A 144,179-nucleotide genomic window follows, 5' to 3' on the forward strand; every position below is an offset into this window, starting at 1 on the left:
TTCTCTATAATCAGTAAACTTTATAAGGACCTCCCTAGAATTGTCAACACTTCCGAAATTTAAACTGTAAAATCGGTCTTTAATTGGCTTGATGATGAAGGTGCTGTCATTGCTTGACTTGGATCCCGTCAGGACTACACGTTCGATTGGCTCTGAGCTGACACTCCAGTACCCAGATTGCTTCTTCTTGCAAGGATAAAGACCCGTGAACTGGATTTTAAGCTCTGTTGATACACGTACCACATCATCATCTGATGATGATGGTAATATAAATCTAACTGCTATACGTTGGAAATGATTTAGAGTACTAGTCATCATTAACACATAATCTGAGCAATCTGGATAAGGTGGTAACTGGGTGATCCATTGTCGTAATGGCGGGGTACTCAGGACGTTGATGAGATACGGATCATTGGCCTTTACTGGCCTCCCGAAGTTATCAGTGACGACTTCGTTCTCACCGGAAACAACACTGAACGTTGTTATAGCAACGAACAAGAAACATAACACCAATTGAAATATTGTGATTGCACCCACTGCTTTCATCTTCTTTTTTTCTCTGATTTCTTGCTTTTTTTTGGTTGAGTTCCTATGATGATGATAATGCTAATGCTTGGTAATGTGTTTATAGAGATTAAGTATGGATATAATATAAGATTTATTTTCTTATTTACTCGTCATGTTGAACGTCAGCGCTACTAATTAATGAAACTCGCTTCAGGCGAGCTTATATATATAATGTGCTACTCTGTCTTTTTTTTTTGTCTCTACTTAAAAATGTGGATCGAGGAAGCTCATAAGTCATATAATCATATTCTTTTTTCCCCTTACCGGCTGGATCGATTACGACTGGATCTTTGTCAACGCCGCTGGTAGCATGATATGATATAGAGGGTTGATTTCGCAAGAGGAAGGCTCTTCGCACTTATCTGAACCCTTTGAGATTTATTCAAACAAACTTGGTTAATTGTTTGTGTGCACTGTTTACCATAAGTTCAATATAGGATGATCCATTCAGCCTTTTTGATTTTTACGTTTCCTTTTATAACTAAAAGATAGATTTTTGGGTCGAACCCTGTCAGACTTGGGACTAGTCCAGTTCAAACGATTAATTGGTTAAAACGGTTTCATGTTTCTTTTTCATAATTAGTTTTCATTTTTAAAATATTATTAGTGGAAGATCCTATCGAATGATATAATATTATGGGGTTCAATACCATGTTCTTTTTTTTCCTATTCGCCCATATGCTTAGAGCATTCTCATTGGGGGATTTTAACTCAGACTCACACACATCCAAATTTTTTTTTATAATAATCTGTGTTGTGTGAACCCCTACCGCGTGATCTCTTCCCAGTGAAAAGGGTTTATTACTGTTTCGCGGGCTCCACGATATGTGGTGGCCCGCGATTGATTCGACTATTATTTTTTTTTTAGAAAAATGGTCAAATAAAAAAAAAGTTTAAAATAATCTAAAATATATATATTTTAAGAATCGAGATTGGAAGGGTTTGCCAATAGAAATGCTCTTACATTTGTCTATTCCTTTCGACCTGTATAAAATATTACAAATTGATATCCGCTACTTATATACTAATTTAATCAATACTAATACATTAACTAAACACGCTTAAGACGAGCTTTTATTATAATAACTTTTTTTTTGTCTCTACCTGAAATGTTGAAGGTGTTTGTGAAGTTCATTATCATTCTTTCTCCCTCAGTATAATTTTCTGGTCTTTAAATTTTTTTATTTTATTCCATAATAAGTAATGTTGTTAGAATTCTAGATAAAATTTAATGTTATCTAAAATTTGTGGCCAAATACAAAATACTGTTTTTTTCTGAAGAAATGTAAAATTTATTTCAGTAAAAAAAAACTTTGTTACAGTAGACGTGACATTGGTATCAAAAGTAGTAGGACACATCACACCTATATTAGCCACTTGCCACAAACCATGTCGACGTATAACTCTGATACTTACTTGACACCATTTACTTTTTGAAGAATTGAGATCTTGTTCCTTACATTCTTGTCAGTGTGTTGAATCATTTTGTGAGGCTGTGTTCATATTTATATTGTTTTTAACTAATAACAAATACTTAAAATATTAGTGTACCATGAAAGTTTCTTAAGATCACTTAGAATCTTTCATTAACTATATGTTCCACATTAAGGAGATGAAAGTTTATAACATAGTTTTTTTATGTTAAAAAGGAGATGATGATAATTGTTAACAAAATATTCTTTATGGTATTGTAGTCTATTCCTCCATATTTATTACTAATAACTAAACTTTACAAACCAATGTAAATAATCAATTATTCAGAACTTATGCATTAAAATGGTTTTTTTTCCTGCACATTTTATATAACTATATGCCAAGGTAAATCTAATAAGATAAACTATAAACACTAATCCAATTAACAGTTAGTTAAATAGATAAAATTACTCATATAAATAAGAACTTTGTGTGTATAAATGATATATTAAAATTAAACAAATATGTATAATCAATAAATATAAAAATATATACTACCAAAATTATATACAAAATTGATATATATAATTATAAAAACAAAAACATGGACGTGCAGGTCAAATTCTAGTTTTTTTTGTTAAAACTCTAAGTTATGTGCATTCTTGCAAATCAAGTAATTGACATCTGTGAGTATATTCTACTCTGGAAAGCAAAACACATTTTAATGTTAAGTTCCTAATTCAAAAAGAAAAAAGGAAGTCTTTAGGATTTAAGTTAGCTAAAAAACAGATACTGAATGTTTTCTGTCACAAAGAATATTGTGTGATACTAAAAAAACATGGCTTTTTCTTTTGACCTAGCCGTCACCTTATACCGGGAGACAAGAAGAATGAAGAGGAGATCGAAAGTAATAAGAAGAAGACAGAGAGACATATGCAAGAGCCATGAACCCCCGCAGGAGATTCCTTTCGATCTCGTGATAGAGATTCTCACAAGACTCCCTCCTAAATCCCTTATGAGGTTCAAATCCGTCTCTAACATCTGGTCATCTTTCATTTGTTCCAAATATTTCACCAACCATTACCTAAAAGCTTCATCACCGTCGCCTCGTCTATACATGTGGTTGTGCTTCGACAACAAAAAGGAATTATTACTATCATCATCTTCTTCTGACTTGGATGTTAGTACTATGTCATCCTTTGTAGTTGATCAAGATTTGACTATCCCAGCAATGGAAGACTACTTGGTCTCTCACATTTTTCAAGGTTTGATGTGCTTTACAAATAGGCAAAGTGCTAAAATATATAACACTTCCACTAGACAACTGGTCGTCTTACCGGACATAGAAGAATCCAACATCATAGCTGAAGATATGACCTTCAAAAACTTCATGTACCGTATCGGACACGACGCTGTTCATAACCAATATAAAGTGGTTTGCATAGTTTCAGCGAGCAAAAATGGACGTATATTAAAGTCTCTGCTAGAGCATTGGGTCTTCATACTAGGAGGTGTATCAAATAGATGGAGAAAGATTTCAAGCCCATGTCCACCACATGATTCTCCTTTAAAACAAAGATCAACTATCAATGGGCGTATGTATTATCTAGCTTGTGAATCTTTGAATTATCTGCTTGTGAGTTTCGATATTAGTTCTGAAGAAACCCGTTTGCTCCAAAAACCCGAAGATTTCTTTTGGCATAGGTATTATATTAATCTTATAGAATACGCTGGAAAGATAGCTATTTTTGTCCATGCTGATCTTGTAAAAGATGGTGTGATGGAACTATGGGTTATGGAAGATGAAGAGAAGAATATATGGTCAAGGAAGAAACTGGTGTTGCATCCTTCTCAAATGGATATGGTCAAAAACAATGCAGACAGTCCCTATTTGAAGTTTCGTGGTACAACTAGAAACGGTGACGTTATCTTGGTACCTAACAATAAAATTCTTAGGGTTATCCACGGCCCGATTCACGTTTTACCTCAAGGTACAACTCTCTTCTACGTTTTACTTTACAATATACAAAAGAATCATTTGAGAAGAGTTGAAATCGAAGACGGATCAAACTGCTTTCTAAACAAAAGATGGGACATTATTGGATTGGACGACACTGAGAACTTGATGTGTCTCTAACTGCTTTTGTGAGTGTTTTATTTTAGTTTTGGAATGTTTCTCTAATCAATTTTTTTTTGGAGTTTTTGTTCAACTATAATTTTGTAACGAAATGCAGCACATTTTTGTGTCTTTCATAAAGGCTTATAAATTTGATGCTTCTAAGGCTCTGTCCCTTTTCAAACCTTCCAATCACTTATGAACATTTTTCTTTTGATTCTTTGCATAGAAACCAAAAAGTCTGAGGTTTTAGTTGGGAGAGAGAATATCCTAAAATAGATAAAAAAATGGTTGAATAAAGAAGGAGAAACAAAAGGCCTATATAGCACCATCAGAAATTCAAAAAAGGATTTGGAAGGAGCATTTAAAGCATACCAAACGTTTGAAGAAAAAAACTCCATGCAACTGGAGGGAATTGGACCTTGGCCTTTTCAGTTTAAAGGACTGTGATCTGCATGACTTTGACGAGATGATTAAAAATAATTCTTACATATCGAACATATATTCCTTTGTGGAAAAATTTCACGACACAACACAGTGGAACACACGATCAGTTGTGTCCAATTCCGAAGATACCCAACTACAGATTGATTTGCCTTTGGGTGTCATCTCCCAATTGGAATTCTCTGCAAGGTTGATTTGATCCACATGAATCCTCTCGACTGGAAGATAAACTTCCACTTCCTAAACTTATGTAATCCCCATTCTTTATAGGAGTTAAATTTTGACACTCGATTTCTTCACGAGTTGTAAAAGACTCTGCATCCTTGTTGTCAGTCACATCTGGGTTTGTCTTCAGGGGTTCATCACATGCATACACCAGTCTTAAGCCGCACTTGAGCACTTCGACTCTAGCTTTCTCATCTGTGACACCAAACTCAAGGGAAGTTGTAGTTGGAATACATGCACCTGAGCACTGCTCTTCAAGACATTTGATGTTATTTGAGCATCTGGTATAGCAAATAAAGACATGCTCCGATGACATCTTGTATCGTTTATTGCCGTTTGCCATCTTGTCTGACTTCTTGCCATGCCTGTTCCAACTTCCAACCAGGCGATCGAAGGAGATCCGTGACCCATCTTTACTTTCCAGCTTAAACTTGCATGTCACCGAAAAGGAGTTGATTCCTTCTTGACCGTTTGGAAAAGAGACAACTACACATAAAGCTATTCCGACAAACCTATTTTCATTCCAATGTGGGGAAAGTTTGAGGTTTAACTCAGATCCAACTGCTTCATGGCAAAACCATGAAGGTACTTCGCAACCTGGAAAGCAAGTGCTGAACAAAGCCTCTGGAACAAAACCCTGCAAAAGTTATTACAAAAGTTATAATAGCCATAAGGTTACTTGCGAAGCAAGAAAAGGACGAGAAAATACCTCATTGCAGCGTTTTAGTGCATCTGATAGCAACTGGCATTTCCGTTGAGCGTAGTTTGTGATTCCTTCCTTTGCAGTCCGGTCCAATTTGTTGCAGTTGGTGAAAATGAATGTGGAGTGAATCTGCTCTGATGGTAAATGAGTAGCCAGTGGAGTTGCAACTGTTCTTAGCGACTCGCACCCGTGTGCATCTAAGCACTGAAGATTTGGTGGAAGCTGTGGAATAGAGACAAGATTCTTACAGTGCTTCAAGTCCAGCCATTTCAACTGAAGTAGCAGACTGATGTTACCCGGAAGGAGAGTGATTGTATCGTTTCCGCTTAGGCATAAACGCTGAAGTGAGGTTATCATAGGAATCTTCTCTACTGCTGTCCCATCAAGCATCAGAATCTGCAAGCATTTCATGTTCTTCATCTCATCTGGGAGACAACTTAGCTTCGAACAACCAGAACATACTAGTTCTTGAAGATCTTTCATCTTGTCAAATCCTTGGGGAAGCTTTACCAGCTTCTTGCAGTCTTTCATGCTTAATTTCACGAGTGCTGTTAGCTTCTCCATGTCTGTAGGAAGTATCTTTATTGCACTGCCATCCAAATATAGTGCATAGAGAGTTTCTGAAATCACCACAAACTTCTTCAGACTTGAGCAGTTGCTAAGGATGAGTGTCTTGAGAGATATCAAATTGATAGCGGGAAGGGACTCGAGAGCTGTGCACCCTTTCAAATTCAGGAAAACAAGACTTTCCATTTTTTGCATATCCAGAGGTAACGTTTTCAGTGCTGTGCAGCCTTCGAGGTTCAGCCTTTCAAGATTTTGAGCCTTTGATAGCCCTGACAAGTTATCCAGCTTACTTGAGTGATTTAGATCGACCCACTTTAGTTTTGGTACATCCTGTGATGAGAAAGTGATCCATACACTGAGTTAGTATAATCCATCTAACCAACTGAACCAAAAAAAAAGAAAAAAAAATATCTATCCAGAGACTAACCTTCTCTTCTTTCCAAATCTGTTTAATCTTGCTGTAAGGGAGCTTAAGGTCTACAAGATTCTTGGGTTTGAAACATTGTGGAAGTTCATCTTCTGGAAAATTCAGCCAATGCAAACATCGTACCTCTTCCAGTGGAAGCTCGAGTCCATCAGGGATGTGTATGTTTTCCTTAGGCTCACACTCCTGAGGACAATGTGAACTGTAGAACTTGAGATACCTGAGATGTCGCATCTTCTTGAGGTGATCCCTTCCTAAGGTCACATGTTTCTTCATGTCGTACAAGTCGAGAAAAAAACTTCTGACGCTGGTGCCTCCTCCCTATAAACACCCACAAAGTCAGCAAATTAAAAGAGAACAAAAATAAAAAAATAAAATAAAAATAAAATAAAAGAGAACAAGTAATGAAGCTCTGAACTATAAATTACTCTCTCCGTTTCAAATTATATGAAGCTTTAAAAAGTTTATATTGTTTCAAATATAAGATGTTTTGAAATTTTAAGATTAATTTTAATTTTATTAAAAATGTTTAACCAATTAGATTTCACGGTTTTTAATAATTGTTCGAATGACTTTAAAATTATATATTTAAAAATACTTTTTAAAAAAAAATGTAAATTTCTTAATCTAACAACTAAAACATCATAATATACGAAGGGAGTATAATGAATTGTGTAAGTCAGTCTCACTTGTCTTTTCCGCAGCTTATCGAGCATGTCTCCGTTATTTTTGTTCTGACGGTGCCATATCCGGTGTCTCCCTCTTCCATCCTTAGCATAAGCTTCTGAACCAACTTCCATGGCAAACATATACAAAAGATCATGCATCTCCACTCGGCTGTCAGAAATATAAATCATGAACTTGTCCTTGAGAGCATCTATTATCATTGTCGCCTTAGGATTCTCGGGACCATATGAATCCAGCAAGCTCTTTACATAGACCAAATCATGGGATCTGAAAAACGCTATGTCAAGAAACGCATCCTTCTGCTCTTGACTCAGTTCATCATAAGTTACTTGCAAGACACGGTCACGAATACTAGGGCTGAGCTTTTGCGGAAGTGAATCTAGTTTCTCTTTCCAGCAAGGCAAGAGTTTGCCACGAAGCTCTTCACCCAATATCTTGAGAACTTGCGGGTGGCCTCTCGCGTAACGCACAACCTCTTTGGCCACCTTCGTGTAAGCTTCCCTGTCGTGTTTGTTTTGGTGATCAAATGCATGGCGAGTGAAGTGTTCTAACCCATCTCGGTAGCACAAGAGCGGTACAAAATAAGTACGACGGATCATGGAATCCCCAGGAACCAGATCGCCACGAGACACTGCGCGTGTTGCAATCACAATCTTGCTACCTTTCTTGATCCATTCACCAAGACCCTTAAGAAGAGCTTGTATATGCGTCTCGTCACTTGTCCCATCAAGAACAATGAAAAGTTTTTTTGTACGTAGTTTTTCCTTGTATTCTTCGTATGTCCCATAATCGTCTACGTCGTCATCACCAAGCAACTCCCTGAGGAGCATCACGGGCAAGCATTCCAGTCCCCATTGCTTTACAATGTCGCTTATATTTTGGAGTAAGAAGCGTCTGGAGAACCTGCTGTACCACTTATTGTAGAACGCTTTCAAGAGAGTGGTTTTACCAATGCCTGGCATCCCAACAACTTGGACAATACGAGTCTCCGCATCATCAATGTCTACTGTTTCTGCCAGTTCCTCTAGGCGTTGTTTCAGCCCACAAATCTGACCTGCCTCCTCCTCCTCTTCTTCTTGTTCCTCTCCTCTGGTGTTCTGTGCATCTTCCACGCATGTTCCATTTGTGCTTTCTTCTAACGAAATTTTGTCCAGCGCTTGCAAAACCTCGTCGACGATTTCATTGATGAACTTGTTCTCGTTGCTGCAATAGTTTGAGAATATGACAAATTGACAATAACGAAATTTATATTTATTTTATTTTCAAAAAGAAATTTATATTTATTTATTAAAAGCCAATAAAAAAATATTGATTTAATCTGAAAAAAATGAGTGGGCTACGTGTACCCCTGCCCCATGTTGGGAAACTCGCTAGGTTTTGCAAATGTCATGAAAAATCAACTTTTTTGAAACACTAATGAAAATTAACTATACAATTAGGTTTAAGTGATTGAATGATCATTGTTATTTATTTTATTTTATTTTCGAAAAAATTGATCATTGTTATTTGTTCTATTTTAACTACGCCTTACCTAGAATCCGTTGTAACTTTTTCAGTTCTCTCTCCCTTCCAAATTATACTAGAGTGATATCAACCTTTTATTCAGTTTCAAAAAAAAAAGATATCAACCTTTTATAATTTACTAGAAACACTTTTTATACCTATTTTACTTTTTATATATTTGAAAAGTATTTGCGAAAATATTACTAGTATATTAGAATTTTTAATAAATGGAACAACAAACAAGTCTACCATGCTAATTACAGTAGATTCTTTGAAGTTTAATAGATGAACAATATAAAGTTAACTTTATATATAAAATTTATTTTTATGTGGTAGAGATATTTAAGTGCTATAGATTTATTAGTCAACGATAGTACATTTGTTGTAGGTGATCTGATAAATTAACTTACTGGCTTATGTTATACTTATTGCATACTTATTGTCGATTAGTAAATTTATTTGGTGTGATGATTAATTAATTTAGTCGTGGTAGTGGTTGTTGACTAACAATCTTTATAGAATTATTATTGGACCATTTCCTTTATCAAATCACTATCGGACTTTTTTTTGTCATCAACTATTGGATTCTGTACTGTCAAAATAAAAAAGTTAAGCTTTTTATTCTTCTAGTGTTTGCGTTTTGGATTGTTGGAATGGCAAATAAAAATATAAAATATATATTTTAAATATACACAATAATTTAAAATGAACATTTAGATATTACAGTTACTAATATATATATATATATATATATATTTATATTCACTAACCATATATATTAATATATATATATATATCTAATAAAAACGTATTTAAATATAATATTATTTTATAAAAAATAATTCATTATTAACAAAATATAACTAAACTAAATATTATTATTAATTATACTTTAATTAATTTATATATTATAAAAACTAAAAATAAACCTAACTAATATTAATAATTTAATATAATAATATGGGCATTATCTATTTATAATTATAATATGATGATATTATTAATTTGTTGTTATACTACTACGCTAGTCAACTATTCATTGTATATTCTATAAATACACCCTTTTCTAACTGCGACACGAGTTTCATAAATTGTTTAATAGTAACCCTTATAATGCATTCCTTAACGTTTTTAACAAATTTTACCTTTCATTAGGAATAGTCATTCTTTTTCATTCCTTCTCATTCTTTTTATCGTAGAGAATTAAAGAACAAATTTATTCCTCACTAAATTTGATATCGAATAACCATTCCTCATCATTCCCATAATTTTATTCCCATCAATTCTTTTCCTTTTTGTTCCTACTATTCCCGAAATGGTCACCAGTTAGACCCTTAGAATTGTAACCAGCCGCATTCATAAATTTTCCTACCCAGGGCCATTCACAAATCCACAATTATTAGGTTTTAAGATCAGAGAAACGCGTTTGTTTTTGAGATCAGAGAAACAGTGTTTGTTTTATGTGAAGATTCTTTTAGGAACCGTGATTTCACAGATTTCAATATTTCCGATGGAGTTTGTCTTATTGTTGTCCGAGTTTTCTAATTTCGCTCGTACCATTTTTTTCCCAACTTAGCTCCATATGTTACAAAAATTTACATATGAACGGTGTATTTTCTAGGAAATAATAAAAATTATATGTTTCTCCTCATTTTTCTTTTCTTTTTGGCGATCTTATTCAAAACCTTTTTTTTTGCTAACATCTTATTCAAAAACCTAACTGATCAGTTTAAAAAGACTGTTGAAATATTACACATAAAATTTTACTTAACTGATCAGTGATAAAAAAAAGTGTTGAAATATTAGACATAAAAAAAGTGTTGAAATATTACTGTTGGCGTCTTATTCAAAACCTAACTGATCAGTGATAAAAAAAAGTGTTGAAATATTAGACATAAAAAAAGTGTTGAAATATTACTGTTGGCGTCTTATTCAAAACCTAACTGATCAGTGATAAAAAAAAGTGTTGAAATATTAGACATGAAAACTTTACCAAAACAAATATTAGACATAAAATATTAAACGATTTGTACTTTTTTCAGACTCATATTAATAAATACTAAATGTTCCATATTGTTTAACCAAAAAAAAAAAAAAACAGCTTGTACCTTTTTCCGTCAAATTCGAAGCCCAACAGGTTGCTAACATACACCAGAGCCTCTTTCCAATTTTTCATCTTGTCATCAGTAACATCGCTCTTTTTTTCTTTTTTCCTGAGGGCATCGCCAAATTCTCTCGCTTGATGCCTAACGGTTGAAGGGCTCACGTTGTAGAAGATGGGAATGGTCTTGAGCTTGCCGTCTTTCGTGCGCTCGTTTATTTTTTCTAGCTCGTCCAAGCACCAATCTGACTCTGTGTACAATTTGGAAAAGACAGCCAGTGCGATTCTCGAATTTTCGATCTCCTTTAAAAGAATACTTAGAGGTTGGCCTTTCTCCGCACCGGCATCAATGAAGAACTTGATATTTTTATCTTCCAAGGCCTTAGCTAGATGGCTGATGAACTGATGACGAAGTTCCCCACGGAAATTAAGGAACACTTGGTGCTTAGGTACGCTGCTGATAGTGGAGGAGACAGCCATGTATGAACGATTTGAAGATCAAAATTGGTTTCGGGTTTTGGTCGAGTGGTGGGAGTTGAAATAAAAAGGTCTTTCAAAAAAATGTTTTGGTCTTTTAAAAAAAAATGTTTTGGTCTTTAAAAAAAATGTTTTGACCAATTCCAACCATTTCAAGATTACGACTAGAAAACTGCCTTAATTTATAATTACTACTAAACCAAATATTAAGGATATGTGGTTCGGGTTTTTGGAAACCATATATGTTTAAACCGTGCCTTGAATGTATTTCAACATGTTGGTTACATCCATGTATCTTTAAATCAGTGTTTAGCAAATGGATTAGTGATCTGCAAATCATAGCAAGTAATGTCTATTTAAATAAATCGTTAAATCAAAACTAGTAATGCGCCATTCTAGTTAAAAATATAGTATTTTTCATAACATATAAGAGACGAGATGATTTGCACAAGATGATTCTTATCAGGAAGTAAGTCAGATAAAAATAGAAAGTGTGATACAATGTAACTGCAATTGATGCATTATGCGGAAAATCTGGTTTGAAAAAAAATAAACTGTATGAAATAATATATTGTTTGGTAAAAAAATTTCGGCAGTAAGGAATAAATACTTGGTCTGGTTTTAATATTCAGATTGAGAAATATAAAGTTAATTAGTATTTATGAAATTAGGATCATATTTAAGAAAATAATGAAATATAAATCTTTTTTAATAGATATATTTTAGGAAATTTTTTTCTAAAGATTGTTATACTTTTAAAATGTAAAAGTAAATTATCAATTAATTTAAATAAAATATAAAATATATTACATCTATATATTTTATTAAAATAAAAAAATATTATAAAATTTATAATAAAAAAACTCTAGCTCACTTACTCAATATTTTCAAATTATATTTAATTAGAATTCATTATAGTTTCAGTATTTCTCTAAATCTATTTTAATTTTAAATAGTTATTATAAAATTTTTGAAAATAATGAAATGTGTTATTTAAAAATTTATATGTTTTGAAATAAAAAATTGATGAAATCACTAATATTTAAATTAAAATAATAACTTTAATTAGTATAGGATTATATTTTTAATAGATGATGCTATTTACATGTTTTTATTAGTTATGGATAAAAAAATGTTTACAACGGAATTTGAAAACTGATAGGTAATAAGAGCATCATTATTGCTAAGTTTTTATGGTTGGTCTTTAATACACATATATGTATACGTATATATTATATATGCGTATATACATATATATGGACTAACCACAAGGACCTAACAATAATCATGCTCTAAGAGCATTTCTAACCCATTTCTATTTTTCATTCTAAAATAGAGTTTAGAGTAAAAAATGCTCCAATGGTATTCTATTTCTTACTCTATAATAAAGTGAAAAATAAGTTTACTCCAAATATAGAGTAAGTTATTTTTTTTTGTTCATCACTCTATTTTCTACTCTAAAATAGAGTACTATTGGAGCAAATTCCATCTCTATTATAGAGTCACTCTATTTTAGAGTAAAAAATAGGGTGAATCTTTGGAGATGGTCTAAGCGTCTAAATTGATATGCGGTTTATTACTAAGTTTTTTTTTTGATAAAAATATTCAACCAAGCTTATTTTGTCTCCATTCAATACCTCAGGACAATAGAAAACAAACAATGAGTGGCGGGTCCGCGAAAGTTGCACAATGTCAAAAAATAAAGTTGACATTTCAATAATTGACGTGACTATGCATTCAGTGTTGGTCGTGTTTGTTTATTCATATCCTAGTTCTAGACGAGTGATGGAACTACAAACTAACATTTGTTTTTCTTGTCGAAGGTGAATTTTACAGTGGAGTATAATTGAATTATTATTTTTTAATTCAGTATGTGAAAATATTTGGATGATTTTAAGTTACATTCATTTTGCTTATTATCACGTGAATATAATAATGAAAATAATCCTATATATCGGAGTTTTGATGTGACCCTACAAATGTGCTATTTTATGAGTTTAAATTACTTATATTTTTTAATAAATTTGTTAATTTCGTCATTTTTTTCCAACAGTTTTGTCCCTTTAAATATCAAATCTTTAATTAAAACTACAAAAACGGCAAAAATACTTTAACATATATCATAATAATTATTTTGAAAAGATCACTTTCTAAACTAAAATATAAAGATTTTAAGCCTTACTTATCTACTATCACCTTTAACTCTCAGATTAATAATTTTTTTGTCAAACTCTCAAACTAATATTAATCATATCAAATATTAAATTTTATTTTCCGTTAAAAAGGAGTGGAGGCGAAAGTTTGACATTATGAATAATACTAAAAAGGAATATTATAAAGTACACAATGATAATATATATGAAATTAATTTATAAAATTAAAATTATTAAATCTTTTTTTCGAAAATATGTGTTATAAAAATTTATTGATAAATTTTAAGAATTATAAATTTTTAGAAGTATTTTTATAAATATATTATTTTGTTAAAAAGGCAAAGGTAATCATACAAAGTGTAATTCTAAGCACTTATTTCAGAAGTCTTATAAGCTAAAATATAATATTATTTTATCTTATATTTTGTATTTCAATTATAAAATATACCTTTATGTGTGTGCATAAATTAACAAAAATTACTATATATGATATTTAATGTTTTCTTTAAATAATCATTTCTTGAAATTTTTTTTTTTAAGTTTGTAGTTTTATAAACTTAAAAATTATAAAATATAGTTCTAAGAATATTTTTTAAATTTTTCTTGAAAAATAAATTCTATGTTATCACTGTTTATCTTATCATATTTTTACATAATCTTTTTTGCCATGGCATACTCTTACATCATCAGTTTCTGAGCCAAAAAAAAAAACAAATTCAATGTTTAATATGCTAAAGTTGTTGGTTTGAAATGATAATGAAAAAATTAAAGGTTAAAAACACGTGTAACTACTATTTTAGAAATTTAAAATACGATTTGCTAACATTTTACAATGGTAAAATATTTGTTGTATTTTCACAACAAATATATTGTGTCATATTGCTAATTTATATTTTTCAGCTTTATTACATAACAGTTTAGTTTTATAAAAATGATTTTATTGTCACAATTTATTAATAAATCTAAAATAAAATCTACAAAACTTATTAACTTTAAATAATTAAATAGATGAACTTACTAAAATAGTGTTAAAATATGGTCAGAAAATGTTAAAGTTTGCATTTAAGATTATTTATAGTGCCTATACACTAAAGCTATTAAAAGTTTTATAATGAAAGGTATATTAAACTTTTAAAGTTAAATTAGAATACATTAAATGCTCAATTCAAACGTATGTCAAATTCATATATTTAAATTCAAACGTAAATATTCTGTATAGTTTTGCAAAGATTTTGTAATCTTTGATTACTGTTACATGTTTTTTTCAGAACATTAATACTATTACATGTTATAATGCTTTAAATATTGTTATATGTTTATAGTGATTCAAATATTATTATATATTTTGTTGAACTATTTAAAATTAAAAAAAAAATTTAAATGACAATCTTTTGTCAGTAGATAAAAATTAGATTCTAAATTAATATAATAGATACATCGTCGTTAGACTCACAAGTCCACTTCTCGTTTCCCTGTAAAAGTAGAGGATAAGAACGTAAAAGAATTTGCCCAAAGGAAAATTTATTATTATCATTTTAAGCAAATATGAAAAATTTTAAGAAACAAATACTTGAAATGGAGCTATTGCATAGCATTTCTTCTCAATTTCGAATAGAACCTTCAGTTTATTAGACCCCCCGGGTCTTCACCATGGTCATGCATGTTAACATACCTTTATTTATTGTGATGTGAACACAATGCAGATAAATTATATACATCGTAGACTTTTTTTTTTTGCCATCTATATTATATTATATTAAAAGGGACTAAGCCCAAAAAGGGAGAAACCCTGGTACAAAGACAAAGGCCCATAAAACATTAAGGGCAGAACACTAAAAACAACAACCGGGCTTTAAACTGAGCCCACTAAACCGAATCCTGCGACCCAATTGACCACGCATCCACCGCAGCAGTAGGGACGCCCACGTGTAGAGACCCACGTCTCACTGATCCACGCGTCACCACGTCACACACCGTGACCCATTCATCGAGACCTCGCCGGAGACGACGAAACGAACACTCGTTCCGCCGGGAAACACCGGAGCCGAAAATCACCACATCCATCTTCGTCATCGATCTTCTAATCTCCAGAAAGCATCATTGGACCAATTCCAAGATCTCATCTGGATCTAACAAATCAGTGTTGACGACCGAAGATCACACCCTCGTATCATCCGCTTCACCGTCGTAGCCGCTTTACTGAAACCTTCAATCGAAGCGAATTGAAGTTTCCTCTGCAAGAGCCAGCCCGACAGCAAAACCAAGAGAACCAAGCCTAACAAGGACTCCACCGTCACCAAAAGACCGCCGTCGACTGCGAAGACTAGACAACACGGAGAACAAGTAGCCGATCGTTCACCTGAGAAGAACAGACACCACGCCGGAGTCAAAAAGCCAGCCGCCCACCGTGAGAGAGTGCGACGCCGGATGCCGGAATAAAAGAAAAACCTATACAAATGAGACTACAGAGAACGAAAAAGAAAAAGAGAGGGACGCCGGACCGACGGTGGCGAAAAAAGCCTCACCGTCGGCCGGAAACGGAATTCAAATCTTGTCGGCCGCTAGAGAGAGGCTGGAGCATTTCAAGGAGAGAGAGAAACTTTCAAGATTGAATGGATATATATATCGTAGACTTATCAGACGCGTCAAATTTTCTGATGAAATGTTCTCATAATTTTTTTTTCTCATAGTTTTTTTTGTCGACTTCTCATATTTTATATAATTTTAAAAAGTATTTCAAATGGCAAAAAAACCTCCAATAAGAGACACTTATTAAACTTGCTTGCAAAATGGATTAGGCCCTGCGAAAAGTCGTGACGCGTCTCCAATAAGAGACACATAGCTAGGGCCTACACATAGCTGTTTTCTACAGATTTTCTATCTGTTTCTTTTGTTTGGACCCCCTGAATGAGTGGATATCAGAGAGAATAGTTAATATTTTGAAGTTTCGTGGAAGTTTTAACAAAGACAATAAAAGATGTTAGGAAAAAAATAAAAGAAAGAGACAAATATTTTCTAGAAGTTTTGTACTAATGCAAAAAAAAAAAAAAATATATATATATATATATATATATATCTCCAAGTTGTCCGTCTTTTTTGTGTCTAAGACAAATTCTTCTTGCTGCTCAAAAAAAAAAGACAAATACTTCTTAATGTATTTTTCTATTTTTTCCTCTAAAAATATTTTTAAAAATTTTCTTTTTAGTTTTACAATTGACACTTTTTAACTTATACATATTGGAAATGAACCCATCCATTATATCTTTTGGATTTTTTCATAAAAGTGTAATATTAATTAATTTAAACATTTTATTACAAAACATTATACTAAAATAATAAAATAAAGTAGACATTACCTAAAAATCATTATTACCATACTTTTCTCATAAATAATCAATTAAAACGTTATAAAATGAGAAATAAGTTTTTTTATCTCTGATATATTTGAATCGACTTAAAAACTCTTGGAATCGATTATCTTCATCATCTGATATTTGAAGCAACCAGCAATAAAATTAACAAGTTCCATGTCCATCCATTTTATTTGGATAATATTTTAATGATCTTTGTAGATCCAGAAGAAAGTTACCCAAATATTAAGTTGTTTTAATATGTTTTATTAATAAATATTTAAGTTCAACTTAAATATGTTATCAATATGTAAATCTATGTGGATTTTTAATAATTAAACTATAAATAGTAATTTTAGTTTTAAATATTAAATTTAAGTATTATTTGTTATAAAAATTTGACTTTCACATAAAATAATAATATTATTTATTTACTTTATTTATAACCTGTAAAATTAAGAGTATTATATAAACAAAAAAAATTGGTTTTATATGTAAAAATAATGTATTTCTACACAAACATGTACTTTTAGTTATAATCACAAAAAAAATTAAAAGACTATTGTGTAAATAAAAAATATGCATCTATTATAGAAGAATGCTATTTGTTCTCCTAAATATAAAGGAGAAATATCAGTCTTTATTTTAGAAGAAGAAATAGATGTGGAATGGAGTAGACAATTATAGAATATAAAGACAAATATAAAGGTGAGTAGGAGATGCTCTAACTAACATTTCTCTTGCATTGTTAACACTTAGCCATTAGTTTTTTATCGTAAAATACAGGTTTAAAGAATTTTTTCAAACAGAGATTACTGGAAATTTTAGGAAATATTGTTTAATATTAAAATCAAGCTAAATCCAAACACATATAACTGATCCAAAAGGTAGGATAAAATCTAAAACCATCCTCATCTAGGTTCCTTAAATATTACCATAAAATATTAATTAAGTAATATATATTAAATGTGAAAATTATAGAAAGGTTTCTTATTTAAACAATTAAAAATGTTTTAAAAATTTTGAATTACTAAAAGAATGTTGTATAATAATTTTTAATGAAAATTTAGAAACATGTTTACAGTGAAAATTCTCTAAGATAAAGAAATTAACACTTAGATGAAAACACAAAAAATAGTAGGGACATAATTAACAGCAATATCACGGTAGCGTCAGCAGCGAACTATCAAATTTAACAAACAAACCAGTGCAGCATCATTAAATACTTCCCGCCGGCGGCCGACGCTACCCATCTTTTCCGCTTAATCTTCGTTTTTTATTCTCCGCCGTAAAAAACAGCGTCTCCCGTACATGTCGTGATGTATGGCTCGCGTCAATTGTCGTTATCCTTTGACTCTTTATTTTAATTTATTACTGACCTGTTATTCTACATTCGCTTGTATTTTGTTGACGCTTGTCGCAGATGCTGTGTCTACTAAAAGAACAGAGCTGAAATTTATAAATTTCATTGTCTTGAAGGTTAATATTACAACTTTTAAAATAATATTATTTCGTTTATATATGTTTTATATATTAGCATTTAAAAATTGTAGTGAATATTCTTGGTTTAAAGTTTTTATAAAATAAATTACTGTTAGTGAATTAAAATTTAAATACAAAATAGTAGATATATTTGTTTTATAATATTTAAATTTCAAATATTTTAAGAAATTATTTTTATATTTATATGCAAAGTAACGAGAACCACCTTTTAATTTTAAAAGGTTTGGCGTGGTTTAAAGCCATATATTGATTTATTTATTTTTGTTATAAAACACCCAACACACCAACAACCACTATCAACTATAAAAACTACGTTTTGCGAATTGTAACGGTGAAACTAGTAAAATCTTAAAGCTACATATTTTATCCGTCAAAATTGATTTGATTTGTCATTCATTTATATATATAAACTGTTGAAGTAAAACATATAGTAAAAATCAATACCTGTTTAAATTGAACCAAATCAAATAATAAAATTTTGAGAAACGGATATTGATCCGCTCTGGCATATATATAAGTATGTATATTTTGATTAAATCTAGAGTTTTAATTGTATAAGTTTATATAATTGTTCTAGCATATGATTTAATAAATTATATTCACATTATTTTTTATAAAAGTATTAAATAAAAATGATAACAATTTAAGTTTTATCTTATATTAATGTTAACTAAGTTTAAAAATTTACAAAACATATAATCTCACTGCTTCTTTTTAATTTATTTGATATATCATGTGAAATTATATTTTAAAAAGCAAATTTGTATTGAATTTTTTGGATTAATTAAACTAATCAAAATAAATGAGATATTCGCAAATATTCTTATATATCCGTATATATATATATTTTTGGATACAGATATTTTTTGAAATAAAACAAATTAAAAAATAAAATATCCGGAACTCATCAAACAAATTACAAATACCGAAAATTCCACTATTTGCTATATGTTCACCCCTACTCAAGAAATGCGGATTATTTATGGAAATTTTTACTAGTCCAACACAGCAAAAATTTATCCCCTCGCTTCCAGGTGGCTGCGTACTGGTTTCTTCCCAATTTCACTAACTTTCTTCTTTCTTTTTTTAAATATTTTCCAAATTATATTAAATAAATAAAATTCGAGAAACCTTCAACGAAGGTGACCTTATCATTTTCAAATGGGCGGAGTACAATCATTTTATGCCCTACAGACGACATAAATAGAAAAAAATACTACCATTGCCATTGTGACAAGAACAGAACAAAAAAAAAACACTGCCTAATCTCGTGAAAAATGGTGGACGGAAACGCTGTTTGCATCAGTTTCAACAGATGGGAGGATACGATACGGCACTCCTTTATCAGCCATCTCTCTGCCGAGTTTCGCCGCAAAAGCATATATGTCTCAACCTGCCAAAACTCTGATGAAGCTATAGCCGAGGCTAAAGTTTCCGTGGTGATTTTATCCGAGAAATCTGTTTCGAACTATCGGTTCCTGAACGAGTTAGTGAAGGTTTCTGCGTGCCGGAGTAGCCACGGCCTGCTGGTGGTTCCAGTTTTCTACGGGCTCACCAAGTCCGTATTGAGGAAATATTGCTTGCTGTTGAAAAAGATGTATCCTGAAGACCCGGTAGCCGACTGGCGCAATGCTCTTCTTGAAATCGCTGACTTGCGAGGATACGCATCATCTCTTGAACGAAGGTAATCATTGCTCAAAACTATTTGCTTTATATTTTATTTATTTATTTATTTTTAATGACAAGATGACTTTCAATTAAAATGAAAGTTTATTTAAAACATTGTTCACACCTCACCCTCTGTCTATAATGTTTTTTATGCTGTTGGTACCAAGAGTAGTTTGAACTCAAGACTAAAGAAAACCCTAAATAATAGTATAATTTATTAGTTTGGCGGAATTTGAAAGATATCCAGAAATGTATTTTTTTTTTTTGACATCATCCAGAAATGTATATTTATTCCGGATTTTTTTTTTTATTGATGTCCTCTTTAGTTAGTAAATAAATCTTCTGATATGCGTTGACTTGAAAAATCTTTGTTCAGCGATTCCGAGCTTGTGGAGGAGATCGTTGCAGACGTGCGTCAAAAGCTTGACCTCGAGGGTACAATTGGAGTCTACTCAAGATTGACGAAGATACAAAACTTGATCCACAAGCAACCACTAGGCATTCGAAGCTTAGGGCTTTGGGGTATGGGAGGCATAGGGAAAACGACACTTGCAAAAGCAGCTTTAAAACAATATTCGGGTGACTTTGAAGCCTCTTGTTTCATCGAAGACTTCGACAAGGACTTTCAGGAGAAGGGAGTCTATGGGTTATTAGAGAAACACTTGCGGGAGAAAGTTGGCTTAAGCAGTCATGTTACGAGACTGAGCCTCCTGATAGACACATTACGACAAAAAAAAATTCTTCTCGTTCTCGACGACGTGCGCAAGCCACTGGGTGCAACGACTTTTCTGTCTGAATTTGACTGGCTCGGTCCTGGAAGCTTGGTAATCATAACTTCCCGAGATAAACAAGCGCTTGTACAGTGCCAGGTCAACGATATATACGAGGTTCAGGGCTTGAAGAAGCACGAGGCGCTTCAGCTCTTGTCCCGATGTGCATTTGGGAAAGATGTACCAGCAGATGAAAAACTCATGGAGCTGTCTATGAACCTCGTTGACTATGCTGAAGGAAACCCTTTAGCTCTCAGCGTTTTTGGTGAAGAACTGAAGGGAAAAAAAACACTGTCTGAAATGGAGAGTGTTGTCCGAAAACACAAGCGGCCTCCTCTTCCCGACAAGATTTTTAACACACTCAAGATCAGCTACGACTCGCTTGGTGACACCGAGAAGGAAATATTTCTGGAAATAGTGTTTTCCTTTAGGGGAGTGAATATCGACGACGCGATGCAGTTTCTTGAAGGTTGTGGATACTTTCCTCGAGTTGGAATCGATGTCCTTATGGACAAAAGTTTGGTAACTGTTTCGGACAACAGAGTACAAATGCATAATTTAATATACGATCTTGGTCTCCAAATCATCAAGGATCCTACTGAAGAGACCGAGACGGCTTATAGATTCGTAGATGCTTCCAACATTCAATCTCTCCTTGAAGAAAACGAAGTCAGAGATCATGAAGCAGCACCAACAATGGTAATTAATATTCGTCTGTCACATTCTTATCAATCTTTAAAGAAGTTGCATGTACCAACGAAAGAGTTGGCATAGTGGATAAAACTCTTAAAAACATATAACATGGTTTTATTTTATTTTTCCGAATATAAGTAACCAAAACATTTTGGTTTCTCTTGTTCTTTCAGTGTATTGAAGATATTAAAGGCATTAGCTTGGACGTGTCTAACTTAGACTTGGAAGGTCATAATATTGCGTTTAAGGAAATGTACAACCTTAGATCTCTGAAGGTTCACAGTTCCAATGCTGTTGAGAGCCCCATATTATGTCTTTCCGAGGAACCTCAGTCTTTGCCGCCTGAGCTAAGACTTCTCTACTGGACATATTGTCCTCTGAAATCATTGCCACAAAATTTTGATGTTCAGTATCTTGTGGAACTCAATATGCCATGCAGTCAATTTCGGAAACTTTGGGGAGGAACCAAGGTTAGAAACAACACATCAATACACATAGTTTCACTTTCACTAGATTATTAACCAAACTTGCTTTTTATTCATTTTTTTTTTGGCTTTTGTTTGTTAAGAATCTTGAGGTGTTAAAGAGGATCACGCTCAGCAATTCCCTTCAACTAGTTAATGTTGATGAACTTCAACATTCTCGAAACATCGAGCTAATTGATCTCCAAGGATGTTCAAGTTTAAAGAGTTTTCCGGACATGGGCCAATCACAACATCTCCTAGTTGTTAATCTCTCAAACTGCATAGAGATCAAATGTTTCCCAAAGGTGCCACCGTCTATCAACAAACTGCATCTCCAGGGAACCGGCGTAAGAGAGTTAAGTACTCTTGATAGCTTTTCTAGTCAAGATCTCGGCAATCTTGTTTTCTTGAATGTGAAAAACTGCTCTAACTTGAGAACTCTGCCTGACATGATTACTTTCGAGTCTCTCCAAGTTCTTAATCTTTCTGGCTGCTCAGAACTTGAGAAGATTCAGGGTTTGCCACAAAACGAAATCCCATCTTCTTCTCTGTGTAGTAAACTTGTAACACTAGATATGGAGAATTGCAAAAGGCTTATACACCTGCCGATGGGTATGTGTAACATGGAATCTCTTGCCAAGCTGAAACTATCCGGCTGCTCAAATCTTGAAAACATTCAAGATTTACCAAGAAACCTCAAAGAGTTATATCTGGCCGGCACAGCGGTCAAAGCCTTCCCATCACCGTCTCTTGAGAATCTCTCTAACCTTGTCATATTAAGTTTGGAGGATTGCAAAAAGCTTCGGCATCTACAAGTAGGAATGAGCAAGTTGGAATCTCTCGTCACGCTCAAACTCTCTGGCTGCTCGGAGCTGAAGACTATAGCTGATCTCCCTCAAAATCTAAAGGAGTTATATCTTGGTGGCACTGCCATCAGAGAACTGCCATCTTCTATTGGAGATCTCGCTGAACTCGATACACTAGTTTTGAAGAGCTGCAAAAGACTCCGACGCTTGCCGGTGGAAATGCTGAACCTGAATCCTCTCAAAGTTCTTGATCTACTGAACTGCACAGAACTTGAGGTAGTTACCACTACTCTCCCAAAAGTCAGAGAGTTACGTCAAGCTCATAAACTCACGCCACTTAGATCAAAGCTTCCATCTTCTGTCTCAAGATTCTACCAACAGATAGTCACTTTGTCTCTGCATAAGGCGCGCTTGGAACACATTCCTGAAGATATATGTTTGATGTCTTTGCTAAAGGCATTGGATCTCAGTGGCAACTGTTTCAGAAACATTCCAGAAAGCATCAAGGAGTTTACTAAACTGCTCAGTCTAAGGCTATGCCATTGCAAAAACCTCAGAGTACTCCCAGAGCTTCCCCAAAGTCTACAACTCTTGAATGCTCACGGTTGTTCATCTCTGATATCAATTCCTCTAGACTTCTTCCAGAGTTCTAGTTACTACACATTCAGTAATTGCTTTCATCTCTCGCCCTACATGGTCAGCTACGTTCTAGCCGAGGCACAGGCTACTGTGGAAGAACAACACATGGTGGGACCACAACGTCAGCAGAAACTTGAAAAAGTTCTGGCTGTCAGGCTGTGTCTACCCTGTCGAGATTCTAAATATAGACTACACCCTTATCTCCAACCAGGGTCTTCTGTGATGCTAAGACTAAACCACTATTCAAGAAGCATGCTCGTGGGGTTTGCTCTATTTGTTGAAGTTTCCTTCTCAAAGGATTTTCATAATGCTGCTGGTTTAGGCTTCAGGTGTGTTTGCAGATGGAATGATAAGAAAGGCCGTGGTCATAGACTTGAGAATGTTTTCAAGTGTTTGCCTCCAGGAGAGGCTGTTCCCAAGATTACAAAAGATCACATGTTTGTCTTCTTTGACCTAAAAATGCATCCAAGCACGTTTATCTTGGCTGATCTAGTTGTCTTTGATTTGTACCCTGTCAACAATGAGGAGAAGCCTATAGTAGGTAATAGTGTCAAGGTGAAGAAATGTGGAGTCTATGTGTTTGATGGTGCATCTGGCAGTTCAAGTCGAAGCACAAGCACGAGAAGACCTTCTTCGTTGGATCGATTTAGGCTTTCAGAAGATGAAGTCAAAAGAAGGTTGAGAGTTAGTTATGATGGGTTGCAAAAAAGAGAAAAAGATGTGTTTCTGTACATAGGATGCTTTCTCAGTGATGATAAAGTTGAAATGCCACTGCCGTTTCTTGCTAACATTGACTTTGGGTCAACGCTAGAGGTGTTGGCCAGTAAGTCTCTCATAGATATATCTTCCAAGGGGGAGATAAGGATGCAACTTTTGCAAAGAAAATTGTGTAGAGAAATTGTACGTAGAAAATTCATGATGCATGCTAGCAAAAAAGAGTTGGTATCTGAATTGCTTGGCAACCGGGAGTACCGTCACTTTTTGAGCTTCAATAAGGAAGACGCTAAGAAAAGCTTCATCAGTTACTTTATCTACAAGCTCAAGATCAATAGACTTCGTGCGCTTCATGATGACCAGATCCTAAAACGTTTGCTGACTGGCAAGGCTATAAAGGAATCGATCATTGAGGGGACAGGCCTTGGTGAAGCTATTGTAGACAGAAGCAGAAGAAGAAAGGTAGAACAGAGGAGTCGACTAATGAAGTGAAGAGAGGTTCTGATCTGGATATAGGCTGATGAGAGTTTTGGTGCAATTCATCATTTACTTCATACATCTTTGGAAACGTCTCCTTAAAGTGGTTTACGAGCGAGATCCTCCAGGGTTGTTGAGATTTGAAGAAGGATCCACCACAAACTCAAGCTGGTGTTAACTTAAATAACATTGCTAATTAACTCTGCAGCACAAGAGGGATTATTTGCCTACTATCTTAAATGTGAGAAATCAAGACTTACCCACTTATGTTGCACTGATTGTTCCCCCATCTTCACTGATGAGTGATGGTCCTCCTAGCCTAGGAGTCCTAGGTCTGTCACCAAGATTCCCCTTTGTTTCCCAAGTACTCCAGAGCATTCCAGGATGAGTAAAGAAAGAAAGGACCGGTTTCTTCTCTTTCAGAGCTTACAGAGGTGGAAATCAAAACTATAAAAGATGATACTGGTCTTTCTCATGGATTCCTAACATTCAAATATCAAATACCAGACCCCCAAGAAAAGTTCAGATCTGGTCTATTTATCAAATCCTTGATAATAGACCAACAAGCAAGTGACACAGAATTGTGGGTGTTCTAAACACAAATTCATAACATGGCTTCTCATGCATGCACGTTAGCTGTCAAACTCGGAATCGTCTCCTCCTATCCTAGTGTTTCCAAATGGGTCCAGAATGTCTGCTCTGTATCAATTATGTATCTTCTTGCATAAATTAATAATAACGTGATCAAAACTTCAAAAGTTCAAAACCTATACATATTGACCTACAAAATCTTAAAAGTAAATTACCCCAACAAAAATATCTGATCAATGTTTAGGTTGACTTCGAACTCCTTTATATCGGTTAGAATCAGTGTTTGAAAAAGTAACCATTTCGTGTATTTATTTAGCTTTTTTTTCTATGGTACTATATTTTGCGATTGATTATTTTTTGGGCTTAATTATCATGTATTCTAGTCTCGTTTGAAGTCATGAATTTGGTCGTGGTTAAACCTGTTTAACCGGCCCTTCCGTTATGACTCCTTGCCTTAAAACTCATTAAGGTATACGATTGTCAAGTCATCAAATAGCTTAAGTGAAATAGAGAACGCAGCTAATTGGAAATGTTAAGGCATGTTAGAAAAAACGTAGTTGTGTTTTCAAGCTTGAAAAAAGCAATGAACTTTGGTTTTCGTGGGATATAAGTTAGCATGCCATTTGATTTTTTCCCACTTTTAGTTTTTGTTTAACCTTTTCAAACTTGCCTAAGTGCCTCTTGATATATGCCCTCGTTCTCCAGCCAAATATCCACAAAACATTATTTAATTACCAGATCCCATGATTTAGTCGCAAGACTCGTAACTGTAGATAAAAGAGCTGCTAATTTTCAATTGCCAATAAAATACTCCCTCTGTTTTTAAAAAATAGATTTTTTAGTGTTTTCACACATACTCCCTCCGTTTCAAATTATTTGTCGTTCTAGGAAAATTTTTTTGTTTCAAAATAATTGTTGTTTTCGGTTTTCAATGCAAAATTGATTGATAATATTTTATATTCTATTTTTCTATTAGTTGATATATGGTTAAGTGTATTGGTAATAGTGTTTTTATTTTGAAAATATGTAAAATTAAATATTTTTCTTAATTTATGTGCATAAGCTTAAAACAACAAGTAATATGAAACGAATGGAGTATTAAGAAAACACATTAAATCTCTATATTAAACTTATTGTTTTCTGTAGTTTTCAATTTTCAACAACTTTTACCTAATAATAATCCAATAAAATCAATTAATTTTTTTAAAATTTGCAATTTTTTCATAGAAAACATAAAACAATCATTTTTTAAAAATATTTTTTTTTTAGAACAACATCTTTTAGGAAAGGAGGGAGTATAAGTTAGTTAACATTTACGAGGATGGAAGTGGATACCACGAAAAGCTTACATGACATCAATTAGCATAGTTGAAAATAAACTAGTCGTAAAGGTAATTACTTAAAACTCTTTTGCCAGCTAAATCATATGAATAAACCATACAATACAATTCAAACAATAATACAGCTTGTACAATAAACTTGAAAGCTTGACTTGACTTGTTATTATGAGAGACGACTTGACTTCTTCACATTTTGTTTACAGGATTTATTTAATTTGGAAAATATTTTAAATCAAGATAAAATATTTATATGTAACTATATCAATTTCACACAACAGACTTAGCCTAGCTAGATAAATAGTCGACCAACATTTTGTTAATGCATTGTTCAAAAATTCTAAGACTCAAAGTTAAAAAAAAAAACAATTCTAAGACTCAATAAACTCGTAGAAGTAAATAACAAATGTTTAATGATTAAGTCGTAACGTTAAAACGGAACTCATAAATAAATTATATCAATTTATTTTACAAAAGAAAAAAATTTATATCAACCTATTACTATCGATCATCTGACTTTTGATACACAAATTCCCTTTCTCTGTTCTATCAAATTCCCTTCCTTACTATTTTATGTTTCTTGCATTTCCTTAAAAAAGTCAACACCTTGCACTTTGCAGCAGCATCAACAACATTCCCTTATATAAATACGTGAAACTATCTTCATATTCTTCTTCATTACCTCTTCTAATCTTCATTTATTTCTCTTTTCTCTCGGTTTAACGAAAAACCAGAGATTTTTAAGCGATGATAATTGTGTATTTCTCGCTACCATTGTTCATATTCATGGTGTTCATAGCCATTGGTGGTTGTGTAGGATGCTTCTACATGGGTCGAAATCAAGGAATAGCTAATGTTGGTGGACGTCCAGCAATGCCAACGGCCTACCCTACCGCACCACAAGCCAATCAAGGTTACAATACTGGAGCTCAACCGTATCCTCCTAACCATGCTGTCTAGTCATTAACTGTGTTCCATGCGTGGTCAATGTGCTTTCATAGGCCGAAATTATCTTTATTTCTCTTGTCTTTGCGTGTTGCTATTGTTTAATTTACATTTTATATGTTCTTCAGTTTGTTGTATCCTTAAAGTATTTCCGAGTAACTTTTTCCTTTATGAAAGTCTGTATCACACAACCACCTTATCAAAGCATGCATGATGGTATCATTCTACGAATCCACATTTGGTTACCGGCTTATGCTAATGTAAATCACTGTTTTATAAACTGTTTGTTAACTATGACGTTTGTTTATAATTGATATGCTTTCAATTCTTGTGAACAAGCTTAGATAATGAATTCACTACAATCAAATAGAAACTATAATAAATTCGCAACAATAAGTGAATCACAATCTTTAGAAATACCACTATTTTGTATAGCATTTAACTATAAGCAGATAATATAAGCAGATAATAAAGCTTGTAGAGAATGTGTCAAGCGGATATAATTCTGTAGAACTGGACTATCTACCAGTACAGAGGTTGAATATATGTTTATTTAAAATTGCTAACATTCATGAGATTGAATAGATGATTTTTAAGCTGTAGCGGATGCATTTTAAATAATGTATATCACCACGAAATGGATATATGTTTACTTAAAATTCTAAAAAGATATATATAATTACAGTGTTAGTAAACGAATAAAGAAGTGCCACAAAAATATCTTGAGACCACGAAAAGAAAAAGTTTGTTGTGGGATAGGGTCCACTATTTCACAGTGTGTGTGCTAGTTCCCTCTCTCTCTCTCCTCTTTATCACAATCATTCTTCAATTCTCAAAAAAAAATCAATTTTCTTTCTCTCTGCGCGTAGACGAAGAACGACAATGGCGATTCCCTTTGTTCACGCAAATCCCAAGGTATATGAAGATCTAACTAAGTACCGTGTGAGCCTAACAGAGAAAATAAGGATCAAAGTAATGGCGACGAACTCGTTGTCCGCCGCTTGGAGCTGGCTGAGACAAATCGACTTCTTCAATACTAGGCATGCTTCATATCATCAGGTATCTTATCTTTTGGTTTCTAGTTTTATGGATAGTGTAAGCAGCTTAGATTGATTGATGATTGATGATCAATGAATGATGATGGATGATGAATCTGATTTAGTAATCGCATTGTAAGTTATGCAAAGAAACGCATCTCGTGTGTACTGGAAGAAGGAAGGAATATGTTACATGTAAGCTGAGTCTACTAGGTTAGAAATCCATTTTCTTACTCAAAACTCAAATAAGTGGGGGTGTTGGAAACAAGCGCATCTAGTTTATTATTGTGCTTTTATTGTACATTTGATCTTGTTCATCTCTAATATTAATATTTCATTTTTGTTAAACATTTATTATATTTTACATTTTTATTATGTATAATATTGCAACAATAACAAGGCAACCAAAGTTACAATGCTGGAGCTTAGACTTACCACTAACGTCTTATAATGTATAATCATTGTGGTCAATGTGATGTTAAATAGTTAGAAAATATCCAAATCGCTGTCTTTCTTCTCTTTTATTTTATCGGTATTGTGTTTTAACTTACATTTTTCGAAAAGTTCAAAAAAAAAACTTACATTTTTCGATCTTATCATTTAAATATTTTCGGCCATTATCTTGTCGATCCTTTTGCTTCAAACCCAAAAGTTCCATCTATATAACACACAATTGTTTTTTTCCCTTATTCATTACAGAATACTCATCATCCAACAATTCAATCATCTGAATGGGAAAGTTCCGCATTGGTGATTTAGTTCGAATACATTAATTATTGGTTTATGTATTTTGATTGATTTAGAATTCTGTATATTATTTACAATTTAAAGTAGAATATACAGATTTTCAATATAAGATATGAATTTTAATTAGTATTTAGAAATCTTGAGGTTTTTCCTATTTTTAACAAAGAAATCCATACAAATCCATTCAAATCTATTAGTAAATCCATATGACTGAATAGAACCTGATTTGAATTAGAATTTATAAATTATGAAATAGTAACATATAATTTCAATATGAATTTTAAAATCACAGAACCGATTTAATTGGGATATTCAAATTTATTAAAATACACCAAAAATTGTATGCTAGATATATGAGAATCATGAAACACTCTCTCACGCGCGCACACACACAATTTTGAAACTTTTAACACCCAAAATTCGTAAAGCTGCAATATGGAAACATTCTTGAAGAGAAATCAACATGGGAACAAAAAGCATAACCCTTTCAAGTGTTAAAATGATGTTTAAAGGGAAGATGCAGGGAAGAATATACACGAGACCCAATGCTAGGAGTTCCGACCAAGAAGATTTGAATTCCCACCGCACCTACTCATCGAACCACCGTCTACGCAGCTGTCAAGACACTATTCCGATGACCTAAATTCAGAATTCCGACGTTTCCTTCGGTCAAAAGATAGATCAACCAATGGAAGCTTTGGTTCTGAGAGTCTCCAACAGAGTTAATCCCTCCTCCCCCTTAAACTCTCACTCGAAGCTTTCGTCTATCTCTCTCTCCACCGCATCTGCCTGAAATTTCTCACCCTCTTACCTCCCCTTGAGGACAGTAGCAACATCTACTCAGCAACTCAGAAACTTTCAGAGCACAAGATTCAAGGAAGCAAGAGTTTTCACAATGGCGCACAAATTTTCCCGATCTGAAAAGGGGAAATGGACAGCTGATTCATCACGATCGGATAGGAGAGCCCCAGTCCGTCTACCGTCTAGCAACAACTCGGAACTGATTGAAGAACACAAGCTCACACTGATAGGACGGGTAACTAATCCAGCAGTCCAAAAGACACAATGGGTAGTCGATTGGCTTATTCAATACTGGAATGTTGAAGGGGAGCTCACCGGAAGAGAATTGGGGCCTGACCTGTTTCAAATTAGGTTCACTTCAGAGGAAGCTTTGAAGACAGTCCTCCGTAAAGGACCGTATCACTACAAACGCTGGATGATCCTACTCCAAAGGTGGGAACCAGTAGTCTCTAACTCATTCCCTCGAATGATAGCCTTCTGGATCAGAGTACATGGGTTACCTCTCCACTATTGGACGGATGGAGCGCTTACAACAATAGGAGAGGAGCTAGGGAAGATCTTGGATAAGGATATAACTCATGGAAGAATCCGCATCCTTGTTGATGGGCTAAAGAATTTGGAAATGAGTCTACCAGTGGACGTGGATGGAGAGGTGATCTTCGTTGACTTGGAATATGAAAAGTTGGAGAAGCATTGCTTCAGCTGCTATTCGCTCTGCCATGAGAAAGAAACTTGCCCTCTCAATAGGGATAGAGATACAAGTGGAGAAGTAAAGCAAGGCATAAGCCAACATAATACGTTAAGGAAGCTTGAAGATCACCGTCGCAAGCATGACTACAGAAGATCATCCTCTCTCAGCTCAAGAGACAAAGCCATGGATTCAAGAGAGTATCAACACAGCAGTCATCGTTCAGTGTATTCTCGACTACAAGAACCGGAAAGGGACAGAGCTCCAGCTAAAGATAGAGAAAGATCATCTTTCCCGAGAGAGGAAGAGAGAAGGTTCTTGGATAACAGAAAGAGGGACAGAGAAAGGAGCCAATACCGAGTAATCTCTTCTCAGCATAGTCATCCTCCACCTCACAGTAACCCAGCCAGAAGAGTCTCAAAGGATTACTCCTCCACTCATCGCAGCAGGGAGGTGGGAAGGTATCAGGAGGGAGGACAAAAATCTCAAAGCTCTCATACTCCCCCTCCTAGACCCCCAAGAGAAGTTATGAATTTACCGGATGCTCCGGAGGGTGTAGAAGTTAACAGTCGCTCCAGAGAGAGAATCTCAGCTCTTAACCGGATTGAGGAACCTCCTATTAATTCAACCGGGAGAATTTCTGCTCTGGAACGAATTGAAGAAGGTAATCTACCATCTTCAGAGAGGATATCAGCTTTGGAAAGGATTGAACAACCTCAAGAAGACTTCCAGAGAGCTACAGGACTTTCCAACTCTTTGTTAGCAAGATTACAAGATGTGGATATCCAATATGAAGTAAGTGATCACCAAAGTCCTCTGGTAGGTGATGGAAGTGCTAGAAGAGCGAGCTTGCTAGTTGGAGTTCAACCTCAAGAAGCTCAAAGAACTCCAGCGACACAGAGACTAGGGGAGACATCCACCGGGAGAAAGAAAAATCCTCCTAGAACAGCCACAAAGAAGAAAGCTCCACCAAAACCTGTTGTAAAGAAAGCCACAGTGACTAAAGCAGCGGGGGGTAAAGTTACTGGTACAAGCAGAACCAGAGGAAACACGAGCCCCCTTCAGGGGGTCCGAACAACAAAATCAAGAGCCACCAGAGCCACTAAAGGAAGACCTCCAGCACGAAAGCGCCTCTGTGTGGAACAAAGTTCAAGAGATCAAGTTTTACCTTCTAGTAAGGATGCTAATGCTCGTTCTCTAGGGAATGTCGCAGGAACAAGCAAGGAAAAGGGGGATTTTCACGGTCCTCCCGACCAGATTCCTTAGCTGTGTTGAGCTGGAACTGTCAAGGTCTAGGAGGTGACTTGACAGTTCCAAGGGTCCGAGAGCTGAGAAGTGTTCATGCTCCGGACATCATGTTTTTTATGGAAACTAAGAACCAAGATGATTTTGTACTTGCTAATATCCAAACAATTGAGTATCAAAATCATTTTCTTCTTTCACCTTCTGGCCTCAGTGGAGGCCTTGCTCTGTTTTGGAGAAATGAAATTGACCTCACCATTCTAAGCTCATCTGCCAATTTCATAGATACAAGGGTGGTTCATAAATCAAAGGAATTTCACTTGACCTTCATCTATGGCATCCCGCAACAAGAAAATAGGGCACACTTCTGGGAGGAAATCTCGAAGATAGGCATGGGCAGAGACTCGGCTTGGGCGCTAACAGGGGATTTCAACGACATTCTCGATAATTCTGAAAAAGAGGGAGGACCAGCAAGATGTGAGGGATCCTTTATTCCCTTCAGGAACTTTGTCTCAACAAATGGCCTTTGGGATGTGAAGCATACAGGGAATGAATTATCTTGGAGAGGACGAAGGCATACACATGATATCAAATCACGGTTGGACAGGTTCCTAGCAAACCTGGCTTGGGCAGAGATGTATCCAGCAAGCTGCAGCAATTACCTCCGTTATGAGGGTTCGGATCATCGACCGCTGATAACCTATGTGGATGCGCAAAAGAAGAAGAAAAGAAAACCTTTCCGCTATGATCGACGTCTAAATGATAATGAGGAGGCTCGAAGAATAATAGAGGAAACTTGGAACAGGGATCCAGAGGATAGCATCGAAGGGAAGATCTCGAGCTGCAGACGAGAGTTAATAGCTTGGTCAAAGATTCAGAAAGAGCTTCGCGAAAAGGCAGTGCTTTTGAACCAGAAAGAACTTGAGAGAGAACTTTCAGCGGTGACCCCAAATGCAGAGAGAGTTTTGTTTCTTACGGCAGCTCTCAGTAAGGCTTATAAAGATGAAGAACTGTTCTGGCGCCAAAGAAGTCGCATACTCTGGTTGCAAGGAGGAGATAGGAATAGCGCCTTCTTCCACGCTGTTACCAAGGTCAGGAAAGCGAGAAACTGCATCACAACCATAGAGAGTGCTGACGGGACCCCGAAGTATGAAGAAGAAGAGATTGGGAAAGTTTTCGAGAACTTTTACCAACAGCTGTTCACAACAAATGGGGGTTCAGATTACAGCACAGTGGAGGAAACAATTCTAGAAGGTGTCACAGAGGAGATGAATGACGCCCTTTGCAAGCTTCCTGACATTACAGAAGTCCGCAACGCCCTCTTCTCAATAAACGGAGATAAGGCACCAGGAGTAGATGGCTTCTCAGCTAGCTTCTATCAGTCGTTCTGGAGTCTGCTAAGCACAGACATTTACCGAGAAATTCGGAGTTTTTTCAGCCTGGGGAAAATGATACCGAGAATCAATGAGACGCATGTGTGTCTGATCCCGAAGATAGAAGCACCAAAGACGGCAGCGGAATATAGACCGATAGCGCTATGCACAGTCCGCTACAAGATCATAGCAAAGATTCTCACTCATCGGCTACAACAGTTCCTTCCCTTGTTGATCTCCAAGCATCAGACGGCTTTTGTCCCGGGGAGAGCCATCACCGACAATATCCTGATCACTCATGAAACTCTGCATTATTTGAAGAACTCAGAAGCAGTAAAGAGATGCTCAATGGTCGTCAAGACGGACATGAGCAAGGCATATGACCGCATTGAGTGGGGTTTTTTGGAAAAGGTGCTCAGCAAGCTAGGCTTCAGAGAAGTGTGTATCAGTTGGATCATGGAATGCGTTACCTCGGTCACCTATTCTTTTCTGATTAATGGAGCTCCGCAAGGACAGACAGTCCCCTCAAGAGGTCTTAGGCAAGGCGATCCACTTTCACCTTATCTTTTCATTTTATGCACCGAAGTGCTGTCGGGTTTATGCAAGAACTCTCAAGACAGTGGCAGGCTACTAGGATTACAAGTGTCTCAGAGAAGCATCTATGTGAACCATCTTCTTTTCGCTGATGATACAATGATCTTCTGCAAAACTAATGAGAGAAATTGCCGAGAGTTGGGAGAGATCTTGCGACGCTACGAGCAAAGCTCAGGACAGTGCATAAACCAGAGCAAGTCCACTATCACCTTCTCATCGAAGACCCCAGATAGCATCAAGGAACGAGTGAAGGAGACACTCGGCATCTCGAAAGAAGGAGGTATGGGGAAGTATCTAGGACTACCGGAAACCTTTGGCAGAAGAAAGAAGGATGTTTTCACTGGGTTGGTTGACAAGATTAGGCAACGGTCTCAATCGTGGACTACAAGATTCCTTTCAGGCGCCGGGAAACATGTGATGTTACAGTCTGTGTTAACGGCTCTCCCCACTTATTCCATGTCCTGCTTCAAGATCCCGGTCTCTTTGTGCAAAAGGATTCAATCTATTTTGACTAGATTCTGGTGGGATAGTTCACCGGATGTTCACAAGATAGCGTGGGTTGCGTGGAGTACTATGGCTCAACCAAAATACTTGGGAGGCTTGGGTTTCAAAAACATTGAGGACTACAATGACTCTCTACTGGCAAAGCTTGGATGGCGGATAATGCAGCATCCCGAGTCCCTACTGGCGCAAGTGCTAAAAGGAAAGTACTTTCCTGAGGGTTCTTTCTTGGAGAGTGAAGCAAATTCAGGAGCATCGCATGGGTGGACTAGTATACAGGCTGGTAAAGGGGTCCTAGAAAAAGGCTTAGGCTATCTGGTTGGTAACGGAACTGAGATAAGGGTCTGGTCTGATAAATGGCTCTCTACTTCAAGACCAGTATCTCCCTTCGGCCCGCCTCCTCAAAATAGTGTCAACCTGTTAGTCTCAGACCTTCTCGACCCACAGACAAATGAGTGGGATGTGGAGAAAATTCGCCAGCATTTACCTCATTATGAGGATACAATCAGACTTCTTATTCCTGGTTCCTTAAATCCAAAGGATAGGCAAGTTTGGCTACCTGACCCATCAGGACAGTATACAGTAAAAACAGGGTATAAACTACTCTTTGAAGAGAAGATAGAGGGCCAAATAGTTCAATTTGATTGGATGAAGAAGGTTTGGAAGCTGCAGGTGCCACCGAAAATTCAACAGTTCTTGTGGAGGGTCTTACATAATGCGATTCCAGTTGGCTCCCTGTTAGCAATTAGGGGAATCCAGACGGCACTTAATTGCAAAAGGTGTGGAGAATTAGAAACAATATCACATTTGTTTTCCTCCTGCCCTTTTGCAGTTCAGTTCTGGTCAAAAGCTCCCTTGCTTATCCCTGTGGCAACTGTGGAACCACTAGAAGACTTCAGAGCTTGGCTCTCTTCTCACGTGCATAAAGCGGCCCTCCCCCCGCTAGGAGTTACCTCTTCTCCTCTCTTCCCCTGGTTTTTGTGGAATATTTGGATAGCAAGAAACAAACTAATCTTTGAAGGAAAGGCTTACCAAGTGGAAGATATCATATCAAAGGCAGTTTCAGAAGCTAGAGCATGGGAAGATGCTTTGTCGAAGAAAAAGAAGATTCTTTGCCAGTCTCCTCCAATAAGTCAAGTAAGAATTTCTTCTCACTCTTGCTGGATTGATGGGGCTTGGCAGGAATCTACAAAATTAGGAGGAATGGGATGGATTATTAAGAACTCAGCACATGAAGTTCTCTGTCGTGGATCATCAAACAGATCACATGTTGGCTCGGCTTTAACGGCAGAAGCTCTAGCCTTGCGGGATGCTCTCAAGCAAGCAAATGATCTCCAACTCCAAAGCCTCCATATCTTCTCGGACTCTCAAGTCCTCATCACTACCCTTTGTGAAGGGCGCGACATGAATGAGATAGCAGGTATCCTTAGTGATATAAGGAACCTTGCCACTCTCTTCTGTCATCTATCCTACTCTTTCATTCCTCGTTTAGATAATTCTCAGGCAGACTCTTTGGCAAGAGCAAGTCTAGCTCGGTTATGTGTGTAATGAACTCTTTTATATTAAGGAATGGCAGTACTTGTTGACAAAAAAAAAAGGGAAGATGCGGTCTTGGTAAATGGCAGATTTTGTAGTCTCTAGCTCTCTTTGATGATCCATCCTGCAACCTCAAGTTGTTCTCTATAACAGGAAGCAGGATGAAAATTTTCATGTACTACGACAGAATCAAAGACCATGGGGGTTTTTGAGAGTAATCTTTGAAGATTGGGATTGATTGATTATACAGTCAGATAGAGGAGAATAAAGACGAGTCTAAACAAATGCAGCTTGTTATTAGATTTCTTTGTTAAAATGAAAGTACTGGATATAATAAAGCACACGAAAATGTTCTCCACTGAAATATATATATATATATATGTACGTCTAAAAATCTATTTTAAAAAACTCGAACTACGTAGTCCATCCTCATACTCAAACTCTGATTCTTTTTACTTATAAGGAAGTGAGAAGAAACAAATTTGCTATACAATGACACGACTTCATCACTCAGCTTTACCTCCTCCTTCTTCTTCTTTTTCTTCTCTAAAGTGTTGTGCAAAGAATTCATCTAGTTGCCCCCAACTTGGGATGCCTGACTGGTTGGTATTATCGGATGGTAACGACCGGATGCATTTGAGGATAAGCTCAACGTGAAGCTTCAACCTGATTAAAACAAAGAACGTTTAATACAGAGGCGAAGTTGGTTTTTTTTTAAGAACAAAGGAAAGATAAAAATTTGCCTTTTCTTTGCCTCTGGAGAGCTTATCTCCAAGTTGGCCAGCATTTGAGAAGTTTGCGTGTGAATTATCAAGATCACCTGCCTAAGGACAAGGTAAAAAGAAAGTTAGTGTAGAACCATTAAGATTACTTCCTAGCTTTAGCATTATAAGAAAGAAATTTGTTCTGCGCATGCCTAAATGTATTATCCTATACAAGTTGCTCACCTGAATATTGCTTGAACATCCGCTTCATGCAGTGTCTCGGACAAGACACGATGGAGGAGGCAACTTCCTGTATTGTTAAATGCAAATTAGAGAGAGGAAAAAACTACTATTATCTTTACAAGATTAGTGAATGAGAATAAATCACCCTTGTGAGTGGCCACGCAAACTCTTTAGTTTGTTTGTTGGTGTCTGGCGGTCTGCTCCAGCCCTCAACAACTTTAGGCAACCCATGAAGATGCGCCAATAGCCTTTCTCTCATTATCTGAACTAGTTTTGTGTATATTTCATCTCGATGAACCCTATAATCCTGTCAATTTGGCAAGACCGCCAAGTTATAAAGGAGAACACCATTTTAAAACTTTTATACTATACACCTATAGATAACCAACTGTTTTGAACGTTTTCCAACTACTTCCTTATTAGGTGTGCAACGAGCTCTAAAACCTTGCAATCTGTAACAGTAAAGAGATAAAAGGCATTATGCAAAGAGAAAAACGTACCTGAGCAACTTTATCAATCTCTACTGACAATAGTGGCTTTCTAGTCTCAGGTACTTCTGAAAACAGAATTCTTCTAGATTCTAAGACCACAAAAGAAAAAAGAATGTTATGCATGGATAATAAGCTAGGGATGATTCAAACAAAAATCACAGGGAAGCTGAAAAATAGAGAGACTAAGCTGACATCTTAAGACTAGACAATTTGGACATGTAAATACATCCAACAATCACCATAGGAAATATCATATTTTGGACCAAAAGGTGAATAAAGAAATGCTTGGTAAACACCAAGTAAAACATTTTACAAAAAAGAATCAAAAAGAAGAAGATAAAACACATACCAGGAATAATAGTGTAAGTGAAGTCGATTACTTGACTTGCAAGTGCCAAGTGCTTTGCCTTAATGGACTTCAAACCAGATACCTATAGCACGTATATATGATGGACCACATGTTACTGGTTAGAAAAATCAATAACGCTAATCAGCAATGAAGCTTCAATTTTCTCCATTTAAAGCATATTTATACCTGCATAGCGCCAGCACCCAAAACAAGTTGGCATGTCCTAGTGTTTAAAAATCTCAACACTTCAACAACTCGAAGAACAATTTCCGAGGACAAAGCTGGCAAAGAATTGTTCATATCAATGTATTCTGACAACATATTGAGCAATATTAACCCACTGCAGACATAAAAGGAATTGCATCAGCGTAACTAACATTCCAAGCCTGGACAGCAACTAAATATTAAGCAATCTTAAACCTAGCAAACGCTAGAAATAGTTAATAATGCATAACAAGAAAACTAACCGACTAGATAAAAGGCATATATAACAGCATTAAAATACTTCGACCAGAATAAAAACATCAAAATGCATAACAAGAACACTAACCAGTTTACCATGTGGTAACCAACTCCTTGATAGAAAAGATTAGATTTTCCGTGGGCCTTCTGATTATTAACAGAAGGTATACCAGCCTTGACTGTAGATTTCGCTTGTGCACTACTAACTGCACTACTAACTGCAGGACCCATTGAGAGGAAGCGCGTTTCTGTGTGTTTTAATATCAGTATCATCAACTTTCCCAGAAATCAACTCCTGGGATGCAAAAAGAGAACTGATTATGGATTGGAATTCTTCGGGAACATCTATCTCATCCCATGTTTCTTGATCAAGGACAGCTTTCAGTTTTGTCATCTACAGTAAAGCAAAATACATATTAGAACAACGACCAGAACTCTTGATAATGAAATAAATTTGATGGTAAAGTAGTTACGGAATATGTATCTATAGGACGAAGTCAATATAGCTCAACACTACTCAGTTATCAAACGTAAGTTTAACCTTTCTGCGACACAGAGTATAGAGATAGTTTTGGGGCTGTGGCTCTTGGTATAACTATTTTCATCCACCTTTTCAAAACTTTTTTGTCAGACATGAAACTAAAAGTATATGTCCTTTCTCTAAAATCTATAAACGTATATATACAGAGACTAACCCGAGCTTCATGCTGGGAATCTAAAAAGGCTTTGGCTTGTGATTGCAGCGTCCCACGGATACTAGATCCTAACCGTCCGCCAATCTGTAAATTTCCAGACAATGTCACGCAAGAATAACCAATGCAATTTCTTACCTCTTTTATGAGGAGAAGTTTTGAACAAATACCTTCTCCGTAACTGTTATAAATTCCTGGGTGAGATCATAAATGCTCATGAACTCCTGCAATTTCAATTTTGGATGAAGAAGAGCACGGACTCCTAGTAGCTTTGCCCATCTAGCATGAGTAACCCCACAGGCCGCAAAGACAGCTTCTGTGTTTTCTCTCAAGACATCGGCCCTACATATATAAGAAAAAAACTAAGTATAGTTACAAGCATAACAAAGGTTTGTGTTACAGGCAACTGCAATAATTTGGAATATATAAACAAATAAATAAAATAGAAAACCTGAAGTTCCTTGACATATTCATCAAGTTTGTTGCGTCGCTTGATTTTCTCTGCAATGGAGGGGCCTTTGAGCTAGCCTTACCCATTGGAGAAGACACTAATTGTCCGCTTTGGAAACCTGATTCCTGGGCTGATTCAGCCGCTACAGCACCAACAGAAATTGCAGCTGCAACGGAATCAGCTGCATAATGTCCATCGATATTGCAGAGGATCCATTCAATTGCCTTTTTCACTTCCGAAGCCCGGACAAGATGTGCCTGCATTCACTAAATGAAATGAAATCATATTACATATTATAGTAATAGAGAAACAGGACACGTAAGTATAGAAGGTGAACTAATATTATGATGTAAGAACTACTAAATCTTCAGGAAACAGCGATACCCAGGAAAATTCATATGAAGTGAAAGGTCCGAAAACCTCGATAAGGTAGATGTATAAAAACCAAAATAAAACTGCTGCCAAAGGTTTAACATAGGTGGACATATATGCCGTACTCCGTATAATGTTTGTTAACATAATTAGAAGTCCTATAACTAATGCATATATTACCTGAACAATCCTATATATAGCAGTTAAGAAACGCCTCCGATGACAGAGTCCTCAACTTGCTAGCGAGAGATAAGCCACCACCTGTAGTAGCACTAGGAATAAGCATGGATTCTAGAGAGACAAACTACCACTGAAGTAGAATACATTATCATAAGAGAGGATGAAATTTCATCGAAGTCCTAAAAATAAGTTTTCGGCCAATATTCTTCATCAGTTGACTAATTTCTTCCACTGTTGTTTCAGCCAGGTCTCAGATCAAATTAGAGAACAAAAAGAAAACAAGCATGCGAATATAAGTATTTCACATTTTTCAAGTGCTAAAACTTATGTTCAACTATGATTTCACGCAGAAACTAAGTCACATGACAATCTTACTACATAACAATAAGAAATATAATTACCATCAACATCTACTGAGCGCTCTCCATGTGAAAAGTCAGACTCCAGCGATCTTCCAACGAGAATTGGAAGCAGCTCAGCAACTGCGTTCTTGATTGCATTTTTCATTTCAGATGTTAGTGCCTCACGATACATCCTCAAAATTGAAGGGAACTTTGCCTACAAAATACAGTCCAAAGAAAAACAAATAAGAAACTGAAATGAGACTACATACTTAATGAGCACTATGAACCAAAAATAATGGCCAGTGACAGTTTTAATGAAGAAATTAAAACAGTGAAGCATTGTCAACTTCAATGGTAACATGTGTTGAAAAATAATTAGGACCGGCCACTCACCGTTCTTAGCAAACCAATTACTAGAGGAAGAAGCCGATCACATAAGGTAGACGTATCTTCCTCTTCTAGCTTAACCTGCAAAGGTGAAAAATAAGAGTCATGCTGAATATAGTTCGCGTTCTTTTTAATCTAAAGCTTCTGACAGGTTAAGATCTTCTATTCAGTTTTTACACCCACAATTAAGCTCCACATAGTACAAAAGAATCACCCAAATTCATTGAAACTTTGCATTTGTATCGGATGAGACTTACTTCATCACCGGTCTCCCCATTAGATGAAATGTATCCTCGTTTTTTTGCTGAAGATAAAATCAGTACATCTATTTCCCCAGTATTGTGTATTGAGATGCGCATAAATTCTGCTGTGAGAATACTACAAAGAAAATATCAACAGTCCATCACACACTAGACCAAATAAAAGAGAAAAATAGAGAAACAGGACTAGTAAAAACATAGAAGGTGAACTACTAAATCTTCACGACACAGCAATACCGAAGAAAATCCACATACTAAACATTTAATTGACAGCAAAACTAAAAACATAATCACTAGATCACATTTCACCTCTTTCCTATAAAAATTGAACTGAGAATTACGTGGTTGCTTTGGTAAGGTACTTGGCAGTTGGCACAACTAAAATGAAATGTGACTGGGTCTCAACGTGTTTCTCGTTCCATCCACGACCATAAGAAACACTTTACCGCCGTTAAAACAAAATCTCGAAAAGCTTCTCCAAAAAGAGCATTACAGGCAAGAAATGAATATAACACATTTAGTCACTATCTCATAACCTGAATAGAGACGCACCTGTTTATAGAATCTATGGAAATAGTAAGATGATCACGAAGATGACGGAAGCACAATGCAGACCAGTCAGCTCATCTCCAGCCTCAAAAAAAAAGACAAAGGAACCCCTTTAATCCTCTTAACAAAAAAGCACCCTAAAACATCAAAATCACAAACAAACTCACCAACAAGTTCTGTAGATCGTCAGTTATATCCAAAGCCCCAGCACAATCTGCAGACGCAACAAGCTGAAACAATTAAAAAAAAAAAAATCAAACTTCCATCTAACTTAAACACACTACTCTTAACCAAAACCATTCAGTAAAAAAAAAATTTACCAATCTGAGTGCAGTGAGAGCTTGATTAACATACAAAATAACCCTCAATTTACGTTGCAGCTCCAACATATTAACCCTAGTCGAGCTCAGCTCCTGAATCCTCCTCGCCGAATCCACCACACTCCTATCGATCACCCGAACCGTCTCCTTCAGCTCGCGTATCCTCCCGCAACCCTCGACGATCTTCCCGTTCAAATCCTCCAGCCTCCCATGCGCCTCGAAGAACGAGTCCGACCTCACGGAGATCTCCTTCACGAGACGCATCTCCACCACGTCGAGATACCGCGAGAGCTTCTCCTGAAGCGAGAGATTCTCGCTCAAGCTCGAGAAGGGGAACGTAGCTCTAGCTCCGTCCTCCAACGCGAAACCTTCCTTGAAGTAGAGCGAAGGGACCTCGCGGAGGCAGGAAGCTAGACCGGACTCGGAGCTGCTCTCTTCTTCTTCTTCCTTCTTCGTGTGGTTTGTGATGTTTTCGAAACGGTTGTGAGAGTGGGAGATGGAGGAGAGGTAGGTGCGGAAGTCGGATCGGGTTAGGTCCGAGCCGGGGAGGTTCGGGGAAGCAGCGACGGGGGAGAACTCGGAGGGGGATACGGAGGTTGTGGAGGAGGATGACCACCAGCCGACGACCCAGGAGGCGTCTCCGGACTTGCCGACGTGTGGGTTGTTGAGGATGGAAGAGAGGCTTTGGCTACTTGCGTCGGAGATGGATTTGGTTAGGGATGAATGTGATGGGGAGGAAGAGTTGCCGAGGTCTAAGCTGGTTCGGGTGCTGTTTACGATGGACCTTCCGGTTAAGGAAGGGTGAGGATCCACGAGATCAGAGTCATGAAAACGAAACTGAATTTTTAAATTTCGACAATGGGAGTAGAGATTTTTGGAAGGGAGTGGATCGAATCGAAAATGGTGAGAGTTTGGATGTGGACTGAGGAAGAAGCCTCTGTCTGTATCGAGACTTCGGTGAGATGATGGTTCGAGAGGTGGTGGTCGTGACTCGTGAGAAGTGCGGTGTTTCACTGAGAAGATTCAATAGACGGTCGATTTAACTATCCACGTCCTCTACATAAAAAGAAATATTATTAATATCGTAAGCTGTAACATGATCCGATTATTTGGATTTTTTTTTTTAATTTCATTGAATCAAAATAAAGTTTTCATTTGTTAACTGTTATTGCTTTGTTAATCTCTCTATAAATAATACAAACAAATGATGCTTACAAACTGGTTCTTCATCAACAATCAACATATTATTACACATCCTGTTGTGAGTTGTGACAAAAGCTAATATGTTGGTGCCGATGGAACCAAAAGAAAGCTAAAAGCCACAGTAATAATATCTCTGAAGTTGTATCTGCAGAGCAAACAGATTCAAATGAATACGCAACCACAGGTGACGCTATTGTTCTGCCCGCGATATGCCGTTTCTGCTTGGAAGAAGAAGAAGAGCTACTGAAGAGGAAAAGCTTCGAGGAAGAAATGGCGTGAGCTTTGAGTTGTTCTGGTCTTGGCTAGATGGAGCCAACAAAGCCCAATCTCCGGTCTGCACAGACGTTTTTCCTACGAAAGAAGTTAAAAGCTATCAAGTAAGCAAAAAATCACTCACCCACAGAAGCTGAAATAAGAACAGACATCAGGTTTTAAGTTCAACCATAAGCAGTGATCTCATTTTTGGACTATTCTACACGATTTCTCCCAAGTTTGAGGGTTTAAAATTAGAAGTAAACTTGAGGGTTTTATATTGGCTGCAACCAAAACTGATAATCTTCATTAACATACCATAAACCAAAGTTGATGTTTCCACAAGCTTGGTTTTATATTGGCTGCAACCAAAACTGATAATCTTCACTTGATTAAGCTTCAAGCAAAGAACAAACTCCTAGCGGATTCAAATGCGGTTCATCGGAAGCCATGGAAGACGGGTTCTTGTGTATTGTGGGTTTCAGTATTGATGATTCCACTTGCTCACTTGATGAACCCTCAACTAAAACCCGTGCTTAATAGATGCAATCAAAACTCACAGTATTCTTCATCATCCCATGAATCAGAGGGATTTCTACCAACGTTTGTGTGTGTTATCTCAGACACAGTTGATGCTTCCACAAACTCACTTGACGAATCTACAATTGAAGAAGAAAATCCTGGCGGATTCAAATGCGGCGTATCTGAAGCCACGGAAGACGTGTTCTTGCGTATTGTGGGTTTCTTAGTTGCTGTTGCTTCCACAAGGTCACTTGATGAATATCCTACTGAAGAATAAAAGTCTAGTGGACTCAAGTGCAGTGTCTCAGAAGCCATGGAAGATGTGTTCTCCTGGATTCTTTGTTGCTTAGTTTCTGCTTCCAAAAGGTCACTTAATGAATCTCCAGTTGAATAAAATCCTAGTGGACCCACCTGCAGTGTCTCAGAAGCCATGGAAGATGTGTTCTTCTGGATTCTTGGTTTCTTAGTTGCTGCTGCTTCTACAATGTCCCTTGAAGAATCTACAAATGAAGAAGAAAATCCTAGTGGACTCAAGTGCTGTTTGTCAGAAGCCTTGGAAGATATGTTCTTCTGGATTCTTTGTTGCTTATAGGGGTGGGCATTTTACCCGATACCCGAACCCGTACCCGAACCCGACCGAAAAAATCCGAACCGAAACCGAACCGAAGTAGCAAAATACCCGAACGGGTATTGAATTAGGAGAGATTGGATATCCGAACCCGAACGGGTAATACCCGAACCCGAATGGATATCCGAAGATAACCGAACATATGTATACTTAGGTCTATATTCCTAGTTTACTTCTTTAATTTTATTCAAAATATTTATTTTTATTATGCACATAGTTCAAAATTAGATAATTTACATATAATTGGAAAAATGTGAAATTTTTACTCACTTAAAATGCATGTCAAGATTTTTATTTCATGCATTAACAAAAGTTACATCCAAAATTTAAAAATAATAATCAATTTATTATCTTTTATTTGTAAATGTTATCTTCAAATTTATTAATTATTCGATTGTCAGAAAATAAAAAAATCAGTTAAGTGAAATTTATATTTTTTAAATACAAAAAAACTTGAGAAATGAAAATTTTAATATTTTTTCCAAAATCTAAATATTCGAAAACCCGACCCGAAATACCCGAACCCGAACTAAAAATACCCGAACCCAACCCGAAGTAAAGAAATACCCGAACGGGTATTGTATTCCTATACCGAAATACCCGAAAATCCGAAATACCCGATCCGAACCCGAACGGGTATCCGAACGCCCACCCCTAGTTGCTTAGTTGCTGCTTCCACAAGGTCACTTAATGAATCATTGGCAACATATATATTTGACGTCAGCATAAACAAGAGAGATACATTTAAGAAAGGTATATGATTATTCAAACTACATGGGTAGAGACCAAGCCAAGTTTAAAACTCGGAAACAATCTTGAATATGACTTCAGTTCTAAGAAAAAGAAAGTAGCGTGAATAAGAATGAACCTACGAATCACACTGTCCATCATTGATCATTCAGTTTGCTCTGAGATATGCAAAGACTATGGCTAGTAGAATCACAAGCATTACAATCTGCATTTTGGGGTAGAGAATCAGAGGATGATGATAAGTAATGTACCTTTCTTCAATGTATCTCTTTTGTACCAATATTGAAGTTGCTCTAAAGCATGGAAATCATTCTCATGTTATTGGGGATGATTTGTGTTTTGAACTAATGGTTCTAGCTTTGCCACAAGATTTCAAAAGATTACAAGAGACCTCTTGACAGTTTTGAACTTCTTAAAAAGAAGAGAAGAATGTTATCCAAACTCATGGATTGCTTACCAAATAATTATTGACGATTCTGGTTTCAGTGGTCACTGCTGAAAAAAGCTTTTCCAAATTAAAGTTAATAAAATCTTATCTACTATCAACCATATCACAGGAAAGACTAAATGGCTTAACAATCATATCTATAAAGAGATTTACTTAGGAATCTATATCTATACTAATAAAAGTAGTCTTTTGAGCTCCACGGAGCGTTCACATCAGTGAAACAAATTTCTACTAGAAGATGATACGTGACATAATTATAAAAAAAAATAAAAAAGTAAATATACAATATAAGAAGTAAAAATATTACATTAATTATAATATTAGAATAAATAATATAAAATATAGAAAAATAAATACTAAGTAAATACACAATAAAGGAATCAGAAACTACATTGAACATATATCTGAAAAATATATAATAATAAATAATAAGTAAATATACAATATAAGAAATAAAAATATCACATTACAAATTTATTGTAATATTACAAATTGATACAAAACAATTAGAATAACTAAATATACAATATAAGAAAAATAAATAATAAGTAAATATACAAAATAAGAATGGAAAAACTACATTAACCATCTATCTGAAAAATGTATATTTTTACATTTTTATTATTTCCAATATTTTATAAGTAAATATATAATATAAGAAAACAAGCTTACATTATAAGAAATAGAAATATTATATTAAGCATCTATCATAGTATTATCATTTGATATAAAAGCAAGAAAATTAAAATAAGTAAATATAAAATATAAAAAGAATAAACAATAAATAAATATACAATTAAGAAGTAAGAAAACTAAATTAAAAATCTCTTTAAGTTTTTATAGTAAATAAATAATTATGAAATGTCCACATCAGAATACAAAACAAACATGAAAAAGAAGTCACATGACATTATTACTCTATGACTCATTACCGAATTATTAAAATAAGTACATATACAACCAAAACAATTTATCTATAACTTTTAAAGCTTCTCTAAACAATTTATTTGTTACATTACAATACTTTTCAAAAGTACTATATATGTATACTTTGAGCAAGACAATACAAAAATAATTTATTAAATCATAATTAAGTATTTAAAGAATAAAATATTTAATGAATATAAAGGAACCAAATAGAAAACAACCACAAGTAAATTGTCAATATAGCTCAACTATAAAGGTAAAAACCCACTGTCCATAACATAATTTTCCATCTCCAAAACTATATGCTCGGTACTACTGACCCAAAAGAAAAAGAACAAGAGTTTATCTAAAATAAGCAACTACACAAGTGATTTACAATATAAACATTAATATTATAAATAATGTTGACAAAATTTTCATTAAAAACTAATATTCCGTGCATAGCACAAAAAAACCATTAATACAAGTAAAAAAATATGCACGGAATATTTTACTTATTATCATAACTACCATAATTAAAGTAGACTCAATATTAAAAACATATGAAACTATTATATATTGCTAAACATTTTTCAATGGTAAGATAAACATGATCTATAAGCAGAATAACAAAATATAGATGGAGAATGTTAATATCATTTTAATTTAAAATAAACTTAATATTTTAAAATACTCATTAAATTGATAATATATTTAGATATGTAATTATTTTGTCCAAATATAACTATTTTGGTTAATTACCCGCCCGTCGAATCCTTGTCAAGATTATGAAACTTTTGTGAAACAATTTATTAGAAAAAGAGAAGAAAAATTATGTCTTAGTTTTTTCAAGTTATTATGTTAGTTTTTAATATGTTTTTAAATATATATTATACTTTTGACAAAAAAAAAATTATAAGAGGCGCCATATTTATAGTCGCCTCAAGCCCTCATCAAACCTTCTCACGGCACTGAATCCTTATACCCCTTGCTCTGCTTCAACAGTCGTCTCTAGCAGATACTTTATCTCATTATGGTGTTCTTCCACATTATTCTAAATCTACACTGACACATTCTCTGTTACCCATGGAACCAAAAAAAAAGCCAAAAGGGACATAGTAATAATATCTTTGAAGCTGTACGATACAGCCTGTATCTGCAAAACAAACAGATCAAAATGAATGCGCAACCACAGGTGAGGATATTGGTGTGCCCAACATAAGCCATTTCTGCTCAGAAGAAGAGCTACTGAAAAAATATTTTCAAAAAAAAAAGAGCTACTGAAGAGGAAAATATTAAAGGAAGAAATCAGCATGCATTTTATGAGTTGTTATGATCTTAGCTACATGGAGCCAACAAAGTCCAGTCTCCGGTCTGCAGAGATATTTTTTCTATGAAAAGAGTTAAAAGCAATCAAGTATGCGAACAAATCATACACACATAGAAGCTGAGATAAGAAAAGACATCAGGTTTGAACCAAAAAAAAAAGACATCAGGTTTTAAATTCCTTGTACCAGTTCTCCAATAAAAATTATACTATATTTTGTTAGTTTAATATAGATTTAGTACATGCATTTATTAATCCCTAAAAACAAAAAAAAACTTAAAAAAATAGGTTTACTTATTATATCAGTGACATAGAAATTTAAATAACTTTAAAAAATTAAAGGTTATATTTTATTGGTACTTTTGTTTTAAATGAAATTTAAAGACCAAGTAAAAGTAGAATAAAGATAAAAAATATATTATCTTAAAATATTCCACAATATGTTTCGAGGCATGCAACAGATGTAAACCATACACATAATTGATAACCACATGTAAATTAAAAATTGAAATTAGAGGTTATATATTATAATATATACACATTATTATTTAATACAGATCTGTGTACAAACATAGGCCTGGGAATTTAATTCTTTATCCGCGGATTCCGTTCCATTTCTTGCTTTTGGGCGATGATTTGATTCTTCTGGGCGGATTCCGTTCCATTTGATCCGCTATGGGGCAGATACGAGTCAACATATTTGAAAGATATGCAGAGTGGGTGTAGGTGCGGGTCAAATATATTTTATGCGAGGCGGATGCGAATTGGTAGAATTTAAACTGCGAGTACCCACGAACCCGTAAAATTTTAAAAATAAAGTTTTAAAGAAAATAAATGATTTTCTTATAAAAAATAATTAAAATTACGAATATAAATAAAAATTTAATTAAGATATATTATTTTAAAGAATACATTAATAGAAATATAAAATAATTATTTTTATTGTTTTTAATATTACCCGCAGATTATCTTTTAATTTAAATGGGGTGGTGCGGGTACAATTTTTTTACTCGCAGGTCAAACCGGTCAAATTTTTTTTAATCAAAAATATGATTCAACCCACAGTAGGGCGGTTCGATCCGCAAACCCAGCACTATATAAACACATAACTTCCGAAAGTGTCGATGATAGCAGGGGCGGATGAAGGTGCAACGGTATGGGGCACGTGCCCTTCACTGGTTTTTATTTTTTCTTTAATATTTTAATTTAATTTATCAAATATCATTAATTTATTATTTTAGTGAAGAAATTATTAAAAGTGCCTCCATCAGAAAAAAAATGTTATTGTTTATAATATGGTGCCCCGAATTAAAAATATTTCTAGATCCGTTCCTGGATGATAGTCTTAACGGAGCTTCATTGGAACATAGATCTAACGTCAACACATATAATCTACTTTAACACTGTCTATTAAGTTTCAAAAAAAAAAACACTGTCTATTTTCCGATAATATTTTCTGGCTAAATACCGAGAAGTCTCACACGTCGGTACAACCCGAGAACATTCTGTTAGCAAGAAGTTTCCAAGAAAATTCTTTTTGTCGAAAAGGTCCTACAAATTTCCGACAAACTTTGGCATCGTTTTGGGTGCCCACAACATTCCGACTATCTATTTTGACGAAATTCTGAAATTTTTTGTTCATCATAGGTTTCCTAGAAGTTTCCGATGAAATTGGTAATTTCTCATAAAGTAGAAACAAATCTTCCGATGAATCCTAGGTTTCCTAGAAATTTCCAGGAAACTTTTGTCGGAGTTAGCGTTGTTTCCTTGCGCGTATGTATTGCATAGAAATAATAATAGAGAACAATTTAGTATTTACTTTTGAGAAAAGTTAAATACTAAATTAATAGAGGAAGATAAAAGTATTAACACGATTATGGATTCACTCACGTACCATTGAATTATATCCTTAAAGCTTTACTTAATTAACTCTTTTCCGAATCAAATTAAGCCAAAAATTTGTAATTCGTCACTCTCTTTTTCTCTCATCCTCTTTTTTGAGTTTCAAAATGCATAAATACGAGAAAGAGAGACGAAGACCCAATTAAAGTCCAAACACCAATCTCGAACCCATAGAGAAAATATCCAATCCCAAACCTAAAAATCTTTTCTTCTCTTTTCTTCTGTTCACCTCTTTTTTTGGCTTTCTCTCTTCATTGTTCTTCACCATGTCTAATGAAACCAAAGATTTCTACAACTACCAATTCGCTTCATCCTTCTCTTTGTGTGAAATTATGAATCTGCCTACTTCAGCCTCGTCATCTTATGGAAACAATGTTTTCGATCCATCTTCCTACTCCTCCACTGATTGCCTCCAAATCTCTCCAGGAGCGTACCAATCTCTACTTCAGAAAATTTTTGGTATTTCTCCTACTTCTTCAGAGGTTTTCAACTCTTCGATCGGTGAGACTCCAACTAGGGTTTCTGCACCCTCTTCCTATAGCGAGGCTAATCATCCTGGTGAAGATTCCAGTACAAGTCGGAGGAAAAGAAAGTTAGCTGAAGATGGAGGTGAAGAAAATCAAAGTTCCAAAAAAGTGTAAGTCATTTATATAAGAATTATATTATGAAATATCAAATGATCCCTCATTTAGCAATCTAGTCTAGTATGTTGTAGTAATTTTATAATGTATAGTTTCAGAGGGAAAGCGAAAAAGAACGAAGAGAAGAAACAAAGAGAGCCACGAGTCTCGGTTATGGTTAAAAGCCAGGCTGGTCATATTGTAGATGGTTATAGATGGAGAATATACGGCCGAAAGGCCGTCAAAACCAGCCCTTACCCAAGGTAATTTAATTTTATACTTTTAGATAAAAAATAGTTTAGAAACTAACAATTGCAAATGTAAACGAAAACGTAAACAGGAGTTACTATAGATGCACGACGCAAAGGTGTAACGTGAAGAAACGAGTGGAGAAAGCGGTCGAAGATCCAACGATTTTTATTACAACGTACGAGGGTCGACACAACCATCCGTCAGATTCTGTCTAACCTCCGGGGAAGTTCCGCCGCGGCTACTATATATAGGAGAATGATTACAAATTAAGTTTAGATAAGGCTTTCCTATGTTTTTCCTATATCACGAATTCACTACAAGAAAACAGACTTTTTGTCACCACCAAAACGGTCACAAAATAGTCACAAATATAGTGTTAGTGAAGTATGCAACTACAAAGGGTCACAAACGCTCATTTGCAACTATATTATGACGCCTATTCACAGTTGCATATCAGCGACTTTTAGATACATAATTAGTAAGTCTTTACATAGTAACTACTTTGTCACAGTATTAAGGAACAACCAAAAAATGTTTTATTAATAATTTTCTTACTGATAGCTAAAAAATATAAATTAAAATATCTCAGTACAGATTATAATTACTGAAATCTGTTTATAAATTAGAATTGGTTCAGAAATAAAAGTTGATTTATAAAGAACAATTAATTATCAATAAAAATCTGATATACAAACTAAAATTAAATTACATAACAGAACAGGTTTTCATTACTCGGTTTACAAATCTAAACCTAAAAAAGCAAAACAATAACAATTCCGAACTGTATCCTCTGCGGCCTGCACTCCCCTGTCCTCTGCAACCTCCTCCAGTGTCCTCCGCCATTCACCACTGTCACATTTCCAATCCGTCGTCATGCTTTCAACAAATAAACAAAAAGTTGTATCAAATGAATCTGAATACATTAAACTTATTTTGAATGCATCGCGAGGTCCAAAAATGTATTCTTCTCGTTGTCATCTAGTACATTAAAACTTATTTTGAATGCATCCTGAATCTCGACTAAAGGATGTTGACGCAATCTTTTGAGATGTTGCTTCTCATCGTTAATACATTGATTCTGTAAGGACGAACCTAAGGCAAACATAGCCAACGGTACCCCACTAGCGTAGTTCACCAGCTCCGAGACTAATGACGTCCTTTCCTTCCATTTTTGTTCAGTGGCAAACTGGGAGAATAGGTGAAGAGATTGATGCTCGGATAGTTTCTGGATTTCGCAAATCTCTTTAGCGTTACACTGTACCAGAACTTGCCTATTCCTAGATGTTAAGATGAGTGTATGTCCACCAGAAAGCCAGCCAAATCCTCCAACCAAAAATTCTGCATCTCTAGCACTACTCACGCCATCAACGTACCTTTTATACGCCATGTGGTTGTCACAGTCTTAATCTTACTCTTTGTGACATGGCAAATATACTTCTGAAAGAAGCCATTTCATTTTTAGGATAATCCAGCGTATTTATAATGTCTTTGCATCATCAGTGAAGTGGTGGAAAATTTTAGAAGATAAGGTGGGAGGTTTGACAGTGAAATCTTTATCGCAGACGGTGGGAAAGTCATGTTAATTGTGTTAAGGCAATTAGATTTTAAACTGCAAAGATAAGAGATTCTTTAACTTATATAATAGAGTACACAAAGCACTGCTGAGTATCTTGTTACAAACGAGACGCATGGGATTGGAAATTATGAATTCTTGTTGTCTATGGTGATTTGGTATAAACTTTTATTTGCTGTTAACACGGTAAGCAAGAGTTTGCACTCAAAAATGTGATTAACTTGAGGGTAAAAAGCTCAATAAGGTAAAAGTTACCAGGGTTCGAGTTCCGGTCACCGGAGAATTAATATTTTGACATCGTCAGGAATATGAGACCGACACGTGGCAACACGTGATTAGTCTGGACCACTTCTGTGGGGTCAGGATACCCCTGTATAATTAAGAAAAAAAAAAGATGTTTCCCAACTGAAAGGACTTGTTGAACGGATTTTTTTTTTCGGAATTATAGATAGACAGGTTTTGAAAATGCAAAATCAGATGTTAAACAAATTGCAGAAGCTATGGAGATTGAAGCCATATTCCCAGCAAAGAAAAAGCGTGCAGAAAAAAGTTTTTTGATGAGAAATCAGAGTTAGTTGATGAGTCTGTAGATCTATCTCTAGAAGAGAACTTCAGAATTTCTTATTTCCTTCAAATCATGGATCAAGCTCTTTATTCTTTTGAAACAAGCTTTGAGCAATTTCAGAAGTATGAACTAACATTTGTTTTTTGTTTGATTTGGATAAACTGAAATCAGCAAGTGAAGATAGTTTGATGGTATCTTGTACCAATCTTGAAGCTGTTCTAAAGCATGGAAATCATTCTGATGTTATTGGGGGTGATTTGTGTGTCGAACTAATGGTTCTAAAAAAGACTTTGCCACAAAATTACAAAAGATTACAAGAGACCTCTTCACAGTTTTGAACTTCTTAAAAGGAAGAGAAGAGTGTTATCCAAACTCATGGATTGCTTACCAAATAATTATTAACGATTCTGGTTTCAGTGATCACTGCTGAAAGAAGCTTTTCCAAACCAAAGTTAACAAAGTCTAATCTACGATCAACCATGTTATAGGAAAGACTAAATGGCCTAACAATCATATCTATAGAAAGAGATTTACTTAGGAATCAAGACTATGAAACTTTTGTGAAAAAATTATTGAAAAAGAGGGAAGAAAAATTATGTGTTAGTTTTTTAATATTTTTTTAAATATGTATCGTACTTTTGGCAAAAAAAAAATTATAAGAGGCCCCATGTTTATGGTCCCCTCAATCCTCATCAAACCACGGCACTGAATCCTTATACCCCTTGTTGTGACAAAAGCTTTACACTTAATCCTTGCTCTGCTCAACAGTCGTCTCTAGCAGATACTTTATCTCATTATGGTGTTCTTCCACGTTATTCTTAACTCTACTTTGACACATTCTCTGTTACCGATGGAACCAAAAAAAGCCAAAAAGGACATAGTAATAATATCTTTGAAGCTGTACGATACAGCCTGTATTTAAATGAATGCGCAACCACAGGTGAGGTTTTGGTGTGCCCAACATAAGCCATTTCTGCTCAGAAGAAGAGCTACTGAAAAAATATTTTCAAAAAAAAAAAAAGAGCTACTGAAGAGGAAAATATTAAAGGAAGAAATCAGCATGCACTTTATGAGTTGTTATGATCTTAGCTACATGGAGCCAACAAAGTCCAATCTCCGGTCTGCATAGATGTCTTTTTCTATGACAAGAGTTAAGAGCAATCAAGTATGAGAACAAATCATACACACATAGAAGCAGAGATAAGAAAAGACATCAGGTTTTAAGTTCCTCGGACCAGTTTACAACTCAGTCTAATACACAAGGGGTTGAACCTAAGCGTTAATCTCCAATTTTGGACTATTGTTTTAAAATGGATGCTACCAAAACTGAGTGATCCTTCATTAACATAACCATAAATCAATGGTGTCTCTGCCAACGGTTGCTTGTGTTATTTCAGACAACGTTGACGTCTCACTTGATAAAGCTTCAAACAAAGAAGAAAGTCCTAGCGGATTCAAAAGCGGCGTCTCAGATGCCATGGATGACGGGTTCTTGTGTATTGTGGATTTAAGAATTGATGACTCCAGAAGCTCACTTGATGAATCATCAATTTTTTTTTTTAAAAGTGCTTCATAGATGCAACCAGTTCAAAAACTGAGTGTCTTCTTCATCATCCCATGAATCAGAGGTGTCTCTACCAACGTTTGTGTGTGTTACCTCAGACATAGTTGATGTTTCCACAAGCTCACTTGACGAATCTCCAATCGAATAAGAAAATCCTTGCGGATTGAAATACGGCATCTGTGGAACCAGAGACGACGTTTTCTTGTGTATTGGAGGTTTCTTAGTTGATGCTTCCACAAGCTCACTTGATGAATCTCCAATTGAATAAGAAAATCCTCGCTGATTCAAGTGCTCTGTCTCAGAAGCCATGGAAGATGTGTTCTTCTGTATTCTTCGTTTACTAGTTGCTGGGTTCACAAGGTCACTTGATGAATCTCCCATTGAAGAAGAAAATCGCTGAATCAAGGGCAAAGATGTGTTCTTGTGGACTGGCATCAACGATGGGTGATCAAAAATGCAAGTAGAACCGGAGCTGCAGTTTCCAGTGTGAAAATACGAGGCACACACAGGTTTTCCCTGTCGAAAGAGTAAAGAAAAAAAATTGAGCATATGAGAAACACACAGACGAATGCAATGAGATGGAAAAAAACGAGCGTCAGGTTGAAGTCAAACAAGAGTTTACTGTTGGATAGTTGTATGTTGAAGTCCAAAGAAAGGAAAATTGACGTCTGTTACCACTAGTTTATGAGTGGCTTACCGGGCGTATGGGGAAGAGGCCTTTGAGGTTTAAGGAACCCTCAGGAACAGAGGTTTCCCTGTCTTTTGGATGAGGAAATGGATAGGGATTATGCTTGTTCTGAGATTCAGAGTTGCAGTCTGTTCTTTTACCTATTAAACTCGGACTTTGGAAATCACCAGGCTTAAGTCTTAAAAATTTTTCTACCATTCGCTTCCATTTACTGCAGAAACAAAAAGTACAGTGAATTGGAAAATCAATAGTGTTCTTGATGGTTGAATTCGAGCAGACAAAGTTTCTGAATTTGATTGTACTTGATAAGCTGTTGAGCTAATCTCTGAACAATTGGCGATCGATGCCTCCGCTTTTGATTCACAACCCGCCCGATATTACTTCCCTAAAGAGACCAAAAAACATAAACTTCAAAAACTATGAAAAAATCGAAGAATCAAGAGTGTTCTCTATACGAATTTGGTTGCAATTATATTACCTGAAGATCTTCCAGTGTTATGTCAACATATTCCAGTTTCTGAAGCAACTCAACCAAAGCTTCTTCAGACTGAAACACAAAAACAAACAAATCTATCTTTACAGCTGAAATCAAGCACAAAGGAAACTAAGTAGATTCAGGGAAAGAAGTTTAGAAAACCAGATCAGGATCTTCAAGTTTCTCCTGAATTTTAAGAATACTCTTCTGCCTATCATCCCAGAAAGCAGCAAACGGATCGAAATCGTCATTGTTGTTACCATCAACCAATTTCTCTCTTACTTCTTTTTCCTTCTCTGTCTCCTCGTTAACCCTAGAGACACTACTTTCTCGCTTCTTTTTTCTTAAGCTCAGAATAACAGATTCAATAACACCCTTCAATCGGCATCTCTTATGTGGTGGTGCTGTATCCTCCACGCTGGATAGATCAATGGAAGAAGCAGGGCGTTTTGACCTAAGACTGACCACAGCTTTCAGGTTACTTATCTCTGGTGGCAGATGCTGAAGTCTATTACGATTCTCCAGATCTAGTGTAACAAGTCTAGTTAGACCCCCTATTGAAGATGGCATTTTTGTAATGGCAGTCCCAGCGAGATACAGCTCACTAAGGTTTGGTGAGAAATCCTGAAGATCCTCGAGCTCTGAGCAGCCAGATAGATTAAGAACTTCAAGAGCTTCTAAATGAACCGTGGCAGGCATACTTCGCAAACGTGAACAGTCTTTCAGACTCAAGAAAGTAAGCTTTTGATGATGAAGAATAGATGAGTTAACCTTAACCAGACTCGTACATCCTTCAAGATCAATATGCTCAAGGTTCTTGGCCTTTGAAAGCCTTGGGAATTTAGTCAACTGTCGGGAGTGACTCAGAATGATCCTCTTCAGCTTCTCGAGATTCTGTTTACAACAAAAATAACTAAATGTGTCATCAAGTAAAAGCTAATTACTTAATGTATGCAGCAGGTAACACTATAAAGTCAAAACATACCTTTGTTCCCTTCCATAGTTTTGTCATGTTGCTATAGGGCATGTTCAGTTCTACAATATTTTTAGGATTGAAGTTCCGAGGTAAGGATCCTAGAGGATATCGTTCCCAGTGGAGTAGACGTAGCTCATCAGGTAAAGAGTAAAGGCCTTGAGGTAGACATACATTGCAATGGGTTTTAGAAGTAGGACTGTAGAGCTTGAGCAATCTAAGTCTATACATCTTCTCAAAAGCAGTAGGACTCAGCTCAACTGTCAAGCCAGATGCATCCAGAAATATGCCTTCAATTGCTTCTGTTCCCTGAAGAAAATTGGCAATTCAGAAACATAAATTATTAAGTGTAAAAAGGAACCTAAGCAGTATTCTTAGTTTCAATGGAGGTAACAGATATATAGATAGATATTCTAAGACTTACTGAGTTGTTGGTCAGCACATCAACAATGTCAGTAGGATCACACAGTCTGCTACGCTTCCCTGTCTCATTACTCTCTTGACAAACAACAAATCGACCCGTGTCTTGGAAAATGTTGGGCATTTCTATTTTGTTATCTACAAGGCTGATGAGAGATTCATCAATGAGACCATAGATTCCTAAATCTGTAATAAAACCGCAACCATCAAGGATGTTCACTACATGATCTTTTCTCTCCCCACGGAAAAAACATGCGAGGTCTAAAAATGTATTCTTCTCGTTGTCATCTAGTACACTAAAACTTATTTTGAATGCATCCTGAATCTCAACTAAAGGATGTTGACGCAATCCTTTGAGGTGTTGCTTCTCTTCGTTAATACATTGATTCTGTAAGGAGGAACCTAAGGCACACAGAGCCAATGGTATCCCACTAGCGTAGTTCACCAGCTCCGTGACTAATGACGTCCTTTCCTTCCAATTTTGTTCAGTGGCAAACTGGGAGAATAGGTGAAGAGATTCAGGCTCGGATAGTTTCTGGATTTTGCGAATCTCTTTAGCGTTACACTGTACCAGAACTTGCCTATTCCGAGATGTTAAGATGAGTGTATGTCCACCAGAAAGCCAGCCAAACCCTCCAACCAAAAATTCTGCATCTCTAGCATTACTCACACCATCAAGAACAATGAGGAGCTTTTTACCAAGGAACCTATCCCTTATGAAACCTAGTTTCGTGTCATATGCGTCTACAATAACCTTTTCTTCCCCACAGATTTTTGAGAAGAATTCATCACGCAGATGACTCAGTCCTCTCGTTTGACACACTATATGGAAGTCTGGCAGAAAGTAGCAGACCTCATATCTCTCAGCCTGTGTTCCGAAAATTTCTCTAGCGATGGTAGTTTTCCCTATGCCAGCCATACCCCAAAGTCCAACAATATGTGGGGCTGAGAACTGAGAAAAATTGAGTAAAGACAATATACTCTTCATTTGAAGCCTTCCTCTTAGGTTCATGTTAGTGTCAGGATTGAGCAGAAAACAGACATCTCTAACAATATTCTTGGCAAGTAAAACCTCGTCCCTGCGCAGAAAAAACAATCGGAATCAAAGACATTTACCACACCATACTGAGAAAACTCAGAAAAGAGATTCATTACATACCCTTTCTTATACTGATATTTATTGATGGAAGTTAAATAGGGAGCTTGGGATGCCAGAACTGAATACTCAAGTCGTGAGAATGCTCTTCCAAAGGAGCCACTTTGACCCCTAATGTCCGTAACCTCCACTTTGAAAAACACTGGAAGAAGCACAAGGTTGTTTGCTTTCGAATGGTCCATGATTGCCACAAATTCATCCTGGCACTGTCTAGAACAAACATAGTTCTTCGAGAAAATGATAACACCAACCCGTGAGCTGTGTAGCATCTCCAGACCCGCAGTCAATGTGCTCCTAGTTAGATCATATATCAAAGGGGTGAAGCCACGGAGACACAACTCTTTGGAGATGTAGCTTATGAAGTATCTCTCCTCGGAGTCCTGATTTTCACCACAAGAAATCACTAAAACAGGGTCAAGCTCTGTGACGTGACGCCCATGACTTCTTAGCTGGGGAGGAGTTTCAACTTCCTTGAGCTGCTCAGAGGATGTGGCCAGTGACGTTAAATCCTGACACTGTCCGAGAGCACTAGCTTGGCGCCTTCTAAAGCCAATGAAGAGTCTACTGCTGTCTGTATAAAGCCGCTGCAAGAAAACAAAGTCTCCTGCAACAAGCTGCTTCTCCTTAACGTAGTTGCTCCAACCTTTGGTCAAGACGTAGCGTTGGGTAACTTTGAGGTCTGAGAACCCGAACTGCCATGGCTTTCCTTCCTCATCCTCTACTCTAAGGATTCGTTCAGTGGCTAAGAGAAAGTACTTACCGAAGTCCTCGTCGACGGCGGCGACATGAGTGTCTAGGTTACTGAGATCGCTGGTTGTCAAATATTTCTCCAAGAGAATCTCCTGGTCGCCGTCAGATTTACCTCCTCGTTTCTTATCGCCATCTTCTTCTTCATTAGCCTGTTCATTGGCTTTCACACGCTCGTGCAAAAAAGTTGTAACCATTGGGCTGTTAAATGGATGGTCTCCGTCGATCTCATTGAAGGTAGCTTCGCTGAGGCGGCTCACGGCCTTGTTGAATCTGTCAGGAGGCAGAGTCCGGAGATATTCAATGGCGTCATCAGCAGTGCTCTCGGAGAGTGAACGGGGAGGTTGACGATGGCTAAGGAACTCACAGAAAGCTTTCATCTCTTCCATTGATTTCTATCGATTTGATATCTGCAAAATGGGAATGACTCATCTGATTGTTTAGGTGGTGTATATTGAAAAGCTTAAAAGCTAGAAAATGCCACCATTTTTTAATAAAAAGGGGCCGGAGCAGGACATCATTACATCACTGTTCATAGTCCAGTGGTTTTCACTTTTCACCCACCCACCTCTGTTTTCAAACATTGTTAAACCCCACCCACTTTGATTTATAAAATAAATCTCCTAACCTCGAGATCCTCTTCCATGGCTGATACATTTTGATCTAGATTTTAAAATTAAAAAAAAAAAAATTTTGACCTATAATCCGTGCTTATCCTCGAATTCCTCTTCCATGGCTGCCGCATCTTCCTGCAAATCCGATCCTTCCCGCCGTCAGTACGATGTCTTTCTCAGCTTCCGAGGCGCAGACACGCGCCACTCCTTCACCTGCTATCTCCTCGACTTTCTTCGCCGGAAAGGGATCGACGCTTTCATCGATGAGGAACTTCGGCGAGGCAACGATCTCTCCGCGCTTCTCGAGAGGATCGAGCAATCGAAGATCTCTATCGTCGTTTTCTCGGAGAACTACGCGAATTCCGCGTGGTGCTTAGAGGAACTAGTGAAGATCATGGAATGCAAGAAGACTTTCGAGCAGGTGGTCTTACCGGTCTTCTACAAAGTTTCTGCAGATGACGTGAGCTGCCAGACTGGGAAATTCGGAGCTCCGTTCGAAAGATCTGAAGAGATCTTCCAGGGATCTGAACACAGAGTTCCGGCGTGGAAAGAAGCTCTAAGAGCTGCATCTGATATCGCCGGCTATGTGCTCCCGGAGAGAAGGTAACAAACGATTTTGGTTTAAATGTCACCTTAATTTCGGTTCATAAAGTTAATTGAATTCCGGTTCACTAGTTAGTTGAGCTTGGTTTATTGTTTTAAAAGGATTCATTTGAATTCCAATTCTTTTAAACCCTAAATGATGAACCGGATGACGTCGACCGCAGGTGAACCACGGATTAATATATAAATTAATTTTATTATATAATAATATATTAATTATAATAATAAATATATAGATAACTAAATTTATGTATTTTCTAAATAATTTATAAAACATAAAATAATAATTGGATATTTAGAAAATGTTTAACATTAGTTTTTATATTGACATACAAAATATCTAAAAAATTTGTAACAAGTTAAGCGTTTTGACATCTAACAAAAAAATATCAAAATTTAACAATTCATAAATATTTAAATGTCTAATGTAAATAATAAAATTAAACTTTAAATTTAAAATAAATCAAAAATAAAACATCGCTAAAAATTATCTATAACACAAATAAACTAATACCAAACTACATCAACTAATTTTGGTTTTTTTATCATTGTTCACTTCATTTTTTTCTAAGTAAAAACTAGAAAAATATAAGTAAAAGTTATTTATTGGTTCAACCGGTAATTGGGTTCAGGGTTTTAGTGTATTTTTGCAGGTTTGATTGGATTTTTAAATATTGGTCTTTTTATAAAACCTAAATCAGATTAATCTTGGTTACCAAGTTTACTGGTTCAACCACGGATTCGGGTCGGATTTTAAAACACTGGTTCCGGTTTATATTTAGTTAAGCCTCGGTTTACTGTTTGAATGATGCTGGCTTGAGTTTATTTTAAATACGGTTTAGTAACTGGTTAAGCCTCGGTTCACTGTTTTAAAAGCTTGCCACTGTGATAACACATGTATCAGTTAGTGACTTTGTTGACATGATGATACATTTTGACAGCCCGGAGTGTGACTTTGTTGACAAAATTGCCAAGGAAACGTTCAAGGTGCTAAACAAGTTGTCTCCATCAGAATTTAGAGGTCTTCCCGGGATTGAATCACGCATGATGGAGCTGGAAAAGTTAATTGACTTTGAAGAGACAAGTTCTGTGCGGATCGTCGGAGTTCTTGGGATGGCCGGGATTGGTAAGACAACTGTTGCAGATTGTGTGTATAAGCAGAACTACAATCGCTTCGATGGTTACTGCTTTCTTGCAAACGTTCAGAATGAGTCAAAGCTCCACGGATTAGATTATTTGCAGCAGAAACTCTTACGTAAGTTATTAGATGAAGAGAATCTTGACGTTGGAGCTCCTGAAGGTGCGCATGACTTCTTTAAACATAGACTTGGGAACAAGAAACTATTAATTGTTCTCGACGATGTGGCCAGCGAGGATCAACTAATAAAACTTATTGGGGGAGCGGGAAAAGATCTGTACCGAGAAGGAACAAGGATTGTTATAACAACAAGTAACAAGAAACTGCTTGAGAAGGTTGTGAATGAAACATACGTGGTTCCGAGATTGAGCGGAAGAGAGAGTCTGGAGCTTTTCTGCTTGAGTGCCTTTTCTAGTAATCTCTGCGCCACTCCGGAGCTGATGGATCTATCAAACAAGTTTGTGGATTATTCTAAAGGACATCCACTAGCTCTGAAGCTGTTGGGTTCTGATCTATGCCAAAGAGATAAGTCTTACTGGAAGTTGAAATGGGAGAGGCTGCAGAGAAGACCAGATGGGAAGATCCATGACGTGCTGAAAGTGAGTTATGAAGAACTATGTGAGGAAGAACAGAGCATTTTTCTGGATGTTGCTTGCTTCTTTACATCAGAAAAGTTGGATTTTGTTTCGAGTGTTCTGAGCACTTACCATACTGATGCTTCTATTCTGATAAATGACCTTATTGACAAGTGCTTGATAACAGTCTCGGATAACCGGCTTGAGATGCATGACTTACTGATTACAATGGGGAGGGAAGTTGGTTATGAATCATCCATCAAAGAAGCAGGTAACCGCGGTCGGCTATGGGACCAAGAAGACATCTGTCGCGTTTTAAAGTACAAAACGGTGAGCCATAATGTTTCAGTCTTATGAATGTGATTTTTCTACCATAGTTTTTGATTATTAACCTTCTTTCCTTTTCCAGGGCACTGCAGAGATCAGAGGCATCTTCTTAGATATGTCTAATGTAGATAGCATGAAGCTAAGTGCTGATATTTTCGCGAGAATGTGGAACCTTAAGTTCCTCAAATTCTACAATTCTCATTGTTCCAAGTGGTGTGAGAATGATTGTAGATTACGTTTTCCCAATGGGCTTGATTGCTTTCCAGATGAGCTGGTGTATCTCCACTGGCAAGGGTACCCTCTGGAGTATCTTCCATCGAAATTTAACCCGAAGAAACTCGTTTATCTTAATCTGCGTTATAGCAACATTGTGCAACTGTGGGAAGATGAGAAGGTACAACTTCAGCTGTAAAGTCTCCCATTTACTTATCGAGTATGTATGTGGTTTATTAACTTATTGATCTATGTTTTGCAGAACACAGGAGAGTTAAGGTGGGTCGATCTCAGTTATTCAAAGGAGTTGATTAATCTATATGGCTTGTTGGAAGCTCGTAAACTCGAGAGACTGAATCTTGAATGCTGTACAAGTTTAACCAAATGTTCAGCGATCCGGCAGATGGACAGTCTTGTTTCACTGAATCTCAGAGATTGCATAAACCTCAAGAGTCTTCCAAAGAGAATCAGTTTGAAGTGTCTGAAGTTTGTCATCCTCAGTGGATGTTCAAAACTCAAGAAATTCCCAACAATCTCAGAAAACATAGAATCTCTGTATTTGGATGGCACAGCGGTGAAAAGAGTTCCTGAATCTATAGAAAGTCTACAGAAACTTACTGTGCTGAACTTGAAGAAATGTTCCAGGTTGATGCATCTTCCCACCACTCTTTGCAAGCTGAAGTCTCTTAAAGAACTGCTTCTCTCTGGCTGTTCAAAGCTAGAGAGTTTCCCGGACATCGACGAAGACATGGGAAGCTTAGAGATTCTGCTCATGGATGATACATCCATCAAACAAACTCCCAGAAAAATGTATATGAGCAATCTCAAGCTGTTCTCATTTGGTGGATCTAAAGTCCATGACCTCACGTGTTTGGAGCTGCTGCCTTTCTCTGGATGCTCGCGGTTATCAGACATGTATCTCACAGATTGTAATCTGTACAAGTTGCCGGACAACTTTAGCTCCTTATCATTGCTGCAGTCTTTATGCTTGAGCAGAAACAATATCAAGAATCTACCTGGAAGCATCAAGAAACTTCATCATCTCAAGTCTCTTTACTTGAAGCATTGTCAACAGCTCGTTTCTCTTCCGGTGCTTCCATCAAATCTGCAGTATCTGGATGCTCATGGATGTATCTCACTCGAAACAGTAGCCAAACCCATGACGCTTCTTGTGGTAGCTGAAAGGAGCCAGTCTACTTTCGTCTTCACTGATTGTTTTAAGCTAAACAGAGATGCAGAAGAAAGTATTGTGGCTCATACTCAACTCAAGAGCCAAATACTGGGGAATGGATCTCTTCAACGTAATCATAAGGTCCAACTCTCTTTACTCTGTTGTTATTCTAGTGACGTTTTATTCACATCTCATGCTTTGTTTTTTTTTAATCATTTCAGGGACTAGTCTCGGAACCTTTAGCTAGCGTAAGTTTTCCAGGAAACGACTTGCCATTATGGTTCCGTCATCAGAGAATGGGATCTTCAATGGAAACCCACCTGCCTCCACACTGGTGCGACGATAAGTTCATCGGGCTTTCTCTCTGTGTAGTTGTCTCATTCAAGGACTATGAAGATAAAACCAACCGATTCTCAGTGATATGCAAGTGCAAGTTCAGAAACGAAGAAGGTGATTGCGTCAGCTTTACTTGTAATCTCGGAGGATGGAAAGAGCAATGTGGATCATCATCTAGCCGCGAGGAAGAACCAAGAAAACTTACCTCTGATCACGTCTTCATCAGTTACAACAACTGCTTCCAAGCCAAGAAAAGCCATGATCTCAACCAGTGCTGCAACACCACAGCCTCGTTCAAGTTCTTTGTTACTGATGGTGTGTCCAAAAGAAAGCTAGATTGCTGTGAGGTGATTAAATGTGGGATGAGCTTGCTATATGCACCTGATGAGAACGATTGTAGATTGCACGGATTACAGGAGAGTAACCTTGAGAAAGCGGTATCTGGAAAAGGAACTGAAACCGCTATGGACGAAGCTGTTGTGTCCAAGAGACGCCGTTTCTGTATAGAAGAAGAAGAGCTACTAAACGGGAAAAGAATAAAGGAAGAAATCTCTTTTGCTGAGTGCTCTGTTCGTAGTTACATAGAGCCAGTAAAGCCTAATCTCTGCAAATAAGTAAGAAATCGATCATGTTTTCAGATCAACCCGGTTAACGGAATTGAAGAGAGAATAATGTTTATGAAAGAAAAAGGCAAGAATCTTTTGGTTTCCAGTAGACTTTGACGAAACGTACCTTATAAAAAATAACTAATGCTAAAAGCATGATTTGTAGACTTGATAAAAGAAAACAATCATATACTGCAATCATGCATGAATAGTAATACGAAATGATTGCAGAGTGTTCGTTTTCTTTACCAAGCCTACAGATCATTCTTTTAGCATTAATATTTTATTACTGTCACATAAGCTGTAATATGCTGACACATGTTTAACAGCTCTATTGATTGACTAATGAATTCTGTTTCGTCAAAGTCTACTGAATGCAAGCTATAAACATTAGGGTCTTAGATGAGTATTAGCTGTTAATCATTTTATAATTTGCCACATGTTTCGACTATTTCTTGTACTATTTTATTTATTGTATAAAATTGTTGATATTGGTCAAATACAACAACAGATAATTGATTTATAACTTTCTTTTTTTACATGCTTAGTTAGCAGCAATATACTAAAATCACGAGTAACGTGAGACGCGCGTTTTTCGGCATCAGCCTCATATAGGTACACATTACCTAACCATTGAGTACTAAACCTCATACTCAAAACCAAGTTCGTTTGGGACAAAACTTACTTGCATCTTTTCCTCTGAGACAAACCTAAGATCTGTAAAGACCACCAAACAATGCCTTCACAGACCAAACCAAAGAAACCTAACTCTCATTTTAGACTTTGCACTTTCCTCTTCTTCACGGTCCCATTTACCATCCCCGCTCTCTTACTCATCCGCGCCTCCTCTTACTCCTCCTCCACCTCCGCAGTATTCTCCTGTCACGACACAACTCAGCCACCTTGGTCTGGCGACCTTCAAACCGCCCAATTCGCCTGGAACCGCCTTGCTTTCTCCTTAACCAACCCTCCTCCCAAAACCCTAAAAATTGCGGTTTTCTCCCGGAAATGGCCCACCGGGCCCAATCCCGGTGGCATGGAACGCCACGCCCTCACTCTCCACACTGTTTTAGCCCGCCGTGGACACCGCGTCCACGTTTTCACCTCTCCGTTAGACCCTTCCCATGAAACCAACAAAAACACTAATGTTTCCGACAAAATCACGAACCCTACAATCCATCCCCACGGCGATGCGGAGCCCGGAAAATGGCGGTACAACAAAGCCTGGGAGCTTTACCAAGAAGAAGACCAGAAGCAACCTTTTGACGTGGTCCACTCCGAAAGCGTAGCCTTACCGTACTGGAAGGCCCGGGAAGTTCCAAACCTAGCCGTCACGTGGCACGGCATCGCACTAGAGAGCTTACACTCAAGCATTTACCAAGATCTGATCCGTAAACCAGGCGAACCAAGATCGCAAAGCTTCAACGCAAGCCTATACAGTGCCGTGCTTCCCAAGATACTTGAAGAAATCAGATTCTTCCACAACTACGCTCATCATATAGCAATCAGCGATAGCTGCGGGGAAATGCTGAGAGATGTTTACCAAATCCCGGAGAAAAGGGTTCACGTGATCCTCAACGGAGTCGATGAACACGGATTCACATCAGACGAGAAGCTACGTTCTCTGTTTAGGTCAAAACTAGGGTTACAAGAAAACTCAGCGGCCATTGTCTTAGGAGCTGCAGGGAGATTAGTCAAAGACAAAGGACATCCGTTGCTCTTCGAAGCTTTCTCGAAACTAATGGAAACGCATTCTAATGTTCACCTCGTGGTAGCTGGATCAGGGCCATGGGAGCAACGTTACAAGAAACTTGGCGATAAAGTTACCGTTTTAGGATCCCTAGATTCAAATGAGCTCAAGGGCTTTTACAACGGGATCGATATATTCGTGAATCCGACGCTAAGACCACAAGGGCTTGATTTGACGTTGATGGAAGCGATGTTGAGTGGTAAGCCGATGATGGCGTCTAGGTACCCGAGCATAAAGAGGAGTGTTGTGGTGAATGATGAGTTTGGTTTTATGTTTGCGCCTAATGTGGAGGCTTTGACGGCGGTTATGGAGGTTGCGGTGGCTGAAGGAGCTGAGAGGTTGGCTGAGAGAGGGAGGAAGTGTAGAGAGTATGCGGCCGAGATGTTTACAGCGAGTAAGATGGCTTTGGCTTATGAGAGGCTGTTTCTTTGTATTAAAGAAAAGAGGTTTTGTATATACCCCTAAAGCAACGCAGTAACAACTGTAATGATAATATAAAATCTATAACAGTCCATTAATAGCTTAGATCCTACATATAATGATGATATACACACAAGACATTGAGGGTTTGAGACAAGTTTCTACGAATCAATGTTTGAACTTATCCGAGCTTGTTCAAACCGTTGATAAGCTCTTCTAGTTCTTATAAAGAGGACAAGACTCGAACCTAGTCCGAGAACCGACAAGCATCCCCACCAGACAAACGTCAAGTAATAGCAACCTCGTCCCATACACACGACCGAGTCGGTCATGGTTTTGGTCCCGGTCGAACCATGCGAGTCATAGACAAGTGCAGCTAAGAAACCGTAGATCAGTGATCCTATTGGTATGTTTGTGATCAAGATATTGTGGTTGACTCCAACACTGTTTGGTCCAAAAAGCTCTGATGTGATGGAAACCGCTGCTGCGAATATGAATCCTGAGCTTAGACCCATCAGAGCGGTTCCCACTTGTAATGCTGACGCGGTTCCTGATGATGCTAGCAAGAACAGCGCGATTGGTGTTGGTAATAACGCGATTGCTAGCCACCCGGTTCTTGCAAAATAAACCTTCCTGCACAAGTTAACTTAAACCAAATCAAAACCATACCATAAACTTGATAAATTAATAAATACGGTAAATTAATAAATTTTCAAAGTTGGATCAGATGGAATGCACTTACGCTCGGATGTAGTCCGGTGTTGCGGAGAGTAATCTTCCAAAGAAGGAGAAAGAGGAATAAAGTGTGACAAGGGTTGTGGTGTTTGAGCTTTGTCCTAAAGACTGAGCAATCTGTCCGAGGTTGTTGCTGTACACAAGTCCAATGGTTCCACCGCAGAAGTAGGCGATATAGTAGAACCAAAAATCAGCTCTGCTTAAGAGCTGCCACAAAGAATGCTCAATTCCCAGTAGCTCGAGCTGACCTCTTGTGACAAGCTTCTTGCAACAAGAAGACTCATCAGCATCACCTTCCTCCTCCACAGGTATAGTTTTAACCGGGTTTGACACGACATCATCGTCCAGCAACTGGTAGCTTTCTCGACTGGCTTCATGTGCAAGCATCCCTTTATGCAACTCAAGCTCATCAGGATCAACGAGAATGAAACCCGAACCTTCGAGACGGAAACTGGTGTGGATCGTGCGATGATACCAGCTCCGAGCGATGACTAAACCGGGGATGCATAAAGGGAGGACCAAGAGGAGGATTGCTCCACCGAAGAGGAGACGAGCGGAGGTTAAATCAGAGGATTTTGACTCGAATAGGAGGAGGTAAACGCCGTTTAAAGCGGCGAGAATGTTGAGTAACAGAAACATGAGAGAGTCACGGCGAACTCCATCTGGTGGAAGAGGCTCGAAAGGCGGTTGGCGAAGGATGGGGATGATTGCAGTGAAAGAGATGACAAGAGGGATAAGAGCGTTTAAGAGAAGGTAGAGCTCTGGAGAGGTTGGGTTGATTGCGTTGTAAGCGAGAGTGTATAGAGCAGCGCTTACACCGTTGAAGCTGACGGTGAGGGAAAGAGCAAGTGATCTGTTTGCAGGGAAGTTACTGATGCAGAGGACAAAGCAGACTGTGTTGAACCAACAGATGCTTAGACCAGCAAGTAAGCAACAGAGGAACACCTGCACATAAGCTAGCCAGACTTAATCAAAAGTTTTTTTCAGAGAAAAAATGCAGATAAAATTGCTTTATTCATGTTTTTAAAATTAATTGCTGATCTTTGAAGCAGCCAAATTGAAAATGCCAAGAAGAAGACTTGTTGGACCAACCAACCTTATGGAAGTTATAAAAAATAATGCATTTACCAAAATTGAAAGGACAAGTCGACCAAAAAAAGTGAATAATTGTGTGAAATGCGACAAAACTATATGGATAAATATATGAATAACTCTAAAATATGTACCAGTTAACATTAAAATTCATTTTATAAAATTTATTATTAAAAAAATAGAAAATTCACTAAACTTTCCAAGCAAACAAAAAATTATTATATCATTTTAAGAGAACTAATAATTTTACAAGATAAGTTTTCTATACCTCAACTTTCAAAATTTTAATATTTGTATTTTTTATTAATAACAATTCAACTAAACACACTTGTCTTGTTTCCTTTTGTGGGTCAACTAAGCACACTTGTCTGGATCAAATTCTGGTATGGGACAAAGGGGGTTGAAAAAATCTAGAATGGGACACTTCTAATTTTAATTAAAAAATAAATTAAAAATAAATCAAAATTTGGGGAAAAGACCATAAGACTTAAAGAATTAAACATATTTACTAGTTTATGCCATGACTATCCTATCCAGATTTGACCCGGATCCAGACCCAAAATCCGACCTAAAACCCGATGCAATTTTAACCCTAATCTTCTTCTTCTTCTTCTTTCTTCTCCATTAATGTTCTTCCACCATAAAACAAAATCAAAAATTTTCTTTAATAATCTACTAAATTTCTTTTTCTTATACCAAATCGATCAACCCATAGTCATGTTCAATCAATTATATCTTATCTAGAATCAAATTTCATCTTTTTCTTATGAGATTCAAGATAAAGAAGAACGCAGAGTATTACTAATACAACTAGTACAACTATAATGAGTATAACTAGTATACCAAGTATAACTGATACAAGTAAAATATGTATACAACTTTGCAATTAATATAGTGATTTTTATTTTTTTTTTTGTTTTCACGTATAAAGATGATAAAAAAAGATGATGTAGAACCAAGAAGACATATTGGTCTAATCTTCCTCGCATGCATGTATCAAATACATGAATAATATATTTTTAATAATATTTAATTTGACTAATGATTTGTTACAAGTTGTACTAGTTATACTAGTTGTACTATTTTCGGAAAAAAATCATATTCATCTTTTTGCTCTCGAGACCAAAAAGGTAGATACGGAGCCAGAAAAAAATTCAACCATGGTTCCAAATACACGAGTCACCGGAAAAAGAAGAGAGAGGGAGTGTCGGCGATGAACAAAAAGGACTCTACTATGAAAAAGAGAGGTGCCGCAACGAAGAAGAATAAATATACAATGAAGAATAAGAAGAGAGATACAACGAAGAAGAAGAAGAGAGATACAACAAAAAAGAGTGAAGTCATGACAAAGAAGAAGAAGCTCGATGGTGGTGTCTACGGTGGTCCTCGTCAAATCTAACCAGGCAGGTTCAGAACCGTGAGAGAGAAACCACATCTCCATTTGGTAAATAAAACAAAATATTGAAAACTCTCAATTAAAATAAATTAAATTTTGTCACCATTAACCAATTAAGATATTTGTTCGTTTAATTCATATGGAAAACATGATTTATTAGTCGTGTTAGTTACATTAATTGTATATTATATATGAATTATATAATTTATATATACCAATTATATCAGTTATACTAGTTATATCATTTGTTTGCATGTTTAGTTGTACAAGTTATATTAGTTATATACATAGAAATAAGAGAAGTCGTGTGGTTATGATCAAACAAGGAAAAAATGATCTAGGGTTGAGAGAAAGTGGGTCCCAGGTGAAAGAGAGATGAAGAGAAAAAATATTTTGTGGTTCAAATTAAAAGAGATGAGACGATCTAATGGTTGAGAATGCATTTTCATCAAAGGCAGTTTTGTCATTTATAATATATAAAATAACAAGTAGTTCTACCAATTTTCTAGTTGTACAAACTATACATAGTTGTACTAGTTTTTGAGTTATACCAGTTTGTGCATAGTTGTACTTTGGCAGTGAAATCGTAAAATATCAGTTGTACCATATAATAAATACAATTACATCAGTTGTACCACTTATTTATGTTTACATGTCTTTGCCCGGTTACAATGAAATCATCATTTTCATAAAAATACATTTCATGTATGTTTTCTAAAAATTAAGTGGACAAACAAGTTAACAAACCTTAAAAGTATAAGGTAGATCATGTAAGCTTGTGGAGTTCTGTAATAATTTTCAAAAAAAAAAAATCCAAAACTTCAAATAAATTAAGAGAAACTTACGAGCAGATACAAATTGAGATATTTGATTGTTTTTCTCATATAAAATACCAAATTGGTTTTGTCAAATTTATGAAATGTCAAAGTTGTACCAGTTATACCAGTAATACTTGTTTAATATATAATAAAAATGATACCAATTGTTTATATGTCTAGGCTTAGAGATTGTACCAATATTTTCACTTTATAGCTTTGCAAAAATATGTTTGATATTTTTTTTATCTTAATAACATGACTAATATAGTTTATAAACTCAAATAAAATATATGAAATTTTGTCATCATATACAAATTAGGATATTTGTTTGTTTATTTCACATGTAAAACATGATTTACTAGTCCGGTTAGTTATAGTAGCTACATATTATATATAGATTATAACATTTATATACTAGTTATAAAATTTCTTCACATGTTCAGTTGTACGAGTTATACTAGTTATACCCAGTCGAATTAATGAATGAGATATGGAAGATTCTATGGCTGTAATTGAAGAAGGAATAAATGATCATGTGGTTGAGATTAGAGGGAAGAGAGAGAAGGAGATACATATGTAATCGTGTGGCTAAGATTAAATCGTAGACAAGACGATCTAACGGCTATGGTTGATATTTCAATAATGGCATTTTCGTAAATATCAGATTCTCTTTTTTCTTTATGATCCGATGGCTCTGGTTTAAAGAGAGAAAATATAATCGAATGGCTCAGATTATTCTTTCATTAATGGCAATGTTGTAATTTTTTAACTATTATCCCATGTAGATTAATTTTGGTGGTTGTAGATTTTTTTTCATCCATTTGTCCCGTAACAGATTAAAGTCCCACTTGTCTGTTTAACTAAATAATCGAATAATTACGTATGAAATAAAAAAAAGTTGAGTGAAATCCTGATACTTGTTCTTACAATAATGATTGATTTTGCAAGAAAAAAAAATTAAATATTTCAGTTTCTAAAGAGTGAAGACAATATTTGCAGACTATTACATTCTCCGCATTTATATTATTATCTTTTCATGATTTTTTTTTCATGAACACATTACCTCCTATATTTGATTAATTAGTAACGAATTATGCTCAATCATAAAGTAGTGGTTCACAATAAAAGAAGAATATCATAAATTAATATTTTTCTCCAAACTATAAAGTAAGTGATTCTCAACAAAAGAAAAGTATATTTTTTCAAATGAATGAAACACAGTTAGATCAAAAAAAAAATAGAAAGAAGAGTGAAGTTTACCATAATATAAGGTAAAGAGATGAAGTTAGTTATGACGAGCCACTGTACTCCATAACCGACGAACCCCATAAACGCGGCCGCGAAAAGCACCGTCCAAATCGGAAAATACATCAGCGCAAGCCCCGAAGACCACCCGAACACCTTCCCGAGATCGGAAGCGACGGCGAGGTAGTTCAGCTGCACCTGCGAAATCCCAAGAACCGACTTCAGCTCCGAAGAGTAGGCCGAGAAATCGAAGTTCGTCCCCGTGAAAGCCTGAATCCATATCGTCGCCACTAGAATCATCCATTTTCGCGACTGTCCCGCCATGGGTGCTGAAGATCGAATCTCTGAGGTTTTGGTTTCTTTTTTTTTTGCTTTTTTTTTTGTATGGTAGAGAGAACTCGAGGTGGTTGTGTGTGAGTGTGAAATTTTCTCCTTTGGTGTGTGTTTATATTACAAATAGAACAATTATTTTGCTGACCAAATAATTAAAACTAATATTATATTACAAAACCAACTCTCATGTTACGTGTCGAACTTTTATTTATTTATTAGTGTATACATTTTTAAAAAGATTAATAAGATTTATGCTTGATTTTAAAAGCTTCAAAGGCAAAAGATTTTAAAGTGGTCTTTTGGAGATGACTAGAGTCTAGAGGTGGCGGTATGGTATATGATAATACACTAAAATAAAGTAATCTTTTGACATCTATTTTACTAATTTAATATGTTTTAATATGTATTAAATTATAATGTGAAAACATAAGAAAAATATGTACAAGCTATTGCTTGATTTAATATGTACAAGCTATTGCTTGCAATATATATTGAAAATGTCTCCGTCCTAGGATCCTAGCTGAACCTAAACTTTGTTACAAGTCCATGCTCATCGAAAGAAAAGCTAAATAACTTAGTAAAAATGTTGGAAGATTTAGTTCCCAAAGATTGTTTTGTCTCTTGGACCAGTGTTGCATATAATCTCTACTGAATCAAACTGTTGAAAAATTATTACTTCATAAGATTACAGTATCGTTTCCCGACAAAAGGAAAAACAAATTACTACTGGACAATAATGATGCTACGTAGCACGTGAAAGTTACAGCTTACTTGGTTATCGGTTCTTTGCGTCTAGCTTTTACTAATTAAAGCTTTTCACCGATTATGTCCCATTTTTATCATATATGCAATCGTGACCAAATATAATATTAACAATTTAACATAGTCGAATGCTAGCTAGAGAAAGGTTGAAAGATGGATCTTATTAAATTATGAACACAACGAGCGATAGGTACGAATGTTAGTAAAGCGCCTTCTCTGAATCCCTTTGTTTTCACGTGAATCAAATGCTAAAGGTTTATTCCTGAAGGTGATAAGATTTTTAATTCATTACTAGATGCGAGTATGAATTGTGTTTATTATTGGTGGCGAATGCCACTCGACCAAATTTAAAATACGAGAGAAATCACATAAATTTTGATTTTGTCAAACTATAATCAAACCAAATCAAAACGAAACTACTACGTAGTACGTACCGGATTAAAGATCGCTGAAACAAGTTTTGAACTTTTTGTCAACCAAAAACAACACGTGTTTTCAATAAATACCAATTAGTCAGTGACCAGATGCATCACCAACAGACCTTATACCAGACTTGGTCATCGTAGATTGATTCGAATCAGGCAGATCTTTTTTCGGTTTAGTCTGAATGACAAACCCTGGTTGTTGAGGCACTGGTAAAATCACACTGTTACTAGTGAGCATCATCAAAATGGTTGAAAAGGTCGGACGCTCTATAGGATCTTCTTGAACACATAAAAGACCAATATGGATGCATCGAACCACTTCACTCATCTGACAATTATCTACTATTACTGGATCCACAAGGTCTAACTCTGTTTTGTTATTCCAGAGTCTCCAAGCCTATAATATCAATCAACCAATTAATTGTTGCAATCGTTGCTTATTGTAAGAGGTAATATCAAAGTATATTATGTTAAACCAAAATGATATATAGAAAAACTGATTGCCTCAACTTACATATGTGACCAAGTTATGTGCACCGTCTCTCTCATAGAAGCTACTATTTTTCCTACCAGTTATAATCTCAAGAACTAACACTCCGAAGCTATAGACATCGGATTTCATTGAGAACTGGCCATGGATAACATATTCGGGAGACATGTAACCGCTGAAATCCTCACCAAAATTTAGTATATATATTGACAACATCATGTTCTACAAACTTCAACTTAAATATGAGAAGTAAAATATATGATGACTTACTGGGTACCGACAATTCTGTTTGTGTTTTCCTGAGTTTGCTCCATTCCAAAGATCCTTGCCATTCCAAAATCAGCAATTTTTGGATTCATATCTCCATCCAGAAGAATATTGCTTGTTTTGAGGTCACGGTGTATGATTGTGAGTCGTGAATCTTGATGAAGATATAGCATCCCTCTAGTAATCCCTTCAACGATCTTGTATCGCCGTGTCCAGTATAGCTGGCCCTTCTTTGTAGAGTCTATGTGTGTGCATGGTAAATTTAAACATTAGTAACCCCATTTTTTCAAAAAAGTCTAAAAATTCACCAAAAGAAAACAATAAATGCAACTGACCAAAGAGGAAGTAGTCAAGGCTTTTGTTGGGCACATATTCATAGACTAATATTCTTTCTTCTCGTTCTAGAGAAAACCCCATAAGCTTTACCAAATTTCTGTGCTGAAGCTTTGCAACAACAACAACCTCGTTTTTGAACTCTGTTTCACCTTGTCCCGATGATTTTGACAGTCTCTTTACAGCAACTTCAGTCCCATTCAAAAATGTACCCTATCCAATTTATATAACCATTCCCCCAATTATTTAAATGGGTTGGCACAAAATTTCAGAGAAATACACAGCTTGAGGTGCAGTTAACAGTATATACTAGTAGTGATAGTACCTAGAGCGGTACCTTAGGCATAGAAAAATAAGCATATTTAAGTTTATAATTTAGTATATTAGTTACACTAGACGGTAATAATTTGTACAAAAACATCTTTTAAATAATATATTTCAGTTATTTTTTATTTTATTAGTTACAAATTCATCTGTTATCCTAAATTAAATTTATGTTTTACTCTTCTCTTTGTTTTTTTGATGATTTTATTCAAATATATTTCATCAAGTATTTTTATCACACTTTATATAATAACATTTTCTACATTTAGTGTATAAATTTAAAATATAGTTTCATTTATTATATTTATAGATATACTTAACTGTTATTTTTATTATCTTATATTTAATATTATTTTATTTTTAAGATATAATATATTTTTATCATTAAAGAAATTATATTTTGACAAAATATGAATATTATCAAAAATATAAAATCATAATTTATATGACCAAACTTAAATAAAAATTATTATTCAACATAGATTTAGGCCCAAAAATCCTGATTACATCACCGACTATACCTTGTAAACCTCGCCAAATCCACCTTGCCCGATCTTATTATTTTCTGAATAATCATTTGTTGCAGCTTGAATTGTTCTATAATCAAGTTGCAGCGAGTCTACCGTTGTCATATCATCTCCTGGTGCAAAATTAAAATTGTAGTAATCAGTAAGAAAGAAAAGACTGATCAGTGACAGTAATCAGTAATCACTAATCCAACCCAATTAAGATTTTTAATCATTCAAATCTTAACCATAAAAGGTTGGTGCATTATCAGAAGTCTTCTTTTTCCTCTTTGCAAGGAAACAATAACCAGCTATGGAAAGTAGCAAAGCCATTATAATAGCCACAAGGATGGCTATGGCTAACACTTTTGAATTACCACCTTTCCCTGCGTTTAGAAGACCATTGTTTAATATAGAAATCATATCACAAGGAGAAAATAAATAACTAAATAAATAATCTCTAATTGTATTTGCTTATTTCAAGAAATGAGGGCAAAAGAAACAAAGTAAAAAAGAAAGACTTAACTAGGTCGTGGAGTAGTAGACGCAGCTAGGGGTGGTGGAGGTGGCAGGATAGTTGTAGTTGTATTAACTTCGGTTTCGTTGTAGAACTTGTAATTTTCGTACCTAGAGTTACAGCTAGGAAAAAGAAGCCTCGACCCAATATTTTCAAAATGCAAACCGTTTATGGATTCTAGTAGACAGAACAAACAGTCATCTCTTGTCAGATCAGGAGTGCACTGAACCAGGAAGTACAAATCCTTGAAGTCGATCGCCTTGGCCTTTCTCGTTAAGAAATATCGAGAACTGTTCGCCGCTTCAAAGGCAGCTTCCGTCATTGTGGTCAACGCCAGTTTTTTGAACAGGTCTACATCCTTAGGTGCGGTTTCGTAATCGTTATACATCAAAAACCCGTCAGCGACTGTGAGGTTCGAGAAAACGCTCTGGTCAGAGTATCTGAGCATACACTCATCGTAATAGATAATGGCCTCTCTCTGATTCGTGCACTTGGCTGCGATGTCTTTGACGGAAAGGGAGACGCAGTCACGACAATCTTCCGGCGAGACGTCTCCCCGGCAGAGGAAAAGCCCGGTGACCAGGTTTGGGGCTTGTCCGGCCGTGGCGTTTTGGAATCCGGTGGAGTATGAGGCGTTGGCGGAAGAGAGAGAGGACCAAAGTGTTTTGAGATTGGTGGAGTAAATGCTGTTCGCTGAATACCTTGTCGTATTCCGACAAAGATGGTGTACGAAGGAGGGACTTTCAGCAGTAGTTCGGAAGCTAGTAGTGAGGAAGGAGAAAAGGAAAATGAGGATGAAAGAGGCTTGAGAAGACATGGCTCGATTTACCCGATATGAGGTTCAGACTATATGAAGGTCCCATTTATAAAATGAACCCTCTCTTGGTTTGTGACGACGACCAAAAGTCAATGAAAGTAAGAGTAAAGTAAACGCCATAAGTTAAACAATGAAAATAATAGTTTTACAAAAGTGGGAAAAGGTCATGATGTATTATTAACTTGATTTTTAATAAATTTTCATGTTGGGCCAATAATCAAATATCATTTACTAATAAGCCGAAACCGAAAAGTTCGATCATTTTTATGACTACCACAACGAAATCTTCTTAGATAAGTCATAAGTGTAGTATAAAATCTGGATATTATAGTAAAACAATATCGATTCTAAATTTAAAATGCTAAATATATAGTGTGCTTAGATGAGAAGCACTCTATCATTTTAGAAGAAATTCTCTTTCGGAAAAGGTTTTAGAATTTGTCCAGAAATAAAATTCATAGAATAATCTTATTAAGTAGGTTAAACTCATTTTCTTAAGTACCAATCATTACACAGATATATAAATTTTATATAGCTGAAACCTAAAAAGGAAAATTTTCCGATATGAGACTTTTTCATTTAAAAAAAAAATTCTAAGATGAGAAAATCCATTGTTTCTATAATAATGTAAAAATGTAGAGTAGTATATATCATATACATGTCTTCATCAGGGATGTTTTGCTCAAAGTATTTTTTTTTCTTGAAATTTGATAGTTTTCAAGATCATACATATGTTGTTTGGGGTAGAACATCAAGCATGTATCAATTAAACTTTAATTGCAAGTTGTCCTTGACCCATGCAATTCCTATTGGGTGACTTTCAGCAGATATTTCACCCAGAAAACACGCTATACAATCTCCTACGCAGAGATGATACCACACTTCACATTTGGAACCAACAAAATAAACATACTAAATAAGTATAATGATTCTCGCTGAGAAAATGGAAATTTCGTCAACTGAAGACGAAGACAAGACAAAACACAAAGACTTACTGCTCCTTCATATTCCTACCTCTTTAGTACTTTTGTTACCAACTCTCCTTTCTTTTGTTATCTCATTGCCTCCAAATTTTACAGATAATAAATACAGAGCAATTTCGACGAAACCAACTTTAACGTAGAGCGATCTGCACTGTAAAGAAAACCCTTTCTTCAAAAAAGTAAAATGCACAGTATCAAAGCAGCTGACAGTTGGGGTCAACCGAGCCTCTTTTTTTTGAAACATAACTAGCATTCATTCATTCGAAAAGGTTAGTTCGCAGCCATAAAGGTCTCAGCAACTACCAAACATTGTTTTGCCACTTTATCAGCAACCGCATTAACATCACGGCTTGTCCAATAAAAAGAAACAGAGGTGAAACTAAGGGATAGAAGGATAATGTCCGAGAGTCCGAGACAACCCCATACACTTCCAACGGTATCTTCTCTTCGTTTATGGCATTAATCAGCTCAGATGAGTCAGATTCAAAGCAGACAGAAACCAAACCCAACTCAATGCATTTGAGCACAGTTTCTCTCATTGCAAGACCTTCTGCTAGCACAGGGAGGATTGAACATTCAACTCCAGGGCAGAAAAAGTGCGGGATGAGCTTCCATCAATGATGTTCTAGCCAAGCCCGGCCATATTTCCAGAACTCTTCCAAGCCGCGTCTGTGGGTCAACGGAGCATATATGGATAAAATTTCAAATTTTATTAAATGCCCATAATACACTAATGTTTACAACTTGGAAAGGTTTACAGAGCTTAGAGCACCTGCAACGGGTAAGACTCATGGCTCCACTTCCTAAGTAGGTTTTTTATACTATTTTATTATTTTTATTTCTTTTTAGTTTAAAAAAAAGTCAATCGCAGGTTCCTACACGGCGATGGGATCCGTGCACAGTGACGAGCTCATCAACGAAACTATCCTTACCAAAGTGTGGAACCTACATTATTTTATAATATATTTTTTGTGCTATTTTAGAGCATCTGCAGCAATGAATTCTCACATGGTATTTGAAATAAAAATAAATCAAAATAATTAAAATTATGAGAGAGAATGTAGAAAATCTCTACATGAAGAAATGTTACAAGAAGGAGAAGGTACTCAAGTTACACATGTCAAACAAAAGAGAATTTAATTGTATTTAAAAAGTTAAAAATAAATATAAAATAAAACTGTTAATATTTTATATTCTCTCCGTTTTAAAATGATCCATGTTTAAGAAAACTGTTTCTAAAAGATCTATATTTTATATTTCCAATGTATGTAATAATGATAAATTATAAATTTCGACGATGTTAATTGTGTTTATTGAATTTTGATTAGTTAAAAATTATAGAAAATAACTAAAAATTGAAAATAACATATTTATTGTCAAAATTTATGCGCTTTCTTAATAAATATGAAATATCTCGAATATACATGATTTTAAAACGGATGGAATATTTGTTAAGAGACTCACCTTTTTTGTACTTGTGCTAATGCTCTTAGTGCTATTCTGATAACTCAGCCAATAAAAAAAATGGAGAATAAAATTAATAAATTTTGCATTGAAATGATAAAAAATACTTATTTTACAATGAAAAAAATTATCTACAAGGACATTTAATATAAGAATAATACTTTATATACAAATTAGCTCTTTTCTTCTTCATTCTCTGCAAAATCTTCAACTATGGTTTCAGATTCGAGTGTTATGATCATAACGAATATAATATCTATCATGGGCTTTTATCCAATTTCACTCAAAGTTTCTTCTTCACGTTTCTCTCTATCTCCCATGGACATGAGGAGACTCTCGCACGCAAGCTACGTATCAAAGTTTCTTTGTCTAAGATATCTCTAGTCTCTAGATCACGAGCAGTTTAAACAACTCATAACTATCTTATCGCCTCACGAGTTCGATACTTTGTTTCTTGCCTTACGATCCAAAGCTAACCCCAAGACTGCTTTAGATTTTCTTCAACTTAGCATCTGATTCGCTTAGCTTCTCCTTCAGCCTCCGTTCTTATTGTTTATTGATAGGTTTATTGCTTGAAGAGAATCTGTTATCTCCTTCTAGGCTAGTTCTTATAACGGTACTATCAACTAATTAAATAACATTCAGCATATAGTAAAGAGTCTAAAGACTGAGATTGGGGATATGTTTCCTTGTTATTATAAACAACTTCTGTATTCTTTTTTTTTTGGAACACAACTTCATTAAGTTAAAACAGAGTCTGTGGTTATACCACTTGATACAAAGCCAAAGCATGTTTAGCCAGGCCATCAGCAACAGAATTTCCAGCTCGTGGAATCCAACTAAAGGAAACAGATTCAAAAGCAAGACAGACAATCCTAATATCTGTGATTATCCCATAAATCTCTGGCGGGTCCATCGTCGAGTTTAAAGCTTTGATAAGTTGAGCAGAGTCTGATTCAATACGAATGCGCCGGAGTCCCAGCTCTTTACATTTCTTGATTGCTTCTCTAGCTGCCAATCCCTCTGCTGCCAGCGGTGAGTTCACAAAGCGGTTTACAGATTGAAAATTGAAACTTTCGCCTGTTTTAATTGTCCATCCCAAACCCATCGTCCTTGAGTCCCCTTTCCAAGCTGCGTCTGTTTGGACTACAATATCTCGGGGGTTTGGTGCTTTCTTCACTCGTATCATGGGGTTCTGCCTCTGTTCTTTCTCCTGTGCGTTCAACCATTCTCGCGCTGCAGATACCGCATGGGTTATCACTTCCTCTACAGAGTACAACTTTTTGGTGAATATCAGCTTGTTGCGAGCTGTCCAGAGTGCCCACACTATCCACGAAGCTAGTTGGCCCGTTACAATCCCCACAGGTGGTAAACAGGGGTTAGTAATCAGATGCATCCAGTCAGAATCCAAATCTAGCAATCGTCTCATATCAACTTGTTGTAAGAACGGGGCCTCTTTCCAAACTTGCTCCGCAAATTCGCATTGAAAGAGGAGATGATCAATTGATTCGAGTTTTCCGCACCTTTTACATGCTGGATCAGTGGTAACTTGACGTGCAAGGAGTTGTTCTCCCACTGGGAGAGCTCCGCGTAATGCCTTCCAAACTAGGAGTTGGATCTTTGGGGCTGTCTTCAAGTTCCAGACGCCTTTGTTCCAGTTGATAGCGTGGCTTGGCTGAGGTCTGTCCTCTCTTTCCGCTCGCCACTCAACCGCTGCTGTGTACCCTGACTTGATAGTGTAGACTCCATCTCGAGTGTGAACCCAGAATTGTTTGTCCGGAGCCCCTAGACAACTTGGTTTGATGCTTAGGATAGTCTCTGCTAGTTCCGGAAAGATATGCCGAACCTTAGCCTGGTCCCATTCAGTTGATCCATCAAGCATTAGGTCAGAGACTTTGAGGGTTACATAAGCTTCCGGGACCGGTCCCATAGGTCTGAGCTGCTGTGAAGAGCTAAGCCATGGATCGTTCCAGGCGCTTATAAGCTCTCCATCTCCTACCATCCAAGCCATATTTTTAACTAGTAAGTCTCTTCCTAGAAGAATGCCACGCCATCCATGGGATTCTGCTTTTCGATCTTGGCAGTGCAGGAAATCTTCATCTTGGCAGTACTTGTGGAATAGGATCTTTGCGAGGAGGCCTGAGGGGTTATGGAGCAAACGCCAGCTTTATTTCGCCAGATAGGCATCATTGAAGCACTGAAAATCTCTAAACCCGAGCCCGCCATTGGTTTTGGTTTGTGCCATATCATCCCAAGAGACCCAAGCCATTTTCTTTTCCCCGGTGTTTGAATCCCACCAAAATCTAGTAACCGCAGATTGTAGTTGTTTGCAAAGAGACACTGGGAGTTTAAAACATGACATAGCATGGGATGGCATAACATTTAGAATACTCTTCAGCATGGTTAGTTTCCCGGCAGTGGATAGGAAACGATTTTTCCAGCTTCTAGCTTTTTGCTTGACCTTATCAACAATAGATGCAAACAAATCTCTCTTTCTTCTCCCGAAATGTTCAGGGAGTCCGAGATACTTCCCTACCCCACCCTCGTTTTGAATCTGGAGAGAGTCTTTAACAAGCCGTTTGAGGTGAGCCGGGGTCTTCTTCGAAAAGGAGATCGATGATTTGGCCGCATTGATGGTTTGGCCTGATGCACCTTCATAGCGGAGGAGTAATCGTCAGAGAGAGGAGCTGCTTCTGTGTGTTGCCTCCACGAAAAACATAGTGTCGTCCGCGAACAGCAAGTGATTCACTTGCGGACCTCCCCGGGAGACTCTAATGCCCTTCAAAGAGCCATCTACTTGTGCTTTATTACATAATCCCGAGAGAACTTCACTACACAAAATGAAAATGTATGGTGAAAGTGGGTCTCCTTGACGGATTCCCCTACTCGGTTGAACCCTTCCTCTAGGCGAGCCGTTGATAAGGAAGGGATATGTAACAGTGGTAATACATTCCATGATTAATGTAATCCACTTTGGATGGAACCCCATCCTAGATAGCACTTGTGAGATGAACTCCCATTCAAGCCGGTCGTATGCCTTGCTCATGTCCGTTTTGACGGCCATAGCACATCTAACCTCTGCCTCCGACGATTTGAGATAATGGAGTACCTCATGCGTGATCAACACGTTATCGGATATAGCTCTTCCGGGAACGAAAGCGGACTGCGTCTCTGAGATGATCAGCGGGAGTAATGGTTGCAGTCGCTTCGTCATGAGTTTCGAGATGATCTTGTAATAAACATTACAGAGAGCTATCGGCCTATACTCCATCACCGTTTGAGGTTTAAGAACCTTTGGGATGAGTCTAATGTGCGTCCCATTTATCTTCTCCGGGAGCGAGCCTGATATGAAGAACTGCTGAACCTCTTTGATTATGGATTCACCAACGCTTTCCCAATTAGCGTGATAGAATCCCGCTGAGAAACCGTCGGGCCCAGGTGCCTTGTCTGAATGTATCGAGAACACTGCATCTTTGACCTCTAGGGCCGTGGGGACTTTGATCAGGTTGTTGTTCTGTTCTTCTGTAATAACCGGGTCCAGTGCATAATTGACAGTTTCGGCGCTGTTTGTAGCGGAGGTTGAGAACAGTCGTCCGAAGTACGCCACAATGACCTGGGCGATTTGCTCTTCTTTGTGGACCGGGTTTCCTTGTCCATCAGTAATCACTGAGAATGAGTTTGCTCTTCTTCTTCCTTTTGTGACAGAGTGGAAGAATACGGAGTTGCGGTCTCCCAATCTGAGCCAGAGTAGGCGGCTTCTCTGTCTCCAGTACGCTTCTTCCGCAAGGTACGCTGCCTTAAGCTCGTTAGTGACCTTCTTGATGAGTTCCGTATCGTTTACTTCATCCGTCAGGGCCGTTTCCAGATCCTTTTGTTTGGATTCAATGATCAGCCTGCTATTCCTCTGTTTGTTTCTATTCCAATGGGAGATAGCTTTGCGGCTTGCTTCTATCTTTTCTCGCACGGTACTAGTCGTTGATTCCTCCCAAATCACCCGTACCAGTTCCTTAACTTCCGCATTGTCTTTTAATCGCCTATCATATCGAAACAGTCCGTGACTTCTTTTCTTATGAGGTTCAAGTAAAGTAAGAAGCGGTTTGTGGTCTGAGCCTTCATAGTTCATGTAATGACAGCGGGCCGTAGGGTACATTTCTGCCCATGCGGTGTTAGCAACCGCTCTGTCGAGTCGACACCTAACCAGGTGATCTCCTCTCTGTCCTCTCCATGATAGCGGGTCCCCGGAGAATTGAAGATCATAGAGGTCACCTTCAGATAAGAAGGTGCGTAGGTCCGTAAATGAGCTCTCTGGTCTGGCTGGACCCCCAGCCTTTTCCTCATTGCTAATGAGATCGTTGAAGTCGCCCGTAACGAACCACGGGCCTCCTCGAGCTTCGTTAAGGGTGATCAGCTGGTCCCAGAACAGTCGCATGTTTGCAATATTGGTATCAGCATAAATGAAGGAGGCAAAGAAAAGTTTCCCTTCAAACACAACCACTGTGTCAATCATATTATTAGAAGCACTTAACACTTCAAGGTTTACATTTTCTTTCCATAAGAGAGTGAGACCCCCTGCACAAACGCCAGTCGGGGGTACAAACAACTTTTGTATTCATTATTCTTCTCTTACCAAGTGAATAATATTTGTTTTAAATACACATAAAACTATAAAGAAAACAATAACTTTTGGGTTCTACTTCCGTAATTCCACTGTTCATGCTTATGTTTTATTATGTACTACTGAAGATACCCTATACAGAAATTGATTTGAGGAAATGTAAAAAGGTCAATATAGAAATACGATCTCGTAATAGGGGACTGAATTGGCTGGTATTTTCCTCTGAGACAGCTCAAAGTTCAATTTGACTTGGATAATCTATATTAAGTGTATAATAAAATATATGGTTAAAGTTAGCAGTCTTGGATCCATGAAGAAAAAATACAGTATTCACAGTCACAGATTGCTTGCCATTTTCCAATAAATTGTTGTAGGAAACATTCATATATGTTACTTTCATCCGAGTATGAATCGGATAATGAATAATTTGTATCCACTTGCGACGACTGGGAAGTACTTGAGTTTTGGGTAAGTTGAGAGTCAATTACCTTAAAAGCTGGGGATCTCTGAAACATGACAATACCTAAAGCCCACCAGCTTTTTAGTGAAAGGTATAATGAAAAACATATACAGCTACCAAACAATTCGCACGTGATATGGACCATTCTTGCTATTTACATCCGTTCGTATCTTTAGGTTCTTCTGTTATCTCAAATAACTTGTGAATGAAATTACTGTAGATTCCGTATTTAAATAATCTGCTGTAAACTTTTGTGAAGTTAAAGAGGGAAAGTCACTTGTCAATGGAAATTAAGTACATTTCATTTTCATCCACCTTTCTAAGTCCCCTCTTTTCTCCAGTTTAGATCCAGCGATACAGACCACTTTTTTTTTTAAACACACAGACCACATTATCTGCGGTCTACAATATTTACATATTATATTATATTCACTCTATCCCTAACACGTGGCCACCGGTGATTTAACATTCTCTCACTGGGGAGCGGTTTATCGTTTTTTTATATTCACTCTATAATATGTACAGTATATATGCATAGTATATATGGCATATAGAATTATAGAATCATTCATAGTTTCATACATCAAACACATTCCGTATAGTGTGGACATGCAAATTGAATATTTAGTCAGAAAACATGCGACTTCATTTCTCGTTATCTGACCATGAGTTCTGTTGTATGATCTGAGCTTGTACAGAGAAGACATATATATTATTCATAAATATCACGATTAGAAGGATGTCAAATAAAATTCACGTTTAGAAGAAAACAATCTATGGAGTTAAGTATTCTTTGTAGGTTGTGCATATAAATATCTTAAGAAAGGACCGAAGAGCAATTCACAAACCAATAACGATACCATATAGCTATCACACTCAATACTGTCATGGCTACTAAATTCATCATGCCCACCGCCCCAAAATCTCAATTTCGACCCATGGAAAACATGAATTCATATCAAAATCTCAATTTAGACTCGTGGAAAACATGAAAATAGGCAAGACCACATGCTTTTTATAGTGAAAAAGAACAATGGAAAACAGATACAGATACCAAACTATTGGCTCGTGGGTATGGACCCCTACCCATTCGTAGTTTCGTACTATCTACATCAGTCCGTATCTAGGTTCCATAGATTCTAGGTTCTTCTCATTATCCCAAACAACGTGTGGGGGAAATTACTGTAGATCGCAAACTAGCTTTTGTTTCTCTTTCCTCTTTTCACCTTTTTGTAGAATATTAACAACAATGACTGAATTTTAAAAACAAAAAACTGAATCTCAGTAGATCGTGGCAGCAAAGCCACTCTGAAATTTTTTAAAATTCACCAATCATAAATTAAAAGTGTAACAAGAGAAAATAGTGCAACTAAGAAAAATTGAAAAAAAGAGTAAAAAAGTATAAAAACATAAATTTCCAATAATTTTTTTACTCTATAGATAAGAGAAGAAAAACTTTATTCAAAAATTTGATAAAAAGACTTTATTCTAAAAGAAACATAAAAGGATAAAAACCATTTACTCTAAACTACCTATGCTCTACAAAAATTACTATAAAAGTGACTTCAGAGCCTAAATAAACATCAATTTTAAGTAAATAAAAAATATAAAATGAATGAAACCAAAATGATCAAAAGTTCAGATGATGCTTGTCTAGAACTCGAGCCAAAGCTGAAACGGTATCAAACCAATTTATACTAACTTCTCTTGGTTTTTGTTTTCCTGATTATCTTCTACACGAAAAAGTCTAACCAACCAAAATCCAGACTTAAAAGTATCCAAACTAGACTAAAAACTAAATCTGAGAGTAATCCAAAAATCTATAGTCATTGTTTGTATTTTAAAACTATAGTAATTATTACCAAACTATCGGTGGTGTTTCTGATAGAATATTAAGAGGGTTAGTTTCCTTCTGTGCCCAATTCAAATAGTATTAAAATTTATTCTTTTAATCATAGTTTTAAAAGCTGATTCTATGCCGGTAAGAGATTATATGCCTAAGACCTGCAATTTAACACATGTTTGGAGTTATATATAAGCCGCATTCGTACCATATGAGCATGAAAAGAGAAGACTAATGTGCATTTTTTTCTAATGTGATTTAAAAGAAAATGAACTACGGAGTTAAGTATTCTTTATAGGTTTTTCCCTTTAATTGTTAGGCAATATACAACGAAAGACTGAGAAAGCTTGAAACTGACACTTTATTAAGATTGGCCGGTTAGACAAACTAATCACTCTTAAGACGTACCCATCAACAAAATGCAGCTTTTTGGTTGAATGTTAGATACTTATATCAAACTTTTAAGGATTTTTAATGTTAAAACCTCTAAACTAAGTTTGTTTTGGGTTAAAACCCCCAAACTAAGTATTTAATAAATAAACTCCCAAATTAACTTTATTTAATGAATCAAACTCTTTCCAGTCATAATTACCAGTACTACCGATAATTTTTTAGTTTAGGGGTTTCTACATTAAACAAAACATAAGTGAGGGGTTTTACCATTAGAAATAAAAAATTTCAAAATATAATAACATTATCTAAAAATTAATAACTTTAATATTCCAAATTAGCATTTTTAAAAAATTTCTGTAAAATATATGAGTAGTGTTTTTTAAATTAACATTATATATGTATAAATTAAAAATGTAAAAACCCATAAAATATAACAAAAATTATCTAAAGATTTTTTAAAAAATTAACTTTAATATTCCAAAATTAGTTTTTAAAAAAATTCTGTAAAATATATGAGTCTAGTTTTTTTTTAAATCAACATTATATATGTATAAATTAAAAATGTAAAAACCAGAAAATATAATAAAAAACTGTCTTAAGACTTACCAGTAATAAAAATTATCTAAAAGTTAAAAATGTAAAACACAAGAAAATAGATAAATCTTTAGATAATTTTTTTATATTTATGGGTTTTTACATTTTTAATTTATACATATATAATGTTAATTTAAAAACACTACTCATATATTTTACAGAAAGTTCTTAAAAATGCTAATTTTGGAATATTAAAGTTATTAATTTTAGATAATGTTATTATATTTTGAATTTTTTTATTTCTAATGGTAAAACCCCTCACTTATGTTTTGTTTAATGTAGAAACCCCTAAACTAAAAAATTACCGGTAGTACTGGTACTTATGACTGGAAAAGGGTTTGATTCATTAAATAAAGTTAATTTGGGGGTTTATTCATTAAATACTTAGTCTGAGGGTTTTTACCCAAAACAAACTTAGTTAAGGGATTTTAACATTAAAAATCCAACTTTTAATATATATTATATATATATATATATATATATATATATGTATGTGATGTATATGTATAGATGTGTGCATATAAATATCTTAAGAAAGGAGTGAATAGCAATTCACACAACCAATCACTTTATAGTCTATAGCAATAAGACTAAATACTCTCATGGCTACTAAATTTATTACCCTTGCTCAAGTCCACCGCCCCAAAATCTCGATCTCAACCAGAAAACCTCGCAGATGCAACCAAAACAAGCCCCGACCATCCAAATCCATAAGCGAAAACATGTTCAACAATGTTTTTCCTGGCAAAATGCTTACGGAAATCTATCCTAATGACCTAAACAATTCAGACCCCCTTACTAATTCTCTACTTTTTATGGAACATCAGCCAGTTAAAGAAGAGGAGTCGACTCAACAAGAACACGGGAAGCTGTCCATATGCAACCACCAAGACGACGGTAAGTCGATCATCGCAACGAAAGACAGAGATTTGAGACGTGAAGTTGCTCAGTTAAGCTTGTTGTGGTACATGAAATGTTCCATAAGCTTTATATTAAGGAAGGCAAGAGCGTTTTACAATGAGTTTTCTTGTGATACTTCTGCTGGAAGTAGCACTATGGTTGTGGTCGATCCATATTTTTCTGTTCCAGTTTTACCTTACAATAATAATTAGTTTAATATCTCAAATTCTACGTGATTAAAAGTTGTAGTTAGCATTTCGCTGTGTTGTAATGTGTTGAAAGTCCACATATATGTAAAAATACGTCAACTTATGTAACTGATATCGTTGTATCTAAATTAATTCCGTGTTGTGTTGTGATTTCGTCATTTCGACCTACCCACAAACATTAGAAATACACTTAAAATATTACGAATGCCGAATAGACTAGACCTAAATAGTTTCGTATTTACGAGCTAGAGAATATTATAAAATTGAATATTTCGGCTCTCACTCACTACACATTTTAATAAATTGTGAGCCAAAACTAATGTTCCATTTGACAATATCCAATATCAGCTACACAATAGAACTAAGTCGTTAACTAATTTTGCTTTTCACTAATTTTTACCAGCCCAAGAAAATAAAGATTAGCGAAAGACTCCAAGGTCTAATTAAACTGATCTAATTGTGTAGTAACTTATGTTGTACGTATGAATAGTAGTACGACTGTCCATGCATGAAGATCACATGCATAACATTGTAGTTATATTATAGGACCACAATTACAAATACTTTTATGTGGTCCTCTACCAAAGTCATAAATGTTTTTGCACCGCTATATATGGTAACTTGTATTGACTCTTACCTGTCCCATTAATTCAATACGAATTATATGTTCTTCTTCGTTACTTCTAGCTGAACTATATATGAAGTTGTTGTTGATGAAGAACTGATAATGGTAGCAGCAAATTATGATCATATATATAGGTTAGCTAGCAACAAAAATAAGTTATATTTACGGTGATATAAAATGATGATTATTCTTGGCTCAGTAGTCGTGGATCATTACGATAACATAGCGAGATTTAAAGTGATGATTAGTCCTAGTCATGTAGTTGTTGATGATGAGGACGAGATTTTGTTGTTATTATTATTTTATTTTTTGACTAAAGGGCTTTCAAATTTTTGTTGTTATTAGCAAATTATTACTACGGCTAATTATGTGTAATTTCACAAACTTAAAGTGAACCTGTTTATCAGTGCTCTGATACATAAAAAGTTAATTAAGGGAGAAAAAGGTTTGATAAACAAGTTCCTAACCGGTTATCGTCGATCGATCAGAGCATAGAGAGATCACAAATACGAGGGAAAGCCTTCATATTTGGTTAGTATATATTTCGAACTTCTACGAACTCAAATCCAATATGCATATGATGTGAAAACGAGGAAAGTCAATATATGCATGCACTTTAAAAAAAAAGCATACGTGAAAATAAGACTAATGAATCGGAATCATTGATGTCTGCTGAGGCATAAGATTTTAAGACAAGTGCAGCCTCTGTTCTTGGATCCAACCAGTGTAAGTTTTTGTTTGCTTTCTCTTGCTTGGAGATTTTTACTTTTGTCGTCTATATAATAGGATTCTAAAATTTGTAGACGAAATAACATCAATTCACGAGAACTGGTTTGCTGCTCGATGCTTAGACACTACTCAGCCCGCGGGTGAAGGAACTATTGTTATGCAGACCGCTACCTATTCTGTATATGTTATTAAAGTAATTTAAACTTCAACTATAAGTGTTATCAAAGTTTGATTACTGGTTTTTCTCATTTATTCGCATCAGATATCAATTTGTACAGAAAAAGAAATCCATTTTGTCAACAACTCGTCCATCATACGTACAGTTGTTTTGATCCAGGTCAAGTGCTGTAAAAATACGGAGTTGTTGCTTTGCAATCACTGAAACTGATCAAGTTCTTGAAGCTGGGAACACAACACCAGAGTCTTTTTCTCTTGTTGTATTTTTGATATTCAGAAGCTTCAAAACTTGATATCAAGAGTCATCAGTGTTGTTCAGGTAATGGGGATTACGTATGTCGATTTCTCCTCTGACATAGCTGGCTGCGTAAGAACGGGCCATCAAGATTAATATAGTTTACCTGCGTGTCTCCTAAAATAAGACTAGAGATAAACATTTGTTTTCATCAAGAAGCTAAATCAAAACATAGATGAACCTTCTTAGAGAAAACCAAGACAAGAGATTGCTCGTGTAACGAGATCTCTATCTTCTTCATATCATACCGCGTATACAATGGATTGTCAAACCGTTTTTTCTTCAATTATCACATATGTTTTTATTAATGATTTTAACTTAAATCAACTATTTAAAGAAAAAAAGCCAGAAGATTTCCATAAAACAATTACCTTTTATGATTCTCAAGAAACCAGAGCTCTCTTTTATCCTAGTTCTCTTACCTTTAAAAATCAAATCATATGAGGATTGTAAGAATCCAAACCCTAGATCTTGAATCAAACTGTTCTCCAGCATCTAGTAGAATCTAGAATTTGTCCAAATATCAACTAAAATATTAAAACTACAATAAAGATTCAACTTTTAGGAAAAGAAAAAAAAAGAACGGAGGGTGAAATGAAATCAGTATCTTGATTTAACCCTTTTTTTTTGCCAAACAACATTCAAAGAAAAAAAACAGAGGAGAAGAGTATATAATAAGTTACAGATCTAATTGGATTCGTTTCACCATTGGAGGCTCCGATTCAGTTGATGCAAGGCGGGAGCCAATCCCTGCTTACAAACCAATAAGGCAAAAGCACCTCTGTGGTCGTGTCAGCCAATCAGTCCTGACCTGCACCAAGCGAATCCGAGCCCGACGGTGATTCTATCTCTGTAATAAAGAAAACGGAAGACAGACGGAAGAGCGTATCTGTTTTCTATCTCTGTAATAAAAAGAAGAGAGAAGCACAAATTTAGGTTAGTATAACGGCGTTCTGAGACAGAAGAGCGTATCTGTTTTCTTGAGAACCCTATCAAACAGAGACAACCTTTAGCTTCTTTTGTAGTGTTTTCAGTACACGTAAGACTATCTGTAATGTAAAATTTCTTATCTACATGAAAGCCAGTTACAAAAAAAAAAAAAAATTCTTATCTACTCAAAAATTGAATAACTCTATAATAGATAGATAATTCTACAATAAAGTTGAGTTTTACTCTATCTAACTCTATTTTAAAACAAAAACAAAAAAAAAACAAAAAATATATCTACATTTTATTATTGTAAAGTAAAAAATGAAATAGATTAGAACAAATTTAACTTTTAAATTTTATTTTAGAATAAGAAATGAAATATAAATGAAAATACTCTAACAGTTTATTCTTCTATTAGTAAGTTTCCATTACATTACAATGATAAAAGTATAAATTTGATTCTACTTAAAATCTATAATTATAATATTTTCTTATTTTCTTAGTTAAAAATTGTTGTAATTTATAACTAATAATAAAATGAATAGAATGTTAATATGTTTTTGTTATTATAAACACTGTTTACTTAAAGCAAAAATTACTAGATTATGATATAATAAAATCATCATTTATTATTTAAATTTGTAGAATTTTTAAGTATTCAAAACGAAGTATGAGATCAGTTTCATTGATGAATTCTAATAAAGTATCTAAAGATCAAAAAAACAAAAAAGTACGGATAAATAGAAAAGGGAGAGAATTGATTTCTGCAGAAAATTTTGCTCTGATGTTTTTGATTTTTTTCCCATTTGAACAAATTAGTGGTTAATTGATTTTAAAGTGCTTTTATCAAATAAAAGTATTTATTTTCCAAAAAAAAAAACAGATTTTTGGATAGTTGTACCAAGAAGGTTGTTCTGAATTTTCCGACCTATAATTTAAAAATAAAATTGGGGAAAGCCATCATCACTCGCTTGTGCGTGGTTCCACAGTTAAACCACGTGAGCGTTGGTCTGTGCATGTCACGTTAACTACTTCTGCTTCTTCCAATTTTGACTTTATGGTGTAAAATAGTAGTCTGGTTGATAATAGAAATTTCTTGTATAACTAAATTTTTGATAAGAATATTTCCTAAAGAAAACAATAATAACATCTTTGGTAAAAGATAACATGCAGAATTGAAATATTTACATTTGATTACACTTATCATCTCCGAGTAATATATAAATCTTAGATTTATGTCTATTACGAAGCTGAATACATGTCATATATCTAGTTGCATTATCTACAAATAACATTGTAATGTTCTGAACTTCTGATGATATGAACAAGAATATAAAATATTTTTGCAAATATTTTGCAGAGTATCCTCAGTCGTCCTTTGGCTCTCTATTTGTAGATCAACAGCAGTTCGTGGATTCTCTGTCCTTGCAACATGGTAGCGGCGGCTCCCCTCGGAGAAGGCGCGACGTAGCTGACGGGTTCACTCTTTTGGTCTCACACGTCTTCACCTCTTTCCTATTCGGCCTGTTTTGGAGGACGGGTGAATCTGTGGTGAGGTAGGGTATTACTCTGTTTGATTCTGAACAAGAGAAGTCATTTGGATCCGGTGGCGAGTCTAGGTGAGCCAAAAAGGTGGCAAGTGCCACCGTAAAGTTTTCAAAATTTGCATAACATACTTTAAGTTTTAGTTATTTTCTCCTATTAAAAATTCTATCTTAATTAATCATATTTTTAAGTTTATATGTGTTTGCCCCCATAACAAAAAAAATCTACATTCGCCACTGTTTGGATCTGCAAGCTTACCTTGTGCATGCATTTTCTTCTTCTTTTCTTTGAGACTGTTATCCTGTTCATCGCTTTGGGTTGTATCCTCCTCGTGTTTAGGTGGTGGTAATGCGGGATCGATGGGTTATTCTCAGGCCCGTCTTAAACTATTTAAGAGCCTTGGGCGAAATATAAGAAAATTAGCCCTATTTTAAACATTTTTTCATTGTATTTTTTAGTTTTTTTTAACGTCTAGATTGATTATTATCGATTAATTATGTTATTACAATGATGAGAATATTACAAAGACGATTATACAGCCGACAATTTTACCATCCTTTGAGAATACACGCCTGAGTGCACCACTCTGAGCCGTCCTATGAGATCCATGTTCGATGGTACGCCATGCACCAAGCTGAAGATCTCATGTAACATGTTTCTCCATAATCTGCATAATTTAGTATTTTCTGGGGTTTGAATCCCAAACCTCCGGGTGTAGAAGCAATTGAACCCTTAGTCAAATTTCCAGGTGTATTTTTTAGTTTAACCAAAGAATTTCGATAACCTGAAACAAATAGAAAGACAATACATGAAAGAAATATATTTTTTATAGATAAATTAGGTTGAGATATTATGGGTCTTTTTATTATAAAAGTTACTAGCTATCGCTACCTAAACAAATTAATGTGGGTCTTTTATTATTACTAAAATCAGACTAAAAAAATTCTAGACCCATAGACCCAGGGCTATTACCCCTATGGCCATGGTCAAAAACTGGCACTGGTTCTTGTCTGCCTCTTTTCGTTTAGGTTATCTTCTTCCCGGTAGAAGTAGTTCATGCGGTTTGGTTAACGTTCTTTACCAAAAAAAATTTTGATTAAAAATATATAGAAAGGATTTACAGTTTTAAATTACTTTTAATAACCGTTTAATTGAATAATGAAGAGCATAATATTTTTACAAATTATTTGCCATTCAATGCCATATGTATAGTCTAGGTAGTGAATTTTTCAAAGAGTGTCTTAGGTAGTTTAGGCATTTAGAGTACCTTCAACTACAATCAACACTAACTATATTTATTCACCATTTACAACAACAAATTTCACACTAAATATATTATTATATTATTAAACTACAAATTTTATTTTTATTTAATATTTAAATATATATAATTATTATGCAATATATAACATAAAACATATTATAATAAAAATATTTTTAAAATAAAATATTTACCATATCAATATATAATGATATTTAAGTATATATCTAAATAAACTATTTCAATACATATAATATTTTCTTATAAATATTTAATCTATCATTTGATATGTATTTTTTTCTTATTTATTATTATTTAATTATATAGTTTATTAACAAAATAAGTGAATAGTGTTTAATGTAGTAAATATAATCACATAAAATTTAGTGTGATATCATAGTTTTACATTAAAATAGTATGATTTTTAATGTTGGTTAGAATATTTTGTATAAAAATCGTATTAAAATATAATTTTAGTAGCTCGGAGATTTCTTAGCCTTCGTCCATGAAAAAACAAGCCGAAAGGAAAACGTTAACTACTTTCTCTAAAATGCTCCATAATTGAATTAATTATATTCGTAAAATTAGTAACATTTAGTCCTCTTTAAATCGTAATATTCGAAAACATCGCAACAGAGGATGAAGTTCGTTCTAATTAAAAATTAAATAAAATCACTTTAAAGGAGAATCTGATTCTATTTCTGTGATAATAGACAGACGTGTACAGCCTATTTCATGGTATAGATTCTTTACAAATGTATGTGAATGTATATAGTGGTATTTTGCAGTCTTTTACGGCGCCGACAGTTTGTTTTTTTCTCAATGAAATATCAATCAATAAAAAGTATCTCGAAAAATCTCAGAAAATATCTCTTATTGATTTAGCATCGAGAACATTATGAAAACAAGTCCCGTGAATATCGCAAACATTATTTTTAGTATTTTGATTATACACGGGTCCAGTTTAGGCCACTGTGGGTAAGCAAAAAAAAAAAGTTTAGTTCACTGTCACTGAAATAGATTTAATGGGGCTGTGAAAGAAGAATAACCAGTTTAGTCTCGAGATAATCCTCAGTAAAAAGAGCATAAAGAATAAAACATCCATGAGAAAAGTTTAGGAGGTGATGGTTGTGGTCTAGTGGGATATACTGAAGGCAATAACATTAGTAAAACTGAAGAGAAGATGGTTGATTCAAATGAGCATTCGTGGGATGCAAAATTATAAACCAAAGCACAGTGAACATCATGATTCTTAATTGATGGAAGTTAAATATATCGTATAAGACCAAAAACTTTGAGTATCTGGAAGCCACCAAAATTTTGATGAAACGCTTGTGTTTTCTTTTAAATAAAGACCTTTTTGAGCTCTATCGGAATTGGTCATAAGAATTTTTTAAGATTAAGAAGGTAGTGCGAGCGATGCCAGCACACTCAATGTAATGACCAAGAGTGTTCTAGTTGGTCCACAAAATTCTTCTCTACTGCTGGGAAAATGGTAATGACCAAGAGTGTTCTAGCAGCGATGCCAGCACACTCAATGTCGTGTTTTAAACTCCCAAATCCTTCTGTGATAACATTCAATCTACATTGACAAGATTTTGGTGGAATTCAGAACCAGAAAAAACATAAAATGTCATGGATATCCTGAGAGAAAATGGCTAAACCAAAGAAGAAAGGGGGACTGGGCTTCAAAGATATTACCTCTTTCAATGATGCTCTCCTGGCCAAAGTGGGTTGGCGCATCATAAAGAACCCATCCTGCATGTTAGCTTGTTGTCTCCTTGGCAAATACTGTCAATCAAAATCGTTTCTAACTTGCAAAGCTCCGTCCTCAGCATCGCATGACTGGAGAAGTGTGCTAGTAGGCAGAGATCTTCTTACACTCCAACTGGGCTGGATGGTAGGCACTGGTGAAAGAATTAGCATCTGGGATGATCCATGGTTATCACACTCTGAGCAACTGAGGCCAGTTGGACCAACCACAGAGGAAACGCGCCTTCTCAAAGTCTCTGACCTTGTGCTCACGGGAACTACAGAATGGGATGAAGAGAAATTAGAATCCATCCTACCATTCCACAAAGAGCAAATATTGAAGATACGCCCAAGCAAGTTAAAAGCCATAGATGATCTAGTGTGGCTAAAAAACTCATCGGGTGAGTACTCTACGAGATCGGGATACCTGTCTCTGATGGAGGAAAAGGAGAGACTAGCCACTCCCTCAACGAACACCAATGCTACCGCCGAGTGGTTACCAAATGTCTGGAACATCAAAACAGCGGAAAAAATAAAACTCTTTCTCTGGAAATCCCTACATGGCGCGTTGCCAGTAGGAGAACAGTTTGCTATACGCAATATCCCTGTCTCCCCACGATGTATAAGATGTAACGAGATAGAGACAGTATCTCACCTGTTGTTTAGTTGCCCTTTTGCAGTTAAGGTGTGGAGCCTTGCCCCGCTAGCTCATCCAGTCACTTCCACGAGCTTCCTGACGACAAGAGACGGTTGGGAAACATTAAGGAAACTCCCCACTCTCCCACCGGTTGGACTTGGACCAAGAACACTAGCATCGTGGATCGTCTGGTCCCTCTGGACATCAAGAAATCAGCTCATTTTTGAGAAGCGCACCTATACAGCAGAGGAAACGATCCAAAAAGCGCTAAGAGAGGCTAGAGAATGGATGACGGCTTAGATCATCCAATCACCTCCCACAACGAGACCTTTGATCAGGCTCGAACCAAGCCCTAATCGCTCGAACTCCTGCTCCATCTTCGCGGACGCAGCCTGGAGTGCTACAACGAGCTATGCTGGACTCGGTTGGATAATTGATGATCGGAATTCTACAACACAACATGCAGCGACCTTGAGCTCTGTCTCGTCGCCCCTCATGGCGGAAAGTTTGGCGGTGCTTGCTGCCATAACCTTTGCCCGGAATCAATATATTGAAGTGGTCTCTATCTTCTCAGACTCTCAAGTCCTGATGAACCTACTCAAACGCAAGGAGTTAAAGCTGGAGATCTATGGAGTTATGTTTGATATCTACCACCTCTCGTCACAATTTAATTCTCTATGTTTTAATTTTATCCCAATGACAGCTATTAGTAGAGCTGATCTTGTAGCCAAACAGGCTCTTTGGGCCTCAAACTCTGTTATTTAAAGTATGAATGAAAAAATGGGCTTGCACAAAAAAAAAAAGGTAGTGCATGCTAGATATTCGGCTAGGATAGATCAGATAGGCACATGTGGGCAAGAGAACTTATTGAGCCTCGCGCAAATCAAGCCCATGTGGTTGTTGTTTGGACAAGGGGAATGTCGCTCTTGTTGTTCTTTTTTTTTGATTATTCTTCTTTGACATGCTAACATGTATGGCAGAAGAGTACAAGAATTGAGAAGTATAATATTTCGATTAATTAAACCAATAACTAGTGGAAACCAAAGAGAAAAGTGGGCTTAGGATTGAATCGGCGTATCGGATTTAGAACTAGTGGTAGAATTTATAAGTGACTGCGTTTGTATCACAAACCCGCGTCTGCGTTTGGGTTGTACAAAGATATTTGTAGAAATAATCACTCATCAGTACTATACTAAAAGCCCTTAATCCTCAAAGGGGAAGGTGTCCACGTCATTAAAATAATCTACTTATCACAGCCTTCTATTCTGCCATGTCACACTTTCTTATGTCGACTGAAAAAAAATATTGGGCCTTTTGTGTGGCCTGCTAATAATTCATCTTGGCTCAGTTCGAGCCTGTCTTCCCAAAACGTAATGATCCTCGGATGTGACTGACTGTTGAACTTCATCGTCATAGTTTCAGTTCTGCGCAATTTCACCTCCTCTGCTCATCATGTATAACGTCCATCTCCCACTTTTAATTTTCTTTAATCTCCAATATTACTGCCTCAATCCAAAGCTTTGAAACTGTTGCTTTTCCCTCATCACATCACAGCACTCTATATATACCTTCTTCATGCTTATACGTTCCTTCAATCAACATTGTCTCTCCTTTACAAATTCGATTATATATGTTTTTTTTGTCAACTTTCTGTGATATTTAAAGTTTTGATTTAGAGTTTTGGTAGTCCGTGTGAATGTATTAATTTCATATATTTTTGTATGATTCGTTAGGCAAAACAAGGCTGCAAGTGCTGGGTGAAATTGTACCAGGAAGTGAAGGAGCTGAGGGAAATCACTGATGATGATCGGTAGCTATACTGGTTTAGGAAGAAGCTGTCAAAACAGAACAAGCACGCCAAGGAGCTTGAGGAATCTCTGGGACTTTTGAGCGAGAAGCTGTGTAAAACTGCAGAAGGTTACCGTGTTGTGTGTGAAAGAGAGGGAAGATGCAGCATGCGCAGAACAAATAAGAGGTGCGTTTTTTGTCTCGAAAAATACACAATATGTATTAAACTGTCTACTGATAAACTTTCTTAATTTTGACAAAAACCGTTAGTGGTTTGATGATGGATCACATGACAGGTTTTACAAAGCCATACATGAGAAAAGAAACGCAAAGGAAGATAATTTCTAGATGTTAACCAAATTCTTTTGATTTAATTATTCTTCAGGGCTTAGGAGTTCTCTAGCTTCATAGAGTTTCAAGAGAAAGAGATGAAAACGTTTATGGAGAAGAGGGAGGGGGAGAGGTAGAAGAAGATATAATTCGAGGAGATGCTTGAGCTAGAGAGGGAATTTGATGTCATTGGAGCTGTTCATGAACAAGAACGACCTTCACGATGCAGATGACGCACACTTGCTTTCATGTTGTGCTTTTGGTATTGAATCTAAGGAGATTCGAGGAAGACTATCATTCTCAATTTTAGAGTAGGTAATAATAATCTAAGAGACTTGAGTTGAGACTATTATTTTCCATTTCAGTAAGACATCTAAGGAAGTATTTTGTGGCTAACAGCAAGTTTGAATGTTTTGTCATATATCCAAAACAGCAAATTCGGTATAGAAAGCTGGTTAACCAAAGGAAGAAGATGACCCGCAACTGCCATTGCTGAAACCTCTGCTAAAATTGGTTTGCGTCTTACGGATTATGTTGTTGGTTCTGGATCAGGCTTTCAGCGTCACACTGACCCATCTTTGTTGGAAACGCTTACTGCATCAGGAGTATTAGCAACATCTAAACTCAGCAAAGATAAGAGACCACGTAAAAAAGCTACTCATGTAATACATTTTTATTATTCTCAAATTTACTTTACCTCACATTCCCATTGTCTGTCCACAACAAGCATCTGAAATGCACATTTTAGGGATATTTTGTGTTACATATGACCAAGTATTTTATCAACAGAAGAAAGTATCACACGAGTAATGGAGAGGCTTGGGGATTCACAAACATCCCATGCTAAGTTAGCACTCATTATAGTTAATTCTGTCTCAGACATTAGTATTTCTGCAGTTCATATGATCAACATTTTGATTTGGTGATATAATTTAATTTTGGATGGTACAGGTTGCATCAGCCGATATAAAATTCTTGAGGGCAAGTTCTATGTAATGGATATTTGGAAAGAGACTAGAAAGTTTATTAAGGGACTCACAATTTTCAACGAAATTCACAAAATTGATGTAAAAAAGAACTAATATCAAATGAAAATATATTATTTATAGGCTATACCTAATGGAAACTAGGGGTGGGCATTTCGGTTTAGTTTCGGGTTCGGTTTGGATTCGGTTTGGTTTGGGTAATTTGGGTTTTATAAAACTCAAACCAATTAAAATCAAAGTAGCTTTGGTTTGGGTTCGGTTTGGGTTTAATTCGGTTCGGTTCAGTTCGGTTTGGTTTAAATTTAGTTCGGTTTACATTATTATAGTCTAGTTTGGTTCGGTGTAGTTCGGGTTGGTTATAAAATATGAAGGCATCAGTTTTATACTTTTATTCAAAAATAATCAACTCATAACTGATAGAGTGAGAATATAAAAACTTATGATTACATGATTTTATATATAATAGTATTATTTGAATCATATTTATAATTTTTTAAAGACATGGAAGTTATGAAAAAATGAAAAACGAAACTTTAACTAAAATTTACAATATGTTAATAAAGTGAAACTTCTATAAATTAATAATGTTGGGACTACACCAAAACTATAATTTTTTACTAATTTATAGAGATTATTAATTTATCGATATAATAATTGAACCAAAAATTCAATTTGAGAGTATAGAATTATATTAATTTATAGAGATTTTTAATGTATATTTATCGATTGTTAATTTAAAGAGGTTATACTATATATATATATATATCATATATATTTTTACTATATATATATATATTGGATTATCGGTTTGGTTCGGTTTGGTTCGGTTTAAACCCAAACCAAACCAAACCGTTCGGGTTGAGTAAAACATGAACCAATTGGGTTACATAAAGAACACGGTTTGGTTTGGTTCGGTTAACTTCGGTTTGGTTGGTTTGGTTCGGTTCGGTTTGGGTTTTTTGTCCACCCCTAATGGAAACGCACAAAAAAACAAAAAAAAAACAATTATCAATCTTTATGAATTCTTTTCCCCAATGTGTATGATATTTTTATGTTTTTAATTTAGAATGATATTTTTAAATAAGTATAACATATTCCTAAAATTTATGAAGATATTGATATATATGTGTATAAAATTTAAGAAAACATCATAAATATATATCTAAAAATACATTCTTTATTGTGTATTAAAAGAGATATTCATGAAAAAATATTTATGAATACCTTAATGAATTCGAAATATACGTATATTAAGTAAGATGCTCTTGAATTCGTATAACATATTCCTAAAGTTTTCAAAAGACTATCCTGAATTTGATATGTAAATTTAAAATCATCTTCGCAAGTTTTCAAATAATATACACATTTAAGAAAAAATAAATATACATATAAATACATTCAAGAAGTGTATTTACACATTTGTGAAGACATTTATGAATCCGCAATTTTTTTTTTTACAAATTCATGTTGAGGAAGGTATTCCAGAAATGTTTCCTAATTATTTTTTTTGTTGAATTTTTGGCTTTCAAAATTTTGAAAAAATAAATAAAAATTTGACAATTCTTTTGTGATTTCTTTTGCTTTTATTATTTTCCATTTTTAATATTATCGTTTTATATATTTTAAATAATTAATTTAAATTATACTTGACGTTATAGTTGTCATATTATCTTTTATTAAAACTTATTTTGGTCAATTTAAATTTTTGAGACTACTTAAAGAAAACCTAAAAAAAGAATATTTAAGAGATTTTCTTACAATTAAATAAAAAGAAGAAACAAATTATATCTTAAAAAGTGGTTAAACTCTGATAAATCATATCAATATCATAAATATTTTTTATTTATTATAAAATTATAACATGAAAATTTATGATTTAAACATGGTTAAAATATACTATCCGCGCATAGCGCGGACAAAGAATCTAGTGTGAATAAAAAAAAAGAGAGAAGCAAGTGGTGGTATTCTATCGGTAATTTTATTGGAGTTTAACGTGTATCAATATCGGTTTGGTTTGATTCCTCCAGAAATTAAATTATTACGGTTAGTTTGGACTTAGGTTTGATCTATGTGGTTAATACAGTGGATGTAATAAATGATCGGTCTATCTTCTAACATTTATCGGAAGATATTCTAAATTTGAATCAAACAATGTGATATGTTTTTAGACTAGTTCACTCTATAGCACTATGTACATTTTCTCGGGCAACCAGATAAGCCAATAGAGCATATAAAAAGAGCTATATCAGTTGCCTATGGGTGTTTCGGGTGTTTTACCTCAGAGCCGGCTCTGACTGTCCCTCTAACATTTGACCACTGCAAGGATATATGTACCTCACAGTCATTCGTGCAGTATCCTGTGAATCGTGGGAAGGTGATAATATTTCTGGTAGAAGCAACTAATGAGACTTTGTGTATCTATGGTTTAACTTTATTAGAATATTATACGCACAACAACTAAAATAGACAAATTTCTGATGATATACACTATACTTGTAGAAATATACCTTCTTGGATCTGTTATGTTGGTCTTTGGATGGGACTTTACGAGCTGTTCTTTAGCAATCTCGACACTTCAAAATCGATTTCACACGATAATGCTTCCAATAGATCAAGTCTCTTTGGCATGTTCTCCCTAAAGGTTGAACCATTTTTAGCGTTTCTCAATCTAGAAATGGATCAAAGATCCTTTTTTTACTCTCTTCAATTTTTTTCACTTTTTATATAAGATTTTTCCAATGTTATTTTTCCTCAGAAACGATCTCAATGGTTAGTGAGCTCAAAATGAAGCAAGGAATGTTACAAGGGCGCTAAATTGCTACTGTTGATTTGATTGTTCGAGAAGAGTAGAAATTTTGGCATAATTTCTGTCGTGGATTTACTATGTATCTCTGTTTCAATATTTTTTTCTTGGGCTTGTCTTTTCTTGCTCTCTAACCTCAGTGGCTCCAACTGAGTTAATGGTGTTGCCTCAAAACAAAAGAAACTTTTTTTTAAGATCAACAAAAGAAACTTTGTACAATGTATATGTGTATTTTAACAAGACTTTTTCTTGGGTTCACCCCCTAGGGTGAACCTTTAGGTTCACCAACCAATAGAAAGTTGTTATTTTAAATCTAGTATCTTTTAATTAAGGAAACAAAAATAACTTGCCAAATTATATTATGCTTTTAAAATAAATAAAAAGACTAAATAAATAAAAATAAAAATAGTTCTCAATAAAGATTATTTTTAAAAATATTTATTTATAAGATTTGGAGTTTAGTGTTTAAGATTTATAGTTTAGAATTTATCCAAATGTTTAGTGTTTTTCTAAGGATTAGGGTTTACCCAAGGGTTTAGGGTTTACCCAAGGGTTTAGGGTTTACCCAAGGGTTTAGGGTTTACCCAAGGGTTTAGGGTTTAGGATTAGAGTTTAGGGTTTAGTGTTTTGTTGACAACATGTTTAGTGTTTTTTCCAAGGGTTTATGGTTTACCCAAGGGTTTAGGGTGTATGATTAGAGTTTAGGGTTTAGTATTAGAGTTTAGGGTTTAGTATTAGAGTTTAGGGTTTAGTGTTTTGTTGACAACATTAATTTTTTTTTAATTCGTTTTTATATACTGTTTTTATTTATTTTTAAATTTTATTTTGAAAAAATAATATAATTTGACAAATTATTTATTTCTTTAATTAAAAGATACTAAATCTAAAATGACAAGTTTCTATTGGTGGGTGAACCTAATGGTTCACCCTAGGGGGTGAACCCAAGAATAACTCTTTTAACAAAATAGGAAAATGTGCAAGTGTATCTCTTCTGTTCATATATACTTTTTTGAGAAAGGAATTAAAATACATATGTACTTCGTCCGTACTTTTACAATTGAGATACAATAAAATTCCTATAAAAAGATTGCGATTTAAAAACATATTAATTTACAAAAAATATCAATTAGATGAAAAATTAAAATTTATCAAATTACATAAAACATAATTTAATAACTTTTCTTTAAAAATAAAATAAAGTCAAATTCAAATAAATTTATTATTAAAGCTGATATTTTTTTAAAAAAAAATATGAGATATATTCTTATCTCTCATAATAAAATAAATTATGATGCCATATTTGGCAAATGCATGCAGCAAGTTTAAAGATTCAAAAATTACTTTAAAAATAATAACACCAGTTGTTAATGTTAGTGAGGAAGTTGAAAAAAAAGCTATGATATATTCTTAACACAATTATGTATAAAATTGTGTTTACTTTTCAAAAAAAAAAATTATATAGAAAAAGCACCATTAAGAATTTTAATGAAATATATGTAGAAAAATATAAATGAGTAATAACAAGACTTCAAATTAAGTTAATATGCTTAATAACAGAATAATAATATATATGCTATTTTAGAGATATATACATACATATGAATAAATTTACATAGTTTTGATGTACGGAATAACTGAAACTCAACATTTACATATATATAATATACTGCTTTATAATTTTATTAGATTTACATAAGTTCAGCTTAAAATCAACAAAATGTGTTTTTTTGACAATTTTTTTTAACCTGGTTGAATTCAGGGGAGTCGCAAGCCCACGGATAAACTCCTTCTCTAAGGCATTCAAATGGGTCCTAAAACATGGACTCATATCCACGTTAGGTGAATAGAACAATGAGACTTAGTTTCGCATATCAGGAAGATCGAACCTGAAACGTATTAGCGTTTCATGCTCGCCCACTGCCATTTGACCAGAAGGCCCGTTCAAATCAACAAAATGTATTGCTTTATTGTCTCTTAATTGATCAAGTGTTACTTTATAATATATTATGCTTATATTTGGTTTCTTACTGAAAGGTGGAAATTATTTTGAAATTACTTTGTCAATATCTAGATGACTTTGGATATTGACAAAAAATCATTAAAGTTTAAATATATAATATATATATTAAATATATATATATATACATATTCCTTTATAATTAAAAACATTAAATTCAGAAGGATTTATAGAATCCCATCATAAAATGATTGGTATATAATATATATTACTGAATTAGAAGAATTAGAAGAAGAAGAAGAAGAAGAAGAAGAAGAAAGAACTTAACGATAATTGGATATGAAATTATAAATCCGAACTCAGAATTTTCGGTAATGATACCAGTGCAGTACTCGTGATTGTGGGTCTATCTTTCCAACTACTAAAATCATCTCCAAAATAAAAAACTCTGGAGTGTATTCAATAAAGTTTTGAAGTAATTTAATTTTTAATGAAATTTTAAATGAATTCAATAAATTAGAGAATTTAAAGTGATTTTTATTAAACTATTCCAGAATATAACCTAAAACCATAGAGTTTAAGTTTTCATTCAAATAGTCTAAAATCACCTGAAAATTTTTAAACTCTACAATTTCAAATATTTTTAATAATAATAGATTTCAGAATATTTTATGAATGTCATGTTCAATAAAAGTAAATGTTAAATGAGTTTTTTAAAATTTATGTTTAAATAAAAGTAGATTTGTTTTTTTTTTGGTAATAGAAATCACCTATAACAACCAGTTGAATGCACTCTCATGTATAACTTCCAATATAGAGTTTTTTGTTTTCCACAAAAAAAATCAAAATTTCAATTTTAGAGTTTTAAGAAGTGAAATTTTATATTTGAATTTCACTACTCAAATTTTCAAATCACATTTATAATTCTTAAGTATTTTCTTGTTTATCGTTTTAATCCTTAAAATTTTTATATCTCATAAATAATTCAGTTTTACTTTTATAAATTCAACTTTTTACACATAAAATTAAATATTTTAAAAAAGATTTATATTATTTTAAAACTAAAATTAGACAATAAGAATATTACAAAAGAAACTTAATTAAAAAAAGATACATGAAGACATAATTATTACACAAATTTAAATATTACAACAACATTAGTACTCTGGTAAAATTGCTCCAGAACCTCCAAAATCTCCAAAATATTGTCCAAACAAATTTTGTGTAACCAAAATATGGCATATTACAGAAATAATTTTATGGAATAATGTGGTATTTTGTTTGTAGTTTAATATTTAACTTTTTGTCATCTAATTTAATATTTAACTATGTATTTGTATTCACAATTTTATATTTTAGAGTAATATTTTATTAATTAATATTGCTATAATTTTTTATATATGTGCTAGTTATTTATAAAAAAAAATTATGAAATTTAAAATTTATTGATCTATCAAAAAATTCCACGTACAACTCTCAACCTTTAGAAACTGAAGTCTTTATGATATGTCATAAAATAAAAGAATGATCTAATCTATGTGGTAATCTGAAACTAACGTTGTAGAAGACCTCTATATTTGTGGTTTGATTTGTACCGAAGTGAGATGATCCTATTTCTGACAACTTTTTCTACCGATCTTCTCATTTGATCAGTGTTTGTCCATGACAGGTGATGTCGTCTTGCGTTCCTTTTTCTCTACTCTTAGCAAGAATTGTATCCATTCTCTTTTCTCCCATCCGCTGCAAACGATTAATGGTCCATTGCCAATCTGGGTTTATTCTCCATCTTAATAGCCAGCCTGCATAACTTTCCTAAATTGTGTAAGAGTATAAATTTACATTAAATAAGACAAATATAAGAATAATAGAATAAAATAAAAATAGTTTTGAAGTTATATTTGAAATTTTATTTTTGGAGAAGAACGTGTTGGAACTCCCGATCCGCCGCCTTGTACTCGTCCTGATCCGCCACCATGTACGCCTCTTCATGTGCCGCTTGAAGCTCTCTCCGCCAGAACCGCCAAATCCACCTGACTCACCTTTCCAGCTCGTGCTCCTGCGGCTCTTTGACACATCTTCAACAGTCTCTCAAATGATTTATAAATCTCTAGATTTAGATTTTTTTTTGTTGAATATGGATTTTGTGAGTGTTGGTGTTGTCTCTCTTGTGTCCGTTGGTGACACAAGCTTTGCCTCAAAGCATTTACTTTCTACAATGTTTTCTCAGAGATTCTCAAATTTATTCTTAGTGTTATGTTGATATATATCTGGTTTCTTAAATTCTCTCATGGTTCGTTTATGTATCTCGTTTTGGTGCAGTTTTTTTACTGCAGTATGCAGTCCCTTAACTGTTTTATGCAGTTCTACCTTTGTGGTTTTCAAGTCCTTTTGTGTTCAGTTATGGCAGTCTGATGGATTAATGTCTCAACTCTCAAATTTCCATTCATCCCGTGAATCTGGTCTTATTGAATGTCTATTACTCAAGTTCCTTCTTTATGGAATTTGTTTTTCTCCCAATTTCATCAACTACTTTATGTGGTTTTGGTGCAGGAAATTTAAAGTTAAAGATAAGAGATACTTTAAATACTGAAGTTCTAATCAAAGGCTGTTTAGCAATGCTAAGGATTGTTAATTGTGCATATCAAGATTTGTGGTCTTTAATTTCCAAGGCTTCGGCTCATTTTTCAGCTCGATAGTCGTTGAGTTTAGAAGACTTCTTTATGTTATTGATTGTTTAAGTGTGGTGTTTGCCCCTATCTTTATATGTTGTATTTGTTTCTTTGTAATAGTTGTTGTTTTGGTCGAGATAGCTATGTTATCATGTTGTGTGAACACTTTCTTTATTTATAAGTAAGAATCTATATAATTGAAGTTTGACAAAAAAAAAATAGGTTGAAATTTTAAATATAGAACTTTGCAAACTTTAAAATAGATACTTTTTTGGAAATACTCTAAATCAAAAACTCAGAATGTAAATAAGTTACATTTCACACGTAAAATTCAAAAACAAATCTGAAATAAGAACTTCTATTAAATTCCATCTACCCAAACGTCAACTTGCATTGGACAATCGATGATATCAATGCACCTATAGTTTACATAAAAGAGGGAAAATAAACTCTAAATCTGGGAGAAAATCAGAAGCTTAATGAATGATACAATTATGGAGGACAGGTATAACTGTACTGTCTTCGACATTCAATTCTTTTGCTTTTTTAATTGGGTCGAGTTTGATACTCATATTATGCAGTCCTTGGGTCCTTTCATGATCTCTGGACTTTATTGATTCTATCATATTTATGAACATTGCCAATTTCTTTTAGCATTATTACCAAATACTCCCAATCATTCAAAATTTTGCTTTATCATTGTTTTTTTTTCTATCATTGTTTTTTATATTTTGAGTCCATTCACATGTATGATTCAACCTCGAGGCAGTGGCGGAGGTAGCCTTTAGGGAGGGGGGTCACTTGACCCCATGAATTTTTATAACAACAATTTTACTTGTATTTTTGGTTTAAAAAACTGGTGAAATGCTGTAAAATTAGTACAATGACCCCGGTAATATTTTCTCAAAGTACACTTAAATCTATGTTTCAGCTTTGTTGACCCCAGTAAACTTTGTGGCTGGCTCCGCCACTGCCTCGAGGGCTTCCAACGTACTATCAAAAATTTTCTTTTTTTTTGAACATCTTCTTCCATTAAATTTTACTATCAAAAATTTAAGACATTCATTCATCATTAGTGTAATATCAGCTTTTTGTCATAAAACGTTTTGAGGCCAAAATATTTGTAAAATTATTGAAATATACTCCCTATCCCTTTCATTTGTATTGCAAACAATGTTTTAAATCAGAGATGATCTCTTCTTATTACAGCACAAATATTTACGTCACTAGAACTCATCTACGCGTCGTGAATTGTTCAAACTATTTAGCATGTTACTAGTATAATGGAAACATTAAACGATTCATAACCTTGACTATAAAAGCTCTGAACAAAATAATAGAATGAAAATTTTCATATATCTTTCCTTTTTGTTGAAAAATATTTCCATCATATATATATTGGCTAATCCTCATCCTCTCATTTTCATTTATGTGGAGTAGAATGGAAGCATTTAAACTATTCATAGCCTTGATTACAAAATCTTTGAACAAAGTAAAAGAATACAAATATTCATATATCTTTCCTTTTCGTCGAAAAATATTTCATCATAAATATATTGGCTCATCCTCTCATTGTCATTTATGTGGAGTAGAATTACGATACATCCACAAATAAATATACGCATATATATATATATATGCAAAATTTGGTTTGTATCAAACAAATGTATTATGAGATCAGTCCCATTCCTCAGTGTGTAATTTACAATTCTCTGAGATAATATACCAAGCTGGTCGACAAAAATATCCAACTCAATTAAAAATATCTGATATTAAATGTTGAACTAATATGTCACTATTCAACATACAGTTTCAGAAATATATATATGTTTTCATAAAATAAATCACAAAAATGCTAATAGATAACTGTATTAGTTTAATAGTTTGGTAGAGTTGGGACCAAGCCTGTGTTCTTGCCGGTATCCGAATTTTCCTGCTGGTACCAAACCATTTTGATATGGTTCATGCATAACTGACTTGTCCAAATACTACACATTCCATTTGTATATATTTAATCTAATACATATGCATGTATATAGTCATTGTCCCTCTATATAAACACATAAAACACATTCTTTACCAGTCACAATAACAAAAACAATTCTTGAGTTAATGGAATATAAAAACAAAAGCAACCTTCATAAAGATTCGATGGAAGCAAAGCTCGACGTCGAATTTGGAAGTCTCCGGCAGAAAGATGAAACGAAGACGCTTTATGCGAACTCACTGACGGCGCGTGAGATGGAATCTCTTGTTGCGATCTGCGATACTCTAATACCATCTATCGACGGCGCTGAAGTAGGAAACCTGGATGACGGCGTCGCTGGATACTACTCCGCCTCCGCTCCTCATACCGGAACTCCCGACCGCGTAAGTGTGTATATATACAAACATGCATTTACATTAATTCATCTAAAGTTATATATGATATACACATGCATGATCATGTAATTAAAGACACATCTATCTATATCTACCTATCCATTTCACCCTGTATATATAAATATATGCTTCATCAACTATATATGCTACATGCATTTGAATAGATTTATAGCTAATCTTTTATACAAACAAAAGAGAACAGAACATTTTTTGTGAATGGTTTGCAACTGTATAATATGAAACCATGGGTTACTGGGTTTTTTACCAATGAACTTAATTTGCCTTTTCTATATCTTAAGTTTAAAGTAACAATCCACTAATTAACAGTTTTTATAGATGGAAAAATATAAATGATTAATGGGACATAAACGATTAAGTTATGAGTTTTGGTTTGTTGTCTTTCTTGGTTCGTGATCATTCTTAATGAAAGTTGTAGTACCAAATGCAAAAGAAAAACCTTTCTCAAAGCTGATTCACATCGTGTTTCGACAACGTTGAAAGTTGAAACAACAGTTTTACTGCTTAAAGTATCCATGGTTGAACTAGATGAATTGTTTTAACAGTTGAATATAGTTTACAAAAAAAAAAAAAACAGTTGAATATGTATATTTTTAATTTATTTCTTTAATAAAGGATTACACTAATTTGTAAAAACATGGAAATCGATCGTTGCATGCATGTGAATCAGTCATCGCTAAAATAAAAGAATATACTACTTAAGAAGAGAACAAAAGGCCAGTACTCTCAGTGAAATATGGAGCCGACATGTTTCGAGTACAACAAAAATCCGTCGTCACGTATGCAAAATATATATCAAGATTTAGTCACATACGTTTCTTTTCGCAACCACTTATTGGTTGCTTACAACTATCTATATTATTAAAGTTGAAGTACAAATTGGAGATGTTTGGAAACAAGGATAGTAGAATAAATGAGATATATTTAGAAACATGGATAGTAGAATAAATGAGATATGTTTGGAAACATGGATAGAAGAGATGTGTACTTTTTTTTATTTACACATTTAGCCATTGTATTTTCAATAAATTAATAACAAATGAGAATTGTTTGGAAACATAAATAACATCTTTTTATTTATTAGTTAATCAATATTAACTTTATGCCAATTATAAAATCAAAAATGTGAAATAATTAGGTTTTATATATGATTAAACGTTTGGTTTAGTTTATTTTACTAAAATATTTTTATTTTAGTTTCAATCTGTGGAAAATCACGTACCCAAAAATATAGTTCAAAGATATATTTTTGTGAATAAAATAATAACTTAAATCAAAATAATTAAAATATGGTACATTTATTACCACTTAATTTTTCACTCTATATAATTATTTTACTTGATAAAAAAATTCTTTCTATTTCACTTAATTTAGCCGAACACATAGAAATGATTTTTTATTAATTTATAAAATCAGTTAGACATGAACATTATCTGTCCATTTAGGTACATGTTATTCCTTTCGGATATCGTTTTTTTGTTTTGAAACCAAGTCCCGCTTGAATATTATAAACTTATGTGTGGATTTTTAGGTTGGTCATTTTGGATCTGGATGAATTTGGTTCTAATGTATAGAAATCTTAAAATATCTACATAACCAATGTATCTAAAACGGGTTCGGATATTTATAACAAAAGTAGCCATATGACCTGATTCGGTCTAGGTCTTTTGAATATCGTTAGTTATATTATGATACATCTAGAATATATAACACTAATTATGAAAAATAAATATTGATGTATAAAAATATATTTCAGGGGCCAATTTAACAAAATATTAGTTAGTTCAGTTGAAATAAATATATTTAAAATATTTATATGAACTGAAAAGGAAATCTATATAAAAGTAGTGTACATTTGGATTCAAAATCATTTCTTTTAACAACAAACTACACACATATGTTGATTTGTATACAAATTTAAATTACAATGTAAATATTTAACTAATATAGAAATATGTCACATTGTTTAAACAAAATATCAATGTAAAAGTATTGTACAGCTGCGTTCTAAAATTATTTATTTTAATAACAAGCCAAATAAATATGTTGATTGGAGAGAGAATAAAACAAAGCCAGAAAAACACATAGTTTACCAAAAACACTATATGTGTCGAATTTATTATAAAAAAATTTTTAATAAGATAAATACATTCAGTAATTACAAACAAATAATATATTTCATAAAAATGAAAAATAATACCCGCGCTTTCGAAGCGCGGGTCAAAATCTAGTTATTATTATATAGTAATATGGTATTAATATCACTACGATGACCTATACAAATTTCTCTTTTCTTGTCATAACTGCATTGGCCAAAAGAAGTAAACGTAGACTAATAAACCAAAACATTTCGGGTCCTATTTCAGACACATACTAGTTTTATAATAACAATAGGAAAATTACTATAGGTTAAATAGATTTAAATACTTATCCTTGGTTTATATCATCTTCGTTAATTTTATTTGACCGTTGACGTTTTGTAATTTTGTTACTATTTCATAAATTCACAATAATAGGTGGCGAGGTTAATGAGTCAGAGACTTCACCACCCAAAGAAGTGGATTTTAAGAGTTGGACTGTGGTCACTCTCCACTTGGATTGGAAGTCTCGTCTTGTGTGGTCGGAGAAGTTTCATCGGCGGCTTTCCATACTTCAGGAGATTCTGCCGGCTGCCAAAGAAACAGAGAGAAGAGACATTACTCAATTGGGCTTCAAGCTATTTCTTACTCCTAAGAATGTTCTTTAGGTCCATCAAACTTATCACCGCACTTGTCTTCTTTACTCAGGTAAAAATTTAACCCCATGCAACTCTTAGTTTCTCACTACATTTTTAATTCTTATTACTTAACTTGTACATATGATCCTTATGATTTGATATTAGTTCTAAACTTACTTTCCATTCACGTGATTTGATATTGAGTAACGTTAATCTGTATAGAAATTTCTAAATATTAATCTGTGATTTTCTTAAAAATAATCAAACTTTAAAAAAAAAAGAGGGAATACATAATACTACGGGGCATTCAATTTGGATTGTAGGTTGTGTCCATGTACTAAGTTAAATAAAAAAAATTGTCAGTTTGATATACCAAATGATTATAACAAAGATTAAATACTTCAAATGATTTAATAATTTTCAGGTGGATGAAAAAGGAAAGAACTTGGCCTGGAAAGCAATAGGATACAATAGGCCTAGCTCAGATCATAGTGACCCGGAAGAAGAATTAAATGAGAAGAAGACTACCAAGAAGATGCCTAAGGAGATCTTTGGACCACTTTACAATGGCATCATCGATCTCAAAGATCCTAGAGAAGCAGTGACAAAGAAGTTAACAGGTCATGGGTTCACAGTTTCAACTCAAAAGAGCAATAACAACGGATCATCTATATCTAACCCAGTGATGACAATCCAGTGTGATGCCGTGGTGGTTGGATCTGGTTCCGGCGGAGGAGTGGTGGCCGGACTTTTAGCCAAGGCGGGTTACAAAGTTTTGGTGGTGGAGAAAGGAAACTACTATGCAAGAAGCAATCTCTCTCAACTTGAGGGACAAGCAATGGATGAGATGTACTTGTCCGGTGGGCTACTAGCAACTTCTGATATGAACGTAGTGATTCTCGCCGGGTCCACTGTAGGAGGCGGTTCTACCATTAACTGGTCGGCCTCGATCAAGACACCGAAACATGTGATGAAGGAATGGGCTGAAAAGTCAGAACTCGAGTTGTTTGAAAGCAGTTTGTACCGAGAAGCAATGGATGTTGTGTGTGAGAGAATGGGTGTTCAATGCGGATTTGTGGAAGAAGGGTTTAATAATGAGGTCTTGAGGAAAGGTTGTGAAGAATTAGGGTTACAAGTGAAGAATATTCCGAGGAATGCTTCAAAGGATCATTACTGTGGGTTTTGTTCCTTGGGATGCAAGAAAGGTCAAAAGCAGGGGACTTCAGAGACTTGGCTTGTAGATTTAGTGGAATCTGGTAACGGTTTGATCCTTCCAGGTTGTAAAGCGATGGAAGTCTTGTACGAGTGTGAAAGTGGGAACAAGAAGAAGACCTCCACTGGAATTGCGTTTGCGTTTGAGGAAGAGATTTATGTGGTGGAGTCTAGGGCCACGGTAGTGGCTTGCGGTGCGCTTAGAACGCCTCATCTGTTGAAATGCAGCGGTTTGAAGAATGGTAACATTGGGAGAAACCTTTGCTTACATCCTGTAGTTATGGCTTGGGGATGGTTCCCTGAGGAGGAGAAGTGGCCAGAGAAGAAGAAAAAGAGCTACGAGGGAGGGATAATGACCGCAATGTCTAGCGTTGTAAACGCAGAAGCAAAGACTACTTATGGAGAAACGGTGATACAAACGCCTTCTCTTCATCCAGGGATGTTCTCAGGGGTTATTCCTTGGACGTCAAGCAACGATTTCAAAACCCGCATGCTCAAATTCTCAAGAACCGCACACGTTTTCACGCTTTTGAGAGATAAAGGAACCGGAACAATCAATTCGAAGAGTTTACATTGACTACAACTTAAACGACGAAGACGAAGAGAGTCTAAAGAAAGGTCTTGAGAGTGTCTTAAAAATTCTGATAGCGGCTGGAGCTGAGGAGATAGGGACACATAACTCAGAAGGTAAGAGTTTGAACGTCAGAACAGCGAGTGTGGTAGAGATGGAGAGGTTTGTGAGGGAAGAGAGTTCAAAGGGCTTAAAAGATCTGTCGGGACAGATATGTTCAGCTCATCAAATGGGAAGTTGTAGGATGGGAACTAGACCAGAAGAATCTGCGGTGAGGCCAACGGGGGAGACTTGGGAGGTCGAAGGCTTATTTGTGGCGGACACAAGTGTTTTCCCGACGGCTTTAGGGGTTAATCCGATGGTCACCGTTATGTCTATTGCTTATTGTATTGGACTTAATGTTGCTGAGGCCCTTAAGAAGAAGAAGTGAGGTCTCGTTTTAACTGGACTTAAGTTTTCCACATTGAAAAATAATATGCTTTCTTAATAATTTATTTTTATAAACTTATGTTTAAGAGTTTATTTATTAGAGTACCATTTAAATTCGGAAATATTTATTGCTAGTAAATCTACTGACAATAATTCCATTCATTCTGAATAATTCAGAACTAAGTGTTCTCCACGTATATGTGAGTATAATATTCTTATGAACAATTATTAATTTATGTCTTATTAATTTAAAATTATTTATATTAAAAAAATAAACCAAACATCAAAATATATATGATAAAAAATTTCATCAAAATATATATGATAAAAAATTCATCAAATATATATATATATACATATATGTCTGTTATTGTGATAAACTTTTGAAAGCACTTATATATTAGACATATTTTTGAAAGTATTTAATACAATTATTTTTGATTGATTAATATTTTATTATAAATTTTTCCTTATCTTAATGTTTTATAATAAAAATATTATTTCCAGATAACAATATATATATATATATATATATATAATTATCTTATTTTGTTTTAAATATTTTTTTTATTTTGATGATTTTATCATACTAGTTTATAATCAGTTAGCTAATAACTTATGATCTAATATTATTAATATAATTATTTTTAATTATATAATAAACAAAAATATCTAAAATCGTGGAAAACATGATACATAAACAAAATCACTTTCTTATTGATTAATATTTAATTATAAATCGTTTTACGTCTTAATCTTTTATTAGAGACTTCCAGATAAGAACAAAAAAAAAATATATATATATAGGAATTATCTTATTTTTTAAAGAAATATTTTCTTATTTTGATAATTAATTATATTAATTTATAATAAATTAGGTAATATAAAATATAATCTAATCTTATTAATATATTTTTAAATATATAATAAGTAAAATACCTAAAACATGACTTTTAAAACCACTTATATATTAGAAAAATATTTTAAACACGTATTTTTGATTGATTTATATTAATTGTTTTATATCTTAATGTCTTATAATAAAAAATATTAATTTCAGATAAAAATAATATAAATATATATATATATATATATATATATATAAGAATTATCTTATTTTTTAAATATGTTTTTATTTTGATGATTTTATCATATTAGTTTATAATCAGTTACCTAATGTAGCTTATAATATAATATTATTAATATACAATTCTTTTTAATTATATAATAAGCAAAAATATGTAAAATCATGGAAAACATGACACATAAACAAAATCACTTTTGATTGATTAGTATTTATTTATTTATAAATTTTCTATGTTTTAATATTTTGTAATAGAAAATATATATTTTATAATAGAAAATATTATTTTCCAGATAACAACAAAATATCTATATGAGAATTGTCTTTTAAAAAATATTATTTTATTTTGATAATTTATCATATTTATTTGTAATATATTAGGTAATATAAAATATAATCTAATATTATAAATATAAAAAAACTTATTATGTCCTGGTAAAAATATTATTTTATTTTGATAATTTATCATATTTATTTGTAATATACTAGTAATATAAAATATAATCTAATATTATTAATATAAAAAAAAACTTATTATGTCTTGGTTACAATTACTAATCTTACTTCACCCATTGTTCTTTTGATTATGTCCTGGTAAAAATATTACTCTTTCTGTCCTTTTTCTAACGTAAATACCTGAATAAACATTGCCAGTATTATTATCCTATTGAATTTTGTAGTGAGTGTTTAAACTATGTGTTGATGTAGTACTGATCTTTGGTTTCGTTTTAACAAGGTGCTACTGTTAGCAGGATATGAATAAGAATTAAGAAGAATAAAGAGGGGGGGGGGGGGGGGGGTTAATTGCTGATTTACAAGTATTTAGTTGATGATTAGTGTTTTTATATTGAGAATGTTGAATGAACATAACATCCCAGCAACCACTTATATATCTTTAGTCACTTATGAGTTAGGATCCCTAAAGAATCAGTTTGAACTCCTGTATGATAATAATTATACAGTATCCTATTTTTTGTTTCAAAAAACCTCTGACTAATCACGTGTGGAAGATGTATCCACACACCTGTACTAATATCTATTTCAACCATAGTTGACCTTTAAAGATTTATGTCAAACAGTAAAAATCCAAAAGAAAATTATAAGAAAACAAAATATGGAAGTAGAAAAACTTCAAAGATTTATACATATTACTGAAGAACTTTTAGCGTGTTCTTTAAGAAAAACAAAGATTCTAAAGATCATAAGTAACAAAAGGTAACTTGGTTAGACAAAAACACCCATGAACTTGTCAATGATATGTGCCACCCACTCCTTTTTGAAACTTAGATTTTACACAAATCCCAAATCTGCCAGTTCATGACTAGAGGGAAGAAATGAGAAGGGTCGCTCGATAGGGCCAAACGGATTCCAAGGTCTCCCGATAGGATCAAACGGATTGCGTGAGTTCATGTCAAAAGATTCATCAATAGTATTAGCAGTTTGATCTCCCTGATTGTTGTTTCCTTGATAATTCCATGTCTCGTTCCGATTAGAAGATCCATCAACAGTATGAACAGTTTGATCTTCTTGATTGTTGTTTCCTTGATAATTCCAAATCTCGTTCTGATAAGAAGATCCATCAACAGTATAAGCAGTTTGATCTTCTTGGTTGTTGTCTCCTTCAGGACCCCATAGCTTGTACGGCTCAAAGTTCTGAGGCAATGCTTCAAAATCAAACCCTCCATTACCCTATAACCAAAACAAAGCAAGTAAAGTGACATATAAAATAAAATGCAGATATGTAATAAAGAGAGAATGATGATATATGTTACCTGCCGAAGAGAAAATGGAACAGATGGATAAGAGGTAAAGAGACTTTGAGAAGCAATCGATGACGGTGCAGCATATGTAGGATCTTGATAAAGGGCAGGACACGGCATAGATTGGTAAACATGGTTAAACCAAGGATCATAGTGATTTAAACAGGGATATTTCTGTAAAGCAAGATTTCTACAAGCAATTTGTAATCCATCACTGACTGGTCCCCTAATTGAGGAAGTATCATAATTATCTGTAATAGCTTCCGTTTTGCTGATCTTTTCATTGGAATTAATAATGGAATTTTTTGGCGTATCCTAGCACCGTCTTGATTGTATGACGAGTATACGTATGGGAGTGGTGGTTTTGGGGGACGATAAATCTTACTACTTAGTGCTCTTGCTAAGCTCGCAGGAGAATCAACTATTACACTCTGCAAAAATTAGTGACAAAAAAAAAAGAGGAACGAGTTTAGCCAAGAAAGCATCAAATTAGAATGAATTATTAATTGATACACATAAATTAACACACATACTTGCCTTTATTTGAGTTGTGGTGAAAAGAATGTAACTATAGAGTTCATAAGAAGGTGGAATATGAAACCCGATATGGTTCCTGCCCTCCGTGCCGTAACATACCACTGCACAAACATCAAACAACATAAAAAACAATTACTTTATCGAAATATTCTCTGTAAACTAAACGAAAACTGTATATCAGGTTACATAAATCTCAAACAGAGGTTTCAGATCGTACCGTTTATAAGACATAGGGTCTTGCCATCGTGATTGAAATTATAGACAAAGCCTTGGTATCGTAAACCGTACTTAGAGACCAGTGTGATAAAGCTTCCAATGTAATCGACGGGATATGGATTTTGTGGTTTCCGTAAAGATGATGATAATGACGAATTATACTGGGAATTATCAGTAGCCATCATTCCGACCAAACTAACGTGAAATTTAAGAAAGAAGAAGAGTCTTTTAGTCTGATTAGGGTTTTTTTCCTCCTCTTGTACCTCGCTTCTTGTTTGCAGTATTGTCGAATTTGAAATAATATATATTATAAAGTTGATAGATATATATAGGAAAGATGAAATTGGAATATATGTTATATTTCCTTAAAAGATAAACATGATTTTGTTATATTTCTCTATCGGATTAAGATTTAGCATTTTACCAATGTATAAGAATATTCTATTCAAGGGCATCATTCCATCTTCTTTAAAGGATTGCGCCTCCCGACCAAGTATCGTTGGTTCCAGGCAGCGCTCGTTAAGCACCGGAGTATTTCATTACATCACCAAAATTTCGATGAACTCGGTATCATATGGCGAAATAACCGACGGGATTTGGATTTTACTGGTTTTGATAAAGATGATGACAATGGCGAGATACAACTCTCAGTCGCCATCATTCTGACCAAATTAAAGTGAAAATTTATGAGAACAAAAAAAAAGAGAGACTTTTAGTCTGGTTAGGGTTTTTTCTCTTCCTCATGCCTTCTTGTTTGCAAAATTGTCCCTAGTAAATATATTAAGTTTAAACATCCATATATACATAGATATACATGCATGGGTTTTGTTAGGTATTCTCGAAGAATTTTAAGTGTTTTAAACAAAAAGGAAAATAATGAAACAACATTCTCTAGAAAATCAAGTAGCAAAAGTAAGTTCATAAGACAAAAACAAACATGAATTTGTCAATGATATGTGCCACAGGCCCAAAGCCATACCCTTTTTACACAAAGCCCAAATCTGCTAGTTCATGACTAGAGGGAAGATGTGAGAAAGGTCGCTCGAAAGGGGCAAGATATTAGGATCTCCTTGATTATTGGTGTTGCTTCCTTGAAGACTAACCCATAACCGTCAAATCGAAGCCATACCGTTTTGAAGACCTAGTGTTTGAATAGTGGGAATCAAGATGACAGAGAACACCTTTGTATCCTATACCGTAATAAGTAACCAGGTTGATGAAGCTTCCTATTTACAATTCTGGATGTTGATATTGTGGAGGAGGTAATGATGATGATGAACAAGTCAAGGGATGCTGCAAACTCTCAGTCTCCATCATTCTGATGAAACTCAAACGAGAATATTTGGAAAGAACAAAGAGGAAGTTAGTCTGACTATTAAGGTTTCTTGATATTGCTTTTTGTAAGCTGATTGATATTTATAGGAAAGACGAAACCTTGGCACGTAAGAAAGACGAAACCTTGGTTTAAAACAAAAGGAAAGACAACCCGTGTGGTGTTGGCGGTTTCATCTTTGGGCCTCGGTGAGCCGTAAATAAGTGCCTCATGTATGACTGACTATATAGATCAATCATTAAACCTTATGAATTATGAATTGGTTACGAAATTGGAAACCTTATGGGCTATATAGGTAACGTAATGAGCCTCGGTCAGTGCATGACTCTTGCTTCATGTGTACAGTGCCGCGAAGATAGATTTAACCGGTTTTTGCTTCTCTGGTTAAATGGCTCTGTGGTTCGGTTAAGATGAGTGGTAATTTGGTTTGCTTCAATTAAAAAAACTTACGTAAAAATATTTCTACTGTTAGAAAAGATGTTTCATAAGTTGTTACATAAACAAACATATTGTGACTTTTTTATTCAACCATAAGATTTGTTGAATGATGATCATCTTGTGACTTTACACATGTTTTTTTTTTAAATGATCAGAATTTTCGTAATAAATAAAATGAAACTGTTGGTGTACCAGTAGACATTCATAATGGATGACTCGGACTCAAGTCACTCAACAAACAACAACATTGTGATTGTGTACTTTCTACCGACCATATGATTCCATTACACTTCACATCTAAATTGTTTGTTTTATCTACTCTACTGTGATTACTATTTAATGTCAGAAAAATCATTTTATTTGCGGTGTGTAATTAATCTGGCCTATGACTTATGACATGATTATGAAACCACAAATCATAAATTAGATTGAAAAACGAAATTACTTAAATTACGTTTTCAATCTAATTACCTAATCTGGTTAATTACTTAAATTTAGGTCATGGTTTTTCTTAGTTAGAATACCAAAGAAAATTTAGCAGTTAAGATTATATGGTTTTGGTGTATATCGACCAAACAGGATTGTTTTTGGGGGAAAAATATCAATAACTTGTAAGATTAATTATCAAATGATAAGCTTTACAAGTTTAGGACGAAGTATGATACTAAATTTTTCATCTCCAAATTTGAAGTTTTGTTGCAGTACTTCTTTACATCATAATATTCAAGTCTTTAAGCCAATCGAACGGCCATTGAACTAAGTAACCTATATTTTTCTCGTAGATAATTATTTAATATCTTATACTCTATATGTTTAATCTAAGATTATGGATTGCAGCCAAAAAGTCAACTAAAATAAAAACACTCTATGCCAGACTGTTTATTCTTCATAATTAATAAATGACACATATATTAATCCTGAAACAATCCACGTAAAGGAGTTGATAGATAGTACACGTACTTAACTTACAAATATATAACTAATATGTTCACAAGTCAAATAGATATTTCTACGTATAAGAGCTATAGTTCTAGTTATTTATTTGCGGTCAAAGCAAAAGCCTGCTTCTTCATGAAAGTTAGTGCATCATTACTTGCATAAGTACAGCTGAATACGACATATTTGGAAATTTTATTTACATTATGATTTTTTTTGGTAAAAACATTATGATTACTTATGACTACATCATTATTCTAATTCAGATATGTTGACAGATCGTCGATTGGCTTGATTTGGTACGGATACGTAAAAAATAGCCGATCTGGTACGAAATAAATAAATGTTAGGACTGTGAAAGGACATGATTACGTAGAAAATATCCTATAAATCCAGTTACAAAAAAAAAATATCCTATAAATGTTTTTAAGTTCTTGTATTTTGTTTACGTCTGTCTATGCTTAATGAAAGTTTTTTTACTATCTACAAAATAAATACGAAAAGTAAATATTCGTGTAAACATTGTGAATAGTGAACTTTTCGTTGATATAATTCGCAGTGGTTCAGTATTGGCCAGTTAAGCGATCCCAACAGATAAAACTTGGGAAGTTTCGAAGCGATGAACGTTTACTTAACAGAGATTTTCTTTTGGCTCTTAAGTCAATAAACCAATTTAATGACCGGGTGAATAAATAAAATACGTGACACCCATGAGAAGACTACGGTTCACAATCAGATCAAGAGTGAATCCAGGATGTTATTGTTTGATGAAAGAAGTGGAATAAAGTAAAGATTTTATGTAGGTTGGAAAAAATCTAAACAAGTGTTTCAAAAGAGAGATAGTCACAATGCTCACAAGAAAGAAATTCCCAAACTTATGTTAAAATCTAATCCCGTGCGATATGACTGGGGTATTTTTTTGAAACTTTTTTTCTTTTTGAAACTCTTTGTGACGGGGGTTTTATAAGCGTAATTTTATCCGTAATATAGTCGGAGTTGGGTTGAAACGTACCAGCAGCATATATGTGATGTATTCGTACTTCCACATTAGAAGGTACCTATTTAGATCGTGCGGATTCACATATGTGGTTGACGGTGTATTCGCATATGATCTAATGCACATGCAGATAAAGTAGACATATAGTTAAACTATGGTCCTAAATTTATCATATTAGATATCGTCTGCCGTAGTTATGATTTTGAAATCTAAATGCGAAATGGTTGTAGATGTTTTCTGCTATACCTAGCTGTAGATTTTCACTACGGAGTTTAAAAAACTCCTAGGAACCTAGTAGTTTCAGAAAATTGTAAATGTTAACATAAAATTATTCGAGATTTTAGAAACTAATTAATTTTACATATGAACTTTCCCCCATGTATATACTCCCTCCGTTTTTAATATAAATTGTTTCAGAGAAATTTTTTTGTTCCAAATTATAAGACGTTTTCGGTTTTCTATGTAAAATTTGTTAACATTCAATGTTGAATGACCAATGAAAATATATCTTCTATATTTTTACTGATTGATTTGTGGTTAGGTAAATAATTAATGATGTTTTTTTAAAAAATATAAGAAATTAATAATTTTCTTAATTTATGTACATAATACTAAAACAAATTTTTTTTTGACAATCACTAAAACAACTTATATTAAAAAAGAGGAAGTATTTGTTTTTTGAGATAAAAAGAATTAAACCAGATTTATTAAAACACATACATAATTTCCGGATGAAATGTATAGTTTACTGATAAAACATTTCCTGAATATTTAAATGGGTCATAAATAATGGACCTAATAACTTCACATTAGAAAGTAGTCATCCCTTGTCAAAACCAACAGAGCAACTCCTACTCTAGTAAAAATCACTAAACTACCACGGGGTTGTTATCTCTTGTATATATTTATGAACCTCTAAAAACATGATAATGCAATATCACTACAGGGACCGACATTTTCGGGACCATTGATCATGAAATATCTATATTATTCTAAATTTAGAATATGAACGTGAAAATCATGATGCGTGGTATATTTCAAGGAAGACAATATGACGTAAATAATACAAGAACAAGTGAATATTGTTTTGTTTTTCTTTTCAATAGTAATCCTGCGTTTTTCTCATGTAATCTCACATATCATTTGGTTAAAACTTAAAACATCAATTTTCCATCTGGTTGTCATGGAACTTTTCAGTGAGAAAGGACGCAGAGGATTTCTGTTTAGATTTTTTCTATTCGAAGACAATCTTACAGAATCGTTTTTTCTATATATCGTACTGTTTCACCTGTCCATTGCTCATTTGCTCATAGATGCTACTTTTTGTCAACACTCATAAGATACCATTTAGTACTATCTGATACTCCCTCCATTTTCTTCTATAAGTCGTTTTAGAGGAATTTTTTTGTTCCAAATTATATGACGTTTTCGGATTTCTATGTAAAATTTATTAACAGTTAATGTTGTATGACCAATGATAATATGTCTTCTATTTTTCCATTGGTTGATTTGTGGTTGTATAAATAATTAATGATGTTTTTGTCTAGAAAATATAAGAAATTATATTTTTCTTAATCTATGTGCAAGATTCTAAAACGACTTATAAAAGAAAACGGAGGGAGTATAAGTTATATCAGAATAGTTGCTAAAAAAGTTATATCAGAATAGAAATACACAAGTAATTGAGATAAAACGATAACAAGACAGATAGTGACTAGAAATTGATAGCCTGTTTGATATTTTTTCCCCCGAGGAATCAATTACAGCTGTGCATTAATATCTTCAATCATGATATAAGACTATAAGTGTATAAAGATTATACGACGATGACCACATAATTCATAGGTGAATGATGGTCAAAGTCGTCCGCCAGTCTAAGAAATGTCTATAAACATTGTGGCAAATTTTTTTTTTTTGCACACACACATTGTGGCAATTCTAACGATTCCATACTCACTTTCAAATAAACGATTTATTGTGTGATAGACGAAACAAACATCACTGTAAAATATTGATTTGGGGATTTCTCCAGGTAATCAATTCAGTAATTCACTAACACGTACTCACACACATAACTTATATGTATACCATAAAACGAATTAAAAACTTGGAAACACATAACTTATATGTATATCATAAAACGAATTAAAAACTTGGAAAGTCTCAGTCCAGGACGAATCAGCTAAATACATTCATGATATTTTTGTGGATAAATGAAAATGCAATTAAGAATTCATATAGTGTTTACTTGGAAAGTCTCAGTCCAGGACGAATCAGTTAAATACATTCATGATATTTTGTGGATAAATGAAAATGCAATTAAGAATTCATATAGCGTTTTCCCAGAATTTGAAAACTCAATGACCATCTTTTCCCCATTTTAAACTTAAGAAAAAAAAGAAAATTACACTTTTTGTACAATTGGTGCTTCTCCTATTTTCCCATTTTTGAGATTTTTTGCCTACCAAAATCTTGATTTTTTTTCTTTCCATTTCTCCCGATTTTTCTTTAGCATGAAAAATTAGTTATTGTTTTTCTTCTTTAGTCCCCTCTAAAGAATGCTAAGGGGCAATCAAAAGTAACTCTACATATTGATCTCCGACTTCCGGACCAGCATAATGGGCAGTCCGTTTTGGGGAAGGGCAAAGGGTCCATAATGAATCTCGTCACTAGCTCCAGTTATCGACCATCTGAATTACAAAAGTACCCCTTATAAACAAATAGAAATAAAAAAACTTTTAAAGTAAACGAAAAAGTAAGAAGTAAATAGTACACACACCTGTACTTGGTGGTTAGATGATGTATCATGATAGACATCTCAAGCTTGGCTAGTTCATTTCCAGGACACGAGTGGGTTCCATTGCCAAATGGCATGAAAGTATTGGGTTTTGGAGCCACCTACGTACCAAATAATAATATCAATACAAGTTAATTGCCAAAACTAAAAAGATATTGTTTTAGAAGATATATACACTACCTCAAATCTTGATGGATCAAACTTCCCAGGATTTGAAAAGATATCAGCACTATGATGAATGTTTCTGAAAAGCGGCAAAACTTTCCATCCTTTAGGTATTAAATATCCTGTAAAAAGTAAAAATAGTAAAAATAAGTTCAAAGAGTATGGTTTGGGATTCATGAAAATGATATGTAAATTTTATGCAATACCTTCATACTCCACGTCTTCTACAGCTTCTCTGAATGTGAAAGATAATATTGAAGCAACTCTCAATGTTTCTTGAATGACTCTTGAAGTTATTGGCATCTTCTTTGTATCACTCCAAGTTAGAGACTCTCCTTCTCCTTTGTCTTTCCTTATTGCCATCTGCTCTTCCTGTTAAACACCAAAAAAAACTATCAAGGACAACAACAAGAAAATTACAAAACTACCACTTTTATTACCAGAAAACGACAAATACGTGTCAGTAAAAGAACTTACAGTAACAGCTTCTAGAACGTTGGGATTCTCAGCTAAGTACTTGAGGATCCACGTCATCACACTCGCCGTCGTGTCTCTAGCCGCGAAGATGACTCCGATGATGTTATCGGCGATCTGTTCGTCGCTCAGCTCTTCTTTGTCTCCCATGAATGAACCGAGAAGATCGTTGTGCGAGGATCTGTTCTCTCTTCTCTCCGATAAGATCCTAGCGAGGATCTGCGAGAGCTCCTTGCGAGCCTTCATGGCTTTGTGGAAGAGCGTTCCAGGGAGATTAATAGGCATCGAGTTGTAGCCTTTCTCGAGAATGTAGTAGCATCGTTTTAGATCCTCTCTGTATAAAACCTCGTCTTTCCCGAAGATCGAGAGCAACGCGACGTTGAATGTGTACTGATGAAAGAAAACAACAGTTTCAGAAACAGAGGATATAGGAAGAAACAGAGATGCTCTGTTTTTTTCTAACCGACAAAAACAGAGATGCTCTGTCTTTTTCTAACCGACAAAACAGAGGAAGTATGATGTAAGAGTCTTACTGTTTTCATTTCTTGGTAAGTGTTGATCATTGTTCCATCCCAGTTTCGGAGAGAATCTTGAGCGATTGATTCGATGTCGGGAACCATGTCTCTGATTGCTTCGGGCATGAAAGCACGGAGGACAAGCTTCCTGAGTTTAGCGTGGTAATCACCTTGGTGGAAGAAGATGGCTTGTTTCCCTAACATCCTCTCTTTACTCGCTGGAAAAGTCGGTTTAAAGAGATGAGACTTGGTCACCAGCACGAACTTGGCAGCTTCGGGACTCGAGATCATCACACATGGACATCCCAATACATGTGTCTTAAACACCGATCCGTACCTGTATAAAAAAAAGACCAAACCTTTGTTTCAACACGAGATCCTCTGTTTTTGGCAATTATATTAGCAATTTTTCGAAAGCACCGACCTTTTCTGTTTCGATGCGAAAAAGACGTTAGGGTCTTGAGAATAGAGCTGAAAAGTCTCGCCGACGTAAGGCCAACCCATTGTTCCCGGCGGGAGTGGGAGTTTCGAGGGTCCACGGCGGCGCTGAGAGACTATGCACCGGAGAAAGTAGAGGAAGATAATTCCGGTGAGGAGAGTGAGAAGCAAGGCGGAGAAATCCATTTTTGTTTAATAGAAAAATCAAAGTTTACGTTCTGTGTCCAGCAAAACCCACTTCGTATGATGATAGTGGGAAGGGGGAAACAGCTGAACAACAAAGAACAAAACCAAACAAAAAAGATATTTTGTTTTGATTTTGTTTTTTGTGTAATGGGAAGATGTATTGTGATGCAAACCAAGTGGGAGGTGTGAAGGGGTTTTATAGGCTCTTCTCATGTGTTAGATGAGAGAGAAAAGATGAGTGAGAAGAGAGAGAGAGAGGGAGGTTCCTATACAGAGAAATACTGATTAGAGAGACAGCTCATTTGTGAGAGACGACGATAGCACGTGGCAAAGAGCATGCAAAAAGAGCGTGTGAGATTTTGACCAAACAAACAAACTAATTCAAGAGAAGCAACTAATTAAAAGAGATGCAGAGCCACTCAAAAGGGTTTATTATTTAGTATTAAGCCTAATCTTAATCAATTATACAAAGAAAGAAAGTAGAGACAGATGTAAGGTAACGGAAAGGTTTATGTTTTTCTTATTCAGTTATAAGTAAGTCTGGGGACCTTTTTTTTTAATTGAAAGGCTATGATTTAAGAGAAATTGGATTACATATACAAAACAACACCAAAAATTAAGTTTATAATCATAATAAGAATTCTTTGGTTATGATATTCTTTGTATAATATGTATAAAGACAGAAAATACATTTTATCTCACTGATTCATCGTTGATCTTATTTTTCTGAAACTATATTTTTCCAAAATTTATATTGATTTTTTTCGCTTTCTTTTATCCCATGATCATTTAAAAGCTTCATGAAATTATTAGAAAGTGATATTTCGCATTGCCGTGTAATCATATGATCCAACAACTATGTATGATCACGTTTCTTCGTATCTTTGTTTAGGTTTACAATTTTACTATTTTTAGATATATGTGAATTAAGAAATAGAAGATGCTTAGAATTATAGGAAAAGATGAACAGTACATGTTCGGTTGCACTATTTCATTTGATAAACATAGAATAGTACGCAATATATACTATTACATCATCTCCGCTCCTCTTCCTTCTCCTCCTCTTTTGTTGTGGCGGGGCATCACTATCATTTTTTCTAAACCTAGAAACGATTAACATTGTGATGTTTCTATGTATCAAGTTTTCTATACTATTTATTTAATAGAGATAGTATAGTATAATATGTTACTTATGCATAACGCTTCAAATAACATGAGTTCGGTTTAGTTTTAAGGAAGACTGTTGGTGAGATTGATGTCGTGTTAATAGATTTAGATCTTAAGGTGAAATAAAATATTATCAAGTTTTATATATTTTTTATCTTAAGGTTGCTCTGAATTATGTTTTATGTAAACTATTTATGCAGTTGCTACAGAAATCGTATTTGTTTTATATGAATGTAGTACCTTATTATGCGAACTACATATACAGAACTAGATAAGCATAAATTTTCCTTTCTTTTTCTTTTTTGATAATTGATTTTCATTAATAATAATAGGATACTAAGACCCAAATAAGCACCAATTACAGAAAGTAGAAGAAGGGAAGGAGACAGTTTTTAGGACAACAGCACCCGGAACCTAGGGTGGATCAAACCAGTAAAAGGCTAGTTCCGGACCAAAAGGGAGACCCAAAACGGTCATAGCAGCACACTTATCTCACAGCATATCAAGGACTAAATTTTCCTTTCTACAATATTTTATTGTTATTATATAATTTTGTACCAATAACATATGTATAAATTATAATTTTTTATTCAGAGGTTCTTGTTGTGAATTTGAGTTTCAGTTATAAATATTAATTATAAATTGAAAACCAAAAATGAAAACAAGTTGTAAAATTTTCATGTAGTGCCACGTCCTCGCTCTTTTATAAGGCATAATACCAATTATTGGGTAACCAATAAAAGAACAAAGTCCAATTGCACTCGCTGTTGTGCTGGATATAGAAGACATGAAATAACATGTTTGATGGATTAGCTCCATCGAATAGTTTCAACACTAGAACTAGTAGCCGAGCATATCTGCATTATGCAAGTCATATGAACGGTTTTTTTAGCTATCATTCCCCTCTCTCCAAATTTTCTTGCTTTTCTTTCTTTCTAGTTCATCTTCTTCATGAGCATCGTTTATGGGTGACAGTGTGCGCTTCCACAGAAACAGTAGGTTTGGTTTTTTCATTTTCCTATTTGTTTTTGTTTTTTGTATTTTTTTTTGAAACAACATATTTGTTTTTTTTTTGTTTTCAGCTTTTCTCAATCTTTTAGTTAATTTTTTTTGTTTTTCGATATCATATTTTAGATTTGGATCTACAGTTTTTTTGGTGATTGAGTTTGTTGGTGGTGATTAGTTGACAATTCTTTTTAGATTTGTCTTTATTCTGGTATATTTCTCTTTTTCGGGTAGTTATCAATAGTCTCTAAATTTTTTCATTATGTTTTCGAATTTAGGGATTTAGATCTACTTCTGATCGGCAGCATGTATGTCGTCTCTGATCACCATATTTCTCTAAAAATTTTCATTATGTTTTCTGATTTAGGGGTTTAGATCTACTTCTGATCGGCAGCATGTATGTCGTCTCTGATCACCATATGCCTCTAGAGAACAATATGTTTTCCACTGGCTCGGTTCTGTAGATTAGTTTTAGCTTGGTAGATTATCATCTCAACAGTATATATATTTGGTCATGATCAATGATGAAATTTCAGTAAAAAAAATTGATATTTTTTATATTGTATAATAACTTTAATAAATTGATTACAACAGTAGATATACATTGATATACAACTTTTGCATGATATTGCTCTATTATCAACTCTTCTAATCAAGACCTAAAACAATTTATAAACTTTAAATAAAACGTTTAATTAGATAGCATTGTAAATCCATGTTACGATCCAGTGATTTGATTTTTTCCTAGCTTGGTTTAATTAAGGTTGATTCTGACTATTTCATGTTCGTGGTAGTAATCTATTCAGAAATGCATCTAATGATTTTCCACGGTTCTCCTGTTGTCGAACAAATCTCTCGTTAACTTTGTTATCTCTTGCTATGCTGTATGTTTCTGCTTTACGGTCTTCATCAAACCTTCAAAATCCCTCTGATTATTACCGTTGAGCATAACTCCGGATGTGATCGTTTAAACTCTTTTAGTTTTAATTATTACTGTTTGGTTGACAAAAAAGAAGGATATGCATATAATTGTTTTGTTTTAACTTATTGACTTAATCTTTTGTTTAGGTTTTTTAATTTCAACTTGTGTTTAACTTGTTAACTTGATTATAATCTATAGGAAATACGTATATTGCATACATGTGTATATATGGGTAAATGACTAGCTACAACATTGCCATGAAAATTACAATAATTAATTGATAAAGACGCATATGATAAATACGCATATGTATTGTTTTTTCAAGAATATAATTAATTTAGATTTAATCTGTATGATTATACGTAGATTGCAGTAGCAAAAATCACCAACCAAACATTTCCGGGTCATATTTCTCTTGACCTACTAATGATAAAGACTTGTTACAGTAGCGTACACAACCAAATATCGATGATTACAAACTCATTAGTATTAATATAACTAAAAGCATCTTCCTCGAATTAATTAATGAACCAAATTATGGGAATTAAACCTAGCCTGATTTGATCAAAACAAGTACACATCTGTCGATGATATAATTCATATATAGCTGAGTGCATGTAAGAATTCATTCGTAGAGTTGTTAACAAACAAAAAGTAGCCCTTTTTCAAAAAAAAAAAAAACAAAACAAAACAAAAAGTAACATTTTGTGGAGGTCCAAACTTAAAATTTTCCATTCATACTGATTATTTCATCCCCGCTGCATATATATTTGACAAAATTAACAAATGTTGAATTTGGGACCGTCAAACCTTATTTGTCCCGGCAAAAGTTCGGCGACTTCATGTTGTCAAATATCCAGTGACACCTGGCTCGCCATGGTTCAGGCCTCTTTTAATCTCTCAACTATAAATACTAAGATCAACTTTTCATATTTGTGAGCACCAGTATACCACATGATTTATATAAAGATAAATGTAAGACTATTAAAAATGATTTTATAATTACTTCAAATGAAATGAACCAACAATGAAGGCTAGATTTCCTTTTTCAAAATAGACTACATCTGTACTGGACATCAAGAAGCAATATTTTCAGGAGTATATACTGCAAAACCATATGTACAAACAAAACAAATAACGGGTAGCTCAATGCCTCAACTAGTTAAATAAATTTGTCCCAGACTCCCAGTCAAGTTGAATCGGAATATGTAATTTATAGATCATACAGACGAACCCAAAATTAATGTTTTTGCAACACGAAGCATACGCGATAGGAAATAAATAGATTGCGGGGTGGTTGATTATTACGTACGAATGGTATGACCTATTCTAAGTTTAAACAACATACAATAACTAACATACTCACTAATCACTATGTGTATATATCATCTTAGGTTAACTATTTCAAAAATTTATCTAAAAATTGGTATTCCCAAAAGTAGGCACATACAATTTAATTAGTTAACTTGACATGATTTTTTTTTGTTTTTTACTACTTGTTAGTTTGCGTACTTAATTATATTATTTAGTATCATATAAAACAGGTGATAAAGTGATCATGATCATCATCAACATGCTACTGTAGTACTTGTGATTGGTTTTTGTTTAGTTTTCTTATCATTGTAAAATTGACATAGCGACTACATACTTCTCAGCTTAGTTAAAAACGGAATGTAATCATAGTTTAAAAAATCATCTAAGAAACATAATCAACAATGAAATATGACAATCTACAACGATTAGTGTTCCAACGAATTTTAAATTCAATAAATGCAAGTGAAACAAACATTAGCAATCCACGTAACTTTATAATATATAAAAATTAGGGGGAAAAACTAAATATCCGAAAGGTAGATCTTCTTCGACCGACCATTTTTTTCATAACATGCAGACCTTTATTTGCGTGCCTGACAGAAGATTACTTTATATAGAGTTACGTTGGCAATTTCCCAATTGGGTACATATTTTCTTTTTAAATGTAAATAAACAATTATATCCTTTTTACGGAAAAATAAATATTTTGCGAAGGAAAGAGGAAGAAGACAAACGGGTTATGGGCACACCATTACGAACATTGATTAATAATTCAAAACACTTACCCAAAAAGGTATATATTTGCCACAACAGATACGAGTTATGTCCCGATAAGGCAAAATATTGAATGTATATGATTTTGAATACATAATTAAAAATCCTTTTTAGTTAAACTTTACCTTTTTGCGTTGTCATCGTGACAACACAACTTAAAAGACTTTATTGAGTCAGTTCGCTATAGTGTCTACATATGGCCAGTATTGTACATTTATGTACGTACGCGGACACGAAATCAGACCTTTTTATATATCAATACTATTAAATTTGGAACATGTCCAATTGATATTAGTTGAGTCGAACTAAAAAAAAATATATAACTGCTTATATGGTCATATAAATATAACTACTTAACCTTTAACATTATTTAGAAAAAAACACGCCAACAATAAATTAGTCGAAAACACTATTATTTTTTAAGAATACTTAGATAATAACTAACTGGTCAAATAAACAGTTACACAACCTTTTCCAAAAGAGTCTGAACTGACATGTGGCAGTCTGTTGAATGGACAACAGTTTGTTGTTTGTTGCTGGTTACAACTTGAATTTTATAAAAATTATACTTTTAGAAAATATAAAACAAAGAATATATCCGTTCTTTTAAGAACGGATAATAAGTGTGTTGGTGGATTTTGAATTGCAGTTAACCGTTGACCCATAAAGTATTTAAAAAGTAAAAATTAAAAAATTAAATATTTTTTAAAAATTACAGAGAATTTAAAAAATAATAATTTAAAATTTAAATCATGTATAATTTTTTTATTATAAATATATTTTTATAATAATTAAATTAAATAATGATGTTTAAAATATATATATAACCCGTGGATGACTATAAAATTAAGCGGAGCGGGTGCAAGTACCAAATTATTTGTTTGCGGATTGTGTAGGTCATATTTTTAACCAAAACAAAATTGCAAACCCGCGGGTTGGCGGGTCAGCGGGCGAATTACCCGCAACCCAGCCTTAGCCGTGCGTATACCAGATCAATTTTTAAACTGTTATTATTTAATAAAATATATTTTGATTAAAATTCTACACAAAATATGATTATAAAAAAGATAAAAATATAATCAGAAAGAAAAATAAATATCAAAAATTAAATTTCAAACAAAAAATATATCCGCCCCGCCCTTTTAAGAGCGGGTCAAAATCTAGTTATTTTATAATTTTTCTGAAACCGTTGTCGGTTTCCGTATCGCTCTATTTATATTTTTTAAAACGATAAAAGGAGGATAAGGATTTTTCTTGGTTAAGGAGATGAGTATTTTTCCAAAGATACAGCTTGGTTTCCATTATTGAAAAACAACTGTCGCTCGCCTGCATTTTATTTTGGTTTTTAACGTACCTATTCGTTTCCAAATGCAGCGTTAACATGTTAAAATCCTTAAAAGAAATACATTACCAGGTCGAAACAAAAGTCGACATAAAAATAGATGTGAGACTAGTTGTTTTATGTGGGAGTTAGAAATCAATGATATATTATTACACATGGAACTAGTAGTTTCATATTAGAAAGGAATTTATTTATGACTTAAACTAATATGATGACTTTTCATCCATCGAAAATCACTAGACAACTACAACATGGTTAACTATTCCAGTTTTTAATTGAAAAACTTGTCAATAATTATATGAATAACAATGGGAGATCTATTGCATATGCAAAAATATGTTAAATCTTGAAAATTTTAATAGTTTAAATATTATATAATTGGATAGGCTGCCTTGAAAATATTCTTGGCTATATAACTTCTGCACACTTGCTTACAAGTATGCATTTTAAACGCATTTCATCAACATTGTATTATTTAAGCACGCATATTAGTTGTATTAACAAAACTATGTATGTAAAAGTTTCGCGTAATTAAAAGAAAAACATTGTGCTGTATTTCCTCCGTATCACTTTAATGGGTGTTTAAAAATTTTACACAAAGATTAAAAAAATACAATTTTTATGCATTAGCATTTAATTAAAATAAATCAATTAATAAGAAAAAGATGTAGTATTTTGTGATTGGCCAAAATTTTCAAATAATAATAAATTATATTTATAATTATGAGAATATCAATTATTATAAAATAAAATAAAAATTTTTAAACACAACTTAAACTACTGATACAAAGGGGGGGGGGATCTATTCTATTAATTCTGCAGTTTGCCCCATTAATAAAAGTTGGGTCCAACTAAAAAGAACTGATTTTTATATAACTGCATCAATTATATCAAAATACTAACTACTGTACGTGATAATTTTCTCTACACAAAAACAGTTATCTTATTCTCTTTAAAAGAGATTTTTATGATTATCAATTAATTTCTCAATAATCAGTAAATTTAAATATTTACAACCTGTACAGATGAATTTGTCAGCAATTAAACTCTGAACATATTGTTCGAAGTGTGGGCATGGAAAACGATTACCCAGCGTCAAAGTGTTCTTCCAGCCGCGGTGGTTTCATGAAAATCGGTTTAGAAATCAGGTTCACCAAAAACAGTTCGTTTTCAGGTTTTAAATGCTTATATCGAATTGTACATGTGAAATCTACAAATTCAGTGAAAAAAATAAGAAAAACTCAAAATTTGAGTGAATGGTGATAGATCTAAATTCACAGCTATGGTGAAAGTTGTAGAAACTACAAACGACAACAAAGGAAAAAGAAGGTTAATTTACAATGTTGCCATTTTTAGAAAATAATAATAATAAAAAGATGCTTTTGGTTATCGAATAAGTTATATAATTGCTTTATCGACAATAAAGCAGTTACCCTCCACCTTAATTCAATACAATATATATATATATATATATGTATTCCAACAATTATTTTCTCATGTTATCTTTGAAAAGAGACAAAAAACTAAAACGATCTTCTGTATAGTTGTAAAGGAACAAAGGATTTCAGTTTTGTTTTGGTAAAAAAATCTGATCCGTACAACTCACAAACAAATAATTTTGTACCCGCTCTACTTAATTTTGCGGTTATCCGCGGGTTATAGTTTTTTAAACCATAATTCTTTAATTTAATTATTATAAAATATATAAAATTATATTTATAATAAACCTTTTCTATATTATCAAAAATCATATACAGTTATATATTTTGATTTGAATAAAACAATATTTGAAACTTAAATAAGATATATTATGGTTTGAAAGTTGAGATCGGATCATAATTTTAATTTTTTTTTTCGTTTTTGTCAAAACAAAACAATAATTTAAATATGTAATTTCAATGTCAATCAAAAAGATTTATCATAGTTACCAAAAATTGTATTAAATTAAATTAATATTAAAATAAGATGTTCATATATAAAAATTAAATTCTTCAAAAGAATAATTTAAACAAAAACTATACCCGCTCTTTAAACTAAAAAAAGTCTAACGCCTAAACAAACTAAAAAAAGTCTTCACGAAGTGGAACTGAAATTAAATGAGGAGCTAGCCTAACGCCTAAACATGGTAGCGAGAAGAACTTTAAGACTCAAGTAATGACTAATGATAATTTACATGTGGCCAGTCTCTCACACGTGTCGATACTCCTCTCAACACGACTTCTAGGGTTTCCGTATAGTAAACTGATTCAATTATATAAATAGACATTTTCGTTTTTTAAAATATCTATATTATTAAAATGTTATCTTTGTATATCTCGACGTGTCTGGTACTGTAGAGAAAACGAATTTGCCTATGATTTGTTCTACTCATCGTTTTTCTTCTAGTCATTATCGTTTTTATTAACTAAATTATCTTTCAAGTTCTAATTAAACGTTGATACTGCTAATAATGTTTATTGTGTAGCTAACATCGAATTACTGGGATCGGACTTCGTTTTTTCACGATTTTTTTTTGCATAAAACAACTTTCAGTCTTTCATGAATGATTTAACTCCAATCTTTAAAACAATAAAAGAAGAGACTAGAATAACCATCTAATATAATGGAAGACAATAGTTTTAGTGTTTGACAGGGAACTTAAACTTTCTTTCACTTATTGTCAAGTTGAGCGAGGTAAATGGCTTTATCATAATATTTTAAGTAAATACTAATCATCGAAGCAAATTCAAAATACTATGCTCAATTTTTTTCAATATTTATTTTGCTTATAATTTTTACAGTTTATAACTATTCCGTAATCACTTACCATTCCCTCTAATCGTTAAAATTTTTGTGCTGATATATATTCAACTAAGTGATGCAAAATAATTCATTAAATCCATTACAAATTTATTATATATTTACCATTTTTGAATGCTATTCTCTTATTTTTTATTATTTTATATCAATTTATTGTTTTAGTTTAAAGCTAGGTATAAACACATTAATATGGGTTAGTGTGTAGATAAAATTTCACCATTAAACTCATAACAAATAAGGAAAATATAAAAATGATAATAGTTTATTATTTTGAGAGATTTACATTTTTTCTTGGAAAACTCTTTTTATACTTTTCTGTTTTTTAGTGGTTCATATTCAAATATACTCTTATAAGCGTATATAGTTTTTATATATAGTTTTCATATAGTTTTCACTTATATAGTTTTCGCTCATATAGTTCTTACTGCTAGCCTAATATTAGCCGGGGGGTAATATAACCATTTTAAATCACAAATGGTCCATCGTATAGCTATTTTCTCCAACTAAATACTTTTTGTAAAAGTATCGTGTGATGATGACATGAATCTATATAATAAAAAGATATGATCTGATTCGACCACATGTCACTATATTTCGACTGCAGATTCACAGATATATATTAATGGTTTTTTTACTGATCTCTTTATAAATAATGGCATTATCATGGAAGCTCATTCTTTTGTGGTTACAGCTCCGGAAAGACTGTTATAAAATATTTTCTAAGATAAAAAACAACAATTTAGGAGGACTCGTGTCCGGGTGTAATGTGCAAGCTGCAAAATCGTAGCATTACCTTAAAGCGACAAGCAAAAGTGAGACTGGGTAAAAAAAAAAGTGAGACTGGGTCTATTCACATCGATTGTTACATGATAATATATTTTTGTACATAAGGTTTTCCAAATGTTTCAAAAAATATATATTATGGGTTGCCATATATATGCATTAGAAGAAAAACTATACAATTTTTGGAAACAAAAAAAAAAGAAAAAAAATTATACAAGGTCCGGTGTTTTCCTTAGAGCCAAAATGATCGAAGATGAGGTGGCTTATAGTTATAGGAAACCAGACTGAATTAGAAAATTAAAATGATCATCACTAGAACTATTATTTTAAAACAAACTTTGGAATATATCTTTTCTCTATCAGTTACAAAAAAAAAATATTTTCTCTATTTTAGACTTTTATTTTGTTTAACGTAAATAATAAGATAAATGGGTCTTGTAGTTTAGTGGTATGTGAGTTCCGCCACTTAAATTCGGGTCTCGGCTATAGTGGATTAATATAGAGTGATTACCAGTCTTTTTGAATGCTTTTGTTGAACTTTCTGGCGGACAAAAAACCAGATTTCCGATGAACAGTTTTTAGATGTTAGTCGGAAATTCCTTTGGAGGCATCTAAATACTAAATTCATAAAAAAGTAAATATTAACAAAAACCATTTGACCAAAATAAAAGTAAAACAAACCATCGGAGATATTTCAATTAAGTCTCATTTTCTGCCAACGTATATTCAGCCACTAACGGATACTACACAAGACACCAACAAGGTTTATTTGTATATATACATATAAAAATCAATTATAAATTTGTATTTTATCATACAAACAGATTTTTATACTATTATTAAGAATTGATTTTGCTGATTTGTATTGTTTTCTATATATTTTAGGCTGAATCATGTTTTATATTCAACTTTTAGGATTTAGATAATGATTTATAATTTTCCATAATTTTAACATGTCACTAATTATTAAATAAACACTTCTAATAATATTAATAATAGTTGCTTATTTAGGAAACAATGACTCTAGTTGTTTTCCTTTACCATGTGCAATAAAACTATTTTTTTAATTTACAGTATATTTAAAAAATAAAAATCTAGAAATATTGTAGAATTTATTATTTTTACTAATATTTTAATATAAATTGATTTAACTAAACATAAATTTAAGATAAAATAATTTTTTATCTATTTCTTTTAGTCTAATATATTAAATTAAATTGTATAAAATTAATAAAAAACTTATAATTATCAAAAATTAAAAACTAAAAAGTATTTAAAAATTGTAGATATATAAGACACTAAGTATTTAAAATTGTAGACACGTATTTTTATCCGTGCTTTACTTTATAAAAATATTCTAAAAAAATTCTACTAAATATACATTATCTAACCTGACAGTTTTATACATTGAATCCAAATTTTGGGGATGGATTATCATGACATCACCGATATAATTGATGCCTAATCCATTGTCTTATTGGTTTTTCTTTTGTCTGCAATCGCTTTTTATTTTCTCCGTAATTTTTAAATAATCTCCGTAATTTTTAATTAAAATATGTCACTCTATTGCTTGTTACTTTTAACTGCCGCCCTCAAATAATTATACATAAGAGTAATTTTTTAAGTTGTCCTTGTTGTAATATTGGTATAACCAAACTTTAACAAATAATTGGAAGCTCGAACAAAATTAAAATATGCTTTTTCGTGTGCCTCTTTTGGCAATATATTTCTCTGGTTAGGAGGCATTTAATTAGTAACTAGATTTTGATCCGTTCTTAAATTTAGTTTTTAACTAAAAGGACGGGTATATTTTCTATTTTATATTTTTAAGAAATTTAGTTTTTATATTTGTGTTTTAGTCATATTCATGTTTTTCATTGTAATATTTCTTTTAAATGATTAATAAGAGGTTTTAATAATTGTATTAAAATAGTTAGAACACATCTATATCGATAGGTCATGTTCATGTTTTAATAGTATTGATTTATCATTTAAAAACTCGACAAAACCTCAAAATTCGTCATTAACCCGCCAACCTAAACCAAAAGAAAAATTGATTAAACTTATCATATATTTTATAATAGTACATAAACTGAATCAACTATTTAATTTAACATATAAAGTAAATGTTTTGTTTTTATATTATGTATTTTAATTTATAGGCTTTGTAATTATTATTATTTTGGTAAAAATATTTTGTAATGATCAAATATTGTTACAATTTTAGTGTATATACTTTTTTCCTTTATTTTGAAGTATATAATGGACTTAAATCTATTAATAGATTGAATTTATGATTGTTAAAGTTACTTACAAATAATATTAATTAGTAATGGACTTAAATCTATTAAAATATATAATGGACTTAAATCTATTAAAATATGCTTTTTCGTGCGCCTCTTTGGCAATATAGTTCTCTGGTTAGGAGGCATTTAATTAGTAATGGGTTAATCATATAACCTAGGTCCACGATATTCAACAATCCATGCAATAGGCCAATAGTTACATCTACGTTGTTCCATAATGCCAAAAAATTGTTGACGAATTAAAGAAAGAACGGAATTCTTTTTTTTCCTTCTCTTTTATATTATATATGATTTTAAATTACTATATACTATATACATCCCAACAAGAAAATATATTGATATCCGAGTGGAAGACATTCTTAATTCACATAACCATGAATATATATACGTGCAGAAATTTTTAAAAACAGGATCTCTCTAGCGAGTATGAAAATTTCACCACTAGATTTAACTAACTTGGGTCATTTTCTCTCGTCTTCATAATTCGTAGGATACTGAGCAGGGACTGCAACAACCAATAGGATTTTAGACACATGGTTACTTGTTTAAGATTTTTCTTTCAGTGCCATATAAATTCTCTCTTAAGTGTCCTTAGAGTATGATTAATGGAAGAAACCCTAATGAAGTTCTTAGAACATGATTTGACATTTTTCTGCTAAAAACTATATCTTATATCTTTTATTTACGATACATTTTCAGTGTTTCTTAGTTAAAACTATTTTTTTATTCTTAATTACACTAAGAGCAATTTTATTGGGTACCTAGCATAGATGTTCTAAAAGTACATTTATGTGTATGTATTTTTAGAATCTCTAAACTAAATATCCCCAGTGGGATTGCTCTAATATACCCTCTCTAACAAGTTCAATTGATCATGGTCTTACATCGTTCAATTTCTGATATCGATCAACATGACGAAATTACTCGACTATAACATTTATTCTTGTGTTTCAAATTTGATATACATTATTACATATGAAAATTCACATTCTACAAAACATACGTATATGCACATGTCGACAGATGCTTGCATCTATCATAGATGTAATATATGACAAAAGTACTCTTTTCTTCGAGTTTAAATACGAATGTCTTTTTTTTCTTTTTGAAAGAACGAAATATGAATGTCGACGAAGAGCATTATGGCTAGAGAGAATTTAATGTCACAATAATTGAGATTGATATGTTATATCGACCGTCGTACCAATATCATAACTGAGATGACATTATATTCGAGCCTCCCAATTAATTTGGAATTTCTCACCGTACGTAGAGTTCAATAAATTCAAAAGATAAAATCATTGGTTTTAAGTTTTAACGTTTTTGTCAAAAAAAAAAAAGTTTTAACGTTATGTGTTGTAATTGTTTTCCTGTACACGAGTTGGCTATGTGCCTATGTTCATAGCCTCTTGCTCAAAATATGGGTCCGATAAGTCATATTCATATCATCATACGGATACATATTCAATAAATCGTATCTATATATAGAATCGTATCTCTTATTTTGGATATGAAGTAAATATTATCTTTTCGAGACTACAAACAATAAAACTTTTAGAAAAATATTGAATGAACTGAAAGAATTGAAAGAATTTTGGTTTTCGTCTAATGTTTGAATGTTTGTTATAAAGAAACGTGGCCGTGGACCCGTGGTAAACCGATTAGTCAATATCAAGTCTTTGGAAAATTCTTCGCTGAAACGTAATTTTTGACCACACTTGACTTTCTTTAATAAAACCATTAAAGGTAAATTAAAACTTCAATTTTGTAAACTTTTTTTATTCTCCTGCTATTTAATTTGAAAGCCTCTTTACAAAAAAAAAACTCCCATTTTGTTTTACGTACATCAAGTAGATAAGAATTAGAGAAACCCTACCAAGTACCAAATTACTGTCGCTCGTAAAGACATTTAGAAGTATTGATTCCTTTAATAAAGACAGTTATAAGTACTGTTGTTTTGTATTTGTTTCTTTATATGCCCCCACACGGTATCATGTCTCAGTAATTACAAAACCAAAAAATGGACGTGACAATGATGAGTTAGATTGTCTAAACCAAGCTTGCAACTTGTATTATTATAGTATAACCTAATATCTAACTTGTTGACATTCTATAAAGACAATAAAAATATAAGCTTTACAACTTTTCGTTTTAATTTCATGACATGACAGAGATTAGCATTAGCATACAAATTTAGAAACTATATGTTGTCAAAATGATTAAAAACTCAATTTAGAAAAAAAGAAGAACTAAAGAGAAATTAGTATAGAAAAGGGAAGGCCGTAGACAGTGTAGAGGTGTCAAAATAAAATAGTTCATTCAATTCAGTTTATGGTATGTTCGGATATTTAATGAATTATCTTAGGTCAATTTATTTATTATATGAATTTTAATTTAAAATTCAGATCATCAAGATCATGAATTAAATGAGATAATTCATGATAAAAATAAAAAATAAAAATTATAAAATCTAACATTTTTTTTCTTCCTAATACCAGAACAAAAAGTTCGGGAACGAAATCCGTAACTTCATATTCGTGGCTATATCAAATTAATTTTACTTGGATCCACAAGAACACATGTCACTGATAAATATGGTAAATTTAGTTTTCGTTGGAAGCAACACACAGGTGGGGTAAAGTGTAACTAAATCCTAGTAGTATTTGATTTTCAGGGTCTACATAAAGGGAGCTAAGATTTTGTATCAATTTAGATATATATATATATATATAGAATTCGATCAGGCCCTTGTTTTAGCGTCTTGAAACTCTTTAAATTTGTAGAAATATATATATATTTAGAAGTGGTATAGAATCAAAATGGCCTGAATAAATGCCAGCTTCTGTAGTTTTCCACTTATGACCAAAACGTCGATTGTGGCTAAAGAATATTTACATATAGTTCACAAAACTTGACCAATTAGAAAATGCACGTGTCACATTTGTATTTGAAATTTGAAAATATTCACATTTTCTATAATGCTCGTATATATCTCCTCTTTTGAATTTTGACTACATATATGCTCCAGGGACTACATTTGAAAAAATAATAATAATTTTCTTACATACGTGCCCGAAATGATTTTCTTTACTTAGATTTACGTACATGGAGGTTTGTGAATGGAGAAGAACGGGTTTGGTTTCTCAACGCTATCGTTTTAATAAACCAATGAAAAAAGTCCTACTAAGAAGTTATAATTTCTCCGTTTAGACTAAAATATTTAACAAATATTGAATGATGTGAAAACCACATTTATGTAAAAAATATTGTCTTCATTCGTATGGATAATGTGAAAACCACATTTATGTGAAAAGGAAAACTTGTGTCTGAATGTGTATATAGTCTATAACTATATCCATAAGTTTAAATTTTGGTGTCCAAAATCAATTTTCCCATGTCTCTTAAACTTTGAGGAACCCCACAAACATTTACGTATTTCTTTATACCGGGCTGAGAAGTCAACTTGAAATTAATTTACCGACCATTTATTTTACTTGTCATCCAAAATATCTAAATACACGAAATGTATATAGACACTTTTCTACAAATAAACTAATACTCCCTCTGTTTTTTAAAGATACATATTCTAGACTTTTCACATATATTAAGAAATCACATTAAAAATGCACTGATTTTTGTGAATAACAATTTTCCATAATTTTTAACCAATAAAAAATCAATAAATACAATTATTTTTCTTGAAATTAACAGATTTTCATTAAGTAATACATTGAAAAAGTAAAAAAATGTATCTTTTTAAAACAATTTTTTTTCCTAGAACATGGATCTTTAAAAAACAGAGGGAATAATAAGGAAGACATAAATCGTTGAGAAAACACAACAAAAAATAGAGAACTAATCATGATTTTTGGACACCGACACGGATATGCATCGATGCTTTAGGATCCATTTACATACCCAAAAAAATAGTCTATCCGTGAGCTGTACCTTCTATTGGAGATTAGTTTGGGTCTTTCCATAGGTCCGGGATATCCCTAGATTAATAAAAAAAAAACACAACAAAAAGTATTACGCCCCATAACACAAAAAAATTTGAAGAGTAATTCTGAAACAAACGTAGAGACGTAAGAAATAGAGAGAACAATGGGCTTCACTAAGCGGTATCTATCGAAACTATGGATAGTTTTCTCTTTTACTCGTAAGGTGCGAGTTGTCGCACCAATATATTTATCTATTTAAATATGCTGGAATATATATATAATTTATATAATTTGCATTTCAATATTCTTATGCTCAAATGCCGATCCTTTTTGTCATTTTATGGTTCTTATTGGCGAGTTTTATTTAATGAAGTTTGCATTAGGATGCATGCGTATTATACTCCCTCTGTTTCATAATAAGTGTCACTTTGAGCTCATTTTCTTGTTACACAAAGAGTGTTACTTTACAATTTCAATGTAAATTATACTAACTTTCAGCTGAAAATTAATTGCAAACTGCATTAATTTTATAAATAATTTTTATTTATCTAAAATACTATTGGTCAAAGAGGTATAATTAATTACAACTTACATATATTTCAACAACTTTCTTAATCTGTGTGAAAAATGTCACAACGACACTCTTTAAGAAACAGAAACAGAGGGAGTATATGACAAAATGACAGTTCATAATCATGTATATACGTACATTAATAATGGATATAACCTGTTCGTTTTCCATTAAATCATTCATTTCATAACAATTGTTGGTTTTACAAATATACGAAATTAAAATGTTATGAGACAGCAATTATAGAAAAAGCCACTACATGTATAAGCAGCTCTCATATTTTGAAATAATCAATGTGTTTGTTTTTTGAAGTTTAATCTTCTTACCAAAGCGTATAATGCTAAGTTAAATGATATCGGACTTTATGCAATTAGCAAATCTGATTTAACTAACTTTGTGATTATAAGTATTTAGCCTATATTTTACCAAAAAAGTATTTAGCCAATATTGGTTGACCCAGTATCAATAGTTAAATAAATTAAAACGTATGTAACTTGTCAATTGCATCCTGTTATTGCAATTTAATTGCACTAGCTCCTATAATCTTTTTTCTAAAAAATGTTTATGATCATAGGAACACGTAGTTATTTAGAAAGTATAGTCATTACTCAACATTTTATTATGTCAACGCATAATCTAATTATTGCACATAACTCAATCACGATATATTAATTCTTATTATAATAAGCTGAATGCTTTTTTGTTTTTGGTCAAATAAGCTGAATGCTAAAACTCAACATATGTATTATTGCGGAACTCAATACTATAACAACTCGATCGTCATGATTCATTATACTGATAAACTGTTTCTTTTGGACAAAAACAAGAAAAATATTCTTTTGACTTTGATACAAGCTTAATATTAATGTATTGACCAATAATACTAATAAATGCAGAAGCCACGTGGTTGGGTTTAGTTTGATGAGCACCAGAGCATGAAAGCAGGTGTACGTCACACACGTACACCGTCTCAAAGTCAAATAGAAAGTCAATGTGCGCATTAACAAACATATGTACGTAGTATAGTTTGTTAACCGCAATTAATGCAATTTAAACAAGATTTATTAATGTGGTCTATAAAGAAGAGGTAAATAATATCGACTTACCCGGAAATATGGTCAATACAAATATACAATAATGAAAAAATAGTACAGGCAATGCTTTCGGGGACACGAAACATAATATGCAATGCTTTCGGGTGGGACAAGACTTGGGTTCACCCCCTATGGTGAATCTTTAAATTCACCACCTCCTTAGTAACCAACCACAATATCAACTAGATTAATAATTAAAAAATATTAAATAATTTTTTCAAAACCAAAAAAAAAAATAGTGTCAATTTTAATAATGCTAATGTCACTATCTAATCCATAAACTCAAACTCTATACCCTAAATCCAAATTCTAAATTCTAAATTCTAAATTATAAACCCAAACTCTATACCCTAAACCCAAACCATAAATCATAAACCCAAAAACCTGAACTCTAAACCCAAACCTATACCCTAAACCCAAATCCTAGACTCTAAACCCAAAACATAAATACAAAACCCAAACCCTATACCCTAAATATTTTAGATTAATATTGATGTTGTTCTTTTGAAATTTAAGGTTAAGAATTAAAGTTTGGATTTAGAGTTCATGGTTTGGGTTATAGTCTAGGG

At 34.0% G+C, this 144,179-nt stretch overlaps 13 protein-coding genes, 3 long non-coding RNA genes and 3 pseudogenes across 20 annotated transcripts; 8 read left to right on the forward strand and 11 right to left on the reverse strand.

Moving 5' to 3' along the window:
- The first annotated feature begins 2,801 nt into the window (after positions 1–2,801).
- On the forward strand, positions 2,802–4,207 carry LOC108850115 (F-box/kelch-repeat protein At4g19930-like). The gene has a single exon (XM_018623695.2). The coding sequence runs from the start codon at positions 2,819–2,821 to the stop codon at positions 4,115–4,117; it is 1,299 nt and encodes a 432-aa protein (XP_018479197.1). The 5' UTR covers positions 2,802–2,818; the 3' UTR covers positions 4,118–4,207.
- A 330-nt stretch (positions 4,208–4,537) lies between these two features.
- Positions 4,538–11,505, reverse strand: LOC108851624 (probable disease resistance protein At4g19530). The gene is made up of 5 exons (XM_018625082.2): positions 10,758–11,505; positions 7,149–8,349; positions 6,463–6,780; positions 5,475–6,365; positions 4,538–5,402 (listed from the first exon to the last, which is right to left on the reverse strand). Exons 1-5 carry the CDS (start codon positions 11,228–11,230, stop codon positions 4,677–4,679), a joined length of 3,609 nt encoding a protein of 1,202 aa, XP_018480584.1. The 5' UTR covers positions 11,231–11,505; the 3' UTR covers positions 4,538–4,676.
- Positions 11,506–19,441: 7,936 nt separating this feature from the next.
- On the forward strand, positions 19,442–25,222 carry LOC130510996 (probable disease resistance protein At4g19520). The gene is made up of 4 exons (XM_057007774.1): positions 19,442–19,917; positions 20,278–21,370; positions 21,538–21,834; positions 21,933–25,222. Exons 1-4 carry the CDS (start codon positions 19,511–19,513, stop codon positions 24,477–24,479), a joined length of 4,344 nt encoding a protein of 1,447 aa, XP_056863754.1. The 5' UTR covers positions 19,442–19,510; the 3' UTR covers positions 24,480–25,222.
- A 10,968-nt stretch (positions 25,223–36,190) lies between these two features.
- Positions 36,191–42,683, reverse strand: LOC108850116 (vacuolar protein sorting-associated protein 54, chloroplastic-like; annotated as a pseudogene).
- Positions 42,684–43,053: 370 nt separating this feature from the next.
- LOC130511083 (uncharacterized) lies at positions 43,054–49,866 on the reverse strand. The gene is made up of 4 exons (XM_057007910.1): positions 49,828–49,866; positions 43,676–44,189; positions 43,261–43,269; positions 43,054–43,214 (listed from the first exon to the last, which is right to left on the reverse strand). The coding sequence occupies exons 1-4, from the start codon at positions 49,864–49,866 to the stop codon at positions 43,054–43,056; spliced, it is 723 nt and encodes a 240-aa protein (XP_056863890.1).
- LOC130510997 (WRKY transcription factor 28-like) lies at positions 49,841–50,986 on the forward strand (annotated as a pseudogene).
- Positions 50,987–53,706: 2,720 nt separating this feature from the next.
- Positions 53,707–59,468, reverse strand: LOC108851622 (disease resistance protein RPP2A). Its single transcript, XM_057007775.1, has 9 exons — positions 59,330–59,468; positions 57,888–59,041; positions 56,733–57,807; positions 56,321–56,617; positions 55,498–56,229; positions 55,339–55,407; positions 55,163–55,245; positions 54,870–55,071; positions 53,707–54,688 (listed from the first exon to the last, which is right to left on the reverse strand). Exons 2-9 carry the CDS (start codon positions 59,018–59,020, stop codon positions 54,179–54,181), a joined length of 4,101 nt encoding a protein of 1,366 aa, XP_056863755.1. The 5' UTR covers positions 59,021–59,041; positions 59,330–59,468; the 3' UTR covers positions 53,707–54,178.
- LOC108842913 (disease resistance protein RPP2B) lies at positions 59,364–64,438 on the forward strand. The gene is made up of 5 exons (XM_018615962.2): positions 59,364–59,848; positions 60,790–61,891; positions 61,971–62,282; positions 62,364–63,413; positions 63,494–64,438. Exons 1-5 carry the CDS (start codon positions 59,364–59,366, stop codon positions 64,220–64,222), a joined length of 3,678 nt encoding a protein of 1,225 aa, XP_018471464.1. The 3' UTR covers positions 64,223–64,438.
- A 460-nt stretch (positions 64,439–64,898) lies between these two features.
- On the forward strand, positions 64,899–66,428 carry LOC108823760 (uncharacterized). Its single transcript, XM_018597044.2, has one exon. The coding sequence runs from the start codon at positions 64,950–64,952 to the stop codon at positions 66,426–66,428; it is 1,479 nt and encodes a 492-aa protein (XP_018452546.1). The 5' UTR covers positions 64,899–64,949.
- Positions 66,429–66,438: 10 nt separating this feature from the next.
- Positions 66,439–72,982, reverse strand: LOC108823749 (protein NUCLEAR FUSION DEFECTIVE 4). Its single transcript, XM_018597032.2, has 3 exons — positions 71,685–72,982; positions 67,126–68,063; positions 66,439–67,016 (listed from the first exon to the last, which is right to left on the reverse strand). Exons 1-3 carry the CDS (start codon positions 71,991–71,993, stop codon positions 66,545–66,547), a joined length of 1,719 nt encoding a protein of 572 aa, XP_018452534.1. The 5' UTR covers positions 71,994–72,982; the 3' UTR covers positions 66,439–66,544.
- A 142-nt stretch (positions 72,983–73,124) lies between these two features.
- Positions 73,125–76,475, reverse strand: LOC108820879 (cysteine-rich receptor-like protein kinase 15). Its single transcript, XM_018593903.2, has 7 exons — positions 75,636–76,475; positions 75,358–75,495; positions 75,125–75,243; positions 74,282–74,492; positions 73,950–74,187; positions 73,704–73,854; positions 73,125–73,586 (listed from the first exon to the last, which is right to left on the reverse strand). The coding sequence occupies exons 1-7, from the start codon at positions 76,441–76,443 to the stop codon at positions 73,278–73,280; spliced, it is 1,974 nt and encodes a 657-aa protein (XP_018449405.1). The 5' UTR covers positions 76,444–76,475; the 3' UTR covers positions 73,125–73,277.
- Positions 76,476–79,653: 3,178 nt separating this feature from the next.
- Positions 79,654–80,901, reverse strand: LOC108839076 (uncharacterized). Its single transcript, XM_018611916.1, has one exon. It carries the CDS (start codon positions 80,899–80,901, stop codon positions 79,654–79,656), a length of 1,248 nt encoding a protein of 415 aa, XP_018467418.1.
- A 6,432-nt stretch (positions 80,902–87,333) lies between these two features.
- LOC108840440 (uncharacterized) lies at positions 87,334–88,054 on the forward strand. The gene has a single exon (XM_018613267.2). It carries the CDS (start codon positions 87,398–87,400, stop codon positions 87,905–87,907), a length of 510 nt encoding a protein of 169 aa, XP_018468769.1. The 5' UTR covers positions 87,334–87,397; the 3' UTR covers positions 87,908–88,054.
- A 1,418-nt stretch (positions 88,055–89,472) lies between these two features.
- Positions 89,473–90,790, reverse strand: LOC108852916 (uncharacterized). The gene is made up of 2 exons (XR_008944515.1): positions 90,414–90,790; positions 89,473–90,152 (listed from the first exon to the last, which is right to left on the reverse strand). It is a non-coding gene; the product is annotated as an uncharacterized LOC108852916 (long non-coding RNA).
- A 3,856-nt stretch (positions 90,791–94,646) lies between these two features.
- Positions 94,647–96,519, reverse strand: LOC108841469 (uncharacterized). Its single transcript, XR_001948125.2, has 4 exons — positions 95,874–96,519; positions 95,646–95,725; positions 95,168–95,496; positions 94,647–95,048 (listed from the first exon to the last, which is right to left on the reverse strand). It is a non-coding gene; the product is annotated as an uncharacterized LOC108841469 (long non-coding RNA).
- A 652-nt stretch (positions 96,520–97,171) lies between these two features.
- On the forward strand, positions 97,172–99,088 carry LOC108840536 (uncharacterized). 5 transcript variants are annotated; one of them, XR_008944128.1, is made up of 5 exons: positions 97,319–97,830; positions 98,029–98,288; positions 98,407–98,635; positions 98,763–98,820; positions 98,925–99,088. It is a non-coding gene; the product is annotated as an uncharacterized LOC108840536 (long non-coding RNA). The 5 variants fall into 5 exon arrangements; XR_001947901.2 differs by lacking the exons at positions 98,763–98,820; positions 98,925–99,088 and adding an exon at positions 97,172–97,309 and having other exon boundaries at positions 97,589–97,830; positions 98,407–98,726; XR_008944124.1 differs by having other exon boundaries at positions 98,407–98,820.
- Positions 99,089–108,432: 9,344 nt separating this feature from the next.
- Positions 108,433–113,807, forward strand: LOC130510961 (long-chain-alcohol oxidase FAO4A-like; annotated as a pseudogene).
- A 2,076-nt stretch (positions 113,808–115,883) lies between these two features.
- Positions 115,884–116,720, reverse strand: LOC108834749 (uncharacterized). The gene is made up of 2 exons (XM_057007346.1): positions 116,573–116,720; positions 115,884–116,489 (listed from the first exon to the last, which is right to left on the reverse strand). The coding sequence occupies exons 1-2, from the start codon at positions 116,678–116,680 to the stop codon at positions 116,091–116,093; spliced, it is 507 nt and encodes a 168-aa protein (XP_056863326.1). The 5' UTR covers positions 116,681–116,720; the 3' UTR covers positions 115,884–116,090.
- A 6,629-nt stretch (positions 116,721–123,349) lies between these two features.
- On the reverse strand, positions 123,350–125,809 carry LOC108851625 (abscisic acid 8'-hydroxylase 1). The gene is made up of 7 exons (XM_018625083.2): positions 125,393–125,809; positions 124,987–125,305; positions 124,457–124,843; positions 124,186–124,351; positions 123,995–124,101; positions 123,797–123,915; positions 123,350–123,707 (listed from the first exon to the last, which is right to left on the reverse strand). The coding sequence occupies exons 1-7, from the start codon at positions 125,590–125,592 to the stop codon at positions 123,602–123,604; spliced, it is 1,404 nt and encodes a 467-aa protein (XP_018480585.2). The 5' UTR covers positions 125,593–125,809; the 3' UTR covers positions 123,350–123,601.
- Between the last annotated feature and the right edge of the window lie 18,370 nt (positions 125,810–144,179).

The sequence above is a fragment of the Raphanus sativus genome, chromosome 4 (genome assembly GCF_000801105.2).
Source record: "Raphanus sativus cultivar WK10039 chromosome 4, ASM80110v3, whole genome shotgun sequence".
Classification (NCBI taxonomy): Eukaryota; Viridiplantae; Streptophyta; class Magnoliopsida; order Brassicales; family Brassicaceae; genus Raphanus; species Raphanus sativus.

Bases quoted from the DNA above. Each gene is read 5' to 3' on its own strand.
- LOC108851624 (XM_018625082.2), bottom strand. From the start codon at position 11,230: ATGGCTGTCTCCTCCACTATCAGCAGCGTACCTAAGCACCAAGTGTTC. The intron at 6,781-7,148 runs GTGAGACTGACT...GGGTGTTTATAG, and splicing joins ATAAGCTGCGGAAAAGACAA to GGAGGAGGCACCAGCGTCAG. The intron at 6,366-6,462 runs GTTAGTCTCTGG...TTCTCATCACAG, and splicing joins AGATTTGGAAAGAAGAGAAG to GATGTACCAAAACTAAAGTG.
- LOC108840440 (XM_018613267.2), top strand. From the start codon at position 87,398: ATGGCTACTAAATTTATTACCCTTGCTCAAGTCCACCGCCCCAAAATC.
- LOC108823749 (XM_018597032.2), bottom strand. From the start codon at position 71,993: ATGGCGGGACAGTCGCGAAAATGGATGATTCTAGTGGCGACGATATGG. The intron at 68,064-71,684 runs GTAAACTTCACT...GCTTATGTGCAG, and splicing joins TCTCTTTACCTTATATTATG to GTGTTCCTCTGTTGCTTACT. The intron at 67,017-67,125 runs GTAAGTGCATTC...TAACTTGTGCAG, and splicing joins ACACCGGACTACATCCGAGC to GAAGGTTTATTTTGCAAGAA.
- LOC108851625 (XM_018625083.2), bottom strand. From the start codon at position 125,592: ATGGATTTCTCCGCCTTGCTTCTCACTCTCCTCACCGGAATTATCTTC. The intron at 124,352-124,456 runs GTAAGTTCTTTT...GGTGTTTAACAG, and splicing joins ACGTTCTAGAAGCTGTTACT to GAAGAGCAGATGGCAATAAG. The intron at 123,708-123,796 runs GTGTGTGTACTA...TTTGTAATTCAG, and splicing joins CATCTAACCACCAAGTACAG to ATGGTCGATAACTGGAGCTA.
- LOC108820879 (XM_018593903.2), bottom strand. From the start codon at position 76,443: ATGTCTTCTCAAGCCTCTTTCATCCTCATTTTCCTTTTCTCCTTCCTC. The intron at 75,244-75,357 runs GTTAAGATTTGA...ATTTTGCACCAG, and splicing joins TAATGCACCAACCTTTTATG to GAGATGATATGACAACGGTA. The intron at 73,855-73,949 runs GTAAGTCATCAT...TGAGGATTTCAG, and splicing joins AACAGAATTGTCGGTACCCA to CGGTTACATGTCTCCCGAAT.
- LOC108823760 (XM_018597044.2), top strand. From the start codon at position 64,950: ATGCCTTCACAGACCAAACCAAAGAAACCTAACTCTCATTTTAGACTT.
- LOC130511083 (XM_057007910.1), bottom strand. From the start codon at position 49,866: ATGGTGAAGAACAATGAAGAGAGAAAGCCAAAAAAAGAG. The intron at 44,190-49,827 runs GTGAACAGAAGA...ATATCTTCCAAG, and splicing joins AGAGAAAGCCAAAAAAAGAG to GCTTCTGACAAACAGCACTT.
- LOC108834749 (XM_057007346.1), bottom strand. From the start codon at position 116,680: ATGCCGTGTCCTGCCCTTTATCAAGATCCTACATATGCTGCACCGTCA. The intron at 116,490-116,572 runs GTAACATATATC...TTTTGGTTATAG, and splicing joins TTCCATTTTCTCTTCGGCAG to GGTAATGGAGGGTTTGATTT.
- LOC108842913 (XM_018615962.2), top strand. From the start codon at position 59,364: ATGGCTGCCGCATCTTCCTGCAAATCCGATCCTTCCCGCCGTCAGTAC. The intron at 62,283-62,363 runs GTACAACTTCAG...TATGTTTTGCAG, and splicing joins AACTGTGGGAAGATGAGAAG to AACACAGGAGAGTTAAGGTG. The intron at 63,414-63,493 runs GTCCAACTCTCT...TAATCATTTCAG, and splicing joins CTCTTCAACGTAATCATAAG to GGACTAGTCTCGGAACCTTT.
- LOC130510996 (XM_057007774.1), top strand. From the start codon at position 19,511: ATGGTGGACGGAAACGCTGTTTGCATCAGTTTCAACAGATGGGAGGAT. The intron at 19,918-20,277 runs GTAATCATTGCT...ATCTTTGTTCAG, and splicing joins GCATCATCTCTTGAACGAAG to CGATTCCGAGCTTGTGGAGG. The intron at 21,835-21,932 runs GTTAGAAACAAC...TTGTTTGTTAAG, and splicing joins AACTTTGGGGAGGAACCAAG to AATCTTGAGGTGTTAAAGAG.
- LOC108851622 (XM_057007775.1), bottom strand. From the start codon at position 59,020: ATGGAAGAGATGAAAGCTTTCTGTGAGTTCCTTAGCCATCGTCAACCT. The intron at 57,808-57,887 runs GTATGTAATGAA...TTTTCTGCGCAG, and splicing joins AAATATCAGTATAAGAAAGG to GGACGAGGTTTTACTTGCCA. The intron at 56,618-56,732 runs GTAAGTCTTAGA...AATTTTCTTCAG, and splicing joins ATGTGCTGACCAACAACTCA to GGAACAGAAGCAATTGAAGG.
- LOC108850115 (XM_018623695.2), top strand. From the start codon at position 2,819: ATGGCTTTTTCTTTTGACCTAGCCGTCACCTTATACCGGGAGACAAGA.
- LOC108839076 (XM_018611916.1), bottom strand. From the start codon at position 80,901: ATGGCTTGGATGGTAGGAGATGGAGAGCTTATAAGCGCCTGGAACGAT.